This window comes from Taudactylus pleione, unplaced genomic scaffold, assembly GCF_031769625.1.
Source record: "Taudactylus pleione unplaced genomic scaffold, aTauple2 ptg000484l, whole genome shotgun sequence".
Taxonomy (NCBI): domain Eukaryota; kingdom Metazoa; phylum Chordata; class Amphibia; order Anura; family Myobatrachidae; genus Taudactylus; species Taudactylus pleione.
The window spans coordinates 1,298,728-1,411,224 of NW_028284886.1; the positions used below are offsets into that span (position 1 = coordinate 1,298,728).

Here is a 112,497-nt window from a genome sequence, read left to right on the forward strand (position 1 = left end):
TGTGTTCAAGATGTTATTTTAGTGTACAAGAGAGTTGTCATTACTAGAACCATAAAATATCAGGATAAGGGTAGGGGGCAGCCAGGTCGGCCAAGCAGGGGAGCATGGTGCTGCACAGGGGGGCGTGGCCAGGCATATTACACTGTAATGGGGGTGGAGCAAGGGCATGGCCACGGAATCGCGTCATTTGGGCCCCGTCCCGGCTACACAATGCGGAGATTATCGCCATTGTGAAGCAGGGGGCGGGGTCATGATGGCGCGATTCAGAACAAATCACCTCATCGTCGTCCACCCTCCCACTGTGGGGGTCTGTCTGTAAAACGCGAGGGTGTCCGAGGGGTTGGCTGCAGCACCTGATTTTCGGGAGGCTCCCAGCCGAATCGGGAGAGTAGGTAAGTATGTCATAAGAGTCAAACAGGGGCGTATTAAAAAACAAAAAAAACCCCAAAACTTAAAAATACAAAATTTATAACATCAAATAGAGAGCCTGTGGTTCTTTATAGGAGTGAAATACAATTATCAGTATGCACTTAGCACTGCAGATAAATAATAGCCGGGTAACCACAGATCCCTTGAAGTGTACCTATTGCCTACTTACAGTAGACTTGCCCATTATGTGAACTCAGGGGCAGAACTATGGGAGACAACGGAGGCGCCTGCCGCCGGGCTCCAGCTCTCAAGGGGCACCTCCTCCATTGTCCACAACATATTCACCCCACTTAGGGCTGTAACTATGTACCCGGAGTGTACCGTCACAGCCGCACAATACATACAACCCCTTCCCGCCACCAAACACTAGTTGAGAGCTCCATGTCAGACCATCAGCTGTTGCCTTCGTCTATCTATAGCCTGTCTGCAAGCAAATTGCTACATTACAGTGTCGGCGGCTGTGACAGGGGGGGGCACCAAATTATAACTTGCCTCCGGGAATCTGGGATGAATTTACGCCACTGTGTGAAATTAATCAATATGCACAGGAGTGCAGTCCACAAAATGGCCGACTCTACTGTTTGCAGGCGACTGGTGCCCTGCTCATAAATGATATATTATTAAGATGTATAAGAAAGGAATTCACAACATTGATTAACTCTCAGTAGTTGAATATACAGCTGGAAACAAAATAATGTAGGAGATTTATTTTAGCAATGCTTTGTAATTTAATAAGGCAAATATATACATTACATTATCAATATTGTACATCTATAACATGACATTATAGGTCTAAACACAGATTTCAAGTTATAATATAAATAAGCAGGTATAAATAAAAGGCGGATCATCATTTCATTCAGAAACATAGAATAGTCGTCTTTTGTTCACCCTCCCAAAAGCACCTGTGTGATGAATACAAGTAAGGACCATGGGGCAGATGTACTCATTTACCACTTTCCAGAGCTTAGTACATCTCACCCATATGTAATACATTAGGCTTCATGTCTCAAAGCTTAACAAAAAGCAACAGAATTTTTAAATCTCCCTTTGATGGTTTCTGTGACTTGGATCCCTGATAGGCTGGAGCTGCACTATCTAGTATTCATACATCTTTAAGATAATTAAACATTTTATTTTACGTGCCCTGTATGAATTGTCCCGCTATGGCAGCGGTCCGTTAAATTTTTAGTCAATGGAGAATTTTGTTTATAAGAAAACAAAAATGTACATATACCCAATATTCTAGCACAGTTCCTATGCATGCCCACTTCCCAGGCACATAGATAAATAAAAAACAAATGAGCCTGTAGTTACTAGTCAGTTCTGCGGATGGAGGACAAAACTATGTAATTGGGCGTCACTGCTGCTGTGAGAGGTGGCACTACAATCTCTCTATAACCCAGAACTGGGCGTCACTGCTGCTGTGAGAGGTGGCACTACAATCTCTCTATAACCCAGAACTGGGCGTCACTGCTGCTGTGAGAGGTGGCACTACAATCTCTCTATAAACCAGAACTGGGCGTCACTGCTGCTGTGAGAGGTGGCACTACAATCTCTCTATAAACCAGAACTGGGCGTCACTGCTGCTGTGAGAGGTGGCACTACAATCTCTCTATAAACCAGAACTGGGCATCACTGCTGCTGTGAGAGGTGGCACTACAATCTCTCTATAAACCAGAACTGGGCGTCACTGCTGCTGTGAGAGGTGGCACTACAATCTCTCTATAAACCAGAACTGGGCGTCACTGCTGCTGTGAGAGGTGGCACTACAATCTCTCTATAAACCAGAACTGGGCGTCACTGCTGCTGTGAGAGGTGGCACTACAATCTCTCTATAAACCTGAACTGGGCGTCACTGCTGCTGTGAGAGGTGGCACTACAATCTCTCTATAAACCAGAACTGGGCGTCACTGCTGCTGTGAGAGGTGGCACTACAATCGCTCTATAAACCAGAACTGGGCGTCACTGCTGCTGTGAGAGGTGGCACTACAATCGCTCTATAAACCAGAACTGGGCGTCACTGCTGCTGTGAGAGGTGGCACTACAATCGCTCTATAAACCAGAACTGGGCGTCACTGCTGCTGTGAGAGGTGGCACTACAATCTCTCTATAAACCAGAACTGGGCGTCACTGCTGCTGTGAGAGGTGGCACTACAATCTCTCTATAAACCAGAACTGGGCGTCACTGCTGCTGTGAGAGGTGGCACTACAATCTCTCTATAAACCAGAACTGGGCGTCACTGCTGCTGTGAGAGGTGGCACTACAATCTCTCTATAAACCAGAACTGGGCGTCACTGCTGCTGTGAGAGGTGGCACTACAATCTCTCTATAAACCAGAACTGGGCGTCACTGCTGCTGTGAGAGGTGGCACTACAATCTCTCTATAAACCAGAACTGGGCGTCACTGCTGCTGTGAGAGGTGGCACTACAATCTCTCTATAAACCAGAACTGGGCTGTTCGTCATTAGCTGGCTTAGGCTACAAGGGGGTCAGCATTCAACACTGATCATTTGCAGAACTTGAATTAGTCATTTCCTAGCAACAGAAGAATTTGCTTTAATGATCAGATAAACATTTGTTTCCTACAGAGATACTCATTATTAAATTGATAAAATATAATGTTTTGGAATAAAAAAGAAAAATAATGAATAAAAGGAAAAATAGAGGGAAACACTACTTTCCTTTCTTCGGGTGCATTTTGCAGGAGGCTCTTGTTGGACTACTTTACAGCCCACTCACATGTTTAATGGCACTATATAGCAGTTACAATGCCAGAACATAACCATGGACCTCTCATTTTCACATCCCCCCAACATACATATAGCTGGTTACTGCAAAGATCTCCCTGGAGCTTTACTTTTATTTTTTCCTCACAGAAAATAGGTCTGAGTCTGCTCCCTCCTTCCTATCTTTCCTTCTTGTGGACAGCCACGCCACGTTCCTAATTTTCTCCCTTTTAAAATTTTCTTTTTTTTGTTGTTCTCTTTCCACCCTCCTTTGTCACTTCTATTCTCATATTTTCCCCCTTTCTACACTCTTCTTTCTATTAATGTAACAATTGGAACTTTTTTTTTTATAGTATAACTGGGCCAAGACACTGGCATCTATTTGTTCTGACGGTATTGTTTTTTAACGTTTCTCTTTTTTTTGTGTTTGGTACTGATGTGCTATTTATTTTATGCAGACCTCTTTGTAGGTCTTGTGTTTATTGTCATTCATCCACTCAATAAAATTCTATTTAAAAGAAAAAAAACAAAAAAACAATGCCAAAACATACATTGGATAAGTAAACCACATCAAACACACAGCTTCTCACATAGTTTTCTTTTTTCCTTTAACTATCAGGTTAATTACATTTTAAACATGCATCTCAATGTAATTTGTATTAGTTGACCTTTCACAAATCATTATCTCCTTTTCAAATTCTTTGTAGGGAAAACAAGTATGGCTGCCAGATACAGATACCAGTCACTCTCCTACAAAGACTCAGGCTGTCAGAATGTCATGTGACGGCAGAAGAGGGAGAAGGAGTAGGGGGAATGTCACAGTGTAAAAATACTTCTATGGGGTGTCCCAAAGCCTCTATGCGTACTACATCATGTGACTGTGGTTGCTATGGTAGTCACATACACTGTTTAAACTCTGCAATTAATGATTGATAATTCTGCAGTCTGCAGAAAATGACTAAGGAGGAATAAAGGCTAAGTATCAAATTTCTTCTGGCTTCCTGTCACAGTTACGTATGTTAACAGAAAAAAAAAAAAAAAAACAGGGATGTGTAAAAAAACAAATACAAAAAAAGTACATATTTGGGCAGGTCTAGAGCCCATAGTTATTAAACAAGAAAACAAAAAGTAATTCTAAATTTCCCTTTTCATGTACATTCTCACACTGAACTTACTCCCGAGAGAGTTAATTGTACTTCTCGCCTCTCTTCTATAATGAACATTGGCCCTCATTCAGAGCCACTCGCTATTTGCGGTCGTTCGTTCTAAAACAAGGGGTGGCTATTCAAATGAACCGTTCACTGTTTGCGGTCTGTTCACGCCTCTAAGTCTGAACGAGCGAACAAAACTTGCGTTCGTTTTTTGGAAAAATACGCCCCCTGGCCGCTCGCATCCTACGTCATGTCCGCTATTTATTAGATTAATCGAGTACATCGACAAGGGTATGAACTGCTCGCTATTCTTGGGGTTGGTGTTTGCTCCCACAATTTTGCGAGCAGTTCTGACTATAAAATAACCCAGTGACGTGGTCAATGACGCTGCTGTTTTAAATATGCACACCCATAAAACGCCCGTTTTGACCTTTAAGCACGCCTGCGTTCTGATTTCCACTCCCCATTTTCAAGCACCTTCCCCTGTTACCACCCACATACGCCTCTTTCTGTCACTCAAAATAGCAGGCATTCGCTATTTTGCGAGCACATGAATTTCGGCCGCACTGACTGGTTAGCGCATGCGTATAACGATCCGTACGCATGCGCAGTTGGGCTAACATCGCTCGGAACGAACGAGCGGCCGCTTACGAGCGGCTCGGAATCAGGCCCATTATCTCTCTGCCCTTACCTGGCAATCTGCGTCCTACACACAAGGGTCTAAGGGTCAAAATAATATTTTCCTTGCTAAACACTAACTATACGCTGGGTACCTCACCAGCCCCATTCCTTATTTATGCCTTGTTTTAATCACCCACAGTTGTATAACTTGAGTCAATCTCAAGCTGCATATTTACATATGTCTGGTACTTTTCTAAATAGGTCCTCAATGGTGGTCAATAACTCTTTAAAACACAACAGTCCCTTATCTTCTCATCAGTCTACTTGGCATTGTCTGTTCTAGTCATCAGCTTTGACCAATTCAAATACAAAAACTTAAAAAGCAGATCAGTCATATAAAATACAATTATCAGCCGGCCCTTCTAGGCACGTCAGATTATCACAGCAGTGGTTCCCAAACTTTTCCAAATCACGGCGCCCTAGAGTATCAGCATTTGTTTTCACGAGACCCCTGGGCCAAATGTTTCTCGCATAAATGAAATTAAGTAAATTGTGCTTATATGTCACTCTAAAGGCACACATCCAATAGAAGACAGGCAAACGTCTGCACGATTACGACATTGTAACCGTGCAGTCGTTTGTCAGTCTATGATGAGCCTGCACTGACCGAGCAGTCGTTCAGTGCAGGCTCATCAATCATCTGCAAACATGCTCAACCTGACGATATCATCAGGTTGTACAACATATTTGTTCGATGATTAGATATCTAAACGACCAGCGGAAGGAAGCGCGCATCGCTGGTCATTTTAGACATTTTTCTTAACGATTTTCAAACGATTATTGAACAATAACGATATTGTTCAATCGCTAAATTTAAGGGCTTACTGGATGTGTGCCTTTAGGGTCAGTTATGTGGTGGTTGACAGGGCTACTCTTCTCTTTGTCCACATATTGTTTCATTGGCAGCCATTTGCACTGGTTTTGCCGATCACACTGACTAGAAATCATTTTATTTGGTACTGGACCACCACCCCGATGCACCTCTGCAAGTGCCCTGAGGCACCCCACATGGCACACAGTCTGAGAACAACTGGGCTAAAGAACTGAACGATGAGCTGGAGTGTTTATCATTATCATCTTGTAGCCTCTGTCTGGCGAAACCCTTTACTGTAATGACCGATTTCCTTATTTTTTAAACCATAACTGCTGTAACTTCCACATTTTGTATCTTACGTTTTAGACTATATTTTACATTTTTTTTTCCTCCAACTAATTATAAAAGAGTAACTGAATCAAAAGTACAAATCGTTAAAACAGTAAAAAAAATAAAATAAAATAATAAATATATTTAAAAGCTCACATACCTGGTCTTACAGAAACGTATCGCTGTATGGGGTCTATGTACTAAGCCTTGGAAAGAGATAAAGTACCATCCAATCAGCTCTTGTCACTTTATAGGCCGTGTTTAAAAAATGACAGGAGCGGATTGGTTGGTACTTTATCTCCATACACTTTCTCTCTCTCAGATGTACTAAGCTCTGAAAAGTGATAAAGTGCAGAGGGATAAACTGCCAGCCACTCAGCTCCCAACTGTCACGCCACAGGCTGTGTTTGAAAAATGACAGCAGCTGATTGGCTGGTGGTTTATCACTCTCCAATTTATCACTTTTCAGAGCTTAGTACATCTTGCCTTATGTATGAATGCTAAGCAGCCTTACATAAACGGTTATTTCTTACCAGACATTTTAGACTTCCTGCAGAATCATTCAAGGTCTTCGATAGAAAGTCTAATGCATAGATCACCACATTAGGTTTACTATAAAGTTATACTCAAGATCCAGTAGCTAACTAAGAGTTAATGGAGGAGGTTATGAGAAGGCCTGGTTATCTACTTTATTTTACCAAGTGTGATAGCCATGACAGTTATGTATAAACTGCTTATTGTCTAGTACTTTCCACAAGACAGCATTGTACATTCCCTCAATATAAGAGAGGTCTACTTCCATTAATGGTTAAGCTGGGGACACCCCTGGACGACCATACAATGCGATGTAACATTATATTGCATCACTGTACACACTGCACGATCTGCTGTATGACAGAGCGATATATTGTTACTTGTCTAATGTAAACTATACTGCATGGTACGTGCACCGTCCCATCTGATGTGTAGCCCATCCGATGGGAAGATGCAAGAACCCAATTCATCGTTGCAGAGTACACACTATGCGATGGTCGTTCTGATCTATGTATATATTGTGTATCCAACTTAGTAAATAATAAAGCTTTAGCTGCTATGTTGTCCATCTGCTTCCTTACCAACGGTTTCCATGGTGACAGTCAACCTAACATCTTCCTTTCAGTATTACCTATCCCTACGATCAGTAATTCAGGGCAATCCATTATTCCTAAACATTAAAGGTGGGATATTTTAACTGCATTATGGACGCCGTTTATATTAGTGCAATTGGTACATGGGCCTTATTAATAACTGCACTAATAAAGTATAGCACTAATAAAGTTGGATGATCTAAGAAGGCCTTTTAAAGGGTCACATTGTTTAATATACCATGGTGCCTAAATAGTGTTTCAGTCAGGTGTGGTGATCAATTAGTAAGTAAAAAAAAAAAAATCATATATATTATACATACACACACGCGATAATCACGATTACCATCTCATTTTCAGCTCATAACGATGAGGCTTGTAAAGAGACAGAAGGGAATATCACACATTCTCTAAACTTCCTATACCATTTACACAGCAGCTGATAGAAGGATGAGAAGATAAACAGATGTCCTAAGCCTTGGAGAGTGATAAAGTACCATCCAATCAGCTCCTAAATGTCATGTTACAGGCTGTGTTTGAAAAATTACAGCTAAGAGTGGATTGGTTGGTACATTATCTCGCCGGTTTCTCTCTCCCCAATACGTAGTACATCCACCCCAAATACTATATTGAGCTTATTAGACAAGAACTCTATTCTGGTATTAAGGGTTAAATAAAAGCCCCATATTGCCACCTGTCATAACCTTACCCTGTCCCGAAAATGCCCGCAGAATTGCATTCATTTTATATTATCCAATGGTTCCTGGCTTAGCCGTGATAAACAAGCACCGACTTTGGGCCGATATATGCGACAGTCTTTAGCTACCAGGTTTTTTTTTAACATTATGCTAATGTGTGTACCCGCGGCTTCATGCGTATACAGCCAGGCCGCAGCCATCATCAGTAGTACCAGCACTTGCACCCAGATATGCCCACGACACGGATCTATTCAGTGCAGTAACCGCCCAGAAACTCCCATTTCACAGATGGTGGGAAGCGGCACACACAGAGCACACTGTCCGCTCTCGTATCCTCCATCAAGGTGCATGTGCGGTCTGCTACTGCGTCAGCCTCAGAAGCCCTGTATCATGTGGCGCATGCAGGCGTGGGGTCTCTGATTAAAAGGGGCTTTGTTTTGTAGCCATGCCCACTCGCAGCATTATGCCGCAATTTGCAAGTCTGTGTGGGGAGGGGGCAGTCAATTTGACACAATTCTATGAGAACTGCATCATCATGGTCGCACCCACACCCCATAGATGCGTGAGCTGCTGCATTAGGCCGCGTGGGGCTGGGTCTAATGATGCAAGGTGCCCGGTCCATCATCAATGATCACCTGAAGCATCTCAGGCTCCTAAACGTAAATTGTAAGTGTGTGCACATATATGCACAAATGTTTATATGTTCTATGTAATGAGACAGAGAGAGAGAGAGCGCGAGAAAGAGAGCATCAGGGGTTAAAGTAGGCTGGAACAGGGCAGAACTGCGTTCAGTCAGTTCTATTTGCAGGCCACTTTACCTAGCCAGTCGAGGCACCGGGCTTGAGTGGTGCCAGACGCCCGCTGAGATTTTGTTACCAGCGGGCGCCCGGCTCCTTCTCTACAGCGGCAGCCGGAGGCTGGAGCACCGCCTTCCGGCTCTCGCAGTGGTTGAAGGGAAAGACGTTATAGTTCCGAGGACGGGAGCAGTCAAATCGGATTTGTGCAATGTGTATAAGGGGCACTAATGTGGTCATTGTGTAAAAGGGGCACTACTGTGTGTCATAACATGAATAAGAGAGACTACTATGTGGTGTAATGAGAATCAGGGGCCTTATGTGCTGTGTAATGTGAATTAGATTGTGCTACTGTGGCATAATTTGAATAGGGGATACTATTGTGTGACCACGCCCCTTTCTTTTGAGACCACACCCTTTTTGAGGCACACTGTCCCTTTATTGGAGAAGCATCGAGGACAAGGGAAGGGGGGGGGGGGGGGGGGGGGGAATTGAGGTTCACCGTGGCTGTAGGGCCACTTTAAGCACTGGTGTGTGTGTCTGTTTCTAAATCCCCGAGTCCCGCTTTGAACTGCATAACATATACATACATATATACACACCTATACACGCAGTCAAGAAAACCTTCCTTTCCCCTACAAATCCTGCATTTGCCCTTAGTTACCCACAACATACCAAGATGTGCAGGTGCATTTTAAACTACGGCGCCGCGACTCACGCATGGAGGTATACATCTCCTGGAAAATCGCAAGTGCGATATTAATCCCGTGCATGCGCGATAACCTACAAAATGGCGGCAATCACCGGAAAAAACAGAAACACCTGTAGTAGACACTAGTAAGTGTATCTAAGGGTATATAAGACAGTATTTTAGACTAATGTGTGTGAATCCTCCTGAAGAAGTCCAGCTACATTTGCAATAAGGACGAAACGCGTTGAGGACTGTGGATGTTTTCCTAACTCTGAAACCAGCTACTATCAGATAAGCCTATTTGAATCTTTATTAATGTAATTCTTCATTTCTTTGTGTGTTGTGTGTATTTTTGATTAAAAAATTTAAAATTTACTACACTATGAGAAGTCTCCTCTTTTCCCCTTAAATCCCATATTTGGAGGATGGAACAAGCTACGTTTGGGGAATATAAGAGGACTACTTTGGTGAAGCCTGAATAAGGACTCATAATTATTGCCTGTTGCTCTGGGTCATTACGGTACGCATGCCAATTATAAATAGAGTGTGCTGTATATTTTATATAATACTACACTATATAGGCGCTTGTTCTCACCTTTTGTTTTCCGCATTTTAAACTACGTTCTGTTTTTCTTAATTTTTCCCAAAAGGCAAAAATACTCAAAAGTGCCAAGAGATATAGGGGTCATGTCACCACATCCAATAACATCCTTATCCCATTATCTAGTATTACCTAAAGTCAACTGCCCACATTAATTTCATTTTTTTCTTTTTGAACTCCTACCAAGTGAGGAGTGTCTGAAGTGCTGCAACAAAATACAAAAAAAAAAAAAAAAAAAGATTTTTTTTTTTAAAAACTCACCATCATCGAGAAATATAAGATAGTGTATAATAGAGGTTTTATGTGCATTAGCCTTTTTAGCTTTATAAACCCCAGGTAATCTTAGCACCTCCCCATTAAAGTGCTACAAAGAAAAGAAACAATATAAGCCCCAGCACCTAGTGTTCCATGTGAAGGATGTTAGAATGAGACCACTGGAACATGCCTACAGGCTTCTGTGGTTACAGATGGATCTGTACGGAGCAGAAATACCACAGCTTGGCCACCCTGTATAGGAGGCACATCCAAACTGCCTGGTCCAGAGACAGAGTACAAGGGGGGTTGAGCAGGTCACTGCTGAACCTGTCCAGCTTTGGAGTCCTTGGTGGTAGAGCAGCAGAGGAAAGACTTCATCACTAAAGCCTGTGGCTCCAAGTCTTGGATCTGCTCTCAATATAGACTCTGCTATAGGATGACCACGTGTAATGTGGTAATAAGGCACCACAAACAATGTACAGGAGGAATAAGTGCATATTCTCATCGCCGTAGAACATCTGAAGGAAGCCAGTGAGGTCTCCATAGTATTGTGTAGGATGGACCTGGGAGGTGGTGGCCACCGTTGAAAAGTTTGGAATGTGTCATAGACCTCCCAGGTCAGTAGAGGCTAAAATGAGAATCTTCGAGTGCTCAGATCCACGTCTCTAAATGCTTCTTCGTACTGAGTTCCAGAGACCTACGTCAGCACAAGTGTCCACAAAGCACTACAAGTCACAAACGCTGCCTTGCTCCAGAATGATCACAATTCAGGTCCCTCTCCTGCTCCACATGCTTATCCAAGAGTGTGGACCCCATTACTGCCACGGCTCCTGTCCAGGCTCCTGTGTCTGCTTCCGGAGGTTTAACCTCATGCACCGTGGGCAGCTGGTTGAGTTGTCATAGTAGCAGTCTCTGGTATATAAAAAATATATATATTAATTACAAGAATGAACACATCTGAAACCTGCTCTTCAGTTAATAAACAAAGTAGCAGTTATGAGTTATGTCAATATTAACATTGTCTAAAAGTAAATGGACATTTGTCATATATGGGTGTGACTTATAGATGACCTTTATTTCAAAAAGGAGAAATATTTTAGTATAATTCCGGGCTTATTCTTACACGACTTCCACTGCAGCTTAGCTTATAAAGCACATTTTGGGCCAAATGTAATAGGGTGAGTCTAGAAAAATGTGAGGGTAAACTCTCACTTTTAAAACGGAGCCAACGTAACAGAGTCGGAGAACATGCAAACCCGTATGTTTGTCAGACTCAGAAACCTCTCACGTTTTAAACTCTCATCCAGAAGTTCTCCCATTTTGAAAATGCAACTCGACCAATGTAATCGTGTGAGAGGTTACTGCTCAACTCTCACATTTTCTAAACTCTTACCCTATTACATTTTGGCCTATGTAGAAAAAAGAGCAATTGATATCACCAGCGCTCCTTTAACATGTCTCAATGGTTCTTAATGATTCTAACATAAAACAGTCAGAATTCCTCAGATGTTATCCCGGATGCACTCCCTTTCATTGCTCAGAGAAGAGGGAAAAAAAGGTGATATATTAGTATAATACCCTTTTATTCACAACACATAAAAAAACAACAATATGCAGACACAGACAATATATTAAAACAGTAATGTCGTAGTGGCATTCATTCTTGGAAATCCCAATAATGATCTAGTGTAGGGGTAATTACCGGCTGGGTAAAAGAGCGGTCAATGGACAGTTCTTAAAAGTGTGTGTAAGATGTCCGGGTAAGACCTGCTGCAGTCCAGATTCTCACCCGCCGATGGAAAAACGCCTCCCAGCTCTGCCGATGTCCGTCACTATGTAATCACCGCCGTCACCGTCAATAAGGGAAGTCCCAGCACTTCTGACCCTCCTCGGGTCTTTCTCATGGTAAGCCGATTCTGGTGACGGCGGTGATTACATAGTGACGGACATCGGCAGAGCTGGGAGGCGTTTTTCCATCGGCGGGTGAGAATCTGGACTGCAGACTTCTAAAAACCTGCACTTTAGTAAATATACCCCTATCTATCAGATTTTGTATTTTTTTTTTTTAATGGAGTAGTGGGAGGGAGAGCTACAAAAATTTGTAAATTGCTATAATGATGGTGGCACACGCGTAACACCTGCCCATTGGTTGCCCAAGTGCAATGGGGCATGAGGCTAGAGGGACACATGCATGGAGAGGGGGAGCAGGAGGCTAGAGGGACAGGGAGAGGGGGGAGCAGGAGGCTAGAGGGACACACGCATGGAGAGGGGGGAGCAGTAGGCTAGAGGGACACAGGCAGAGGGGGGAGCAGGAGGCTAGAGGGACACAGGCAGAGGGGGGAGCAGGAGGCTAGAGGGACACAGGCAGAGGGGGGAGCAGGAGGCTAGAGGGACACAGGCAGAGGGGGGAGCAGGAGGCTAGAGGGACACAGGCAGAGGGGGGAGCAGGAGGCTAGAGGGACACAGGCAGAGGGGGGAGCAGGAGGCTAGAGGGACACAGGCAGAGGGGGGAGCAGGAGGCTAGAGGGACACAGGCAGAGGGGGGAGCAGGAGGCTAGAGGGACACAGGCAGAGGGGGGAGCAGGAGGCTAGAGGGACACAGGCAGAGGGGGGAGCAGGAGGCTAGAGGGACACAGGCAGAGGGGGGAGCAGGAGGCTAGAGGGACACAGGCAGAGGGGGGAGCAGGAGGCTAGAGGGACACAGGCAGAGGGGGGAGCAGGAGGCTAGAGGGACACAGGCAGAGGGGGGAGCAGGAGGCTAGAGGGACACAGGCAGAGGGGGGAGCAGGAGGCTAGAGGGACACAGGCAGAGGGGGGAGCAGGAGGCTAGAGGGACACAGGCAGAGGGGGGAGCAGGAGGCTAGAGGGACACAGGCAGAGGGGGGAGCAGGAGGCTAGAGGGACACAGGCAGAGGGGGGAGCAGGAGGCTAGAGGGACACAGGCAGAGGGGGGAGCAGGAGGCTAGAGGAACACAGGCAGAGGGGGGAGCAGGAGGCTAGAGGAACACAGGCAGAGGGGGGAGCAGGAGGCTAGAGGAACACAGGCAGAGGGGGGAGCAGGAGGCTAGAGGAACACAGGCAGAGGGGGGAGCAGGAGGCTAGAGGAACACAGGCAGAGGGGGGAGCAGGAGGCTAGAGGAACACAGGCAGAGGGGGGAGCAGGAGGCTAGAGGAACACAGGCAGAGGGGGGAGCAGGAGGCTAGAGGAACACAGGCAGAGGGGGGAGCAGGAGGCTAGAGGGACACAGGCAGGGGGAGCAGGAGGCTAGAGGAACACAGGCAGGGGGAGCAGGAGGCTAGAGGAACACAGGCAGGGGGAGCAGGAGGCTAGAGGAACACAGGCAGGGGGAGCAGGAGGCTAGAGGGACACAGGCAGGGGGAGCAGGAGGCTAGAGGAACACAGGCAGGGGGAGCAGGAGGCTAGAGGAACACAGGCAGGGGGAGCAGGAGGCTAGAGGAACACAGGCAGGGGGAGCAGGAGGCTAGAGGAACACAGGCAGGGGGAGCAGGAGGCTAGAGGGACACAGGCAGGGGGAGCAGGAGGCTAGAGGAACACAGGCAGGGGGAGCAGGAGGCTAGAGGAACACAGGCAGGGGGAGCAGGAGGCTAGAGGAACACAAGCAGGGGGAGCAGGAGGCTAGAGGAACACAGGCAGGGGGAGCAGGAGGCTAGAGGGACACAGGCAGAATTAACAATGAGGCTAGAGGGACACAGGCAGGAGGAGCATGAGGCTAGTGGGACACAGGCAGGGAGAGGGGGGCATGAGGCTAGTGGGACACAGGCAGGGAGAGGGGGGCATGAGACTAGAGAACTTAGGCAGTGGGCTATTAGTTGGCCACAATAGCCAGTTACCTGGTAAATGAAGAGTCCAAATATACACACACAGACATGTTTTCCTATGATGAAAGGGACCATACAACAGCTGCAAAGCTTTATACACAGCAAATCTCGGATATGGCTGTATTATTTCACTTACTTTTTGTTTTGTGTATTTTGCTCACTAATATGAGACATGAGATCTATTTGAGAACATTGCTTCATATACAAGTGGTTTGCAGATCAGCCTCCTAACCATATGTAATGTTATAGTAACATAAGACTGGTAGTCTCACCTGTGGAACACGGCAGCGCAGTCCTGGCAAACAGATGTGTGACTGTCAAATGGGAACAGGATGTCTCCCTCCTTGCACAGCTCACACACAAAGCCCTTAGCTTGACAGCGCTGGGAAAATAAAGATTGCAGCATGAACACAGTAGCAGTTTCCTTGGGTCACATCGGCCAGAGCCGACCCATCTCTGGTGGTGCACGTTTTTCAGGGGAGACCAGATTTGACTGCAATTGAAAGTGCAGAGTGATACATATTAGGTCTCCTTTCCTCTTGCAGCCTATGAGAGGACGTACAGGGGAGGAAAGGACACTTCCTATCCCGATAACAGTCACCACGCTGATCATACAGCGACTACATGGGCTGGCATATGTAGGACGGTATCACTGTGCACTAACACCTGCAGACAGCTCTTGTGGAACAGAAGTGGGGATGGGAAAGGGGAGGGGCTGTAGGCAAGAGGGAGTAAACCAATGGGCAGACAGTGCCTCAGATTTATCAAACCTTCTAAAGAGGACAAGTGTTGCCCATGGCACCCACTCAGGTTGTAGCTATCATTTTATAGAACATAATAGACAAACGATAGCAATAATCTGATTGGTTGATATTGCCAATACCTCCACTTGTTTAGGTTTGATAAAATCTCCCGCTAGAGAGTAACTTTACTTTGCTCTAGGATCCCACCCAACCACATAATTGCCCTTATCTGCCTCCCGCACCTCACAGTCCAGCTTGATGTGCTTGGCAAACGTGGTGTGTACGTCGGTGAGGGAGCAGCCCAAACGTCCACTGCTAACGTCCAGAAGATCCTGTAGGGAGTACATGTCATCGTTCTCCACAAAATGCTGCCGCTCCTGTAGCTGTAGGCAGAACACAGTTTAAACAATGCAGGACACAACCAGGCTCACGAGTTTTACAGCCTAAAGTCTTCTTCTGACCTGCAGAAGCAGTCGGGCCTCCATAGCCTCTTTGCAGGTGATGAAGTACGGTTTCATGAGGAGGATGTCCTGACGTAACTTCTATAGACAGCAGATAGAGGGAAGAGAGCAATCAAAGATATTGGCGCAAAGTAAACAAAATTTGGTAAATTATGTTCCCAGAGGAGGTGGCTTCACCATCCTACTATCATGTAGAGGGATCTTCTCCCCAAATGTATGGGCATCAATGACACACGCTGTACCAAGGGTGTTGAGTGTGACCTGGTCTTACCCGGATCTCCACCAGCTCCTCCACATAGTTAAAAAGCAAAGGGTTAATCTCGCGTAGCTTCAGCACCGGACGGCTCAGCATCAGCGTGAGATACCGCATACTGCATCGGGACACCTGGAGGTGGAGACCAGACTTGTGTTGGTGGCAGAGATGGGTGAATCTAAACCTAAAGGGAAAATACATCCTATTTATAAGCAAGGGACATTGAACTGGTAAGTTAAACTAAACAATGGGACCAGCAGTTTGATACAGGCCAGAGTCAATAGCGATACCTCTAATTAAAACAAACTGTACAGTAAACCACTTTCCCCAACAGGCAAAATGGCAAGGGAGAGACTTACACGGCCACAACCCCACCAGCAGGTGTCCAACACACGTTCTACTGAAACTCAACATAGTCTGAATGTCAACACAGCATGTTTACACTATTTAAACCCTAACCAATTGGCCAGTGCCCTTTTCTTCCTAGCAAGCTGTGAGCCATGTAATCCTTTACAGAATTTTGTATCTAAAATAGCTATTTAATGGTATTTAAGTCACCTCCCTGACTAGGGCCCTTCTCCCACGATCGCTCAGTTTAGACGGCCGGCCAACTCTAGGAAGAGTTCTGGTGGTTCCGAACTTCTTCCATTTATGGATGATGGAGGCCACTGTGCTCATTGGGACCTTCAAAGCAGCAGATATTTTTCTGTACCCTTCCCCAGATTTGTGCCTCAAGACAACCGGAGGTCTACAGCCAGTTCCTTGTACTTCATGCTTGGTTTGTGCTCTGACATGCACTGTCAAGTGTGGTACCTTATATAGACAGGTGTATGCCTTTTAAAATCATGTCCAATCAACTGAATTCACCACAGGTGCACTCCAATGAAGCTGTAGGAACATCTCAAGGATGATCAGTGGAAACAGGATGCACCTGAGCTCAATTTTGAGCTTCATGGCAAAGGCTGTGAATACATATGTACATGTGATTTCTTAGCGTTTCTTCTTTTATTAAATTTGAAAAAATCTCAAAAAAAAACTTTTTACACGTTGTCATTATGGGGTATTGTGTGTAGCATTTTGAGGACAAAAATTAATTTATTCCACTTTGGAATAAGGCTGTAACATAACAAAATGTGGAAAAAGTGAAGCGCTGTGAATACTTTCCGGATGCACTGTAGATTCAGAGGAGAGCTCTGGGCAGAAATACAGAAATAGTGGGGAAGAGAAGGCAAACAATGAAACTGTACTAAATGGCGAGCTCGGCATGCAGACATACGAGCACCATCAGATAAGCCAAGTAAAGTTATAGGACAAGGATATTTTTACAAAGAGTTATCATTTAAGATCAGGATGATATAAAAGAAAAACAAATACAAATAAATAGAAGGTTAGTGTCCCAACAAAAAGCTAGCGGTTTACATGAACTTGCTATATTACAATAGTTTTCTGTAGTCCATTGCTGACATTAGCCAAGAAAGGATTACATGGCTCAGCTTGTTAGGAATAAAAGGGCACTGACCAATTGGTTGCTTCTATATCAATTCTTGAACAAAGGATAATGTCTAGTAAACCTTTTTCCATGCAATACCTTAGCTGCAATCCATACGTACCTTGCGAGGTTCAAAATCCCAGTTGTGAATGGCGCGAGCGGGGATGACAGCGAGGTCGTTCCAGTGACAATTGCTGCAGTAGTACTGGCCGGTGTAATCACACTGACGGGCCTCACTGGGAACTGCCCCTGTACATAGGCCATGATCAGTCACAGATACATGGAAACCGTGCCATGCCCTTAGCTGACAGGCTAATATGTCATCAGTTCAGTCTAATGAAATGTAAACTTCAAAACTACATGATTTTTATCACCTTGGCTAGTTTATTCAAAATGGCTAACTAAGACTGCAACACCCCAAATGTAACAGAGTGTTCCTTTATTTTAGAGTAAAAGGGGTATATTTACTAAAGTGAGAGTTTTTAGAAGTGGAGATGTTGCCCATAGCCACCAATCAGATTCTTCTTAACATTTAACTAGCACCTTCTATCTAGAAGATAATAGCTAGAATCTGATTGGTTGCTATGGGCAACATCTGCACTTCTAAAAACTCTCACTTTAGAAAATATACCTCTAAAGGTGCATACACACAACGATTTTTTGAATGACTTCGTCATCATTAAACAGTTTATAAAATCGTTCATCTTTTTAAGGTGAACGATGAACCTTAATTGTTCATGCGCGTTCACGTTTGTAGTTTATTCTGACTGACCAACAAACGATTTTCGTTCAGAAAATCGTTCATGTTGTACAGAATGTGCGATGAACGATGTCCATTCACTGTATGCATGATTAAAAAAATCGTTCATCATTCATGAAAATCGTTCATTAATTTCGTAACCAACGATTTTTATAAACGATTTTCGTTCACTTTTTCAAGGGAAAATCTGGACGAAAATCGTTCACTAAAATCGTTGGTTACTAACATCGTTTTGTGTGTATGCAGCTTAAGTGTGTGCTTTTGTTTCATTCTACATGATATATACCCGAGTAATCATGACATTTTTCCCATCAATTGTAGGCAGCCACCCCTCCCCAAAGTAATCCTTGGCCACCCTCCTTTATCTACCGTATATTACAGGGTTGGCAAGCCATATACAGAGGTGACCATTACACATTGGCTTCAGTCGCGCCAAATAGCCCCTTTCGGAGTGCCAGGTACTTCTTGCCCAAAAATGTGCATATTATATACATAAATAAACTGTGAGCGACAAAACTACATTTCTAGATTACTCTGATCACTTTCATGTGCGACATTAGTACATCTGCGTGCGATGGAGTCTGAGGATGTGTAAAAAGGGGCTCAGATGGAAGCAGCCGCGACTTTTCCTCACGTCAAGTGAGATTGTGTTTGAGACTTTGTACATGTGCAAAACCAATAAATGTGCGGTTAATGTGGGTCAAGTACACCATGAGCAGCTTTTCGTTGATATGGCCATATATTCATGCGTACAAAATACAAAAAAAAAATTTAAAAATAGTATGGTACGCTACTAGTCGTGGAGAGCCTCAGATGCGTTGGGGCTCTCGTGCCTTATGGCATATAGAGGTCAGGTTTATCAGGACACATCTGTAGGTCCGCATGAAAAGAACAGATTTCAGCACTGGCCCATTGTACAGGATAAAATGGGGGTGTGTACAGTGCATGCAGCTGCCGATTGGTTGCAACTCCTGTCCAATCAGTTACCACACTCACTGAACACCTACTTAGCACAGGCAAGCTGAAATTCTCAGTCTCTCTCCTCTTCAGGCTGTCAGACAATAGACATTATGGGGTATATTTACTAACGTGCGGGTTTTTAGAAGTAGAGATGTTGCCAATTGTTGTATGCTTCAAGCAGGGTACTGTATTTTCATCCTATACTTACGTAACGAGATAGGTGCCCGGCACTCAGCACAGCGGTAATCCTGGGTGTCCAGTCCGGCTTCAGGACAAATGGTTAATTCATACTCCGATTGGTGACTGACCTTTGATCTCACGCAGGGTCTGGTAATGAGGTTCAGACATTTGCTATGGCAACGATAGTAACACCCTGAGAAACGGAACACAGGTGAGTGTAAGTTTTGAAAAAGACAAATTCTCCGTGCATGCAACCAATGTGGGGCCTGCAGATGTTTGCACCTTGGGCAGTCTGTGCAGGGCCTCCCCGGTTTTCTCTGCCACCTCAAACGACCCCCACTCCGGCAGTCTGGGCTCATCTTTCTCTCTGATGGAAGGAGCACAGAGCCAGGAGCCTTCAGGGACAGGTAAGCTGTGACTCCCCCTCGGTCTTGCACCCAGGGCTGAGGCATGGGTAGCTCCACCCTTGATACAGCCCTGCCTCAGTGACGTCACTGATGCCTGGTGATTTGATAGGGTATATTCCTGTGAAAATTACCTCAGCCCACACACCGTGGATGCCATGCATCGTATCTCAATGTTAATGTTCCGACTGAATGGATAAGCCGCCGCCCCATGAATATTGGGCAAACCTCCACTGAGTCTAGTTGAGGGTACCTTTTAAGCAGCAAAAGTCAATACACATGATCTCATAATTAAACCTTACTCAGACAGAAGATTTTTATGCAGAGTTTCAAATGGGATTCAATGGAAGCAGACAGCTGTGGGAATTGTGCAGGGATCAGGAATTTTTAGGAGTCAGTCTGAAATGCCATTTTTCTGTAACCAGCTATCTACATGTCATGTGATCCTCTGCAAGCATCACAGTCAATGCCCAGGATGTCCGCTAGATTGAGAAAAGTGGTTTGAATGAGCCCCTGACTGGCAAACCTCTCACCTGTGCACGTGTACCAAGTCTGGATGAGGCCCCAGATAAACGCACTGCACTTGTCACACACTTGTTTCACACTTTTACTCTTCTCCTTGTAGAACCGATGTTCCAGCATAATTCGCATGTTAGGCTCATCCTCATGCGGGTCCTGGGGGAGGGAAGAAAGGTCATGATCACAACTGAGAGACTGATGGATCAACGTCCTGGACAAATACAGAATAACCCCGCATATGCGGCACTGAGAGACACAGGCACAGGTCCACACTCACTTTCAGTTCCTGCAGCTTGAGCCGGAGATGAATGAGCCTGACCACAGCATCCTTCTGCTTGTCCGATTGCTCGGGCAGCTCCAGAATCACCTGCTTACACTCCTCAATCGCCTGTCTCAGCTGCTGGATGTCAGACGCTAGGAACAGTCCCTGCAGTCAGAACATGGAGAGATATAATGACACACCTCATCACCGGAGATATCAGGGCATGCGTGGTCAGCGGAAATCAAGTGATTGGCCCCGATATCGCAGTACCAAGTCCCAAAAAGGCCCTAATGCCCAATAATAGACCAGCGTAAATCAATTGGATTTTTATTGGACATGTTTGCAGGTGCCTTTGTTAAATGAGAACATTGGGAAAGTTTGAAAAGATTATTTAAAGTAAAATGGGGACTATCACAGAAAAGAGCAATTTTTTTTTTTGTAAGTTTTATTGAAGCATCACAGATACAAACATTGTAGTGAACAACGGTGCAAGGGCGGGATGTACTAACTTTGTGGAGTACATCCCGCCATGCTTCGCATTCCTACTGATCGCATATGCACTAACATATGCGATCAGTAGCGCAAAAGGACAGCTCTTCCGATAAGAGTTGTCCTTTGCGATGTGCGCTGTGCCGTGGACTTCCGGGTTTATGCCCCGAAAGTCCATCTGCACATGCACAGAGTGACGCGGCGGCCGGGGGGCATGCTGGGAGGGATCCGATTGGACCTCTCATTTCAGCGCAATGCGGTAGAAGCCCATAGGCTTCTATAGGATAATAATAATCCAATATCTTGCTCAGGCAAGACAAGATGACTCCTTTCTGGGGCACTCTTAGTATCACTATGCTGTGTGTAACTGTCAAATTTAAAATCACAAAATGTATTAATATACTCATAAAATAAAATGCAATATAGATTTTGTTAAAAAAAAAAAAATGACAGAAAAATATATAGGGCGAAAATATTGAGAAAAGTCTATGGTTATATATAGTATAAATAAATCATCTTAGAGAGTATTACATCAACGATTGAATAAAGGGTATACAATATATACATGGACAAAAACCCAAAAGACCAGTGTATATAATCTACACGGAATGATTGTTCCTTATATTGTAAGGAAGAGAAATAAATTTACACAGTCACATAAACAAATATATAATGCTGCTGTAAAAAACAATACTTCCTCATCAAATATATATATATGTTCAAATATCATTATAGATCTTAAAACATGTACATATCTTCATATATTTTATGATTCACATTAATTCCAAGTTGTATCCAGTGATTATTATAGAATATAAGTAGGACCTTACAGTTTCTCTCCACTTCTGCTTTCTCTCATCTTACAAAGTATCAAATGAGTGATGAGAGCATGGTAAGAATTTAGGTCTGTGAAACAACAGTAAGGTATGGTCTGTTAAAGATTTATAGGGTGTTAGATAATCTCTGGTGCTTTACAGCATTGCAGGGGTTAAATGCACCCCAGGTCAGTCAGACCACCCCTGAGAGGATAGGAAAAAAAAGTGCCCAATTGCTGCTGATTGATGATATATTGCAAGAAAAATAAATGTACCGTATATACTCGAGTATAAGTCAACCCGAATATAAGCCGAGGTACCTACTTTTACCCCAAAAAACTGGGAAAACTTACTGACTCGAGTATAAGCCTAGTGTGGGAAATGGCAGCAGCTGGTAGTGCCCCCAGTAGTAATTCCCCCTGGTTGTGCCCCCAGTAGTAATCCCTCCTGGTAGTGCCCCCAGTAGTAATTCCCCCTGGTTGTGCCCCCAGTAGTAATCCCTCCTGGTAGTGCCCCCAGTGGTAATCCCCCCTTTCAGTGCCTCCAGTAGTAATCCCCCTGGTAGTACCCCCAGTAGTAATCCCCCCTTTTAGTGCCCCCTGTAGTAATCCTCCCCTGGTAGTTCCCCCAGTGGTAATCCCCCCCTGGTAGTTCCCCCAGTGGTAATCCCCCCCTGGTAGTTCCCCCAGTGGTAATCCCCCCTTTTAGTGCCCCCTGTAGTAATCCCCCCCTGTAGTAATCCCCCCTGGTAGTGCCCCCTGTAGTAATCCCCCCCTTGTAGTTCCCCCAGTGGTAATCCCCTCTTTTAGTGCCCCCTGTAGTAATCGCCCCCTGATAATGCCCCTTGGTAGTGCCCCCTGTAGTAATCGCCCCCTGGTAGTGCCCCCTGATAATGCCCCCTGTAGTCATCGCCCCCTGTAGTCCCCCCCCTAGTAGAGAGAGACGTGAAAAGAATAAAAAAATAAATAAACACCTTAAACTCCCGCTCCTGGTCCCGCCGCTGTCCGCTCCTCCGGCCGCTTTGCATGGGAGAGACGTCGTCATGACGACGTCTCTCCCATCACCCACTGCGGGAGCCGGAAGATGGCTCCCGCAGTGGGAGCAGCAGCAGCCGCTGAGAGTCTGACAGACTCTCAGCGGCTGCTGATTACACCAAACACGCAGCTGCTGGCTCCGGCGGCTGTGTGTTTGGCAGTGTGTAGCGCTGACCGAACTCCGTCCGGTCAGCGCTACACTTGACTCGAGTATAAGCTGAGGGGGTACTTTCTCAGCACATTTTTTGTGCTGAAAAACTCGGCTTATACTCGAGTATATACGGTAATACATTGGTTAGTGAAACATAAATCACATTACTGTATATATATATCTCTTATTACACTGTACAACAAATTAATACTTTTAATTTGTTTCCTTTCTAAAAATAGTCATACATTACTAATTTGAGGTCAAGAAAAACTAAAATGATTTCAGAATGTTTTTACCAGCTCTATTTTTTGAGCTACACTACTTGCACTATACTGTATGTACATTAGTAATGTAGTTTAGTGAAAAGCTATTTTAAAATAATCTGATATTTTTTTGCTAGAAAATAAATAACAGTTGTTTTAATTCAATCAATCACAGATAAGAACACAAAACGAAACAAACATACAGCATAGGAAACAAACACACAGCATAGGAAACAAACATACAGCATAGGAAACAAACACACAGCATAGGAAACAAACACACAGCATAGGAAACAAACATACGAAACAAACATACAGCATATGAAAAACATACGAAACAAACACACAGCATAGGAAACAAACATACAGCATAGGAAACATAGGAAACAAACACACAGCATAGGAAACAAACATACGAAACAAACATACAGCATATGAAACAAACATACGAAACAAACATACAGCATAGGAAACAAACATACAGCATAGGAAACAAACATACAGCATAGGAAACAAACATACAGCATACGAAACAAACATACGAAACAAACATACAGCATACGAAACAAACATACAGCATACGAAACAAACATACAGCATACGAAACAAGCATACAGCATACGAAACAAACATACAGCATACGAAACAAACAAACAGCATAGGAAAGTACTATGTGATATAGTGGCCTACTCATGGGGGTGCTTTCTCTTTGCTTGTCGCTTGTCCTCCTCTCCTGGGGCATCTCTTGTCACTATCACCTACCCTGATATCTTTGTTCCATTGCTGAGATGTCTTGGTGGAATCGCTCCCTATGCTTGTCACTCAGTGCACCACAGTTATCTTGTGTGGGTAATCCCGTGAATCGCATATATTTGAATAGGGGAGGGGACAAATAACTGATTCATTTAATTGGGTCCTTAGGCCCCGCCCCCTCTGTGCGGAACACAGATTGCTGGTAAGATTCTCTCCATTCTGCCCACGTCACTAGGAATACCCCTACATCGTCATAAATGGGCTATATCTCGGAACTCAGAGCTAACAGTTTTAAATGTCGTATTCATTCTTTGCATGCTGACATCAATTAGAAGTAACTATTTTCACATCGGAAACATTTTCATTGTTGTGCATTGTTATCAGTTTCCCTGTAACGTGGAAAAAAAGGTTTGTTGTTACAGTAAATCAGTGTGATGTCCTCTTAGTTGATATCAGCTATAGTCATATGCTGAGAGGAGGGTCAGTGAATCCTATCCTGTAATTGATGTTCAAATTGTATACTAAGATCAGGTCCTGGTATAGCCCTGTATATAAGGTGTAAATGTGGAACAATCCGGTCAGCTATTATATGATGTCTCACACTATTCTGCTCCTTATTTCCAGCATACAAATGTCTGGCTGAACACAGTATGGTCTCTTGGAGCCTTCCGTAGTGTGCAAGTCAGCTGGTTGAGGCCTATGTTAATATTGGTAGCCCGGTCAGTCCCTGCTGTAACCCTGTGATGTAATGCGGTGTAAAGTGGGACAACGTGGACACAGAGGGCCTGATTCAGAGGCACTCGCAAAAAGCGAACGCTCGCTCTGAATCAGGGCGGGCACTGTTTTTTTTTTTAGGAGCGGCCTCCTGGCCGCTCACATAGCTGTGGGTCACCACCCACAGCTATAGGGAGCGGCCATGATAATGTTCGCGATGGTCTCTCGGGCATGCGACGAGACCCTTGTAGTAGAGCCGGAATCTCTCCCACTGACATCACTGGTGATGTCAGTGGGGCCGCCCACAAACAGCAGGCGTTCGCATGGGAACGCCTCAGTTTGTGAAGCCACCCCCGGCCACGCCTACAAAATGGGGCGAGCTGTCGATCAACATCGACAGCCACCCCTTTCGTAGTGAGTCCAGGAGCGAGTGCTTTTTGCGCTCGCTCCGGGGCTCGCACACGTGCAGTGCACACGCCGCGCGTGCGCACTGGGCCACCATTGACCCGCTTGCGAGCGCAATGCACTTGCGAGCGGGTTTGAATCAGGCCCAGTGGGTCTCACATTTTGGGGCCAAACAACCATTATACACTCTCTAAGTGCTTCTTCTATATTCTTACATCCCCTCTTACTATCTCCGTTTACGCCTTTAGTGTTCTTTATGTTTTATAATGAGCAGATATTATCCAACGTTTCCTTTTAATTTGATTGACTTTGTGATCTCTCCTTTTGTCAATTGCTTTATACTTCTGTATGTCCTGCTTTACTCTACATAACAAACTCCATAAACAGATATGATTTACAAAAAATGGGCTATGTTTTTTTTTTTAGATATTATTATTATTATTATTATTATTATTATTATTATTATTATATTGTAATTGCTTTGGCCTATATACTTTGGGAAGGATGTACTAAATGGAAAATGCTGTAAAAACCCTGTATTCGGGGTTTTACCGCATTTTCCGTATGTATCGTCACCTGGCTGCCGGGTCTCCGATGCGGAGGGTAACGCCAACTTTTGCTGGCATTACCCTATAGAAAAAAAAAAATGGGAAAAAGGGAGGTTTTTATTAAATTCTCAGGGGTGTCGTTTAAAGTCATTGTAATTTGCTAAATATGACATGGAGACCAGATGAAGTTTATAGCAGCCAGATGTGTGTATGGGGGGGGGGATAGATTTCTAGTGGGCAGCTTTCAGACATTTAGGGGTAAATTTACTAAAGGGAAAGTTTTTAGAAGTGAGTTTTAGAAGAGATGTTGCCCACAGCAACCAATCAGATTCTAGCTATTATCTTCTAGAAGGTGCTAGTTAAATAAGTTGAATGTGATTGGTTGCTATGGGCAACATCTCCACTTCTAAAAACTCTCACTTTAGTAAATTTACCCCTTAGACACATTCAATACGTGGGATATGCGGTATGGGTCTGGAAAGCAGGGAATAAAAACGGGGGATTCAGGGATGGAGACCCCAGTAACGGATCTAATTAAATCAAGAAATTGTCTTCAAGACAAAATGCTGTAACACGGTTTTTAGCAGAGAGTACGCATAAGAATCCGGTGTCCTGCTCACCACTGGCCGGGAGAAGTGATCCTCCGACACCCCCAGGTCCATCACTCGGTCAGGGCAGCGGAATTCCGGCTCACACGGAGGGGATCCTGGTGGAGATTCTGATGGAAAGAAAATTATTTCCAGCAAACAGCTGCAGATTTTACAAAGATATAAAGGAGGGACAATGGAGAACACTGGTCTCAAAGCACAAAGGTGGCGACTCCTGCAGAAACCAATCACATTGTAGATAGTTTCCCTTGTGCATCTTGGAAAATGGAAATAGTCTCAGAGACACCCAAATCGGACAGTGTGGGGGAAATGCAATAATCTGTGACTTGCAGGCATTGGCGAGATCCCAGCAAGTCTACACTATGAGGGGTATTCAAAATGGGAGCGAACAGTCCGTGCTGGACTTTTCCCTCCACATCGGAGATTTTTCTGGGATAAAGTATCGGGCATGCGCCCGCTTTATACCGGTATTCAATATAAAATCTACGAAAACGGGACCTGGCGAAGTGGGATTTGCGATAAACTATGAAAGTTTCCTGAAAAAAATTGTAGGACCCCCCTAAAGCTGTAAAAACATGGGGGATCACTATGGGTACCCCCGTTTTAGCCTGCAAATGAAAGTCGGGGATTTAAATATCTGCGGCAGGTGCTTTTTTCCCAACATTGAAGAAGTGATGCAGAAGAGCACTTAGGTTATTTTTTTCGTTTTTTTAAGTGGTCCCATCAAATTTGGGGTACATGAAAATGGGTACTAGCATATTTTTAGGTCCCTAAAGTAATTTTTTTAAAATTCTGCAACTGTGCACCTGCCGCTATAAATCTATTCTAGAATACACCTGCCGATAATAATCTATTCTAGAAAACACCTGCCGCGCACTTGCAGAATAGCCCTGAACCTATTTCCCTATTGTTAAACAATTTTTTCTTTTTTTTTTTCACCCCAATTTTTAAATTAATTTTTTGGGGTGTCCCTATTTTTTTTTTTGACACAGTTATTTTTAAAATGTCATTCCCAGGGGTGCAGGCTATTTTTTTTAAGCCTGCACCCCTAAACCCCAATTCTGCACTTTTTTTCGACACCTATTCAATGGTGAAAAGTTATCCCCGTTTTTTATCAAAGACTTTTCGAACCTGCGAAAAGTCTTTGAAATTGAATACAGTGTAAAACTAAAACCTGCGATGACGTCATAGGTGCGATATTAACGCAAAAACTGAGTTTTCGCTCCATATCGAATTGGCTATCATGTAAAAGGCAAAACCAGGTTGTTCTGGCCATTTAAATGATTGCTGCTTTAAAGCAATGGACAGACTCGCTGGGAGCCTGCAAATTACTGGCTACTACAATTCCCCTTATATATATCTGGTGCTAGCCAAATACAGACCCCTCCCCATACCGGCACAATATTTTTTGACTTGAGGAACATGGACTTACCCTGAAACGTTCTGTTTCTTTCTGTTCTACCTAATCACTGTCTGCAGTCATAATTTGGTTGAATATTTAAAGCCAATAGCTGATTGGTTGCTATGGGCAACACCACCTGTTCCTTTTCATCAGCTTCCATAACTGTCTATTCCTTTCTTCATGTCTGATCTCTGGTTTAGTGGTTAGATTGCAATTTTCAGATTAATAGTCTCTAAACTCCCATTGTCGAAATACGAACCCTTAGAAGGCACCTGCTCCACGTCCTCCTCCCTTGGCTTATTGAAAGGGTTGAGATGACCCTGACGGAACCTGGCCAGCTTGTCATTGTATTCCATATCCAGTCACCCTGCAAGAAACAGGACATCCAGCATGCAGAAAAACTGGCTTACTAGCTATTGCCCAGCAGAATCTGCAGTCAGTCTGTATCTCAGTGCAAAAACTAACCCTTAGCAGGTTGTATGCTGTATTGTCTACGTAGGCTTTTATACACTCCAATCCCCATCATAATAGATTTACTTAAATGGGACATGCATGATGTCATTAATTTTTAATTACAGATATACAATAAATATTAATTTATAAAACCTACAGAATACAAATAGTGATAAATTAATGTAATATACAGAATAAGGGTCATACTCCCAGTCGGTGCATAAAACATAGGGACATGTTAAAACCTAGAACGGTCTCTAGGGAAAAAGATAAGTAAATTCTGAGGTAAACACAAGAGTATGCAGTGCTGTGTTATCACTAGAAGTGCATATATGTAGTACACAAACATGCCAGGCCAGTCTCACATGTACAAGTTGGATGATGATGTCCATCTGTCTGATAGGTCAGTAACAATGTATGACAGGGACCCTATATGAGCTGCAATAGTATCACACGGTCTGCACCTTGGGCCTGATTAATTACGGATCGGAACTGTAACAACGTGAGCAGATCGGGCGATGATGTTTACAGTGCATGCATCGCAGTGCGTGAAGACTCCATTTCGATCAGGATTGCGATCGCAGTGTCCGCGCAGACCCGTCACAGAGTGATTGACAGGAAGTGACAGTTTGGGGGTGGAGACGAGGGGTGGTCGGTGAAACGCAGGCGTGCCAGTGCGTTTGAACGCCATTACAGGTGCGTGCATAAACTAGCCATTGCGATGCCATACGCAGCTGGGCCTTTCACTGCGTGCATTGAGGTTAGCAATTCCTGAGTAAGGTCAGACCTTGTGCAAGTGTGCGTGAGGCTCCGATGGTACTCGATGTTACCGATGGTTTTGCAGGCTTGCAAAGTATTAGGGATGTGTGTAAGTTAAAGGGGGCGTCCTTAAGTTTGGCTGCGTCGGCATAGCGATTGCAATCATTAGTATATTTTCACAGTGAGACGGCGTGCGTAATCGCTGCTGTGATTGCAATAGCGATCCTTAGTGAATCAGGCCCAGAATTGCTAGGCTGCCTGCGTGCAGCTTTGCAATTCCGTTCAATACTGAATCACCCTCCCTGACACTATTATCCTACACATACATAGAACATACATTGCACACATGCCATAGGTCAGTCTCACATGTACAGTGTAGCGCTGTATGAATGATGATGTCCATCTGTCGGTTAGCTTAGTAACAATGTATCAGAGGGACCAGGGGTGAGCTGCAATAGTATCACCCTGTCTGCCCTCTGCTGACACTAATATATATATAACATACATGATTGCACAGGACATACTGTACTATGACACAAACCAGTCCTGGCAATGACAGTGTTCTGTAATGCACTGGTCTCTATACTCTGTCTCACCTCGGCATGTCCGGCCTGTGACTCCGGGGCCTCTCCAGCTTGGAGTGGCCTGTGACTCCGGTACCGGGCCGGCCAGGACTCCGGTGATCTTACGCGGCGGCCCCGCTCCTAGGCTGCTGCTTTCATAATCGTACGATTGCCGGGGCTCCTCCTATCCGGCCGCCATGGCGCCATCTCCTGGCAGATTGTGTGCACTGCAGGCCGCTCCCTGTCTGGTCTCCAGGAATATGGTGCAGTGGTGTTAAGTGACCTATTATATTTTATTTTGGCATCATATCTGTTTTTAGCGAAGCTGCTGCTTTAGCTGAGCTGATTCTGTGTTGGATGCAAAGTGGCGGTGTTTGCGTGATGCCGCAGAAGCCAGATTTACTACCTTATGCTAAAACCAGTTTCCGTAAGGCTAATGCGATGATCCGTGTGGGTCCGTAACCAGGGTAGTGCGACCTGTGCCGTACCACAGGGCAAGGGGCGCTGTTTGGAATCTCACTTGTAGCTTCCTCTTCTATTATCCCCAGCATCTCCTGGCCTCCCCTATCTCTTCCCTGGTCCTTCCCCATGAGGCCATGGCCCTTTTTCAGGTTATCTCCCTATTTAAAAAAATAGGGGGAGGGGGGGCACCAATGCTCATTGTGGCACAGGGCACCAAAAAATCTATTTGCAGCTCTGGCATTAAGCAGGAAGCTGCTCTGCCCACTGCTATACCTTCCACGGCATACTTGCCGACATCTCGGCAGGGGAATCCGGGAGGGAGCTGGCAGGTCCGTCCAGCAGGGAGGATGGGGGCGGGTCAAAGAGGCGGAGCGGGGGCGTGCCGACGCGATCGCGTCATAGTGGCCCCGCCCCCCGCTTTGTAATGCCAATATTACTGGCATTATAAGGCAGGGGGCGGGGCTACGATGACGCGATTCGCGCTGAATCGCATCATCACACCCCCGCACCGCCCACTTTTGCGGCTGGCGCGGGGGTTAGCGGGGAGCCGGCATCTATTCCGGGGGACTTACCTAGTCTTGCGGGGTGTCGGGAGCGGCACCTGATTTTCGGGAGGCTCCCGACAGTCCCGGGAGAGTAGGCAAGTATGATCCACGGCCGTCATCATTAGTATCCGCACTTGTATCAGCTCCATGCATGGTGCATGAGATGCGTCTGACAGTGACACAAGATTACCTTCTCCGCGGGGGCGGACTGACCCCATTACTGCATACCTGCCTACTCTCCCAGAAGTTGCAGGAGGATCCCAATTTTTCGGACAGTCCCCCGCACCCCTGGGAGAGTAGCCTGATCTCTCGCAACCCGCCCACTTCCTAGTTAATTGGGTAGGATGGGGAAATAATACCACCGGGAATTGTGTCCCTGGGGAATGGGCGGGGTTAAAATTATGCGACCACAAATTGCAGAATTTTGCTACAACGGGGCTTCATCCCGGAGAAGAGATTAAATAAATCATGTCATCATCTCGCGAGACCATCACCAGTAGTTCTTCAGGGCCGGCAGGCCTCCCCTAAGCCACTGGGCCCCATAGCAAGTGCACCCCTTCTATAGTTACACCACTGTATTTACAATCACTTAATTTATACAAAAGCAGGTGAAAATAACAATTATAAAAGTAATGCAGGAGATATCACTGGTATGGGGACCTAAATTCATCAAGCTTCGAAAATACAAGATTTTCAGAGCTCGACTACGTGCACATTAGTTTGTTCCCGCACCCTGCTCCTTCCCTATGGGAAGGAGACCCGGTTTGCAGAGAGGGATCCTTGCAGATCCCTCCGCCACTGCCCAGATCCTTCTGCCAGGGCTTAGTGAACCCTAGTTCATGCAGCGGTATTAGCACTGCGCAGTCAGACTCGGCAGTGCTAAGTTTCACTGATTTAGTAGCGGTGAAGGCATTCGCTGGGATAGCCGATCCTCAGATCAGCTGTCTCTGTGTCGAAGCAATGTTGAATTACTCCGGTGCTCACGGCGAGACAGAATGTGAACTGTCGGAGGCTGCTTGGCCCCCGATAATTAACATAATTAATAGGCTCCCAAATATATTGATGTGATGCTGTGTGAAAAACTGGTATTTACAGTTTCCCATATCCCAAATCCAGGAAACGATAGTACGTGGTTTTGGCAGCTCCCTCTTAATTTTTGAACAGTATCAGGATTATGCTGTACAAAAATATCATCACATCACATTTAAGGTCAACTTAATGTGCAGACGCGTGGAATAGCAATAAACAAAGGATTTAATTTCGAGAAATGACTTGATAGATTTTCTCGTTACATTTACTGTACCATTCATTCGCATATAGAGCAGAACATTGGCATATTGCAGTACGCAGAAGTACCCGTTGGCTTGGAGACAGCAGGGCTGGGGCACAAGTCCGGTGCACATGCATTTGTTACAGTGCACAGGATTACTGTGCTGCCCATACAGTATGTGGCAAGGACGGTTTCTATGTAAAAAAGTCATATAGTCAATAGCATACAATCAGGGCTGGATTTAGGGTCTGGGGCTGGAAATATTCAAGGGCTTATAGTGAGAAGGGGCAGGCTTGCTGACATTCTGGCTGCCCCCTTCGGGAGGCAGCAGCCAGGTCGGCATAGTAGGGGGGAGTGGCCGGTATAGGGGGGCGTGGCTGGACATATCACCCGGCATTTGTAGGCGGAGCGGGGGGCGCGGTCACATGATTGCGTCATTTTGGCCCCAACCTTGCTACACAATGCAGAGATTACCGGCACTGTAAAGCAGGAAGTGGGGTTACGATGATGTGATTCATTGTGAATCGCGTCACTGGCCACCCCCGCTGTGGGGGCTTGTGCTTTAACTGCGGAGGGGGTCTCCGGAGGGGCCGACGGCCTTCGGGAGGCTTGTTTGCCTTTCTGGGGGGCCGGGAGAGGCACCCGAAATTCGTGAGGTTTCCATTCGAAATGGGAGGGAGGGTAGGCAAGTATGAGAAAGGGAGGAGCTGTTGCCAGCGCTGTGTGGGTGTGGCCAGAGCCACGTGTGTGTGTACACACACCTACACTATCAGCCCCACTGTCTCCCTCAATACATAAAAATAGAAAAAAATTATAATTTGTGAGAAAACTAGCTGGGACGTCCTGCGAGGGTAGGCATCATACTCCCTTCCCCTATCATATTCCCTGACATGCTCCAGAGTTTTAATATAAAAACTGTGTTTTTATACATGTGTGCCTCCTCAGCCATTGACCTCACCGAACGTCACTGAAAACTAGAAATTCTATTTAAATACCTATGATTTATGGCTGACTGTGTGGCCAGCTGGGTGGCTGGTCATTATGTCATATACAGTAAGGTCCATAAATATTGGGACATTGACAGAATTTTCATATTTTGGCCTCTAGTCACCACCACAATGGCTTTGAAATGAAACAAACAAGATGTGATTTAACTGCAGACTTTCAGATTTAATTTGAGGGTAATTACATCCAAATCAGGTGAACGGTGTAGGAATTACAACGGTTTCTATATGTGCCTCCCACTTTTTAAAGGGCCAAAAGTAATGGGACAAACTAAACAATCCTAAATCTAACTTTCACCTTTTAATACTTTGTTGCAAATCCTTTGCAGGCAATTACAGCCTGAAGTCTGGAACGCATAGACATCACCAGACGCTGGGTTTCATCCCTGGTGATGCTCTGCCAGGCCTCTACTGCAAATGTCTTCAGTTCCTGCTTGTTCTTGGGGCATTTTCCCTTCAGTTTTGTCTTCATCAAGTGAAATGCATGCTCAATCGGATTCAGGTCAGGGGATTGACTTGGCCATTGCATAACATTCCACTTTTTAGCCTTAAAAAACTCTTAGGTTGCTTTTGCAGTATGCTTCGGGTCATTGTCCATCTGCACTGTGAAGTGCCGTCCAATGAGTTCTGAAGCATTTGACTGAATATGAGCATATAATATTGCCCAAAACACTTCAGAATTCACTCTGCTGCTTTTGTCAGCAGTCACATCATCAATACAAGGGAACCAGTTCCATTGGCAGCCATACATGCCCACGCCACGACACTACCACCACCATGCTTCACTGATGAGGTGGTATGTTTTGGATCATGAGCAGTTCCTTTCCTTCTCTTCTCTTCCCATCACTCTGGTACAAGTTGATCTTTGTCTCATCTGTCCATAGGATGTTGTTCCAGAACTGTAATGGCTTTTTTAGATGTTGTTTGGCAAACTCTAATCTGGTCTTCCTGTTTTTGTGGCTCACCAATGGTTTGCATCTTGTGGTGAACCTCTATATTCACTCCTGTGAAGTCTTCTCTTAATTGTTGACTTTGACACATATACATCTACCTCCTGGAGAGTGTTCTTGATTTGGCCAACTGTTGTGAAGGGGTTTTTCTTCACCAGGGAAATAATTCTTCTGTCATCCACCACAGTTATTTTCCGTGGTCTCCCGGGTCTTTTGGTGTTGCTGAGCTCTCCAGTGCGTTCTTTCTTTTTAAGAATGTTCCAAACAGTTGATTTGGCCGCACCTAATGTTTTTGCTATCTCTCTGATGGGTTTGTTTTGATTTTTCAGCCTAATTATGACTTGCTTCACTGATAGTGACAGCTCTTTGGATCTCATATTGAGAGTTGACAGCAACTGATTCCAAATGCAAGTGTCACACCTAGAATCAACTCCAGACCTTTTACCTGCTTAATTGATAATGAAATAACGTGGGAATAGCCCACACCTGTCCATGAAATAGCTTTTGAGTTGATAGTCCCATTACTTTTGGCCCCTTAAAAAGTGGGAGGCACATATTGAAACTGTTGTAACTCCTACACCGTACACCCGATTTGGATGTAATTACCCTCAAATTAAATCTGAAAGTCTGCAGTTAAATCTCATCTTGTTTGTTTCATTTCAAAACCATTGTGGTGGTGAATAGAGGCCAAAATCTGAAAATTCTGTCAATGTCCCAATATTTATGGACCTGACTGTATGTCCCATATAACATACAGTACTTGCCAACTCTCCCTCATTGTCAGGGAGACTCCCTGAAATAGCAGCAATCTCCCTGTCTCCCTGAAGAGTCTAGCGATCTCCCTGATTGCACCTTACCCCCATTATGAAACTGTTATATATATATATATGTAATTAGTATAATTTCCCTGCATTGGCTATAAGGCATAATGATCCCTATGGCTACATGTGTTTTCTGAAAAGTATCAGTGTGTTTTCATCACCTAATGCAGAGATGGGGAACCTCAGGCCCGGGGGCCGTTTAAGGCCCCTGGAATCATTTGGTCTGGCCCTCTGAGCTTTTTTCTGTTAGCCTCATCTGGCTAGCAGGGTGCCTAGAATGGCACCCTGCAGCCAGAATCTATGCAGCAGTGCCACCTGGAGCGTCCTTAGGATTCTTCAGACAGTTACACCGCTGCCCTTACAGCTCCCCAGTGCATCCTCAGGAAGATCCGGGTATTGCTATTATCACTGGCGATTGTGGCACCACCCCCGTGTGACATCACACCGAGGGGGCGTGGCCTGCACCAGGCCCGCAAATAATGTTATATACTATATATCAATATGGCCCTTGGCAGAGAAAAGGTTCCCCACCCCTGACCTAATAGATCTTACTAACTGCTTTGAGGCTCATTTACAATTGGATGTAAGTCAGGTGTATGACACGCCTCTCAGATGTAGCAGGACACGCCCACTTTACCGCCGCGCTCATAGGTGTTGCTTTCACAATCTCCCTGAAATGCTTTTTCAAAAGTAGGCTAGTATGCCGTATAATAAAACCCCAACCATCACTGTTTAAACTAAAACAGTGAAGCAAGAAAGCAAATTTTTGTGACATGGCTCCAACATCAGCTGCTGTCATGTCTGACATGAAGATCGGCTCTGTATGTGCAGCGGTGTAGTGGAAGGGGGCACTTTGGCAGTAATGATGTACAGTAGGTGCTGGTACACTTGCCTCATCTCTCCCATTCCGAGAAATCATGCACGCCACAGTTACAATACGCGCACTATACAGCTGGGTACACACCTTCTGATGGTGCGACCCACAGATGCGATGTAACAGTACGTCGCACACGCCATACACGCTGCATGATCCGGTGTAGGACGGCACAATGTGTCGTTACATGCTGCATGTAACAGCACTGCGTTGTTTATTGCGCCATTAATTGCATCGTCCCATCTGAGGTGCAGCACATCAGCGATGAACAACAGCCGGCAACGACGAATCGGGCATACACACTATACGATTTATACGATATATCGGTCCGATCGGCGTCAGAACAATATATTGTACGGTATCGTATAGTAGTGTGTACCCAGCTTCAGAAATACAAGGCACATTGGATGAGAGCAAAGTCCAAGTCTGTACAGTACTTACAGTGATATCAATTTGTGTTTGTGTTAAGCTGTTTTATGTTTTGTTTTGCACATGTGAAACTCGGCACGTTATTCTGGTTTTATTGCATTTCTTTCAGCTAGGTACATTTCAGTATATATATATATATATATATATATATATATACAGTATATATATGTGCATGTTCCTAATTAGATAGTTAGAAAATACCCCTCAGTACTGTAATAAATTGGCACCACACAATAACGTTGCAAAGATGAGGTCAGTACCACAAAAAAAAAACGTGTTTAAAAAAATATTTTCCAGTGACGCCACGCCCCTTTCATTGAAGCTCCACCTCCTTTTCAGGCACCCGAGATGTCCAGCATCCTAAAACTGAAAAGTTTGATATATACGGATTATGATGCAGTTTTCACTATTCTATAGAGTATTTGTCAATGAAGGTTCAGGTGTATGGCACATTAATGTATGACAAAAGGGAGCCGAGCAGTGATGATTTTAGTGAAGCAAATCAATATAAACAACGTATGTCCAAGCACTTTCTTGGCTTTAGCTGATTAAACTGTTAAAGATCTATCACAACGATGGACTTTATTTTATACCATGTATAGATTAATACATATTATCCGGTTTCTCCAGAAAAATTGATGTAAGCCCTGTTTACTGATACAAAATTTCAGTTTTCCATTTATTTATTTTTTTGTAACATTCCTAATTAATTTATGTGTAAATGGATTATTTAATTTCAAACGAGTCCTATTCCATGTAAGAGTCTGCTTTGGCATGGCAATAAATAAAGCACAGGGACGTGTTGACGTCAGTAGGAAAAACAACTAATGTCATCTACAAGGAAGACCTTGGTTAAAAAAGACTATTGCCGTAAATTACAAATTGCTCCAGTGTGAAGCCGGGGCGGATCGCTAGTACTGTGTATATTCCAGTAGCCAATTACAATCATAGCGTCAATACTGGGACGGAGGCAGAGTTGGACTATCACCATTTTGCATAGTGTAAAATGCCTTCCCCAGATGTGCATATGCAGAATTGCTGGAATCTGACATTTGCACCATACTTGCCGACTTTCTGGCTGTTCCTTCAAGGAGGGAGCAGCCTGATCGGCAGGACAGGGGGGCATGGCCTGGACAAGGGGGAGTGGCCGGGTGGGTGATGACCATTTGTGGGCCTGACGGGGGTGGGGCCACTCGATGGCGTCATTTAGGCCCCGCCCCCACTACACAATGCCGATAATACAGGCATTGTGCAGCAGGGGACGGGGTGAACATGACGCGATTCAGTGTGAATTGTGTCACCGGCCCCCTCCGCTGCGGGGGTTTAACTATTGATCGCGGGGGGGGAGGGTCGGGGGGATCGGCGGCTGCTGGGAGGTTTGCCTGCCTTTCCAGGGGGCCGAGAGCTGCACCTGATTTTCGGGAGGTATTAGGGAGGGAATGTGACCAAATTGAGGATGGCCATGCCCCTTCCCAGAAAGCCTGTAACCAAATAGTATTCGCTTCACCACGAGCCGGTGGCACCAGGGGGGATGGGTGGTCCAGGGGCCCATCTGTAACAATTCTATCTGTGCACTAACGCTGTGGCCGTGTCTGTATAGCTACACGGCCACAGCGGTACATAGGGTAGTGAAATAGAGGAGACTGTATCTCCTGAATTTCTAAAGTGGGGGTGATCACTGACCCAGGCCCCCGCCGGGCCCTTCCAACCAGCAGTTTCTACAAAGTAATTTTACTGTAGTAGAGATTTCAGGTTGACTGTTATCCTACTGCTTTCCTGCTGTTTAACTCCTGTATAACTCTAATAATGTTTTAAATGTAATTATACTTTGAATAAGAACAAAAAACACTGCAGCTTGTACACTAATTAATAAATAGTGGTACAGACATGTGCTGAATGATTGGACCCCACCCTAATACCCCCCTCTCATTGCCAGACTAGCAATAAATTCCTCAGCAACAAACAATGCTTCTAATTGGATGATGGCGGATTCACTGCTGAAGCCGATTGGTGCATATTTTCTTTAGCGGGACCAATGAGAAGACAGAGCACTCTCCTAAAACAGCAGCTTCTTGTACTGTAGCTGTAACGGCGCGGATGGGGGGATGGTCTAACATAAACCAAATACAGTAAGGTCGTGTTCACACAATTGTGATCAGAGGCAGACTGGAACGGAGACCCATGTATGCTTGTCAAAGCCATACGAATTGCTGGTGCCTGAGACCTGGTGCCAAATACAGTAGGTGATGATGATGTTTGCCAGCACTAGCTAGCTGCTTACATAGAAACATAGAATTTGACAGCAGATAAGAACCATTTGGCAGAGTCTGCTTACAGTTTGGTTATTAGGGTTAGGGGTTAAAGTTGGGTTAGGGGTTTGGTTTGGGTATTAGGGTCGGGGTTAGGATTAATTAGTTTTAGGGGTTAGGATTAAGGGTGAGGGTTGGGGTATTAGTATTAGGGGTTAGGGCTGTGGGTTGGGGTATTAGTGTTAGGGTATTAGGAGTAAGGGTGAGGGTTAGGGTATTAGGAGTAAGGGTGAGGGTTGGGGTATTAGTGTTAGTGTGTTAGGAGTAAGGGTGAGTGTTAGGGTATTAGTGTTAGTGTGTTAGGAGTGAGGGTTGGGGTATTAGTGTTAGTGTATTAGGAGTAAGGGTGTGGGTTAGGGTATTAGTGTTAGTGTGTTAGGAGTAAGGGTGAGGGTTAGGGTATTAGTGTGTTAGGAGTAAGGGTGAGTGTTAGGGTATTAGTGTGTTAGGAGTAAGGGTGAGGGTTAGGGTATTAGTGTTAGGTTATTAGAAGTAAGGGTGAGGGTTAGGGTATTAGGAGTAAGGGTGAGGGTTAGGGTATTAGCGTTAGTGTGTTAGGAGTAAGGGTGAGGGTTAGGGTATTAGGAGTAATGGTGAGGGTTAGGGTATTAGTGTTAGTGTATTAGGAGTAAGGGTTAGGGTATTAGTGTTAGTGTATTAGGAGTAAGGGTTAGGGTATTAGTGTTAGGGTATTAGGAGTAAGGGTGAGGGTTAGGGTATTAGTGTTAGTGTTTTAGGAGTAAGGTTGAGGGTTAGGGTAATAGTGTTAGTGTGTTAGGAGTAAGGGTAAGGGTATTAGTGTTAGTGTGTTAGGAGTAAGATTGAGTGTTAGGGTATTAGTGTTAGGGTATTAGGAGTAAGGATGAGCGTTAGGGTATTAGTGTTAGGGTATTAGGAGTAAGGGTGAGGGTTAGGGTATTAGCGTTAGTGTGTTAGGAGTAAGGGTGAGGGTTAGGGTATTAGTGTTAGGGTATTAGGAGTAATGGTGAGGGTTAGGGTATTAGTGTTAGTGTATTAGGAGTAAGGGTTAGGGTATTAGTGTTAGTGTATTAGGAGTAAGGGTTAGGGTATTAGTGTTAGGGTATTAGGAGTAAGGGTGAGGGTTAGGGTATTAGTGTTAGTGTGTTAGGAGTAAGGTTGAGTGTTAGGGTATTAGTTTAAGTGAATTAGGAGTGAGGGTTAGGGTATTAGTGTTAGTGTGTTAGGAGTAAGGGTGAGGGTTGGGGTATTAGTGTTTGTGTATTATTTAGGAGTAAGGGTGAGGGTTGGGGTATTAGTGTTAGTGTATTAGGAGTAAGGGTGCGGGTTATGGTATTAGTGTTAGTGTGTTAGGAGTAAGGGTGAGGGTTGGGGTATTAATGTTAGTGTGTTAGGAGTAAGGGTGAGGGTTGGGGTATTAGTGTTAGTGTGTTAGGAGTAAGGGTGAGGGTTAGGGTATTAGTGTTAGTGTGTTAGGAGTAAGGGTGAGGTTTAGGGTATTAGTTTTAGTGTGTTAGGAGTAAGGGTGAGGGTATTAGTGTTAGTGTGTTAGGAGTAAGGGTAAGGGTTAGGGTATTAGTGTTAGTGTGTTAGGAGTAAGGGTGAGGGTTAGGGTATTAGTGTTAGGTTATTAGGAGTATGGGTGAGGGTTAGGGTATTAGTGTTAGTGTGTTAGGAGTAAGGGTGAGGGTTAGGGTATTAGTTTTAGTGTGTTAGGAGTAAGGGTGAGGGTTAGGGTAATAGTGTTAGTGTGTTAGGAGTAAGGGTATTAGTGTTAGTGTGTTAGGAGTAAGGGTGAGGGTTAGGGTATTAGTTTTAATGTGTTAGGAGTAAGGGTGAGGGTTAGGGTATTAGTGTTAGTGTGTTAGGAGTAAGGGTGAGGGTTAGGGTATAGTGTTAGTGTGTTAGGAGTAAGGGTGAGGGTTGGGGTATTAGTGTTAGTGTGTTAGGAGTAAGGGTGAGGGTTAGGGTATTAGTGTTAGTGTGTTAGGAGTAAGGGTGAGGTTTAGGGTATTAGTTTTAGTGTGTTAGGAGTAAGGGTGAGGGTATTAGTGTTAGTGTGTTAGGAGTAAGGGTAAGGGTTAGGGTATTAGTGTTAGTGTGTTAGGAGTAAGGGTGAGGGTTAGGGTATTAGTGTTAGGTTATTAGGAGTATGGGTGAGGGTAAGGGTATTAGTGTTAGGGTATTAAGATTAAGGGTTAGGTCCCCAAACATGGTCCTCAAGGCTCCCCAACAGTTTAGGATTTAGAGATATCCATGGTTGAACACAGATGGTTAAATCAAATTGACTGAGGTACTAATTAAGTCACCTTTGGTCATGCATGGATATCTTTAAACCCTGGACTGTTAAATTGCATTGAGGACCGAGTTTGCGAACCTCTGGGTTAAGGTATTAAGCTGCATACACACACAACGATTTAGTAAATGAATGATTTTAGTAAACGATTTTCGTTAATTTTTTAAAGATTAACAATAATATGTGAATCCACCTCTAGCGCTCCTCTGAACACAAATTCACATAGGTCAGTGTAGAAAATATAATAAAAATAATCACCATAAATTAGTCCACTTGATAATGGAGAAATACACAATAAATCCAATAGGAACTTATTACAAACAGATGGTTGATGACATCTGTATAGAAAAAAATCTCCTCCGTTTGTGTGTTAATAAAAACATCACCAATAGGGAGAATGAGAAGAGAGACAAAAAATAGTGCAGATCAAACTTGGACACATCAATTTTAATAACAAATTTGCACTTACAACATGTTGGTTTAAACAAGCATTTGTTTAAAAACATCAACGGTGGTAAGCTGACAGCACTCCCAAAGACTCCGTCCTTCACCTCCTAGGTGACAATGGAGGAAGGCAATAACCCAGCTCCGGATACTCGGATATGCCAAACAGGAAGGGGTACTCCAGAAAGCGCTCCACCATTTAGCCCACGCTTAACGCGTTTCAGACCATCAGTCCTTCATCAGAAGCGTGTATATGGCTAAACATACAAGGTATATATACCCTCCCTAATAGATCCAACAGCTGCCCTTAATTGCAGCTAATCGGCATCTAATTCACGTTCGCGCATGCGTCAGTCCTCGAGATCCCGGAAGCAAAATGGCCGTGTGTTCCACGGCTCCCGGAAGTAGATTACATACACATGTTATGCATTCCACCTTTATCTGTTTACCTCTGCTCGTGTGACTGCGTATTACAGTCACATGATCCCACCAACATAATGGATATGCGTTCCAGGCGCCCGGAAGTCCTTATTTCTGGATTGATGGTCTGAAACGCGTTAAGCGTGGGCTAAATGGTGGAGCGCTTTCTGGAGTACCCCTTCCTGTTTGGCATATCCGAGTATCCGGAGCTGGGTTATTGCCTTCTTCCATTGTCACCTAGGAGGTGAAGGACGGAGTCTTTGGGAGTGCTGTCAGCTTACCACCGTTGATGTTTTTAAACAAATGCTTGTTTAAACCAACATGTTGTAAGTGCAAATTTGTCATTAAAATTGATGTGTCCAAGTTTGATCTGCACTATTTTTTGTCTCTCTTCTCATTCTCCCTATTGGTGATGTTTTTATTAACACACAAACGGAGGAGATTTTTTTCTATATAGATGTCATCAACCATCTGTTTGTAAGAAGTTCCTATTGGATTTATTGTGTATTTCTCCATTATCAAGTGGACTCATTTATGGTGATTATTTTTATTATATTTTCTACACTGACCTATGTGAATTTGTGTTCAGAGGAGCGCTAGAGGTGGATTCACATATTATTGTTAATCTGTATGTTCTTCGAGTTTTTGGGTGTTTACTCCTTTGTGCTTTCATCACCTGCTGCACTTCAGTATTTATTGCGCACTGATTATCAAAATTGTTTTTTCTTTGTTAATTTTTTAAAGGGAAAAATGAACGAAAATCATTTACTAAAATCGTTTATTTACTAAATGTAATTAATGATTTTTTTTTAAATACAAACGATTTTTGCATATTCCCTTACTGAAAATCGTTGAGTTGGTCAGTCTGACTGAACTACAAACTTCAAACTACAAACGTGAACGCGCATGAACAATAATCGTTTATCATTTTAACTCAGAAAGTGAACGATTTTTTCAACGATTGAACAATAAACTATATCGTTATCGATAATCATTAAAAAAATCTATGTGTTTATGCAGCTTTAGTGTTAGGGTAATAGGGTATTAGTGTTAGGGGATTGGATTAAGGGTGAGAGGGTATTATTGTTAGGTTATTAGGATTAAGGGTGAGGGAAGTAGGGTTAGGGGTTAGGATTAAGGGTGAGGGCTAAGGTATTAGGGTGAGGGTTAGGTTATTAGGATGAGAGTAAGTGGATAGATTCAAGGGGGTAAAGTGTGGCTTAAAGTATATATATATATATAATATATATATATACATTACATACATACATACAAGCTGAGATACCCAGCGTTGAAGTATGGCCAGAGTTTTGGACGTAGCTGCACCAAATTTGGTGTGGTGGTGTAGACCGGGATTTTTGCCCAGGTTTGAACTTCGTCAAGGCCACACACTATCACACAATCCCTAAAAATGGGGACACTTAAGCTGGCCATACACGGTGCGATATGCACTGTGCGACGTGACGGGGGATCCGACGTCCGACATATCGGGCATTCCCCACACACAGTGCGATCGGGTGGCCGACCGCCTGATATGCCGGCTCCCCCCTCCCCCACCCGCATAGCGCTGCATGGGATCGCACATCACATCCCCTGATCAACTGAACCTGCAGTAAGATCTGGGGGTGCGATGTACGACCCCACGAGTGGGCGCTTTGTTCGATATCATGCCCATAGATTGTACGATAGAGCAGACAAATTGTACCAATCCGTCGGATCGGCTGCTTTATTGCACTGTGAATGTGCACCTTTACATTACACAGGTTCCAGGGCTGGCTCCAGTGGAAATTGGCAGTTTGCCAAAAACATGTGTGAAAGCTACAAAAGTATCCTTTCAACCTCACAGGCTGAGCAGGTATCAAACATTATGATTCATGCAAGTTCATATTAAATCCAGCTAGTCCCTTTTTAAAGTGACCATATATATTAGTCAGCCCTCTGTGTTTGCATGCAAGAACATAATTAGAACTTTGTGGGCCACGTAGCATGATCTTAAAAGGTCCCCCAGAGGTAAAAAAACACGTACATTTGCCCCCACACAGAACCCATTCATGTTACGCCACACAGTAGTACCCTTTATACCAGGGGCGTTTCTAGTGAGGAGGGGGCCCGTGTGCAGTCTCCGTCACGGGCCCCCTCCTCTCTGTTCAGCAGCCGGCAACGCACTGAGCTGTGCGCGGCCAGAGCCGAAGTTATAGACTCTGGGCACTAGAGTGTGCCCAGAGTCTATGGCGCATGCACAGGTCACCGGGAAAATGGCCGCAGCGGCCATTTTCCCTGTACTGCGCATGCGCAACTGACGGGAAAATGGCAACCGCTGCTCTTTTCCAGATGTTTTCACAGCGCCGGACCCCCGCACCGACGTGGGACTCCGGGGAGGTAAGTATATTATGGGTGCAGGGTGTGCGGGGCCCCCATTATAGATACACCCCTGCCTTATACACAACCCACGCAGTAGTAGTGCCCCTTACACATTATACCACACAGTAATGCTCTTTACTGATTATGCCACATAGTAGTAGTGCCCCATATAACACATTATTCCACACAATAGTAGTGCCCCTTACACATTCTGCCCCCCTCCCCCAGCAACTCACCTACCCATGTCCCTCCAGCCGCATCTTGCCTCCCCCTGTGTGCCATCAGCAGCAGGTGTGGATTTGGTGGCGGGCCTGCAGCTAATTAACAGCAGGCGCACCGGTAGTCAGCGGCAGACATGGACAGACTGTGCCAGCACAATTTGAATCTGGTGGCAGTCACGAGCCAACCAGGAGCTACCACTGCTGATTGGCTGCCGGTCTGCGAGCTCTGATTGCCTCACAACCGGCGGAGCTATCTCTCCAATGGTGGGCCGGCACCAAATCAACACCGCTGACACCCGGGCCCCCTCGACGGCCCTGACTTACCCAGCCCACCTTGAGTGCGTGACTATGTGCAGGGGGAGTGGCGGGCCACAGAGGCAGCTCGGGCACCATAGCAGCCACACCCCTTGCACCCACGATAGGTACGCCACTCTTTGCAAGCATGTTAGCAAACAGTGGGGTCCTTTTCATTAATTAAATGCTTGGCGCGGCTAAGTCGCAAAGTCCTTGGCGTGCCAAACGGGGCTATGTGCTGAAAGTTGAGCAAAAATGTACGTAGATACATCTTTATTTGATGTAGGCCTCACGTACACCTGGTACAGAACGGCACGCGTCTTACGATTTTTGCAATTTTTCATATGCGTGTGATTTAGTTTTTTTTTTACATATCGTTCATCATTTTATTCACAAATAAAGGGGAAATCGTTCAGCACAGAATCTTTTGCAGCTGTAAGCCGGATATGTTCTGTAAGGATATTCTATAGGGAATATCTCATTTCTCTCTAAGCCGTTATTTTTTGCTGATAGGGACAGGACTATGGCATGATTACCAACTTTGAAGGGCTGAGTCCAGCAAGGTCCGTGAAGACTGATGTCTTAGAGGGTAGGGACAAGGTGGAGGCGCGGTGCCACTAATTGCATCATCGTGATTTCCAATGTTACGTTGCTGGGTGCAGGGGTCCCGATATTGGGGGGAGCAGGTACTAATTACCCGGGCTTGTTGGAGAGACCCGGTGGGAGCCTGGGTCCTATTACTTGTCAGTGGTGGCAGCCTCCCTCCCAAGCCCAGCACATGTTGCTGTGTGCTGGGCTGCAGCAGTCTACTCTGTCTTTCCCCCCGGATCTTCCCCTGGCTCCACGGTTAGGCCACGCCCCTACAGTATCCGCTCTCTACAGTCCTGACTGGGTGCGGGGCTGCGATGATACAATTCATCATCCCTACCACACACACATAAGGCAGGGGCGTATCTATACACACGGGCCCCTGGGTCCATGGGGGGCCTGCACCACACACCCTGCACCCATATTATTTAAAACTTACACCTCCGAGGCCCCCCCGCCGGGTGTCAGAGCTGTACAAAAAGCCGGAATAATGGCCGTGGCGGCCATTTTTCCAGCATTTTCCGCATGCGCAGTAGACTCTGGGCACACTCTAGTGCCCAGAGTCTACTAATGCTCCAGTGGCTGGCCAGCCGCGTCAGTTGGCTGCTGGTCGCTGGGAAGAGAGGAGGGGGTCCCCGGACAGGGAACGCACACAGGCCCACTCCTCTCTAAAGACGCCCCTGACATAAGGGTTCATTTTTGTCAAATAATCTACTGCAACTGTCTATGGTGCGACCGATGCTGCATCGATGTTCTAGTGTTTACAATCTCCATCGCAAATGCACAGACCATGGAGCCTGAAAGTGGGCGTCTCGCCGCTCGTACACCCCACTGCACCGTGGACCACAAATGGAGGGCTGAGATTACCAACCATGGGCCGTATTCAATTAGTCTCGCGTACGCGATCAAGTTTTGCATACCGGACTTTTCGCCTACCTCGCGTATTTTAGCCGTGGACACTTATCGTGCGCGTACAGGCTATTCGTCCTATTCAATTCCAAAAGACACGAGAACGGCGAAGTCAGAACAGGCGGAAAGTGGTCTTAGAATCGGGAAAATCAGCCTGAACCCCCCAAAAAGAGGCAGAAACATTGGGGATCAATGTAGTAGTGTCTGATTAGCCCTAATAAAACTGTTTGGGGTACTTAAATTGGTACAATTACCTCTAATTAGCATCTTTGCACAAGTGAAAAAGAATAACATAAAGCAGGATTTTTTGGTGAAAGGAAGTAGTCCTGACAAATTTGGGGTACCCGAAAATGGGTGCTAGCATATTTTAATGCAGTTTTAAAAAAATGTGAATTTCCTCCCTCTTATAAGCACCTGCAATCCCAAATACACTTGACCCCTTCTTAGAGCACCCCCAGAACCTTATTTCGCTAGTTAGCAAATTTGACCCCCCCACTTTGTGCTTTTTTGCCCCCAAATTCAAAGTACTTTTTGGGGGTGTGCTTTGCTTTTTTTCCTGGAATTTTTTGACGCAGTTGTCCTTTGGGGGGGCTGTCCCAAGAGTTCTGAGTGGTTTCCCCAGCTTTGCACCCAAAAATAAACATTTTGCCCTTCTTTTCTCCTGCTATTCAGAGGTGAATGTTTTTCGCCTATTACATTGCATTGATTTTCCGCGTACGCGAAAAGCGTGTGGAATTGAATACGGAGATAAGTTTTTTGCCTGGCGAAAAGTCGCAATCGGATATTTTTCGCGGATCTCGGCTTTTCGCTTCTAATTGAATATGGCCCTAACTCTGAATCAGGCTCTTAGCCCTTAGATTTAAAGGGCCTGATTCAGACCCACTCGCGAGCGGCTGTCCGCTCGCAAGTGGGTCGATGGTCTGCACTGAGCATGCGCACGACGGAGGGAGCTCCGTCGTGCGCATGCGCCAGACACGACGAGCGAAGGACTTTCCTTCGCTCGTTGTGTCCGATCAAAGGGGGCGTGCTGTCAATGTTGATTGACAGCACGCCCCCTTTGGTGGGCGTGCTGGGGGCGTGCCTCCCTGACGGGGGCGTTCCCACGGGAACGCCTCCCGTCAGAAGCCGGCCCACTGACATCACTAGTGATGTCAGTGGGAGTGATTTTGGCTCTGATAGAGCCAAAATCACTCCGGAGCTTGCGGTTGAAAACCTCAACCGCAGGCTCCGGCTCGCAATTTCGATGGTCGCGATGGTCACGACCATCGCGGCCATCAAAATGCACGCTCGTATAGCCTGTGGGTGGTGACCCACAGCTATACGAGCGTCCAGGAGGACGCTCCATGAAAATGGAGCCCGGCCCTCATTCAGAGCGTGCGCTCTGCTCAGAGCGTACGGCTCTGAATGAGGGCCAAAGTGCCAATAATTTCAAAGGCAAAACCAACCTGGTTCTGCATATGAAATTATTGCCGCTTTAGATCAAAATTTTAGGCAGGTTAAATCTATGAGCTAAATTGCCAGTTACTGCAACTCAAATAATTTACAGGTCCTGTGATGTTTTCATGTTTATAAGATGTGCTAATTGGTTCCACTCTAAAAAAAGCAATGACTATACACAGCAGGTATGCAGATGGAACTTTGCATACGCCCCTGGTAATAGAGGCTAAATAGCACATACAGTATATAATTTTTTTGCTGTACAATATCTGTGTAAATGACCCATCAGACATGTTTTTGTCAACAAAAAAGCCGCATAAAAAATATCGGGGTAGATGTACTCTGCCCAGTGATAACTTGGAGAGTGATAAAGTACCAGCCACTCAGCTCCTAACTGTCAAGTTATCAGAGGCGGATTTAGACCTTATAGGGCCCTAAGCAAGACACCGATTTGGGGCCCCTCTTCCTCAAACAATCCAGAACACTATATTTTCGTTCCTGAGTTATTCCCCTTACATTATTTGTCATGTCGCCTCTGTATATTCAACTTTTTAAAACATCATTAGGAGCCCCAGGACAGGACAGTGGTTCTAAGGCAGTGTAGTGCGGACCGCACTACACAGTAACAAGCACATCGCCGCCGCCGGGTAGTACTCTCGTACTACCCGGCGGTCGTGTGTTTTAGCCAATGAGAGTCAGACAGACTCTCATTGTCTGCTGCGCCCACTGCCGGAGCCGGGCTGGAGCTCACTCATGAGCTACACCTACCGGCTCCCGCAGTGGGTGATGGTAGAGACGTCATGACGTCTCTCCTATAGTGCTGAGCGGGATGACGTAGGAGTGGATGGTGGTGGGCGCAGAAGCAGGGAATCAGGAAAGTGTTGTTTGTTTGTGAGTGTCTATGTATTATATATGCAATGGGCACTGCATAGGGGGGATCACTACTGGGGGCACTGCATAGGGGGGATCACTACTGGGGGCATTGCATAGGGGGGACCACTACTGGGGGCTCTGCATAGGGGGGACCACTACTGGGGGCTCTGCATGGGGGGGCGCTACTGGGGGCACTGCATAGGGGGGACCACTACTGGGGGCATGCATGGGGGGGACCTCTACTGGGGGGCACTGCATAGGGGGGACCACTACTGGGGGGCACTGCATATGGGGATCACTACTGGGGGCTCTGCATAGGGGGGACCACTACTGGGGGCACTGCATAGGGGGGACCACTACTGGGGGGCATTGCATAGGGGGGACCACTACTGGGGGCACTGCATAGGGGGGACCACTACTGGGGGCACTGCATAGGGGGGACCACTACTGGGGGCACTGCATAGGGGGGACCACTACTGGGGGCTCTGCATAGGGGGGACCACTACTGGGGGCACTGCATAGGAGGGACCACTACTGGGGGTACTGCATAGGAGTGACCACTACTGGGGGCTCTGCATAGGGGGACCACTACTGGTGGCATGGCATAGGGGAGACCACTACTGGGGGCACTGTTTAAGGGGGACCGCTACTGGGGGCTCTGCATAGGGGGGACCACTGCTGGGGGTACTGCATAGGGGGACCACTACTGGGGGCACTTCATAGGGGAGACCACTACTGAGGGAACTGTATAAGGGGCACTACTGGGGGCACCTCTTAGAGGGGGACTACTACTGGGGGCACTGCATGGGGGGACCACTACTGGGGGCACTGTATAAGGGGCACTACTGGGGGCACTGCAGAGGGTGGACTGCATAGGGGCGACTACTACTGGGGGCACTGTACAAGGGACACTGCATAGGGGGACTACTACTGGGGGCACTGTATAAAGTGCACTTCATAGGGGGACCACTACTGGGGGCAATGTATAAGGGGCACTACTGAGGGCAGTGCATAAGGGGACCACTACTGGAGACAATGTATAAGGGACACTACTGGGGGCAGTGCATAGGGGGATTACTACTGGGGGCCCTTTATAAGGGGCACTGCATAGGGGGAACCACTACTGGGGGCACTGCATAGGGGACTACTACTGGAGGCACTGTATAAGGGGCACTACTGGGGACACTGCATAGGGGGGACTGCATAGGAGGCACTACTACTGGGGCACTGTATAAGAAGCACTACTAAGGGCACTGTATAAGGGTTCGCTACTGGTGGCACTGCACAAGGGGCACTACTGGGGGCACTGTATAAGGGTGCACTACTGGGGGCAATGTATATGGGTGCACTACTGGGGGCTATGTATTAGGGGCACTGCATAAGAGGCACTGTATAAGTGGCACTACTGAGGGCACTGCATAAGGGGCACTGTATAAGGGTGCACTACTGGGGGTACTGTATAAGGGGCACTACTGGGGGCACTAAATAAGGGGCACTACTACAGGAGGCACTTAATAAGGGGGGACTACTACAGAGGGCACTGCATAAGGGGCACTGCTACTGCTGGGGACATTGCATAAGGTAAACTAATACAATGGGCATTGCAAGAGGGGTACTACTACTGGGGGCATTATGGTGCATGTGGATTGGAAAGGAATGTTCCCAAAGTGATGAGAAATGGTGCTGTGTCATGTTGACACGCCCCCATTTTTCAGTGACCACTTTTTTCCCTTACTTTGAGGGGGGGCTCCATTTTTTTACTTGCCCTGAGCTCCAAATGTCCTAGATACACCACTGTGCTGATGTCTTCCTACTGAGACACCCACCGGCTGTGGTGCTAATCCGCCGCTGTGCATATTAAGACGTACCATCGGTCACTCCATCATGGAGGCGCCATACTTACGCCATACTTGCCTACTTTTTTATCTCAGCTGGCTACTCCGAGGGATGGGGATGGGCCTTCATGTCATTAGGCATCAAAATTCCCCGATTGGCATCTCTCCGCGTGCAATTTTGATCTGTGTCCTACAGCGGTAACCCATCGGAGACACGTGCAGTGCGACTCGGACGCAGGCTGTTTTTGTGCAGCATTGACACTACGACCACTTCTGAATTAGGCCCAAAATGTTATTCTCTGTTAAATTTAAATGGAAATATTGTGATATTTGCTTTTGTCAGAAAGGTATAAAACAGCCCTGGTCATTAGGGGTAAGTAGCTGTAGGTATTGCTTCGTAGAGATGGAAGCTCTGACATTGGCTATTGCAGCTACATGTAGCCGTTATTGTTTTATCTCTGGTCAAGGTGTCCTGGTTCAGCAAGGATACGCACGCAATCCGCCGATTGTTGCTGCGTTCAGCGCATGCATCGCAGTGCAGTGGCGAAACTACTGCCGGTGCACTGCACCGCGGCCCGCCACAATATAGGGGTCCACACTGCCGTTTGTAAATGGCAGGCTGCAGTGCAGCTGCTTGCCGGGCAGTCATCAAGACTGTGACTGAGCCGGCCGACAGCAGTGAGGACCAGGGCACAGTGCAGTCAGGCTTAGCAATGTAGTGCACTACTGGATAATATATTCCAGTAGTTTCTGCAGTGGGGTCAGAGGAACATGTGCTGAGCTCTGATTGGAGGAGCCCATCACATGCTCCTCTTTCCTGGAGTTTAGCAGCAGCGCAGCCTCATGTGTGTAAAGGTGCCTACACACATAGCGATATTTTTCACGATCTGGCCGATTCCGACGCATCGGAGCGACAGATCGTGTAAAATATTCCCAAATCATGAGTAAATCGTGAGTCCCCACTCACGATCACGATGCGATGCACGTCCCCGCTGGTCGTACATCGCATCTTCAGATCTGCCGTGCTGTAGGGCAGATCTGCCAATCTGGGCTACAAATGCACTGGAGCAAAGTCTGGATGAACGATAGATCGTTTGTAGATTGAACACTGCAAACACCAAATCGTGTGCAGAGCTGCCGAGGATAGTTTTGAAGGGAAATCGTGCACGATGTCGGATCGTGAGCACTCATTGTGAGGCTGTGACTGCTGCTCTGCCGGCTGTCTGAGGATGCTGCTGGTGAGTACACTGTGTGGGCACTACAGGTGGCATAATGGACCTCATTCAGAGTTGGTCGTTGAGGCCACACGGTCGTACGCCACCGATGTTCGCTAAACTGCGCATGCGTAAAGTTCGCAATGCGCGTGCGCAAACTAGCTGCTACGATCAGAAATTTCTCTCTCCTTGAACACAGCCAGGTCGGTAGTTTGAGTGACAGATTGAGGCGTTTGTGGGTGGTAACAGGGGAAGGTGCTTGAAAATGGGGGAGTGGAGATCCGAACGCAGGCGTGCCTAATTATGCGAACAGCGTTTTATGGAAGTGCATAATTAACAAAGTAGTGTCATGGCACACGTGACCTGGGAGGTTTGTACACTGACCTGATCGTAGTGCTTAAGAGAGGGCATGGTCAACCTTAAGCTCTACGACCAGTTCCGATGGTTACCGATGGTCTCGATTAATCCTTATATGGCCGGAGATGACGTGTAATGTGTACGAGAAGGGGGCGAATTTTTTGTCTTACAGCCGCATCCTCCCCTTGGTCGGCCAGCTAACGATCCGATCTTAAGGACGCAACTTGTGAGTGCATCATTTGCATATCCGGCCCCTTTTCCCTTACGACCGTGCGACCGCAACGACCGACTCTGAATGAGGTCCTATGTGTGGTCAATACAGGTGGCATAATGTGTGGGGACTACAGGTGGTATAATATGTGGGGACTACAGTGTAGCATAATGTGTGGGCACTTGTAAGCAAATTTTTGCACCTGGGCCCACCACTCACAAGTTCCTCCACTGTTGCAGTGCGCGTGTGCGAGCTGGTCACTGCAATCGCAGTGACTATGTAGACCCATCACAGAGTGATTGACAGGAAGTACCATTTGTGTAAGGTGAAAGTGGGGTGTTTGGCGAAACGCAGGCGTGCAAGTGCACTTGAATGCCGTTGCAGGGCCGTGCATATATTAGCCACTGCGATGCCATACGCAGCCTGAGGCCTCATAGCGTGTGCTGAAGTTAGCAATTTCTGAGTAAGGTCAGAGCTAGTGCAAGTGTGCGTGAGGCTGCGAAGATAGTCGATGGTACCGATGATTTTGCAGTCTTGCTAAGGATTACGGATGTGTGTAAGGTAAAGTGGCGTCCTTATGTTGTACTGCGGCAGCACTGCAATCGCAATGGATTAGCATACTATCGCAATAGCGATCCTTACTGAATCAGGCCCATAGACAAGCTATGGAGGTGGCGTCCTTGGCTGAGGACCATTTCATAATACACAGTCCTGTCCTATCTGCAGCCTGCTGGCTTATAACGAATTATCACTAATTAAATCAGGACAGGTTTTACTACTAACACTTTAATCTAAAATAGCTCTCTGTAAAGGCGCACATCCACTAGGTGACATTAATGAGCAATTGCACGATTATGACATCGTAATCATGCAATCGCTCATTAATCGTGCACAATATTGTGCACTATAATGCCGGAAGCGACCAGCGATGCGCGCTCCCACTGGTCGTTTCTGACATCAATCATTGCCCAATCGTGCCGGTCAATCTGCCGATAACAATAGATTGGTCATGTTCGGGGATGAGGGAGGGTGCCTACACTGAACAACTAATCGTTCAGTGTAGGCACTGCAGGGGATGGGGAATGACAGTACTATTACGAGGTCGTAATCGTACTGTCTTTGTCTAGTCCCCTAGTGGATGTGCCCCTTTACTCATACTGTAACTCCCAGCTGGGAGGGATGGGGTGCAGAGAATATAAAAAATTTACAGCCTAAAGCTCTGTTTACCTGCATTACTTAGGTGTTTTTGATGTCTAATTGATTGATTTGTGCATGATAGGGCCCATTTATCAATAATCACATTTACAATGCCATCTTGGCATATTAGCGCTCCTGATCGCATTGCAGAATGCGATTAAGATCGTCTGAAAAGAGCCCATCCCTGCAATGTGTTCCGAGTGCTGCCGCATGCGCAGTCCCGCTGACAGCGCCCATTTCCAGGAGAACACTCTACCGGCTGAATCCGCGATGTGTAGCCCATAGGCTACAATGTTTGGCGGTAGCCAATCTCTGGAATGCCTTGCCTTCCGGAAGTTGGTAAATATGGCAGCATCATATCCCCCAGAAACCAATGGGGGAAGAGGCTGCCAGCGGGAATGGAGGGATCACAGCAGATATTGGAGATATAACTTTTCAGAGCTTAGTACATCTGTCACACAATCCCTAAAAATGGGGACACTTACATTACACAGGTTCCAGGGCTGGCTTCAGTGGAAATTGGCAGTCTGCCAAAAACATACGTGAAAGCTAAGAAGTATCCTTTCAACCTCACAGGCTGAGCAGGTATCAAACTTTGAGGGCAATTCAATTCGACACGAATTGAATAGCGCCGGGAGCGACTGATCAAGTTCATCAATTCATTAATATCAGACTCATATCAATTAAGTTCCTCAATTCTTAAACATCGGATTTAAATCCATCAAGTTCTTCAAATCATCAACATCGGCCTGATTCAGCAAGGAACGCACAGGCAGTGGCATAACTTCATCCCACGTGCCCGGAGGCAAGATAAATGTTGGTGCCCCCACCCCCAACTCCCAAATTAAAATGTACCACCCCCCCAGCACCTATGCCAGCCCCAGCTGCCGCAGCCCCCCTGTCTGTCTGACTCTCATTGGCTGCTAAAACAAACACATCGCTGGCGCCGGCAATGTGTTTGTTACTGATTGGCGGGCAGGGGGGGGTTCTGTTTATTCAGAACCCTCCCCCTGTGTGTGCGTCGGGTGCTCAGGTGGGTCGCAGTGGTCACACTCTACTATAATATAGAAAATTGACAGCCTAAAGATCTGTTTATCTGCATTACTCTTGGAATAATGGAGCATTCTATGCAGCCTTCTGGAGTGGCTTATACGACAAAATTAAAGATGTTCTTGTTACTCGTGATCTCCTGGACAAGATAGAGGACTTGATCTCCCTGTGCACCAAGGTGGACATACATTTTAAAGAATGTGCTATTGAGAGAGGAAGATTCATTCATTCCAAGCCGAGGGCGACAGTCTTGCCTCAGTCGTTTTCTCCTCCCAGAGAGGAACCGATGCAAATCATCCGTTCTCACCTATCACAGGAAGAACGTCGAAGGTGACAGTCTGAGAATTGAAACCACTCATATTCAACTGGTTTCATTCAACACTTCCAAAGGCACCCAAAGTCCAGACTCATCGTGGAGTTGAATACGAAGTTACAAAGATTCTGGACTCTAGAATCCATTATGGACGTCTCCAATACTTACCTTCGGGATGCCGGCAGTCAGGATATTGATACCGGGATCCCAATGCTTGTTGGGATTTCGGCTCCGGTATTTAGACCATCGGCATTCCCGCACTCTGGGATGCCGACTACATCCCGGGCCATGCTTAAGGTCATTAGTATATTGCCTCTGTCAATGATGTGATCTTATTATCTTTATCTTGGTTGGGGGGGGTTCTTTTAGGTAGTTTAGTGTAGTTAGGGGGGGTGATGTTACTGGATCCAGGTATACCTAGGTAGGGGTGAGGCTATACAGGGTGGGGGTTAAGGGCAGGGGCGCCGGGAGGGGGGGAGCGGGTACTAATTACCGGGGCCTGGGCTTGCTGGAGGGGCCCGGTGCCGCCCCCCCTCCCTCTTACATCACAGCAGCCCAGCACATGCTAAGCAGCAGCCACAGCAGTCTCCTATGCCTGTGGGGGGAGCGATCACACTGATCGTGCCCCCACTGGCTATGCGCATGTTCTCCTTATACAATTTATAGTCATAATATATATATATATATATATATATATATATATATATTCTGATTTGTTTATTTTGCTCTTAACTGAAGTCATGCTCTGCCATATATTTCTATGTATAATGTTTTTCTACTAGTCTGCCATATTTTTTTTTTATATTTATGTATCTGGGGTTTATTGTATTCTCATAAAAACCAATAAAAATAACTAAATTTAAACTACACTACCCTGCCAAATTTGGTGCTAGGTCCAAAAACTCTGGCCGTGCATAAAGGACAAACAGACATACACGCTTTTTCGCTTATTATATATATATATATATATATATATATATATATATATATAATTTCAATATAAAATTAATTTTGGTGACATTTGAATGATGTGTAAGTTTTTCTTTTGTTCAGCGTTTCATGCGTGCTTTGTACTTATAGCTGTTGTCTAAGACCTATGATCCAAGACACCACAAATAGGATCATGTCAATTAGCAATTACTGAACCTTAAATAGATTTTAAAGGAGTATAGTCAATTTATCTTCAGCCTTAAAGAAAAACAGCCTTAAGTGTATCCGCGACTGATAAATGATGATTGGACGATCGGGTATGAGAAATCTTCCAACATGCCCGACTGATCTGATCATCGGTTGACCGCATCTGGCAGTGTACAGTATGCACTGACAATATATATAGAGCATTGTGAGTCTTGTGACTCTACTAGTTATTAAAACAAGTTTGCCTTCACCTTTTTGCCTGCTGTACATTTGTAGACACCAATCACAGGTATACTTGCACCATCATGGTGCATCCACAGAACTCACGCCCAGTGTCGGACTGGAGCATGAAGGGGCCACCTGGGTAATGCAGTGATAGGGGCCCATATTTAGGGGTGTGGCCAGCATCCAGAAGGGGTGTGGCCAGCCTCCACAGAGTGCATGATCTGGGCCCCTTAAAAAATATATTTAGTAAATACTGCTAGTGCATACAATATATAATAGATTAATAACAACAATGCGTTGTTGAATATACACCATAGTACTGTGCAGTATAATGTAACATACTGCTTGTATAATGTATAATTCAAGTGCACAGTCTGGAACCTGATCCATAGAGGAGGGGGTGGACCCTTGGGCAGTGGGGCCCACCGGGGGTTTCCCCTGTGCCCCTGTGGGCCAGTCCAATCCTGCTCACGCCATCATGCATTGTATGCATCAGGAGCGTGATACCAATAGTTCATATCAAGCATACTCTTCTACCCTCACACACAGGGGCATGGAGAGTATTACCATGGCTTATTGGGGGGGCCCAGGTTCGCCGGCTGCCCCCCAATCCCCATCACCTGTCAGCAGCTGCGATTACGCACACTGGGCCTGATTCAGACCCGCTCGCAAGTGGGTCGGTTGTGGGCCAGTGTGCACACGCGAACCCCGGAGCGAAAGCAACAAATGGGGCAGCTGTCGATGTTGATTGACAGCTCGCCCCGTTTTCTAGGCGGGAAGGGCGGGTGGCTGGGCAAACAGAGGCATTCCTGCAGGAATGCCTACCATTTGTAGGCGGCCCTACTGACATCACTCGTGATGTCAGTAGGTGGACTTCCTGCTCTATTAGAGCAGGAAGTCCACTTGGGCTTGCGGCAACAAGACCCTACCACAAGGGTCTCGTCGCAAGCCCAAATGTCGCGACAGCCTTGACCATCGCGACCATCACTTGGCCGCTCGCATAAGCGAAGGGTGGTAACCCACAGCTATGCGAGCGGCCAGGAGGCCGCAACAAAAAAAACAAGCGGCCGCCCTGATTTAGAGTGAGCGCTCGCTTTTTGCAAGTGGCTCTGAATCAGGCCCACAGTCCCAAAATATGCTAATGAATGCTATCGCAATGCCGTTGCAGCCTAACATAAGGATGCCCACTTCACTTTACATGCATCCATAATCCTTAGCAAGTCTGCAACACCATCTGTTCTATCGAGTACCATCGCAGCCTCACGCACACTTGCACAAGGTCTGACCTTACTCAGGAATTGCTAACCTCATCGCTGCGCAGTGAAAGCCCAAGCTGTGGATGTCATTGCAGTGGCTAATTTATGCACGCCCCTCTAACGGCGTTCAAACACTGGCACGCCTGCGTTTCGCTGATCACCCCCCTCTGTCAACAATCCCAAACGCTCACTTCCTGTCAATCACTCTGCAGTCCGATCACAGTGGAGCCTTCACGCACGCGCACTTTGATACATATGCATGCGCAGTACACAACAATCAGCCGACTGCGTGCGTAAGCACAGTTGCGATCGGTAATGAATCAGGCCCACAGTATCCTCTGCTTGTGATGACACTTATCACCCCCGCCCACCCCAGATCTGTCCCTGGCTGGGGGAGGGGGGCACACAGCGCCTCCCTGTGGAGCACGTACAGCAAGTACAATTGTTTGGGTGGTTTTTTTTCAAGGTGTGGCCACGCCTACATTCATTAGGCCACACCCCATATGTTTACTCAGTCCCGCTAAAGATCACTACGTCCCTGTTCTCATACTTTACCATCAGCTTGTACTAACGCCTATACAGCTGGTGAAGTAACGCAGATCTTTCCCAATGTTGTGTTTATGCGCAGAAGGTTGTCGCACATGAGTATTAGTCTCCTGCGCTGTAAGGATGGTGGCATCACAGCAGAGGACGCCATGGAAAAGGAGGAGGACGCTGCTGGACAGTCATGTCACCTAAAATACTGGCGGCATATTCGGAAGTATCACAGTGATGGTAAATAAAATAAACAGCCGGCATATTATATCGTTATTAAATAGAGCCCTAGATGTTTTACTGTTATTTTGTTTATGAGTAGAGTTAGTCCTGAAGATATCATAGTTTGGAGGTTAGGCTCTTATTTACCTAAAATGATTATCAGACCTCGCTAGGCTTGTACTTTCCATTTGGAATCCAAGATATCCTAAATAATGGCCCTGATGGACAAGGGATATGGGGGCTGATTCAGCTTTACACGCAAGTGTGCAGGACCCATTCTGCGAGTGTGCATAATGGGTCCTGTTTAATCACATGCAGCCCCGTCTATGCCTTTGCCAGTTTGACAGGCAGAGGCATTTAAGGGTCTTGGGGGGAAAGGGGGTGTTCCCGGAAACAGGGACGTATCCGCTACGTTTTCCAGGAGTGGCAAGGACGCTGGCCGGAGGACCAGCACCATCCACCATATCGACCACCGATGGTCGCGATGGTGGTCGCAGTGCTGAGATCGCAAAAAACGCAGCAGGGTGTGTCATACACCTCCTGCTGCATTTGCATATTTGCAAGGACGGAATTGCGAAGCTGCCTCCGTGCATACATCATATATCTAAAGCCTGCGTGCAGCTTTGCAATTCCGTCCGATGCTGAATCACCCCCATAGATTGTACAATTTTGAACCATTCACATTTTATTTAGAATCAACAGAACACATTTTTAGATGATCTTTCCCAACACAGAAGTCAAAGGGGGCCATTCAGCTCTCAGTGACGTGCTGCTGGATTGGTTGCAAAGTCAGTCCGCGGCGACGTATCTTCTCTTAAATTTTTTTTAAAGATAAAGGGGTCTATTTACTAAGCAGTGTGTGAAAAGTGATAAGGTGGCAGCCAATCAGCTCCCAACTGTCATTTTTCAAACACAGCCTGTGAGATGACAGTTGGGAGCTGATTGCCTGGCACCTTATCACTTTTCACTATGTCTCCTAACACTGCTTAGTAAATAGCCCCAAAAAGTTTTACATTTATTTGTCCCCCCCAAAAATCTCTTCTTTAATCTTTCCTCGCATCCCACAGAGGCGCACAGCATTATGAGCCAAGGTTGCTTGCTGTAATATATGGACGTGTGCGCATCCGGATATAGCGGAGAATAGGATTTGGGTGACAATGACAGGGGCAGGATATGAGTCAAACATAGCCATCTCAGGGATTTCATTATGTGGGCACTATTTAATTTAAGGCCCTCATAATTCAGGTATAATGAATAAGGGGAGTAGGTAAGAACTAATTTGGATGAAACTGTGCGGTAAAGCTGGTTACACACTATACGATGTATCGTACTATAAATCATTCTGAAGCTGATCTGAACGATATATATCGTATACGTCGTATAGTCTGTACACTCGATTCATCGTTCCCGATGATGATGCAATGAATGACGTGGTGGCGGTGCTGCTATGTGCAGCATGTAACGATACATCGCGCCATCGTATGCCGGATCGTGCAGTGTGTATCGTTACATCGCTCGCTGCATCGCACCATCGAATGGTGTGTACCCGGCTGAAGACTGAGCCTTTGAGGCTTTATTACAGAGAAACAATAACCTATTATCACAGACGTTATGTAAGATCGTGTATTGCTGTGTTATGAAATACATGTTTACGTCAAGATTCCCTGCAAACAATTAATGTAACAAATCGGTGAGCAACATTACTTATGTAAGCCAATGCTCGCCTGATTTCAATAACTTGTTTATTTCCAGGAAATTAGAAGTCTTGTACTTTCCTCTTCAAGTAGGGTCCGAGCAACAATGGCCTATGCTTCTGTCGTTTGTAGGTTTTTATATAAATGTACAAGAATTATTGTATTGTATTTATTTATATAAAAACTAATTATAGTACAAATTCTAACTACAAATAGGTAAGACATTCAGGGCATTGGCCGGACCCTGGTAGTAAGGGTGTGGGGCATGGCTACTGACTGTGGGGGGCCTTCTGCAGAAGCTGTGTGTTGGGGGGGGCATGGCTGTGCCATCTTGCTGATATGGTGGTTATACCTCTCTTGCACTGAGATCCTCAGAGAGGCCCGGGACACGGATACTTTGCATCAACCCTGCAAATTCTATGTGCCCCTGCAAATAGGAGATTACTGAACTTGACTTGTGTTTAATTTGTTTATCATACTTTACATATCATCATCCGGACCACCGTGAGACATTTAAGGACTGGTACTTAGGGGTGGTGTGACCAAGCATGTAGGGTGCGTGGCCAAGCTGCGAATACCGGGCCACCCTTTAGATGCTGTTGTGGGTGTGGTCACACCATATTGGCCACCAAACAAGCACGTCCACTTTTCTCAGCACCCCTTGCTTCAGGGTAGGGTCCAGCACCCCTTGCTTCAGGGTAGGGTCCCCCCCCCCTAAACAAAAACTGCTATCAGCTTTGACTCTCAGCTCTGGTGGGGTTCTCCGTGTTTTCTAAAAATGTTTTTAAATAACGTTGATGAGTCGAAAATTTAATTGGCGCTTCATATGACAAAAATAAAAAACGACATCCACTTACCGGATCTGTGTTCTGTCTTCACAAACAAAATGTTTTTGTACTAATCGCCCTGTGTTTTTGACTGCAAACCCTGATACAGGGCTGGTCTTCAACAGTGATTACTTCCTCCTCGGAGTTGGATCTGTTATCTGATTATTAATATTTGTATGTTCACATAATTGCAGCACATTCAGATTCAGAGGGGGAAGCACCGGCAGATACACCAGTCACAGGGAGTATTTGTTGCATGTACTCAACCCCTGGTGCAATAAACGTGCAGTAAGACCAATTCCATCGGCCCAATCAAGGTCCATTATTATAGCTCATCGTATGTCTATAGATCTATAAGTGGCCAATGTGAGGCTCACCTTGGCAGGATGGGACTACATCCATTCACTGATGCCTTGTCTTAAATCAAATTGAGGGAGCACCATGTTTGTTAATTAGCTGCAATATTGTTATACTTGCAGGAGTATATAATCATTATAGGTATTTTGTTTGGATGTGAGCACTATAATAAAGACTGTGACCCGTATTCAATTTGGAACGAAAAGTCAGAGTCTGGACTTTTCTCCGTCACCGGAGGTTCTGCCTCCAAAAAAGTATCACGCGCGTGCCCGCTTATCCCCGTAAAAAAATTGCAAATGTGTTGAACTTGAAACGGGACCTGGCAAAATGGAAATCGGCAAGAAGTCATGTAGTTTTTGGGGAAATCAACCTGCCACCCCCCTAAAGATGCTCTGACATGAGGGTTCACTATGGGTACCCCCGATTAGCCCTGCTGAAGGTATTTGGGGTTTTTAAATGGTCTCAAAAGGCCCATTTAGCGTCTTTGGTGACAGTGGTGAAGTATTTAGCTATTTTTGGGGGGGAAAATAAGTATTCCCATCAAATTTGGGGTACATGAAAATGGGTGCAAGCATATTTTAAAGTTGCAAAAGTAGAGTATTAAATAGCGCCAAAAACGCACCTTCAGCAAGCGCCTGCAATCCACAAAACACCTCCCCCATACTTCCAGACACCCCAAAATCTATTTAGCTACTTTTTGATTTTGTACCCCCAGTTTGATTTTTTTTTCGACCATTTTTTCAAAGTGCTTTTTTGGGGTGTCTTTAGTGAATTTTTTTGCATTTTTTTACGCAATTAGCATCAAGGGGGTTGTAAAAAGGGTTTAAGGGGTTTGCCGCAATTATGCACCCCAAAACCCTGATTATGCACTTTTTTCCGCTGGGTATTCATAGGTGAAACTTTTTCGCCAATTACACTGCATTGCGTTATCGTGCCACCGAAAAGACGCTGAAATTGAATACGGGGATAAATGAAATCGGCGAAAATTATGTCATCGGCGAAAAAGTATCGCAAAAGAATTGAATACGGCCCTGTATTGGCAATGTGAACATATTTTGGCAGATGACAGACAGTCACACTACTTACCTTACATATTAGTTGGATAGTAGGCATTTTTCATATACCACAAGGTCAAAAGTATGTGAACACCTAATATATTACACACGTGCTTGTTGAACATCTCCAAAACCATGGAGAGATTATTATGGAGTTGATCCCTATGTTGCTGCTATCACAGACTCCTCTGAGGAGGCTTCCCACTTGCTTTTGGAACACTACTGCAGGGATTCACATCCATTCAGCCACAACAACATCACCTAAGGGGGAGATGTCCTAATACTTGGAGAGAGCTAAAGTACCAACCAATCAGCTCCTAACTGTCACTTTACAGGCTGAGGGGTCTATGTACTAAAAGTGGATCAAGATAATGTACCAATCAGCTTCTGTCATTTTTCAGCTGCTGTCAATTTACAGGTTGTGTTTGAAAAATGACAGTTAAGAGCTGATTGGTTGGTACTTTATCTCTGTCCACTTTAACTCTATCCAAGGCTTAGTACATAGACCCCTTATTTTGAAAACATGTCAGTTAGGAGCTGATTGGTTGGTAGTTTATCTTTCTCCGCAGCTTAGTACTCCAATGGTGCGTACACTCAGTACGTTTTTTTTCAAAATAAATTATTTACATTTTTTCATATCAAAACAGCTTGAACGTTTTCAGCAAAAATATTTCTACCACACAGTCATATAGAGCCCAATACAAAAACAATCACAATAAGTAATATAATATCTTGTATTAGAAATAGATAGAAACTTTAAATTTCTTAAACTTATCCATCATAATACTAAGGGCCTGATTCAGAGCCGAACGCTCTGACCAGAGCGCTCGCTCTGAATCAGTGCCCTCCTCCATGAAAATGGAGCGGCCTCCTGGCCGCTCGCATAGCTGTAGGTGACCACCCACAGCATATGCGAGCGTCTTGACCATCACGACCATCGGGCTTGCGACGGAGACCCTGTGGTAGGGTCTCGCTGCCGCAAGCCCTGGAGTGATTTTGGCGTGCCTGCCAGACGGAGGCGTGCCTGTCAGATGCCTCCATCTGGCAGGCATGCCCCCGGCACGCCCACCAAAGGGGGCGTGCTGTCAATCAACATCGACAGCACGCCCCCTTTGGTGCGAGACCAGGAGCGATGGAGAGGCCGTCACTCGCCGGGTCTCGCGCATGCGCACGACGGAGCTCCCTCCGTCGTGCGCATGCGCAGTGGGGAAACATCGACCCGCTTGCGAGCGTCCTGCGCTCGCGAGTGGGTCTGAATGAGCCCCTAAAAACACAACAGAATAAAGGGAGGGGGGGAACGATAACGATATCGTTCATATCGTTCACTTTTTTTGCAGTCACCAACCTGACATCGACCAATGATGCACGTTCCCGCATACACGATAACGATATCTATGGTTGTCCGTACATGCAGGCCAACTTGGACGATTTCAACACGATTTGCATGTTAAGAGATGACTTCACTGAAATATCTATCATATATCTATCAGTGTGTACAACCAAAATCATTTGCCCTGCACTACAGAAAGTTGAAGGGAAATCTATCAGCGATATTGTTGGTTGTGCAGGTTGTACCGCACCATTAGTGAAGTTGGGCTCTGATGATGGGAGATCAGGCCTGGCTCGCAGTGTTCCAATTCATCCCAAAGTTGTTTGGTGGGGTTAATGTCAGGGCCCTGGGCCTTGATTCAGACCCTTTCGCTATATACGAGCGCTCGCAAGCGGCCCGATGTTCTGCGTACGCGCTCTCACTGCGATTGTTTACCGCTCACTCGCCCTGCAAAGACAGCCCAGTGAAATGAGTGACAGGAGAGGCCGTTTGTGGATGGTAACAGGGGTAGGACACTAATAACAGGGCGTTGGAGATGCGAACGCAGGTGTGCCAGAGTGTTTCAACGCCGTTTTAGAGGCATACATAATTAACAGGGAGCGTCATAGTACATGTCACTTGCCTTTTTTTACACGGATATCCTCACAATGCTTGCGGTAGGGTAAAGCTACCTCAAGCACTGCGTTCACATCCAATGGTGCTCGATGTACCAATGTTTTAATACACTTCCTGGAAATGACGTGGTGCTGGTGGGTGGCTCTGCCTGTGCGATTGGGCATACGCATACACAAAGTGCCCGCTCGCTAAGACATTGTGGGCATGCTTATGCCTTGGCGAGCGTTCGCTTCCCGTGGCATCACTTTGACAAATTTGCATACGCATCCAGCGAGCGTATGCAGATAGCGAACGGGTCTGAATCAGGCCCTCTGCGCAGGCCAGTGATGTTCTTGCACATTGCTTCAGCAAACTATTTTTGGATGGTCCTCTCTTTGTGCATGGGGTATTGTCATACATACGCAGGAAAGGGCCTTTCACAAATTGTTGCCACAGAATTGAAGAAACACATTTCTCTAGAACGTCATTGTCTGCTGAAGCATAAAGTATTCCCATCACTGTAATTAGGGGATCCGGGCCAAACCATGAAAATTAGCCTCAGACCATTATTATTCCCCCTCCACCAAATGTTACAGTAGTCATTTGGACAGGAGTTATTCTGTCATCTGTCATCCATCAAACCCAAATTTGACCATCTGCCCACCAGATGGTGAAGCGTAATTAATTTCTCCATAGAACGTGTTTCCACTGCTGCAGTAACCAATGACGGTGTGCTTTACACCACACCAGATGATGGGCTGGCACATGGGTTCTGAGGCTTTGTGCATCTGCCCGGCTATGGAAACCCATCCATGAAGCTCAATTATTGTGCAGACACTGCTTCCAGAGACAGTTTGGAACTCGGTAATCAGTGTTGTTATCAAGAACAGTTTGTATGCGCTATAAGCTTCTGCACTCAGCGGTCCCATTCTGTGAGCTTGTGTGGCCTACCGCTGCTGGGCTGTTGTTGTTCCTTTAACGTTGGGAAGGTGGCATCCTATGACAGTGCTACAGTACGTTTCTACTGAACCTACATATTGCTTTTGGGTTTGAGAAGACCTGTTTTGCAGACACACTGACCCCTCTTGAAGGGAGGTTATGAATAGGAGACCCCATATCCACACACTTGTTCTCTATGGATAGTGCTAGGTTGAGAGTCACTGAGCCCTTCAGTACGATCATCCTGCTACGAATGATGACTATGGAGACTGTATGGTTAATTTTAGGGACTTGTTAGCAATGGGTGTAGTTGAAATGGCCAGGAACACTAATCAGCAGGGGTGTCAACATACCTTTGACGCTGTAGTGAATATATTCACCAAATGGTGAGGAAGGTACAAGATATAATGTATATATCAAGAGTTAAGTAATGTTATATTCCATTTGTTATATCAGACTTGCTATTACTTATTACCCCTACCTAGTTCCTGTTACATGTGCCGCTGCGGCTCTCTGCCTGATTGTCTCTCAGTCGCTATCCTAGCTACCTGGACTCTGGCTGCTACGTGCAGTTACTCACCTGTTGGTGGTCTCGTTACCTGACCTCAGCCTGATGGACCATTCACAGGAGACATCTCCCTTCATTAGGGATTCAAGTCAGTTCCTGCCTGCCGGGGGATATTACTAAGTTTCTGCACCTAGTGGATTCACGTGGTTGCTGCACTCTGTGCAGTTCCTTGCTCCAGAACCTTTGTTCCTGTGTCCAGTATCCTGCCATTGTATGCCTTTGCTCCCAGTCTCAGTCCTCAGTGTCCTGTCCCTGCCAATCCTACTCCTGTGTCCTGCTGGATTCTGCCCTGTTCCCGTGTCCATCCCAGCTTTGTGCCTGTGTCTTGCCAAGACCCTCCAATTTACCTGTTGTGTCACCTTTGGTTTGTGTCTAGTCCCAGCATGTACCCGTGGATTAATTCTGCCAGTTCAACCATTTCAAGTACTGATTCTGCTTCAAACTTCAACATGCATCCGCCTGTCAGTATAACCATATCAAATGCAGGTTCAACAATATTCCCACCTGCATCCTGAATAGCTGGCTGCCACAATCAATCCATATCCAGCATTGCAGGTTCAACATCATTCCCACCTGCATCCTGAGTAGCTGGCTTGCCACAACCAAGTTCATATCCAGCATTGCAGCTCCTGCATTATTCCTACCTGCATCCTGAATAGCTGGCTGCCACAATCAATCCATATCCAGCATTGCAGCTTCTACATTATTCCTACCTGCATCCTGAGTAGCTGGCTTGCCACAACCAAGTAAAAATCCAGCATCGCAGCTTCTACATTATTCCTACCTGCATCCTGAGTAGCTGGTCTGCCACAACCAAATTCATATCCAGCATTGCAACTTCAACATAATTCCTACCTGTATCCCAAGTAGATGGCCTGCTACTATCCAGATCTGCATCCTGACTGTTTCTGTGCTTGTCCACCTGTGCCAGTTAATTGCAGGTCTTCAGACCTACAAGCTAGTTTTCTGCAGCAGACTCCAGTACACACCTGCACCTGTTTGCCCCATTCAGTTACTATTGCCTTGCTTAGTCAGCCTGTAATTAACTGTTGTCTTGCCTGCTGCTAAATTCTCTGTGGATCCCTGCCTATTGCATGAGCCCCATCAGCGAGCTCTAGGGGTCTCATATATATATAGCGCAGGTACATCCATAACAGTTCCCCATTCACTCCACAATAAACGCAGCACTCTAGCTTATCCCCTATAGCACCTGTGTCCTTATTGTGCACCATGGGAGAAACAGGTGACAAATCACATCTTCTTCCTGGTGATAATTTTCCAAAGAGATACTGAAGAGATCAACTACAAGTGATCCCATCCTGTCCTCAGCACATCCCAGGGCAGCACCAATGGGGTTTGTTATTATTAGCTTAGGTTTGTAAGGTGCCACAGTGAGAAAACGGCATGTACATGAAACAGGGACATACACTGTAGACACAATAATGTAGCTATGGTAACAAAGGGTAGGGAGGGCCCTGCTCATGATCCTACATTCTAATGGGCAAGGAGCACAGATGAGGCATGAGGCTCAGGGTGGAGACTGGGACAGTTGTGAGGGTACATTAGTGTGGGTAATATATGATAAGCTCTTATAAGGAGATGGGTATTCAGTGCGTTGAAAGGTTTTCAGTCTCCGGAAGTCTGGTCAAGGTCTGGTAGGGAATTCCATAGGTGGGAAGTGGTACAGGAGAAACCTTGTAGGCAGGAATGAGAGGTGGTTACCAGAGATGAGGAGCAGGTCAGGTAGTTCAAAGAAGGCTAGAGGGAATGTAATTTGATATGGGATTTCTGATGCATGAAGGGTTTGCGGTGTTTAAGGCGTTGTAGATGAGGGGAGTCATGTAAATTAGATTGTGAAGGACATGGAGTCCAAGTCTAGGGATGCAGCAGATGAGGAGCATCAGGAGATGACGATGAGTATTGCTGCGTCATTAAGATGGATTGTAGCTGTAATAGTTGGATGAGGGGAATGCCAGATACAAGGAGGTCTCAGTAGGGCTGGTGGGAGATGATCAGAGAGTAGTACAATCAGAGTGTGGCACCAAGGTTGTGGGCTAGGAAGTCTCTGGTGTTATTGATGGTGAGGGACATTTGAGGGGAGGTGATGACTCTGGGAGGAGGGAAGAGGATAGGCTTAGGTTTGGTCATGCTGAGCTTTAGGTTGCGTTTTCACAACCATACCGAGATAGTCAGATGCAGTTTAAGAAAGGAGAGGGCCTGTGTGCATTGCACAGCCTGCGCCCATTATAGAGACGCCAATGGAGATAGTACAGAAGGGGAGAGGTCAGGAAGGAGAGTTAGATTTTGTACTGGAGGCCAAATGAGCAGATTAGCGTAGAGTAGAGATGTACAATGAGAAAGTAGAAGACAGAGGACAGAGCTTTGTGGGCAACCAACAGATAGTGGGAGTGAAGGAGAGCATGTGCCAGAGGTGGAGGCAGTTTAAGAGGTAGAAAGTGAACCAGGATAGAACTGTGGTATGACGGGCAATGGGGTGAAGGGTGTGTAGGAGGTCAGCAACAGAGACAAAAGCAGCAGAGAAGTCCTGGATGAGGATACTGGAGAAGTTACATTTAGGGGTCAATCCAATTGCACGCGATGATCTCGCCGGTGTGAGTCATCGTGGCAATGGCCGCACTTTACGGCAGCCCGGATTCGCCTACTATTGCTCACAGCCCCATAGGGCTCTGAGCAAAATTATGTGAACCCAGGCCCAGGTCGGGTAGCGAAGGGTGAGAGATGCAGTGCCGGCGTTTAAACGCTGTGGCAATGGCACGTCGCACCTAATTGGATTGACCCCTTAGACTTTGCTGTAACTAGATGATTAATAACTATGTGAATGCAGTGTTAGTGGAATGTTGGGGGTAGAAGCCTAAAGGGAGTGCGAGGAGAGTGAGATACTGTAGGCGTTAGTACCGAAGTGGCTGAAGTATTTTGGAGGCAAAGGGTCGGAGACAAATAGGGTGGCTGTTGGAGAGAGAGGCTGGTTTGACAGATGGTTTCTTTATGGTTGGTAAGATGAGCGCATGCTTAAAAGGAGGATGGAAATGTTCTAGAGGAGAGAGAAAGGAGTTTAATTCATATTATTTTTATTCATTTAAATCAGCTTATAATAAACAAATAAACTTTTATTACACAGCATGGAGTGACAAGACAGGCTGTATAACGCACACGTAGGCTAGATGTATGTGGACATACCTGTATTTGGGAACCTAGCAAGGACCAGCTGCAAGTGGGCAGAAAAGCCTCTACAGTTTGTGCACTCACCAAATGCCAGAAGACGGTGCTTAGGCCCTGATTCAGAGGCGCTCGCTCTGAATAAGGGCGGCCGCTTTTTTTTTTTTAAACCGGCCTCCTGGCCGCTCGCTAAGCTGTGGGTGACCACCCATAGCTTTTGCGAGCAGCCAGGTGATGTGCTAGGGTCTCATTCCCGCAAGCCCCAGTGAGCTTCCTAATAGAGCAGGACGCTCACTGCTTACTGTGATGTCAGTAGGGCCGCCCTCAAACGCCTCCGTTTGGCCAGCCACTCCCCCCCACTACAAAATGGGGTGAGCTGTCGATCAACATCCACAGCCGCTCCGTTTTGCTGCGAGCCCCAAGCGAGTGAAGTTCTCGCTCGCTCCGGGGCTCGCGCGTGTGCACTGCCCGGCATCGACCCGCTTGCGAACGCATAGCGCTTGCGAGCGGGTCTAAATCAGGCCCTTAGTCTCTACCAAGTAGCTATCGGCGACTAGGGCTCGTCAGACGCTGGCGAAACACAGGAGTTGGTGGAATTTGCAGTGTGGTGACCCCCTTGATATTATCGCGTTTTAACTATTATTGAAGATAATGGGGAGGTCAGGAACGACACATAAGGCTGAACTACAGGCAGACCAGTAGACTGGCAGGACAAAAAGATATAAACATTACACCAGTAGCCTCACAAACCCAGAATACCCCAGACTGACACTAGTACAGAATTCCAAATATAATTCTAGAATAGTTACAAATACTGTTTCATATTAATACACAATACATTTTTGTATAGCAAAGGCTATTTATATGTATGTATATATATATATATATATATATATACATACAACGTGGAGTGTAACGTAAGCGCCTAACCGTATCAAATAAACTGGTGAGGTGATAACACGTGCAAAAATACAAAAATGATCGACACTACTTATCTGGTGGTGAAAACTTCAGTCACATGACCACCATGGGAATTAGTAGTATATAGAAGAAAGAAAAAATTCAACATAGTGTGTACTGTTTTCAGTAATTCATATATATTGCAGGTACCTGAGTACCATTTATGGACAGATAAGCCTTTTTTGTCATACATCTTGTACGTGTGTTTTTTAGCCATTGTCTTTTTACTGTGTAATTAAATGTTTTTTAACCTTCATGTATTGTGAAGTGGGTGTTCCTTTGGGACTGATATGTTCCTAATGAAGCCGAGTTCAGCAATATATATGAATTACTGAAAACAGTACACACTATGTTGAATTTTTTCTTTCTTCTATATACTACTAATTCCCATGGTGGTCATGTGACTGAAGTTTTCACCACCAGATAAGTAGTGTCGATCATTTTTGTATTTTTGCACGTGTTATCACATCAGTTTATTTGATATGGTTAGACGCTTACGTTACACTCCACGTTGTCTATTTCGTTCTTTGATGTGTACACCAGCACGTTTGTACTGTGTAATTAGCAGCCACTCATTTATTCACATGAGAAGTATCACTTATTATCATTAAATATCACACAATTTACTTATTTTATTTTTTATTTGAGCGCCCCGACATTCATTCTATATCTATATATATACATACAGTCAGGTCCATAAATATTGGGACATTGACAGAATTTTCAGATTTTGGCCTCTATTCACCACCACAATGGTTTTGAAATGAATCAAACAAGATGTGCTTTAACTGCAGACTTTCAGATTTAATTTAAGGGTAATTACATCCAAATCGGGTGAACGGTGTAGGAATTACAACAGTTTCAATATGTGCCTCCCACTTTTTAAGGGGCCAAAAGTAATGGGACTATCAACTCAAAAACTATTTCATGGACAGGTGTGGGCTATTCACTCATTATTTCATTATCAATTAAGCAGGCAAAAGGTCTGGAGTTGATTCTAGGTGTGACATTTGCATTTGGAATCAGTTGCTGTCGACTCTCAACATGAGATCCAAAGAGCTGTCACTATCAGGGAAGCAAGCCATCATTAGGCTGAAAAATGAAAACAAACCCATCAGAGAGATTGCAAAAACATTAGGTGTGGTCAAATCAACTGTTTGGAACATTCTTAAAAAGAAAGAACGCACCGGAGAGCAACACCAAAAGACCCGGAAGACCATGGAAAACAACTGTGGTGGATGACAAAAGAATTATTTCCCTGGTGAAGAAAAACCCCTTCACAACAGTTGGCCAAATCAAGAACACTCTACAGGAGGTAGATGTATATGTGTCAAAGTCAACAATCAAGAGAAGACTTAACAAGAGTGAATATAGAGGGTTCACCACAAGATGCAAACCATTGGTGAGCCACAAAAACAGGAAGACCAGATTAAAGTTTGCCAAACAACATCTAAAAAGGCCATTACAGTTCTGGAACAACATCCTATTGACAGATGAGACAAAGATCAACTTGTACCAGAGTGATGGGAAGAGAAGAGAAGGAAAGGAACTGCTCATGATCCAAAACATACCACCTCATCAGTGAAGCATGGTGGTGGTTGTGTCATGGCGTGGGCATGTATGGCTGCCAATGGAACTGGTTCCCTTGAATTTATTGATGATGTGACTGCTGACAAAAGCAGCAGAATGAATTCTGAAGTGTTTTGGGCAATATTATATGCTCATATTCAGTCAAATGCTTCAGAACTCATTGGACAGTGCTTCACAGTGCAGATGGACAATGACCCGAAGCATACTGCAAAAGCAACCAAAGAGTTTTTTAAGGCTAAAAAGTGGAATGTTATGCAATGGCCAAGTCAATCCCCTGACCTGAATCCGATTGAGCGTGCATTTCACTTGATGAAGACAAAACTGAAGGGAAAATGCCCCAAGAACAAGCAGGAACTGAAGACATTTGCAGTAGAGGCCTGGCCGAGCAACACCAGGGATGAAACCCAGCGTCTGGTGATGTCTATGCGTTCCAGACTTCAGACTGTAATTGCCTGCAAAGGATTTGCAACAAAGTATTAAAAAGTGAAAGTTAGATTTAGGATTGTTTAGTTTGTCCCATTACTTTTGGCCCCTTAAAAAGTGGGAGGCACATATAGAAACCGTTGTAATTCCTACACCGTTCACCAGATTTGGATGTAATTACCCTCAAATTAAATCTGAAAGTCTGCAGTTAAATCACATCTTGTTTGTTTCATTTCAAAGCCATTGTGGTGGTGAATAGAAGACAAAATATGAAAATTCTGTCAATGTCCCAATATTTATGGACCTGACTGTATGTGTGTATATATACATACGTACATACATAAACATACATACACACACATAAGGTCGTGCACTTATTACAAAAAGATCTTTGTTTAAATTGCAGCTCAGAGGGACCATTCAGTGACTCTTCACAGATTCTAATTCCTACTTGTCTGACTGTAGCCTCTGATCTCAGTCTATATAAGTAATTCCGAATGATGGTCATCTGATATGTTACTGTGTGCCATTAAAGAAGAAGAACACAAAACAGCTTGTTCTGCAATAAAAAAAAAAATGGAAAAAAGAGCCTCACTCACATGTTGGACAGCAGGAAGTTTATTTGTTATTTAAAAATAAATAATCCAATAAAACCAACATAAAAAATAAGTGCACATTAAAAACAAAAATAAAAAAAACAAAATCAGACAGGACGAGGGAACGATGATAAGACACAAAGTATAACCTGGGTCTCTGCTGCTAGAATTTACACGACAATGATGTCTTCTTGGGAGCCTGTCTTTCCCTACCAATATCCATATTATCCTAGTTGTACTGTAGTACAACCAACACACATACAATTCCCTTTCCATATTCCACTGCCGGACTGTATCTAAAACTTCGAACGTTCCATTATTATTTTTTTCAACCAAGACGCTTTATTTTCCATTTCCTGTGCTCACCCTTAACCTCATGACTGGTCTCATTATAGCCCTATTCCCTGCTGCTGTAGCCTGTAAGGTGAAGTTCACCATGCACTATGTGTTACAGGCATTATTCAGCAGACGGCTCCGTGTTCATATCTGCAGTGATGCGCATCAAATTCTGCAGTTTCCTTTGGCAGCGGAGAGCTAAATAAATAAGGGAGATGGAGGGTCCAGGTTCATATCCTGAATGGAACTATAATCCTAAATCAGAAGCGACAAATGGTGCAGTATGAGTGGGATTCCTAAACCTTGGTGGGCCCCTACCTGACATTTCTGGCCCTTGGTTGGCTTTCTTACTTCCCCTGAGCTTCTGACTCTTCTTCATCGTCTTCGTACATCTCGCCCTCCTCCTCGGCTGTGGCATCCTGGTACTGTTGGTACTCAGATACCAGGTCGTTCATGTTGCTCTCGGCCTCTGTGAATTCCATTTCGTCCATGCCCTCTCCCGTGTACCAGTGCAAGAAAGCCTTACGTCGGAACATGGCAGTGAATTGCTCGGAGATACGTTTGAATAGCTCTTGGATGGCTGTGCTGTTGCCTATGAAGGTGGAAGACATCTTGAGACCACGTGGCGGGATGTCACAGACGGCAACCTTCACATTGTTGGGGATCCATTCCACAAAGTAGCTGCTGTTCTTGCTCTGGATGGCCAGCATCTGTTCGTCCACCTCCTTCATTGACATGCGTCCACGGAACACAGTAGCCACGGTCAGATACCGCCCGTGGCGAGGATCACAGGCTGCCATCATGTTCTTGGCATCAAACATCTGTTGAGTCAGTTCAGGTACAGTCAGTGCCCTGTATTGCTGACTGCCACGGGCGGTTAAGGGAGCAAAGCCTGGCATGAAGAAATGAAGACGAGGGAAGGGCACCATGTTGACTGCTAGTTTGCGCAGGTCAGCATTGAGTTGTCCAGGGAACCTAAGGGAAGTGGTTACCCCACTCATTGTGGCACTGACAAGATGGTTGAGGTCTCCGTATGTCGGAGTGGCCAGTTTGAGGGTGCGGAAGCAGATGTCATATAAAGCTTCATTGTCAATGCAGTAGGTCTCATCTGTATTTTCCACCAACTGATGGATAGACAATGTTGCGTTGTACGGTTCAACCACTGTGTCGGATACCTTTGGGGAGGGGACTACACTAAAAGTGTTCATGATACGGTCAGGATACTCCTCCCTGACTTTGCTGATGAGTAGGGTGCCCATGCCAGAGCCTGTACCTCCACCCAGAGAATGTGTGAGCTGGAAGCCTTGTAGACAGTCGCAGTTTTCACATTCCTTCCTCACCACATCCAACACAGAGTCCACCAGTTCAGCCCCTTCTGTGTAGTGACCCTTTGCCCAGTTGTTACCGGCACCACTTTGTCCTGCGGAGAGAGAAATAGATGAGAAGGGTCTGGATGAGAATTACAAAACCACAGTAATGTTTTTTTCACTACCAGTTTACACCATATGCCATTTTTGCCATTAATTGAATGAAATCAGCTGAATGGATCAGTCTGGACATACAATCAGGCGCTGATGCAGCGTTGAATGCAAGTGTATATATATTCGCCCATATGCGTTGCATGCATCTACACCCCTACCCGTTACCTTGGCTTTATAGACGTCATCACCCTAACCTTGGCGCAAGAGATGCGTCTGAAAAACAGAAGTATGTACAAAGTTGTGTCACCCCCCTGTCCTCACTAAGCTTTGCCTGTGTGCAAATGCCCTATTACCACCCAGTGCAACCCTTTGTCGCGTGGAGATGCAACAGAGTTACATACACACCGGAATCGCCCATAGATGCTCCTCATCATGCAAAGTGTGAAAACACGCAAGATACGTCCATAAACCCAACTCTACCTTAGAGCCTGATTCAGAGGTGGAGACATCAGAGTGGACACAATGTCGATGTTGGACGCAGTGGAGCGATTTTTTGCCGCTGTGCATGTGTCACAACCGCACTACGCACGTGTGGTGATGGATTATTAAATGTCGCAGAGAGGATTTATTCGCTCATTGAGTGACAGGTAGTCAGCATTTGGGGGAGGTAATGGGGGGTTAGGTAGAAAAACGCAGGAATGTCGGGAAAATTTTCTGGGAGAGTTCTAGAGAGCCGCTGCGAATTCATACACATCTGCAGAGGCCCCAGCGTCTTAGGAGAGCCGCTCTGTCTGAGCCAGCATGGGCTTACTCAAAGGTTCGTTGTGTGACCACTGTGCAACCAATGTTTCCGATGTTCCCGCTTTTGTATGTAAGCGGCGGAATGCGAGAAGATGGAGGTGGACATCTCAGGGGCTAATTCAGCATTGCATGCAAGTGTAATGCTGAACGCAGATTCCCGATTATCAGAAATCTGCGCGTTCGCAGGACCCGTTCTGCAAATGTGATTGACAGGCAGAAGCAGGGTTGGACTGGCCCACAGGGTTACAGGGGAAATCCCCGGTGGGCCCCACTGCCTGGGGGCCCACCCCTTCCTCTATGTGTCATGTTCCACACTGTGCATTGAATTGTACATTGTTACTGTATTAGATGGTCAGTTACCTTGTGGAGCAGGAACATGGATGAACATCTGTTATTGGTTTGCTTTTATAGAAACTACACCAAGATTTGCCTGGCCAAGCAACTGTGGTGGCTGGCCACACCCCGTCTGGTGGATGACCACACCCTTTAAGCATGGGCCCCTATCACTGCATTCCCCTGGTGGGCCCTTTATGCCTCAGTCCGACACTGGGCAGAAGCATTTAAGAGGTGGTGCAGGAACGGGGTCGGACGGCGTTCCCAGAAAGGGAGGTGTCCGCCCAGTTTTCTGAGAGTGGCAAGGCCAGGGGCTGCATCCACGGATGCAGTTTCCTGGCCTCGCAAGTTGTCCAGCCTGAGTAAGCTGAGGTTTACTCAGCTGGTTCGCGGCCCAATGTCATCCACTATTGCAACCGATGGTCGCAATATTTATCCCAGCCATATTTACAAGGACAGAATTGTAAAGCTGCTCGCGTGCAGCTTTGCAAATTCGTCCCAAGCTGAATCACCCCCTCAGTGCACATGACATCAGCTAATAATATTTCTGCAAGTCAGCTGCGTACGGAATCACACCCGCGATGCGATTTGCGTTAATCTCTAAATCAGGCCCTTAGCCCTTTACTGTGTACAATTTAGTGTGAATATAAGGTTACAGGATTCAGGATCCTGACATATCTTTAAAGCTATTTATGTAGATTTGGTTTGGTATTCAGCAAGACATTCTGAAGGGTTTAGTATTCAAATGAATTAAAATATAGCTTTAATGCATCCTCGCTACTTTATTATATATGCGTGAGCAGGCAATAAACGTGGTAAAGGTAGTAAAATCACTTAGGAATATGCTGTATCTTTTAAGCGCATTTTCAAAGCTGCGGATTTTCATTGTTTTTTTTCCCATGGTATTTACAACAATGGTATTAAATGCAAAATCCAGGCATGTTCTGTATTTAATATCGCCATTTTAAATCCCGCAGGCAAAACCATCAACTAGCAGCTTTGAAAATCCGTGGCTTAGTAATTATAACCTTAGAGCCAAATGTAAACGTCAGCAGGTTGCAGGTGCCAGCGTGATTCCGGTAGACCTAATCATTCGATTTAAAGAGGCAATTAGTTCAAAAGGCAATAACAACTTACAGTATATCGTTGGAATTGCGTCGGCTCCCGCAAATCGCGGGCTATTTCATGTGGCCTTTAGGCTCTGAAAGGCTGATGGTCACGCAATTTGTAGAGATAATAGCAACAGCGCTCTCAGGGCCTGATTCAGCAGAGTACGGAATTGCAAAGCTGCACACAAGCAGTTTGGAGATTCCATCCTTGCTAAAATGTAAATACAGCAGGAGGTGTCTGACACCTGCTGCATCTGTGATCCCAACGCTGTAACCGGGGGTGCAGTGTGGGATCACCATCGGTCGCATGGGCATAACTACCATAGGCGCAAGGGGCGCAGCTGCAATTAGGCCCAGAGCTGAGGGGGGGGCCATCTTCCTTATCAGAGTTACATGTGTTATATACATGTTTCACCATTGGGTGATACATAGGGGCCCTTACAAACTTTTGCTATGGGGCCTTCAAATACCTAGTTACACCCCTGATCGGTCGCGATGTTGGACGGCGCCGGCCAGCTGAGTAAGCCTCAACTTACGCAGACTGGCCGGCATGTGAGGCCAGGAATCGGCGTCCATGGCAGATCTTGGCTTTGCCACTCCCAGTAAACAGGGTTGACACTCCCATTTTTGGGGACACCGGTCATCCTTGTCCCACCATGCAAACGCCTCTGCCTGGGGGTCTGCATGCGATCACACAGGACCCGTTCTGCACATGCACAGAACAGGTCCTGCGCACGCACAGATTCCCGATAATCGGAAGTCTGTGTTCAGCAGTGCACAGCTGAATCAGGCCCTCGGACATTACAGGTTGAACGCATAATTTTGGACAGTCTGTCCTTTCCCGAAAATGGACATACAGATGTGTCCACATCTTACCTCCGTGCACTACAAGTCGTGTTAAACAACGCGTGAGAGCTGCGCGATTTTGTAGCACTGAGCATCTTTTTGTACAACTTTTAAACTTCAAATGCATCTTATTTGCAAAACAAAGTGAATAGGAAACACAAGCAGCTTCTGCTGATTACAATGATATACAGCATGTCTATATTCTGTGTGTGACTACGGGTGTATCTGCATGCAACATGCTACCTTACAGTGTCAGCTACTGTGACACTTAAGTCTGTATCTTATGGGCGCCATACATCTAAACCCTGTTCTGCCTATGTGTTTACCAAATTAACAATCCCGACTCGCTAATACATATCGTTTTTGGCTTGGAATCTGCAAATCAAGATTGTCCAACAAGTTGGATTTTGCAGATCCCCCAAACCAGATGTAAAGGCCCTTTAAGTCTCATCCACACGAGCACAATACTAGTGTTACGTAGGGAACACAGCATCAGTAAATACCACCAAGGGATCTATTGGGTAAATACAAGGGATCTATTGATCCAAATGCCGTGCCAAGAACAAAGTCCACAAGCACAACAGTGAAGCACGTGGCCCTTAGATAGTCACAACAGCGTGATGCACACAATGGGCCTGATTCAGAGCTGAACACTCTGACCAGAGCGCTCGCTCTGAATCAGGGCCCTCCTACCTTTTTTTGGAGCGTCCTCATGGACACTCGCATAGCTGTGGGTTACCACCCACAGCTATAGCGAGCGTCCATGATGATGGTCTTGACCATCGCGACCATCGGGCTTGCGACGGAGACCCTTTGGCAGGGTCTCGCTGCTGCAAGCTCTGGAGTGATTTTGGCTCTATCAGAGCCAAAATCACTCCCACTGACATCACTAGTGATGTCAGTGGGGCCGGCTTGAGACGGTAGGCGTTCCCATGGGAACGCCTCCGTCTGGCAGGCACGCCCATCAAAGGGGGCGTGCTGTCACTCAACATCGACAGCACGCCCCCTTTGGTGCGAGACCCGGAGCGATGGAGAGCCCGTCGCTCGCCGGGTCTCGCGCATGCGCACGACGGGGCTCCCTCCGTCGTGCGCATGCGCAGTGGGGGAACACCAACCCGCTTGCGAGCGTACTGCCGCTCACAAGCGGGTCTGAATGACCCCCAATATTTTCTTGTAGCAACTAAACAGATTCATGGCCAGTGGTGTTCACCTGGAGGTATACCCGAATTACTAGGACAAATCCTACAAAGATATGGATCTGGACAGGTTTTAGTGATAGTAAACTGTAAAGTGGAAAGACGGCAGTTAATGTGAGGGGCGTTATTAGTGTGCAGACCATCGCAGCAATAAGATCTCTCAGGCGTCTCACTTACTTCCTGATAAAGGGCAAGAAAACCACAAAGTTTAGAAGAACTTTTTATTCTTCTGAAGTGAACGTGTAAAATTCCTGTGTAGTATAAACTCTACACAGATTACATAACACTAATAGATATATATACACACACAGTATGTGATGGAATGTTAGGACTGATGCAGCATTTACGGTGAATCTACCTAAATAGAATCCGTGCAAAATCACATGTATTTTACTGTATCTCTGGTGCTATACGCTGCAATTTCTTGTTGCAATATTTTGTAATCTATGATGTTTTATTCCCAAGCCCTCTGGTAATATACACTACTGCATGAGTCTATGGGCTCAATTGTGTTAAGGCAAATACCAATGAAAGAGGCCCATTTTCACTCTTTCCCTTATATTGGCTTCCTCTCTACCATTTTGCTTGGCTACCCCCGGGGGTGGAGTTATGGTGGAGCAAGGGCACGCCCAGTAATGAGTCCAATGATTACCATGCTGGTGCTCTCTCCTTTCCTTTGTACGCCAAAATCCTCCATTTTTGAGGTCATATGTAATAACTGATATAATATATATCATATTACATATGACGCTGCTGTATGTTAGTTATCTGCCTCCCTGTGTTCTTCTGTACGAGTATATAATAGGAGTATATACTATTCTATGCCGTAGTGATGCTCGCTGTACTGTACTGTAATGTAATGTATACATACAAATAGTACATGTAAACTGACCAGGGGTGTCTTAAGAGAGGAGGGGGCCCGTGTGCATTCCCTGTGCGGGGCCCCCTCCTCTCTCCTCGGTGGCCGACTGACGCGGCTAGCCAGCCTTTGGAGCCTTAGTAGACTCCGGGCACTAGAGTGTGCCCGGACTCTACTGCGCATGCGCAGAACGCCAGAAAATGGCTGTGGCGGCCATTTTTCTGGCGTTCTGTGCATGCGTAGTAGAGTCCGGGCGCACTCCAGTGCCCGGAGTCTACTGCGCACGCGCAGAACACTGGAAAAATGGCCGCGGCGGCCATTTTCCGGTGTTCTGAGCAGCGCAGACCCCCAACGTGTGACCACGGACAGGTAAGTCTAAAGTATTATGGGTGCAGTGTGTGCGGTGCGGGGTCCCCCTGTACCCGGGGGGCCTGTGTTCCCCGCACACACTGCACCCATTATAGATACGCCACTGAAACTGACATCTGTGCTATGAAATGTCTAGCTATGTCGCTTGGCATCCCTGCTGCAAATATTTACGCCTGCTTCAGAGACGGTCGCAGATACGGCTGTATGTTTTGCCGCAGTCGCGTCTGTGACTTTATGCTAATGCCGCTACAAAGCCCCTACCTGATGCAGATCCGTGCAAGGACTGAGGCGCCCACTGTCAGAGTCTGTAGACCTGAAATACTGCTTGGTGTGTCTTTAGACGTCAACATCGGTCGCACCATCGAAACCTGCACCACTGGTCGCACCATAGAAACTTGCACCATCGGTCGCACCATCGAAAGGTGCAGTATGGCCTCTTATGCGAGTGGTTTTTGGCTTCTTTGTATGCAACCGCTTTCAGCGTCACGCCCGAGACAAACCTGCGACACTCCCATAAGATGCAACAGAGGCATCTTTTTAGCCACCTGATACCTCCCAGTCATCGCCCAGGAACGCCCCTTACGTTTCTGCTACCGTACATCTAAATCTAATCTGCGACTCTGTACGAACAAAATTGAGACGCATGCGTAGTGCGATTCAGACATGTGCGCAGAAGAAAACACATTGCCCGCCAGTGTCAATATCAGTATAGCCCATAGTAGGAACTCTCTCTACTGCAAAATTAGCAGAAAGGACTCCTCTAATAACGTCCATGAAGGTCAGCTTAGCACCTTATAACAGGCAGTGATAGAGCACAACTCCATTAAACCTTAATACAATTTAAAATGTCTAGGCTGTGATCTGCCTAAAATAAAATAATGCAAAGTATAAACTTTATACCAAAAATGAAGTTATCTGGTCGGAAAAGATGTCCAAAGGCTCCAGAACGGACACTGTCCATGGTCCCCGGCTCCAGATCCACTAAGATGGCTCGAGGAACGTACTTATGTGCTGGAAATGGGAAGGAATAGGTTATGAGCAAAGCAGATTCATGCAGGATGAATATCACACGTTATGTCATTGGTTTGTACATCCTGCAATTTCTGGTGTCTGTCTGTTGTGGTATTCATTCACAATCCACCATGAGTTCAGTCCGCACTGCGTCTATATTACCGCAGGTGCACCAACTTGTCTGTCTACAGCAGTGGTTCTCAAACTCGGTCCTCAGGACCCCACACAGCTCACTTTTTCCAGGTCACCCAGCAGGTGCACAGGTGTAGTCATTACTCACTGACACATTTTAATAGATCCACAGGTGGAGCCAATTATTTCACTTGCGATTCTGTGAGGAGACATGGAAAACATGCACTGTTTGGGATCCTGAGGACCGAGTTTGAGAACCTGTGGTCTACAGAATTCAAACAAGCAAACACATTTCATGGTCTTTGAAGCCGACAACTACCACCTTCCTCCCTTACCAAAAGAATTCACTTCAAAGTCAAACCTAACATCACTTCAAGATGGCTTCTGTCAGTTGTCTCACTCTGATGCCTAAAACAGGGCTCGACAAATCCTGGGGGCAGGTCGCCATGGCTACCAGATTTTTCTGCCTGGCTACCAGATTTTGCAGTGATGGAAAAAGCAGATCCTCATCAGCTCTGGTGGATTTTCATGCCTATAGTATTGCTGTGTTCATATCATGCACAAGAGTGCATGTGCTGAGTGTCACCTGCGGTAAATGCTGTGCCTGTGTCTGTCCTGGCCTGCGCTGACAACTCCTCTCCATCCTGGCCTGCTCTGATCCCTGCTGTCTGTTCCAGTGTACGCTGATCCTCCTGTACGTCCCAACTGTCTACTGTCTCCTATCTACGGCTGCATAGAGCTGCATAGAGCTCTCCGGTAGTAGGGTCTATGGGGGTCATTCAGACCCACTCGTGAGCGTCAGGACGCTCACAAGCGGGTCGATGTTCCCCACTGCGCATGCGCACGACGGAGGGAGCTCCGTCGTGCGCATGCGCGAGACCCGGGGAGCGACGGGCTTTCCATCGCTCCGGGTCTCGCAAAAAGGGGGCGTGCTGTTGGTGTTGATTGACAGCACGCCCCTTTTGGTGGGCGTGCCGGGGGCGTGCCTGCCAGATGGAGGCGTTGCCATGGGAACGCCTACCGTCTGAAGCCGGCCCCACTGACATCACTAGTGATGTCAGTGGGAGTGAATTTGGCTCTGATAGAGCCAAAATCACTCCAGGGCTTGTGGCAGGGAGACCCTACCGCAGGTACTCCGTCGCAAGTCCGATAGTCGCGATGGTCAAGACCATCGCGACCATCTTTTTGGCCGCTCGCATATGCTGTGGGTGGTCACCCACAGCTATACGAGCGGCCAGGAGGCCGCTCCATTTTCATGGAGGAGGGCCCTGATTCAGAGCGAGCGCTCTGGTCAGAGCGTTCAGCTCTGAATCAGGCCCTATGCGTGGCCAGGGATTGCGGAACAGCTTCAGAGGGATAGTGGTGTGACCATAAGGGGAGCGGGGTTTTGTTGTACTTTCTGGCACCATTGTTTTATGTGAAATGTGGTCCGTTATTACTGGAGGGTGGAGCAGGGGAGCTGTGCAGAGCAGTGAGGGGGCCTCCATTTTACTGTATCCATTCAACTGTGACCATTTTGTGGACTAGTATAGTGTGTATAACACACAGAGCTGTGCTCCTTACTCACTCCTGGTATTTTTTTGGGGGGGGCGGTGGTCTGGCTCCTACGATTTCATCCTGGCTCATAGATTTTAGAAAAATTTGTCAAGCCCTGGCCTAAAATACGGCTGGTTTTGACTCAATTTAATGGCTAAACTGATCCTGGGTGAGGGGACATTTTCATTACACGTGTCACTTGTGGGTTTGTATATTTTTTTATTTATACTGGTTGTAGCGCAAATAGAAATGTACTTTATTGCAAATATCCAACCTGAAGGTGCAACACACAGCCCATTAAAATTAGATAAGAACAGATCCCCGGGATCTTAGTAGAGGGGAAATCATGTTATTTTGTGGATGAAAAAGGCCGATCATCCTCCCACAGGTGCGGAAACTCCTCACCTTTAACCCTTTATCTCATTTTAATAACCTCATCCTGCAAAAGTAAATCTTATCTTGCAAGTGGGTAGACACACTGAAGTGCCTAACCTATACCAGGTAAGGAATACGTCAGGTGCTCCAACTCCTCCAATCAGACACTGCCAATACTTGCATGCACTGGGAATTAAGGAAGTAACCCGTAAGTGGTGGAGAATTTGCCCAAAACCAGGGGAACAGAAAGCCGCTGAGACTGATCATGACAGGGTACTGGGAACTTACAGGAAGCCTCATTGTAATATACACTGATCCTCTCCAGCTGCAGGTCGGAGTCCCCAACATAGTTTCCAGTAGGGTCAATTCCATGCTCATCGCTGATCACTTCCCAAAACTGGGGAGAAAATAGACAGGAAATGAGTGCACAGAACAGTCACAACATAGGCCAGAACACACTGGGGGATGCAGTTAGGGGTGGGTGATGATAGGGGGGATGAAGGTGTGAGGGAAGTTTAAATGAGAAACAATTGGGGCTGTTCTTCCAGAATCCCTGCGACACAAGTAACTGATTCCCCGATCTCCCCTACTCCGCAGGGAGGGAGGGGGGTGGTTGTATATCATGAAGGCTGTGTATGCTTTGTGAAGGGGAGGAGTGGGGGGGGGGCAGCAGGGGTGTTGTATATCATGAAAGGCAGTGTGTGCTTTGTGAATGCATAATAAATAAATCTGTGTCAGTTTGTGTATCAGTAAGTGTTTGTCTCAGTAAGTGGAGTCTGTCAGTAAGTGCTGTGTGTGAGTGTCAGTAAGTTGTATCTGTTTCAGCAAGTGTGTTTGTGTCAGTAAGTGTTGTGTGTGAGTGTCAGTAAGTTGTATCTGTGGGCCTGATTGAGAGCCGGACGCTATTTGCGCTCGCTTGTTCAGAAAATAGGGGTGGCTATTCAAATGAACCGTTCGCTCTTTGCGGTCTGTTCACGCCTCTATGTCTGAATGAGCGAACAAAACTTGCGGTCGTTTTTTGAAAAATAAGCCCCCTGGCCGCTCGCATCCTACATCATGTCTGCTATTTATTAGATTAATCGAGTACATCGACCAGGGTATGAACTGCTCGCTATTTTTGTGGTTGGTTTTTGCTACCACAATTTTGCGAGCAGTTCTGGCTATAAAATAACCCAGTGACGTGGTCAGTGACGCTGCTGTATTAATTATGCATACCCTTAAAACGCCCATTTTGACCTTTAAGCACACCTGCGTTCGGATCTCCACTCCCCGTTTTCAAGCACCTTCCCCTGTTACCACCCACATACGCCTCATTCTGTCACTCAAAATAGCAAGCATTCGCTATTTTGCAAGCACACGATTTTCGGCCGCACTGACTGGTTCGCGCGTGCGTATTACGATCCGTGCGCATGCGCAGTTGGGCAAACATCGCTCGGAGCGAACGAGCGGCCGCTTACGAGCGGCTCTGAATCAGGCCCTGTGTCAGTAAGGGGTGTCTGTCAGTAAGTATGTCTGTAAGTGGTGTCTGTGTGTGTCAGTAATTGTGTCTGTGTCAGGACGGGGTGTCTGTCAGTAAGTATGTCTGTAAGTGGTGTTTGTCAGTGTGTCAGTAATTGGTCTGTCACTAAGTGTCTGTCAGTAAGTGGTATCTGTCGGTAGGGGGTGTCAGCAAGCTACTGTGTGTGTGTGCAGCTACCTTATGGGAGCAGTATGTGTGCATGCAGAAGTGTTTGTGTGCGGCTATGGGGGCCCTGTGTGTGTGCGGCTATGGGAGGAGTGTATGTGTGCGGCTATGGGAGGGGTGTGTGTGAGGCTATGGGAGGAGTGTGTGTGCGGCTATGGGAGGAGCGTGTGTGCGGCTATGGGAGGAGTGTGTGTGCGGCTATGGGGGCCCTGTGTGTGTGTGGCTATGGGGGCCCTGTGTGTGTGCGACTATGGGAGAAGTGTGTGTGTGGCTATGGGGGCCCTGTGTGTGTGTGGCTATGGGTGCCCTGTGTGTGTGCGGCTATGGGAGAAGTGTGTGTGTGGCTATGGGGGCCCTGTGTGTGTGAGGCTATGGGAGGAGTGTGTGTGCGGCTATGGGGGCCCTGTGTGTGTGAGGCTATGGGAGGAGTGTGTGGCTATGGGGGCCCTGTGTGTGTGCGGCTATGGGGGCATTATGTGTGTGCGGCTATGGGGGTATTATGTGTGGCTATGGGGGCCCTGTGTGTGTGTGGCTACGGGGGCCCTGTGTGTGTGCGGTTATGGGGGCCCTGTGTGTGTGTGGCTATGGGGGCCCTGTGTGTGCATCTCTATGGGGGTCCTGTGTATGCGCAGCTATGGGGGCCCTGTGTATGCGCGACTATGGGGGCCCTGTGTGTGTTTGTAAAATTGCATGCAGTTGAGGGAGTGGGGCCCCAAACTGATATCTTGCATAGGGCCCCATGAGGTCTAAATCCGCCTCTGACTTGCGTGCACTGCTGACTCAAGCCCTCAGTTGAATCAGGAAGAAATATACCCAGTCTATCTAAAAAACTCTTGTAGGATTGTGAGCATCACAAACACACAATGTTATACCAGTACTACAGACTTTGTTGGCATTTGTGATGGAAGGACATGCTGGGACACAATTTGCCTACTTCTTTTCTATGCTAAACAAAGCACTGTCCTACTGTATATCACCTGTATTACTGAGTGTGACTCTCAATGGAGCTGTCCGCTGTACTGATCCTTGCATGAACAGAACACAGCTTTTACCATTCATATGCTCCCTTTCTCCAAACACAAAAAACTCCAAACTCCAAAAAGCCTACACAAGTGACCACTTCCTGTTTATTATCATGTCACTGTCCAGCAAATCTTGGCCCATATATAATGTACATAATAGTCTGCTGTACAATAGCATCCCTGGCCTTTTCTCAAGCCCCGTGCACACTGGACAAATAATTTTGAACGATATGAACGTTAACGATATCTTTGAACGATATATTGTTCAAATCGTCCAGTGTGTATGGGGCTTTAGACCTTTACGTGCCTCCTTTGCAGAACTGGCTAAACTTTGTGGTCACTGCCCAATCACTATAGATACAATTGAAGCTAGTTGGACACAGGCCTGGGTGTTTTTTGTCTGCAGGCAAAGAGCTGGGAAATCACAGTAAAAGCAACAAAGCAACACATCAGGCTGTATTGCTGGTAACACCCAGCGGGGCGAGGGAGCGAGGGTGGGGCGAGGAGGAGGAGTGAAGACTGTGACAGAAGAAAGATGAAAGGAAGTGAGGAATAGCATTAATCAGCATGTGGAAAATTCCCTTATTATGTTAGAATCAGCTACAATCTGTTGTTATTGTTACAGTCACTGTTGCAACTAGCAAAGAGATCAACTGAAATAGTGAGCATATGTATATTAGATTGCTTTATATTTTTTTTTATATATATATATATATATATATATATATATATATTTCATAAAACATAAACAAAATAATTTTTTTTGCACAGGGAACTTAGGGCCTGATTCAGACCCAGTTGCAAGTGCTGAGCGCTCGCAACCGGGTTGATGGTGGCCCAGAGCGCATGCGCACGATGGAGCCGGCTCCGTCGTGTGCATGCGCGAGACCCGGATAGCGACGGGCAATGCGTCGCTCCGGGTCTCGCACCAAAGGGGCCGTGCTGTCGATGTTGAGTGACAGCTCGCCCCGTTTGGTGGGCAGACGGGTGAGTGGCTGCCCAAACGGAGGCATTCCCATGTGAACGCCTCCGTTTGGGGCCGGCCCCACTGACATCACTCGTGATGTCAGTGGGAGAGATTTCGGCTGTTAGAGCCGAAAGCACTCTGGGGCTTGCGGCAACGAGACCCTACCACAAGGGTCTCGTCGCAAGCCCGATGGTCACGATGGTCTTGACCATCGCGACCATCTTCGTGGCCGCTCGCTATAGCTGTGGGTGGTCACCCACAGCTATGCGAGCGGCCAGGAGGCCGTTCTAAAAAAAAAATAGCCCGGCCCTGATTCAGAGCGAGCGCTCTGTCAAAGTGTCCGGCTCTGAATCAGGGCCTTATTTCTCAAAAATACACGAGTGACGTTAATATATGTATGAACTTATAAAACAGCTAGTACTGATGTCATAGTTTGTCTAGGTGCAAATGTTACACCCTTTAGCCTGATTTGCTCCTGACTCTAAATGGGGCCTTTTCATTAAATAGCAACAGTAGAATTTCATGCATCAGTTTCAGCGTGGTTTTCCCTTATATTCTCCATATTTTGCACAGCCTTTGTGTCTGTAGCCTCACGTAGAGCACCATGCAACTTCTTCTTCTTTATGATTAATGTAATAATTGTAATGTCTGGTCCCAGCTGCTGCTCCATCCTTCCTCCCTTTCTCCTGGGACTACCAGAACACCTGCTGCACTTATTGGGTTTCCCTTGCTCTGGGGACCTGCTGATGAGATAACTGCAGAGATATCTGCGGGGGGTGATCAAAGCATCTGTCTGGCTCGCACTAAGTGGCGTCTGACACCAAAGATATAATACTGCTCCTCGTGACAACACAGCACATAAGATTTTCTATATAAAACATCCTTCCTGCCTGAACAACTTGCCATCTCGTTCTCTGCCCATGCCAATTATTTTCCCCAGTTGCGTATTCTTAAAAGATTGACTTAAAATATGTTCATTTTATTGCAACTCCATAGTGAACAAAAATGTATTAAGTTTAGTGAGAGCATAGGCAAACGCAGGGGGGTTCCAGTTGCCTGGAAACCACTCTCCCCAGCCCACACCATGACCATAATATAAATAGTAGTATAATAGAATTTTACTACTGCTGCATGTTCTTCTCAGTATCACACATTAAATAATTAGCACCACCTGTGGACCTTTTAATCTGTGTCAACCAGGCGGGATGGCCCTACTGCCGCATTTAATGGCTTACTGTGATCGCTGGTCCTGTATTTGCTGGAATTATGAAACACAATACACTTTGTATGATGCATATTACAGCTGGTTAAGTCCTAATTATGCCCTCTTCATGAACTGGCCACAATCACTCTAAGATCAAGCATTTGGAAACCCCTCTCTAGAAATCCTGCATTTGCCACTGGAGAGCATGTAATATCGCTTGTGTGAACCTGTGTTACCAGCACTCAAGTCTTTGTCCTCCAGTATAATGAAATTAGGGCCTGATGATGTCACCGGTCACCACGGCTGCACTGCGAGCAATGAGACGGCTGGTGCAGGGAGGGAGTGGCACAGTGTAGCTGAACAATACAGGAAGCGGCAGTTCGGCAGTGCACAGGTTAAATAATAAATAGGAACAGTGACAGTGATGGAGGGTCTGTCCGAGAGGGGTACCTAATGGAAAGAGATGTATAAGCCGGATTTAGGAGAGTGCATGAAGCAGATGTCTCCCTCCAGGATACCTGGTGTCTGTTCATTAGCCTCAGACTAATCTACTAGAGTATCCATTGGAATCACAGGGATAACATCCCCTCCCATCCGGGCTGACAGTCAGGACACCTCCCTTGCTGGCTCTGTCTGCAGATCCCTTTAATTAAACAGGATTTACACACTGCAGCCTGTTTCCCAACAAAAGAAATTAAGTCATTGCTCGCAGCCGGCGTAACCCCTAAGCTGCCAGTGAGACGGCCCAGCATCACGAAATAACACGGTTTGTATTTATAGCCGGCTCAATTAACCTCTTGACTGACAGTGGGGCCTGCAATTAATTCAACAGCTTTAAAGTAGTTTAAGTCCTCTGGCAGAAATATCACCAAACAATAGGGCTGTGTTCTGTTTGTCTGGAAAGGAGTTAAGTGCGAGTAGGGGCAATCCACACAGAAATGTGTCATTCAACTCACGTTGAATACAAAGCATTCTAGGTAGATGATATCCATATAAACTCTTTAGCTGTATATTGCTACGTCACTATGAAACTGAGCACAATATACATATTTTACACGTAATGAAAAAAAAATCGAGCAATTTTTGATTTGCTATCTCAAAGCACTAATGATGATGGTGATGTATGTATTAAATGTATAGCATGCAACACTATCCTCTCCAATCCTCTTGTTCTGTACCCCTGACCCCAATGCCCCACCCCCCTCCCTATATGCCATGTGCCCCTGTGATGCTGCATTATTCTCATCGCCCCTTTGTTTCTGCGCTGCAGTGATGGGTGTGGTTCTGCAGGACTGAGCTGAATCCACTACGCCCACCCGGGATCTGATCACTGTCTGGGGGCACAGACATGGCACAGACACATCTGCAGTCTAACATCCCCTCCCAGTGTGCACATATATGATTGAGGCTCCATGCATTAAGGTGTGTTAGGAGCCAATGGCTGCTGGGAGAAGAGGGAGATTGCTGACATTGATCAAGGTTATCTTAAATTTAGAGGGGACATGGCAGTTCTGCAGGAATCTACAAATAGCATGACGATGCAAATATATTTGCACTATTGCATTATGCACATGTAATAAAAAATATATAAATGCATGAATAATCCTGCACATTACACTGTGATGATGGGAGCTATTAAACGAACCCAAAACCATGTGCGCTTGCAATACAGGTAGATGGGTATAGCATTTGGAAAACAGATCACTGGGTATTGCACATCCTTTGTGCCTCTAGCCTCATAAAAAGCTCAGATAAAGCTCCCTGCACCAGGTTTCCCCCAGGAGGATGTGCTGAGGAGGGCTCCTACCTTGGCCCCGATCTGGTTGCCGCACTGGCCGGCCTGGATGTGCACAATCTCCCTCATGCTGTCTGTGTCTGGCTCGGGAATGATGCGGGCACTGAAAGAGGCGGCTGCGCCGGCTGCATCTTATAAACCACCCAGCATGACGTCAGAGCCAGCCGCGGCCAATCGCAGGCAACCTGCGACACGCCGCAGCATCCCTGCAACATCAGCACCGGCCGGCGCCCGGGGGCGCGCATACATCACGCCCATGGCAGCGGGGACGCGCGCTGGGAACAGAGCTAGCTAGCTAGGTTGTGGGCGCGGTCATGAGAAGCCATGACAGTGACTGGTGGCTGGCTGGCAGGGCATGCAGGGACTTGTAGTGACTCAGCAGATTACTTTGCTTTGTCAAAGCTTGGATAAAGCAATAGTTGTAGGTGTCTGTAACTGTATTCAGTAGTGTGGTCCTATATACTTAATGGGCCTATTCATTATGAAGTGTGGTGGCTACGCAGAATTTTTCTTCGCAATTGGAGCCAATTCGGTATAGGTCTGGTGGCAGTATCACTGCGAAAAGCAGCTGTCCCGCGATCCCTAACATGACACTTTCGTGGTAAGATAACAGTGTAACTGCGCATGTATGAACTGAGCTCTCACATACGCAGAGAGGATGAGCCGGCTGATCCAAATGGATCCTTCTTCGCACTCCAGTCCTTTCAATAGGAAGGAACGGGGCTTGCGGGGGGTAAACACCATATGATATGATATGAAGATGGGGTCAGTTCCTGCAATCAGCTCCGTGACATATAAAAAGCATAGTGCCATAGTAACGGCACTTCTGCGCACTGGACCGGCCGCCGTCCCAAACAAACATGAAGTTACAGGAGGGATGGTCGGGAGCAGGAAGATGCTCTGAGCACATCATAAGGATCATAAGGAAAGGCAGCAGTGTGCAATCCCAGGCATCACACTAGCTGAATATAGGTGCCAACAGGGAAGCAAATAATCCGCCTTGGGCCCTGGGCGGTAGCTCCAGTTGTACGTCCCTAGTTATGGCCCTATTCAAGCACTTGAATAAAGGACCTTATTCAGAGTCGGTCGCGAGCGCCGATGCGCTCGTAACCGACTCGATAGTTAGGCCTGCGCACGCGCAGTGGCTGCACTGCACGTGTGCAAGCCCCAGAGCGACAAAGAAACTGTCGCTCCGGAGCTCGCTACCAAAGGGGCGGCTGTCGATGTTGATCGACAGCTGCCCCCGTTTGGCAGGTGGGCCGGGGGGGGTGGTTTACAAAACGGAGACGTTCCTTTACGAACGCCTACCGTTTTTAGTGGGCGGCCGCACTGACATCATCAGTGATGTCAGTGGGGAACTTCCTGCTCCATCAGAGCAGAAAGCTCCCTGGGGCTTGCGGTTGCCGAGACCCAACCTTAGGGTCTCGTCGCAAGCCCCGATGGTCGCGATGATGATCACCATCCTGACCATCAACCTGGTCGGTCGTTAAGCTGTGGGTGATAACCCACAGCTTAACGATCGACAAAGAGAAGGCCGTTCCGTTCAGGATGCAAGCGGCCGCCCTGATTCAGTGCGACTGCTTGCAACTAACGACCGCCTCTGAATGAGGTCCGAAGTTCCCAGGACAGAGAGGTGATTTATAATGTCTAGAACAATTTACATTAGGGGAGTACCCTATTCCTTATAATTACACAGATTTTGATAAAAACTGTTACTGTACATATGGGTCCATAGCATGCCTCCCAACCGTACTGATGTAGGTGGGTGGGTTCCGAATTAAAAGCTCTGTTCCACCGGACAGGAAGGTTGGGAGCATGGGAGTCGGATCGATTTTATGTTGGGGCAGCAACATAAAATCATTCAGGCGCTGACTCTCCCCTCCCTTACCCACCCCTCTCTATTACCTTACCACCGCACAGAGGAGGAAGTGTAATGTGTGGTGTTTTAACTTAAAGACCGCACATTACACCTTCTCCATGCGATGCTGGGGCTGTGCAGCCTATTACTATAAAGCACAGCCCCTGACAGTCCGCAGCCGCCGCTCCTTTGAAATGTTTGGGGGGGGACCGAGCTATCCCCCACCCCCGGCAATGGCCCGTATTCAATTAGAGGCGAAAAGTCGGAAGGTTTCGCCTGTCGGGCTTTCCGCCTCCGCCTGTTTTAGAGGTAAAAACTTTGTGCGTGTCCCCGCTTTTCGCCCTATTCAATTCCAAACCACGCGAAAACGGAAAGCAGCAAATGCGGAACAGGCGGAAAGTACTGTCAGAAGTGGGGAAATCAGTCTGTACCCGAAAAATAGATGTGCTAACATAGGGAATCAATGTAGATGTGTACGAATAGCCCTAATAAAAGTGTTTGGGGTACTTAAGTAGTTTAAATTGCTTCTTATTAGCGTGTATGCAAACATGGTGAAGAATGGCATAAAGCTGCATTTTTGGGTGAAAATAAGTAGTCCTGTCAAATTTGGGGTACTTGAAAATGGGTGCTAGCATATTTTAATATCTCTAAAGTGAACTTTTAAAAAATTTCAAAACCACACCTTCTATATTCACCTGCAATACCAAAAACACCTGACCCATCCTTGCAGACCCCCACGAAGTATATAACGCTAGTTTTTATGCTTGTCCCCCCACATTTTACTTTTTCACTCCAAAAATGAAAGTACTTTTTTGAGGTGTTCTTAGGTTTTTGTTTTTGCTAGATTTGTCCTTTGCGGGACTGAACTAAGGGTTTTGGCTCGTTTACCCACCTTTGCACCCCAAAATAAAGATTTAGCACTCTTTTCTCCTGCTATTCATAGGTTAATCTTTTTCGCCTATTACATTGCATTGAGTTTCCGTATAGGCGAATTCTGGATGGAATTGAATTTGGAGAGTTCCGACCAGGCGAAAAGCGGCAATATGCAAAACTTTTTTGCCGATTATGGCTTTTCGCCTCTAATTGAATACGGCCCAATGTCTAGATAGACACCATATGTTAGACAGTGAAAAGGTTGACAGGGACAAACGGTCGATACACTAAAGGTCGATAAGTAAGAAGGTCAACAGGTACAAATAATTTGGTCGACGTTGTCAAAAGGTCAACACAAACATTTTCGACGCAAAAAAATGGTCAACACATTTTTTTTTTTCTTTAGGGTTAGGCACTTACCGGAGGGTTAGACATTTACCCCGACAGCTAGGGTTAGGCACTTACCTCAACGGTTAGGGTTAGGCACCAGGAGGGAGGGTAAAGGTTAGGCCCTTACCGGAGGGTTAGGATTAGGCACCAGAAGGGACGGTTAGGGTTAGGCACCAGGAGGGAGGCTTAGGATTAGAAAATAAATAAGCCGACCATTTTTGTGTCGACCTTTTGACCATGGTGGCCATTTGTAAATGTCGAACTTCTCACATGTCGATCTTTAGTGACTGTCTAACATCTGGTGTCTATCTTGACACTGTCGACCTTTTTACTGTCTATCTTTCAATCCACACCCCTTTGACGCATTACCCACATTGGGGAAGGAAGGTGAAGCATCATTTGTTTGTAATCATTGTATTCTGATGTCATTATGTGCCGATTAAACACTTATTATTTCCAAACTACCAGTGCACTATGGGCATGATTCATTACCGATCGCAAATGCGATTACGCACGCAATCGGCCAATTGTTGTGTTCTGGGCATATGTATGCATCACAGTGTGCGTGCACGAAGACTTGACTGCGATTGCAGTGACTATGCAGACCCATCGCAATGATTGACAGGAAGTGAGCGGTTGGGGGTGGTGACTCGGGGGGTTTGGCGAAACGCAGGCGTGCCTGTGCGTTTGAACACCGTTACAGGGGCGTGCATAAACTAGCCACTGCGATGCCATACACAGCCTGGGCTTTCACTGCGTGCGATGAGGTTAGCAATTCCTGAGTAAGGTCGGAGCTTGTGCAAGTGTGCGTGAGGCTGCGATGGTACTCGATGTTACCGATGGTTTTGCAGTCTTGCTAAGTATTACGGATGTGTGTAAGGTAAAGGGGGCGTCCTTATGTTAGGCTGTGATGGCATTGCGATTGCAATCATTAGCATATTTTCACAGTGAGACTGCGTGCGTAATCGCAGCTGCATTCGCAATAGCGATCTGTAATGAATCAGGCCCTAGGTCCGTTACCATGTATTATAGCAAATATTACTGACAACTACCCATGTTTAAATATATATATTGTTTTCATATGACAAAATATAGGATAATTAAAGTAGGTTATGGGGCTCAGACATACATTGTTAGCAGGGCCGGCTCCAGGGGTATCCGCGCCCTGTGCCGGAGTCCTCTAAAGTGCCCACTAGTCGACCAAAAATGGGGGCATGGCCTAATTACCATAGGCCACACCCCCTAATGTTATTTGGGGGCGTGCCCCCATGGCACGCCTCCCGTGTAACGTCAGGCTGCTGGCGAGCCCAGCATTCCGTCAATAGCTGGGCTTCCCTCAGACCTCTCCCGGTACTGAATGGATGCCGCCCACATGCGCGCAGCATCCATTCAGCTACCCAGGGGTCCTGCACAGCTGCGGTGGTGAGGGTGCCCAACCTCCCGACCAGACAAACCGTGGGACACTTCGGGTGGAATAGCTGGATAGTGCTGTTCAGCTGAATTCGGGATGTTGGGAGGGGGTGCGCTCGCTATGGGGTGGCGCCTCGGTTCGACTGCACTGATCGAATACCCCAAGAGCCGGCCTGATTGTTAGCAACTCAGCTCAGTACCAGGCCATAAATATGGGGCATGTTAAGGATGTCAGATTTTACTCATTTTGATATTTATTTTAATTAACTGTTTTGTTTCCCTGACCTCAATCCATCCATGAAGTTTCGGGGCAGTTTACCATGGAGTCCCAGGTGGGACTTTGCTTCTGATAAGATGCCGACCGGATTACAGAGAACAGTAGAGTGATAGCTTCCGCTTTTCCGTGCGTGCCGCTGCGCAGGCGTGGCTATCGTCATACAAAAACGACTGTGAAAAGTGAGATGAGGTGCTTCAGCATAGGCTTACAGAACAGGGAAAAGTGGCAAACGCCATATTAAGATGGCATTAACTAACAGAGGCTGGGTGGGGGGCACTGTATAGAGAAGGGGACCTGCTGATCCCAAGCCCCCTCTGGCGTTAATACTCCCCTGGCTGCAAGCGATGTTTTTAAGAAATGTAGGTGATGTCTCATGTTCAATATGGGCCACATTTACTTTTGCCTTGAACAAAATGAAACATATATTTTTCGTATGTTTTAAGGATAAAAATCATTTGATAAATAGGCCCCTAAGTGACTTAGGAGCTATATGGACATTCCCCATGTGCAGACAATTGTGCATCCATTTTGGATAATAATCATTGACTATCCAGAAGCACAAAATTGTCCCTTATTGTAAGCCCCACTAATCCCAACCTCCCCCCCCAACTGCCTAACCCTAACCCCCCCTGTAAAGTGCCTAAACCTAACCCCCCCTTCCCCACAACCTAAACCTAAGTCTCCCTGGGGGTTCCTAACCCTAACCTCCCCTCGGAGGTGCCTAACCCTAACCCCCCTTCCCCTGTCTAAACCTAAACCTCCCGGGGGGGTGCCTAACCCTAAGTCCCCCCCGGGAGCCCCTAAACCTAAACCTCCCCCACCGCGGCTGTCCGCGCCCGGCTTACCTTTGATCGGTATGCCGGGCATCGGGCTCCCGGCGTAGGTTAACTGACAGGCGTCAGGATTTCGACGACTGTCATTAGACCCCTGCCGGGATTAGACAGTCGGAAAGCCGGCGGTCGGCATTTCGTCCATCGGCTTCCTGACCGCATCCCCTAGTGTACAATGCTTCGTTATATGCTGGTGCCATATAAATTATAATATGTGATATCTTACCACTGACTTAGCACTCATCTCATGATAGCTCACATACAGAGAATGGCAGATAGACAGACAGATGGTATGCAATATATGCCCACAGGGTGACATAAACCCAGCAGGCAGCTGGGATACCAATAACATCACAAGCTGAGGCAGAGTGACAACCTTAACAATACTCCCTCATGATACAATAAAATAACCGGTGGAAGCACAACAAGAGCTAGTCTCGTGTACTGTAGCTGTGATTGTTTAATCGACAAATATCAAACTTGCTGACAGGAAACGTGCTGGAATCCATCACTAGCAATTCTATTAGTGTTTCAAAATGAAAGCAATCTTCTGATTTCTTCAGAGCCGCATTACAGAAGGGAAGCTCCGCACAACATGATTTCCCACAAACCCCCTGGCACTCTCTACCCAGTGCTTATCATGGTGCAGTGCTGCTCAAAGCTGTGCATGCCCATTGCCCAGTGCTCTGATAACTTCGGACAGCATTAACTGCTGACAGTCAACGCAGTGGTTTCTTGCCCAGCACATCGGCGGGCATAAGCTGGCACGGAGGAATCACAGGCTGGGCAAACCCTTTAGGCAATACATTATTAGTGCCAGGGCTCACACTTATCTGAATGCAGCACTGCCTTGCTTGCTACAGGTTATAATACCTGCGTCATATCCCTGTAGTTGTTCAGTATGCAGAGGACAGTAACTGTCTGGAGTATTTCCTAGCATTTAAAAGAAAAAGAAAAATCAGATTCCAAAAACTGGGACGTGTTGGATTGTTTATTTGAAGCTCAGTTTATATTTTTACTTAGATTTTTATGTCCTTTTTTTTTTTTCTTGCTACATTATGCAAAAGGACAAACAAGGAAAACTACTGTGGATTGTGCAAATCACTGTTACTGGGCAGAGGGTTTCATTCAGACCTGCTCGCGAGCGCAGGACGCTCGCAAGCGGGTCGATGTTACCCCAATGCGCATGCGCACGACGGAGGGAGCTCCGTCGTGCGCATGCGCGAGACCCGGACAGCGACAGCCACGCTGACGCTCCGGATCTCGCATCAAAGGGGGCGTGCTGTCGATGGTGACTGACAGCACGTCCTTTGGTGGGCTTGCCGGGGGCGTGGCTGCCAGACGGAGGCGTTCCCATGGGAACGCCTACCGTCTGGGTCCGGCCCCACTGACAGCACTAGTGATGTCAGTGGGAGTGATGTTGGCTCTGATAGAGCCAAAATCACTCCAGGGCTTGCGGCAGCGAGACCCTACCGCAGGGTCTCGTCGCAAGCCCAATGGTCGCGATGGTCTTGACCATCGCGACCATCATCATGGACGCTCGCATAAGCTGGTCAGAGCGTCCGGCTCTGAATCAGGGCCGTCCTATTTAAATGTGGAGCGGCCTTTTGGACGCTCGCATAGCTGTGGGTTACCACCCACAGCTTATGCGAGCGTCCATGATGATGGTCGCGATGGTCAAGACCATCACGACCTTTGGGCTTGCGCTGAGACCCTGCGGTAGGGTCTCGCTGCCGCAAGCCCTGGAGTGATTTTGGCTCTATCCCATGGGAACGCCTCCGTCTGGCAGCCACGCCCCCGGCATGCCCACCAAAGGGCGTGCTGTCAGTCACCATCGACAGCACGCCCCCTTTGATGCGAGATCCGGAGCGTCAGCGTGGCTGTCGCTGTCCGGGTCTCGCGCATGCGCACGACGGAGCTCCCACCGTCGTGCGCATGCGCATTGGGGTAACATCGACCCGCTTGCGAGCGGGTCTGAATGAGACCCAGAGTATTTTATCATAGTACATATCCAGATATAAAGTCAGCATGAGCACAATACTGAGATATACACTAAGCTATACTGCATAGTCACCCTTGGGTAATGCCATCACAATTGTATGGATCTGCCTGTGACCATTTTATATTAACTCACCAGTTCTCTATAATGTTGGCTTATTTTTAAAAGATGAACTGTATAAAGCTAAAAAGCTGTGACATCTTCATCCAGAGAGGTCATTATGTGTCCTCACCGCACAAGTGGGTATAGGATAGTTGCTGGGGTATAGTAAATGTTTACTCAGCGTTTTATTATAAAGAGACAGTAATCATTGCTAATCTGTGTCATTATAGAATATACCAAGTTTATTTCAAAGAGGGTAAATTGGGATATGAAAGGACCTTTTAGATGATGCACCCTCTGTGATGTGCCGCACCCTGCTGTAGACAAAGCACCCTTCTCAGGGGTGTGGGGAGGGGGGGACGGAGATGTGCGGAGAGAGTGAAATAAGCTAATTGACACTGGGACATCCCTTGGGACTTGTGCGTGTGGAGGGGGGGGATAGATGAATCACATATTTGGGGTGAGTCACATGTCTTGGGGATGGGAGGCAGAAGGCTGAGTCATGTTGCTGTTTAAAACAGACAAAGCCACGGACCCCTCCTCTTAATAACCTCCCCTATTCCTGCTGCTTCTCATCCAGGATACATTGTTTCTTCACTTTCATTCTGGTAATGCTTTTGTGTGTCTGTCTAACTACCTGTTATAGTTATACAGATGTGTCCACATCAAGTCACTGTGCGCTACAAGTCGCGTTACACATAATGTGTGAGCACCATGCGACTCGGTAGCAGCAAGCGTTTTTTTCGTGCAACTATTTTCCTTAAAATGCATCTTACTCGCAAAGCAATGCGAATAGAACGCACAAGCAGCTTCTGCTGATTAAAATGATATAAGGCATGCCTATATATTGTGTGCGACTGTGGCTGTATCTGCATGCAAAATGCTATGTTATAGTGTCTGCAGCTATGACATAATGCAAATAAGTCTCTACTGTGTGGCATAATGTAAATAAGGACCACTACTACTAATGTGGCATAATGTGAATAAGGGCCAATACTGTGTGGCATAATGTAAAGAAGGGGCACTACTACTATAATGTGGCATAATGTGAATAAGGGCCAATACTATGTGGCATAATGTAAATAAGGGGCACTACTACTAATGTGGCATAATGTCAATAAGGGCCACTACTGTGTGGCATAATGTGAATAAGGGACACTACTGTGTGGCATAATGTGAATAAGGGCCACTACTGTGTGGCATAACGTGAATAAGGGCCACTACTGTGTGGCATAATGTGAATAAGGGCCACTACTGTTTGGCATAACGTGAACAAGGGACACTACTGTGTGGCATAACGTGAATAAGGGACACTACTGTGTGGCATAACGTGAATAAGGGTCACTACTGTGTGGCATAACGTGAATAAGGGACTACTGTGTGGCATAATGTGAATAAGGGCCACTACTGTGTGGCATAATGTGAATAAGGGACACTACTGTGTGGCATAATGTGAATAAGGGACACTACTGTGTAGCATAATGTGAATAAGGGACACTACTGTCTGGCATAATGTGATTAAAGGACACTAGTGTGGGATAATGTGAATAAGGGGCAAGACTGTGGCAAAACATGAATAAGGGACACTACTGTGTGGCATAATGTGAATAAGGGTCACTACTGTGTGGCATAATGTGAATAAGGGACTACTGTGTGGCATCATGTGAATAAGGGCCACTACTGTGTGGCATAATGTGAATAAGGGACACTACTGTGTGGCATAATGTGAATAAGGGACACTACTGTGTTGCATAATGTGAATAAGGGACACTACTGTGGCATAATGTGAATAAGGGGCAAGACTGTGGCAAAACATGAATAAGGGACACTACTGTCTGGCATAATGTGAATAAGGGACACTACTGTCTGGCATAATGTGATTAAAGGACACTAGTGTGGGATAATGTGAATAAGGGGCATGACTGTGGCAAAACATGAATAAGGGACACTACTGTGTGGCATAACATGAATAAGGGTCACTACTGTGTGGCATAACGTGAATAAGGGACACTACTGTGTGGCATAATGTGAATAAGGGACACTACTGTCTGGCATAATGTGATTAAAGGACACTAGTGTGGGATAATGTGAATAAGGGGCAAGACTGTGGCAAAACATGAATAAGGGACACTACTGTGTGGCATAACGTGAATAAGGGTCACTACTGTGTGGCATAACGTGAATAAGGGACTACTGTGTGGCATAATATGAATAAGGGCCACTACTGTGTGGCATAATGTGAATAAGGGACACTACTGTGTGGCATAATGTGAATAAGGGACACTACTGTGTGGCATAATTTGAATAAGGGACACTACTGTCTGGCATAATGTGATTAAAGGACACTAGTGTGGGATAATGTGAATATGGGACACTACTGTGGCATAATGTGAATAAGGGACACTACTGTGGCATAATGTGAATAAGGGGCAAGACTGTGGCAAAACATGAATAAGGGACACTACTGTGTGGCATAACATGAATAAGGGTTACTTCTGTGTGGCATAATGTGAATAAGGGGCACTATTGTGTGGTAGAATGTGAATAAGGGACCTACTGTGTGGCATAACGTGTATAAGGGCCACTACTGTGTGGCATAATATGAATAAGGAGCTATACTATGTGGCAAACTGTAAATTAGAGGCACTACTTTAGGAGCTGGCAGCGGCGGCTCATACCCTCTTGAGTAAGGTGTGCGGCCCATGCTGCAGTCTGGAGACAGTCCTGGCGCCTGCGCAATCGATCTGGCAGGCACCAGGACCAGTGCATGCACACAAACACTGGCTTCTAGGGACTGCATTGGCTGCAGCCCCTGGAAGCTGATTAAGGCCCTTGGTAAGGCAGAGGAGTGGCTCTTGATTGAAAAGCTCTCTCTGTTAATCGCGGTCCGTACTGGCAGTGCCAGGGGTAGAAAACACCACCCCCTGGGACTGTCTGTCCTGTTTGTGATTAGCAGATAGTGCTTGTGGATTTTACTGGGGGGAGGGGGGAGGGGTAATATCCACCACTGGTAGCTGGTGAAACGTGCACAAGCTGGTAGGCATGGGGATGTGTATGACAAATGCTAGTGTTGCGTGGAGGAGTCTGAAGGTGTATGTTTCAAACTTTACTTATTTTCTTATATTAAAAACTCAAATGTTCGGCCCCCCAAATCTCCCACACTTTTCAGAGTGGACCCCTTAAAATCAGGGTTTCGCCACTGAAAGAGTTTCTGCTGAATTATACTTTGTTTTGATCCATTATAGCATATCTGCTAACATTTATATGTATATAAGGCACCACAGACATGAGTTATAGTAGCCAAGCCTGATTAAGGGCTTTATAAGTGAGGGTGAAGAGCAGGAATCGGTATGATTTACCGCCGGACCCATGCCAGGCGGTTGGAATCCCGACAGTGGCATCCCGGCAGAGGAGGAAATCCGGATTGTCAAAGGTAGGTATATAATAACCTATTTCTACCCCCTAGCCCTCCCTTAGGGGTGCCTAACACTAACCTTCCCCCCTAGTGCCTAACCCTAATCCCCCCTCTAAGTGCCTAAACCTAACCCCCCCTTCTCTGCCACCTAAACCTAAGTCCCCCAGGTGGGTGCCTAACCCTAAGCCCACCCCGGGGGTGCCTAACGCTAAACCCCCTTCCCCTAGCTTAAACCTAACCTCCCGGTGGGGGTGACTAACCCTAAGTCCCGCCCGGGAACCCTAAAACCTAACGGCAGATATCCGCGCTCGGTGCCCTGCGTACCTTCGATCGGGATGCCGGGCATCGGGCTCCCGGCGTATGTCTAATGACAGGTGTCGGCATATCGACGCCTGTCTTTAGACCCTTGCCGGGATATGACAGTCGGGAAGCTGGCTGTCGGGATTAGGTCCCTCATTCAGACCCGCTTGCAAGCGCTATGCTCTTGCAAGCGGGTCGATGGTGGGGCACTGCGCACATGCCGCGCAAGCCCCGCAGCGAGTGAGAAAATCACTCGCTCCGGGGCTCGCTACAAACGGGGCGGCTGTCGATGTGGATCGACAGCTCACCCCGTTTTGTAGGCGGGGAGGGCGGGTGGCTGGACAAACGGAGGCATTCCTGAAGGAACGCCTGCCGTTTGTGGGCGGCCCTACTGACATCACTCGTGATGTCAGTAGTGAGCTTCCTGCTCTATTTGAGCAGGAAGCTCACTGGGGTCTCGTCGCAAGCCCGATGGTCGTGATAATTGCGACCATCACCTGGCCGCTCGCAAAAGCTGTGGGTGGTCACCCACAGCTTAGCGAATGGCCAGGAGGCCGATTTAAAAAAAAACAGTGTCCGCCCTCATTCAGAGCGAGCGCTCGCTTTTTACGAGCGCCTCTGAATGAGGTCCCAGGTCCGCCAGCTTCCCGACTGCATACCGAAGAGCAGGGGCGTCAGAATGATTTTATATTTGGGGGGGAAGGAAACAACATAAAATCGTTCAGACACCCCTGCGCTCCCTTCCTCTCTCTTACCTGTTGCTGGACGGCTGTACCCGGGCTGGCCTCTGCTCCTCCCCGCAGCTGGTAGTCACCGCCTTTGGGTGGGCTCTCTCCAGGAAAAGCCCACCCAGCGCTGACACAGACCACTCCTGCTGAGCACCGCTACAAGGACTGTAGTGGCGGCAGAGGATGGTCAGGGCTGTGCTTTATAGCAATAGACTGTACAGCCCCTGCACTGCATGGTGGAGGAGGCGTAATATGCAATCTTTTAACTTAAAGACCTCACATTACACCTCCTCACCCGTACAGTTCAGCCTATTGCGATAAAGCACAGCCCCTGACCGTCCAAGCTTTTCAAATGTTTGGGTGGGGGTGAACCGTCCCCTTGTGCCTCCCCCACCACCCATTCCGATGCCCACGGTGAAGAGTATATTTGGATTCTATAAGGGATGTGGATGGGTATTGGCAGAAGCAGAGCAGCCAGAGAAGAAAAGAATATTTCCTATAGTGTTGACGTGGGATTGAAGTGGGGAGAGGTGGGTGACAACGAGGAGGTTTACAGTAAAGAACTATTTTACCCAAATATGTATTGTTTGAAATATATTGGTTAGCAAATATATATGTATAATAAGAACGCTGTGCCTGTCTGTTTGTTCCAAGTTGGTGCAAAAACTACTGAAGTGTTTATCATGAAAACTGCATCATTTTGTAGCGGAAACTCCTAGAAATAACCTGCACTTTGGACCTCATTCAAAGTTTCAAACCCGCTCGCAAGCGCTATGCACTCACAAGCGGGTCGATGGTGAGGGCCTGCACGTGCGCAAGCCCCGGAGTGAGTGACAAATGCAAATTCTTGCAGTCTGTGCACAGGGCACACAGTGACATTGGTGTGAGTGGTAGGTGAATAGGAGAGGTTACATAGCAGTCTGTGCACAGGGCACACACTGACATTGGTGTGAGTGGTGAGTGAAAAGGATAAGCTACATAGCAGTCTGTGCACAGGGCACACAGTGACATTGATGTGAGTGGTGGGTGAAGAGGATAGGTTACATAGCAGTCTGTGCACAGGACATACAGTGACATTTTTGTGAGTGATGGGTGAATAGTATAGGTTACATAGCAGTCTGTGCACAGGGCACACACTGACATTGGTGTGAGTGGTGGGTGAATAGGATAGGTTACATAGCAGTCTGTGCACAGGTCACACAGTGACATTGGCGTGAGTGGTGGATGAATAGGATAGGTTACATAGCAGTCTGTGCACAGGACACACAGTGACATTGGTGTGAGTGGTGGGTGAATAGGATAGGCTACATAGCAGTATGTGCACAGGGCACACAGTGACATTGGTGTGAGTGGTGGGTGAATAGGAGAGGTTACATAGCAGTGTGTGCACAGGGCACACAGTGACATTGGTGTGAGTGGTGGGTGAATAGTATAGGTTACATAGCAGTCTGTGCACAGGGCACACAGTGACATTGGTGTGAGTGGTGGGTGAATAGGATAGGTTACATAGCAGTCTGTGCACAGGACACACAGTGACATTGGTGTGAGTGGTGGGTGAATAGGATAGGCTACATAGCAGTGTGTGCACAGGGCACACAGTGACATTGGTGTGAGTGGTGGGTGAATAGGAGAGGTTACATAGCAGTTTGTGCACAGGGCACACAGTGACATTGGTGTGAGTGGTGGGTGAATAGGAGAGGTTACATAGCAGTTTGTGCAAAGGGCACACAGTGACATTGGTGTGAGTTGTGGGTGAATAGTGTAGGTTACATAGCAGTCTGTGCACAGGGCACACAGTGACATTGGTGTGAGTGGTGGGTGAATAGTATAGGTTACATAGCAGTCAGTGCACAGGGCACACAGTGACATTGGTGTGAGTGATGGGTGAATAGTATAGGTTACATAGCAGTCTGTGCACAGGGCACACAGTGACATTGGTGTGAGAGGTGGGTGAATAGGAGAGGCTATATAGCATTCTGTGCACAGGGCACACAGTGACATGGGTGTGAGTGGTGGGTGAATAGGAGAGGTTACATAACAGTCTGTGCACAGAGCACACAGTGACATGGGTGTGAGTGGTGGATGAATAGGAGAGGTTACATAGCAGTCTGTGCACAGGGCACACAGTGACATAGGTGTGAGAGGTGGATGAATAGGATAGGTTACATAGCAGTCTGTGCACAGGGCACACAGTGACATTGATGTGAGTGGTGGGTGAATAGGAGAGGTTACATAGCAGTCTGTGCACAGGACACACAGTGACATTGGTGTGAGTGATGGGTGAATAGTATAGGTTACATAGCAGTCTGTGCACAGGACACACAGTGACATTGGTGTGAGTGGTGGGTGAATAGGAGAGGCTACTTAGCAGTCTGTGCACAGGGCACACAGTGACATTAGTGTGAGTGGTGGGTGAATAGGATAGGTTACATAGCAGTCTGTGCACAGGTCACACAGTGACATTGGTGTGAGTGGTGGGTGAATAGGATAGGTTACATAGCAGTCTGTGCACAGGTCACACAGTGACATTGGTGTGAGTGATAGGTGAATAGGATAGGTTACATAGCAGTCTGCGCACAGGTCACACAGTGACATTGGTGTGAGTGGTGGGTGAATAGGATAGGTTACATAGCAGTCTGTGCACAGGTCACACAGTGACATTGGTGTGAGTGGTGGGTTAATAGGATAGGTTACATAGCAGTCTGTGCACAGGACACACAGTGACATTGGTGTGAGTGGTGGGTGAATAGGATAGGCTACATAGCAGTGTGTGCACAGGGCACACAGTGACATTGGTGTGAGTGGTGGGTGAATAGGAGAGGTTACATAGCAGTCTGTGCACAGGGCACACAGTGACATTGGTGTGAGTGGTGGGTGAATAGTATAGGTTACATAGCAGTCTGTGCACAGGACACACAGTTACATTGGTGTGAGTGATGGGTGAATAGTATAGGTTACATAGCAGTCTGTGCACAGGGCACACAGTGACATTGGTGTGAGTGGTGGGTGAATAGGAGAGGCTATATAGCATTCTGTGCACAGGGCACACAGTGACATGGGTGTGAGTGGTGGGTGAATAGGAGAGGTTACATAGCAGTCTGTGCACAGGGCACACAGTGACATTGGTGTGAGTGGTGGGTGAATAGTATAGGTTACATAGCAGTCTGTGCAAAGGACACACAGTGACATTGGTGTGAGTGATGGGTGAATAGTATAGGTTACATAGCAGTCTGTGCACAGGGCACACAGTGACATTGGTGTGAGTGTTGGGTGAATAGGAGAGGCTATATAGCATTCTGTGCACAGGGCACACAGTGACATGGGTGTGAGTGGTGGGTGAATAGGAGAGGTTACATAGCAGTCTGTGCACAGAGCACACAGTGACATGGGTGTGAGTGGTGGATGAATAGGAGAGGTTACTTAGCAGTCTGTGCACAGGGCACACAGTGACATAGGTGTGAGAGGTGGATGAATAGGATAGGTTACATAGCAGTCTGTGCACAGGGCACACAGTGACATTGATGTGAGTGGTGGGTGAATAGGAGAGGTTACATAGCAGTCTGTGCACAGGACACACAGTGACATTGGTGTGAGTGATGGGTGAATAGTATAGGTTACATAGCAGTGTGTGCACAGGGCACACAGTGACATTGGTGTGAGTGGTGGGTGAATAGGAGAGGTTACATAGCAGTCTGTGCACAGGGCACAGTGACATTGGTGTGAGTGGTGGGTGAATAGGAGAGGTTACATAGCAGTGTGTGCACAGGGCACACAGTGACATTGGTGTGAGTGGTGGGTGAATAGGAGAGGTTACATAGCAGTCTGTGCACAGGGCACACAGTGACATTGGTGTGAGTGGTAGGTGAATAGGATAGGTTACATAGCAGTCTGTGCACAGGGCACACAGTGACATTGGTGTGAGTGGTAGGTGAATAGGAGAGGTTACATAGCAGTCTATGCACAGGGCACACTGACATTGGTGTGAGTGGTGAGTGAAAAGGATAAGTTACATAGCATTCTGTGCACAGGGCACACAGTGACATTGGTGTGAGTGGTGGGTGAATAGGATAGGTTACATAGCAGTCTGTGCACAGGACACACAGTGACTTTTTGTGAGTGATGGGAGAATAGTATAGGTTACATAGCAGTCTGTGCACAGGGCACACAGTGACATTGGTGTGAGTGGTGGGTGAATAGGATAGGTTACATAGCAGTCTGTGCACAGGTCACACAGTGACATTGGTGTGAGTGATGGGTGAATAGTATAGGTTACATAGAAGTCTGTGCACAGGGCACACAGTGACATTGGTGTGAGTGGTGGGTGAATAGGAGAGGTTACATAGCAGTCTGTGCACAGGTCACACAGTGACATTGGTGTGAGTGGTGGGTGAATAGGATAGGTTACATAGCAGTCTGTGCACAGGACACACAGTGACATTGGTTTGAGTGGTGGGTGAATAGGATAGGCTACATAGCAGTGTGTACACAGGGCACACAGTGACATTGGTGTGAGTAGTGGGTGAATAGGAGAGGTTACATAGCAGTTTGAGCACAGGGCACACAGTGACATTGGTGTGAGTTGTGGGTGAATAGTATAGGTTACATAGCAGTCTGTGCACAGGGCACACAGTGACATTGGTGTGAGTGGTGGGTGAATAGGAGAGGTTACATAGCAGTCTGTGCACAGGGCACACAGTGACATTGGTGTGAGTGGTGGGTGAATAGTATAGGTTACATAGCAGTCTGCGCACAGGACACACAGTGACATTGGTGTGAGTGATGGGTGAATAGTATAGGTTACATAGCAGTCTGTGCACAGGGCACACAGAGACATTGGTGTGAGTGGTGGGTGAATAGGAGAGGCTATATAGCATTCTGTGCACAGGGCACACAGTGACATGGGTGTGAGTGGTGGGTGAATAGGAGAGGTTACATAGCAGTCTGTGCACAGAGCACACAGTGACATGGGTGTGAGTGGTGGATGAATAGGAGAGGTTACATAGCAGTCTGTGCACAGGGCACACAGTGACATAGGTGTGAGAGGTGGATGAATAGGATAGGTTACATAGCATTCTGTGCACAGGGCACACAGTGACATTGATGTGAGTGGTGGGTGAATAGGAGAGGTTACATAGCAGTCTGTGCACAGGACACACAGTGACATTGGTGTGAGTGATGGGTGAATAGTATAGGTTACATAGCAGTCTGTGCACAGGACACACAGTGACATTGGTGTGAGTGGTGGGTGAATAGGAGAGGCTACATAGCAGTCTGTGCACAGGGCACACTGTGACATTGGTGTGAGTGGTGGGTGAATAGGAGAGGTTACATAGCAGTGTGTGCACAGGGCACACAGTGACATTGGTGTGAGTGGTGGGTGAATAGGAGAGGTTACATAGCAGTCTGTGCACAGGGCACACAGTGACATTGGTGTGAGTGGTGGGTGAATAGGAGAGGTTACATAGCAGTCTGTGCACAGGGCACACAGTGACATTGGTGTGAGTGGTAGGTGAATAGGAGAGGTTACATAGCAGTCTGTGCACAGGGCACACTGACATTGGTGTGAGTGGTGAGTGAAAAGGATAGGTTACATAGCATTCTGTGCACAGGGCACACAGTGACATTGGTGTGAGTGGTGGGTGAGTAGAAGAGGTTACATAGCAGTCTGTGCACAGAGCACACAGTGACATGGGTGTGAGTGGTGGATGAATAGTATAGGTTACATAGCAGTCTGTGCACAGGGCACACAGTGACATTGGTGTGAGTGGTGGGTGAATAGGAGAGGTTACATAGCAGTCTGTCCACAGGGCACACAGTGACATTGGTGTGAGTGGTGGGTGAATAGTATAGGTTACATAGCAGTCTGTGCACACGACACACAGTGACATTGGTGTGAGTGATGGGTGAATAGTATAGGTTACATAGCAGTCTGTGCACAGGGCACACAGTGACATTGGTGTGAGTGGTGGGTGAATAGGAGAGGCTATATAGCATTCTGTGCACAGGGCACACAGTGACATGGGTGTGAGTGGTGGGTGAATAGGAGAGGTTACATAGCAGTCTGTGCACAGAGCACACAGTGACATGGGTGTGAGTGGTGGATGAATAGGAGAGGTTACATAGCAGTCTGTGCACAGGGCACACAGTGACATAGGTGTGAGAGGTGGATGAATAGGATAGGTTACATAGCATTCTGTGCACAGGGCACACAGTGACATTGATGTGAGTGGTGGGTGAATAGGATAGGTTACATAGCAGTCTGTGCACAGGACACACAGTGAAATTGGTGTGAGTGATGGGTGAATAGTATAGGTTACATAGCAGTCTGTGCACAGGACACACAGTGACATTGGTGTGAGTTGTGGGTGAATAGGAGAGGCTACATAGCAGTCTGTGCACAGGGCACACAGTGACATTGGTGTGAGTGGTGGGTGAATAGGAGAGGTTACATAGCAGTGTGTGCACAGGGCACACAGTGACATTGGTGTGAGTGGTGGGAGAATAGGAGAGGTTACATAGCAGTCTGTGCACAGGGCACACAGTGACATTGGTGTGAGTGGTGGGTGAATAGGATAGGTTACATAGCAGTCTGTGCACAGGGCACACAGTGACATTGGTGTGAGTGGTAGGTGAATAGGAGAGGTTACATAGCAGTCTGTGCACAGGGCACACTGACATTGGTGTGAGTGGTGAGTGAAAAGGATAGGTTACATAGCATTCTGTGCACAGGGCACACAGTGACATTGGTGTGAGTGGTGGGTGAGTAGGAGAGGTTACATAGCAGTCTGTGCACAGAGCACACAGTGACATGGGTGTGAGTGGTGGATGAATAGGAGAGGTTACATAGCAGTCTGTGCACAGGGCACACAGTGACATAGGTGTGAGAGGCAGATGAATAGGAGAGGCTACATAGCATTCTGTGCACAGGGCACACTGTGACATTGGTGTGAGTGGTGGGTGAATAGGAGAGGTTACATAGCAGTGTGTGCACAGGGCACACAGTGACATTGGTGTGAGTGGTGGGTGAATAGGAGAGGCTATATAGCATTCTGTGCACAGGGCACACAGTGACATGGGTGTGAGTGGTGGGTGAATAGGAGAGGTTACATAGCAGTCTGTGCACAGGGCACACAGTGACATTGGTGTGAGTGGTGGGTGAATAGTATAGGTTACATAGCAGTCTGTGCAAAGGACACACAGTGACATTGGTGTGAGTGATGGGTGAATAGTATAGGTTACATAGCAGTCTGTGCACAGGGCACACAGTGACATTGGTGTGAGTGGTGGGTGAATAGGAGAGGCTATATAGCATTCTGTGCACAGGGCACACAGTGACATGGGTGTGAGTGGTGGGTGAATAGGAGAGGTTACATAGCAGTCTGTGCACAGAGCACACAGTGACATGGGTGTGAGTGGTGGATGAATAGGAGAGGTTACTTAGCAGTCTGTGCACAGGGCACACAGTGACATAGGTGTGAGAGGTGGATGAATAGGATAGGTTACATAGCAGTCTGTGCACAGGACACACAGTGACATTGGTGTGAGTGATGGGTGAATAGTATAGGTTACATAGCAGTCTGTGCACAGGACACACTGTGACATTGGTGTGAGTGGTGGGTGAATAGGAGAGGCTACATAGCAGTCTGTGCACAGGGCACACTGACATTGGTGTGAGTGGTGAGTGAAAAGGATAAGTTACATAGCATTCTGTGCACAGGGCACACAGTGACATTGGTGTGAGTGGTGGGTGAATAGGATAGGTTACATAGCAGTCTGTGCACAGGACACACAGTGCCATTTTTGTGAGTGATGGGAGAATAGTATAGGTTACATAGCAGTCTGTGCACAGGGCACACAGTGACATTGGTGTGAGTGGTGGGTGAATAGGATAGGTTACATAGCAGTCTGTGCACAGGTCACACAGTGACATTGGTGTGAGTGATGGGTGAATAGTATAGGTTACATAGCAGTCTGTGCACAGGGCACACAGTGACATTGGTGTGAGTGGTGGGTGAATAGGATAGGTTACATAGCAGTCTGTGCACAGGACACACAGTGACATTTCTGTGAGTGGTGGGTGAATAGGAGAGGCTACATAGCAGTCTGTGCACAGGACACACAGTGACATTGGTGTGAGTGGTGGGTGAATAGTATAGGTTACATAGCAGTCTGTGCACAGGACACACAGTGACATTGGTGTGAGTGGTGGGTGAATAGGAGAGGCTACATAGCAGTCTGTGCACAGGGCACACAGTGACATTGGTGTGAGTGGTGGGTGAATAGGAGAGGTTACATAGCAGTGTGTGCACAGGGCACACAGTGACATTGGTGTGAGTGGTGGGTGAATAGGAGAGGTTACATAGCAGTCTGTGCACAGGGCACACAGTGACATTGGTGTGAGTGGTGGGTGAATAGGATAGGTTACATAGCAGTCTGTGCACAGGGCACACAGTGACATTGGTGTGAGTGGTAGGTGAATAGGAGAGGTTACATAGCAGTCTGTGCACAGGGCACACTGACATTGGTGTGAGTGGTGAGTGAAAAGGATAGGTTACATAGCATTCTGTGCACAGGGCACACAGTGACATTGGTGTGAGTGGTGGGTGAGTAGGAGAGGTTACATAGCAGTCTGTGCACAGAGCACACAGTGACATGGGTGTGAGTGGTGGATGAATAGGAGAGGTTACATAGCAGTCTGTGCACAGGGCACACAGTGACATAGGTGTGAGAGGCGGATGAATAGGAGAGGTTACATAGCAGTCTGTGCACAGGGCACACAGTGACATAGGTGTGAGAGGCGGGTGAATAGGAGAAGCTACATAGCATTCTGTGCACAGGGCACACAGTGACATTGGTGTGAGTGGTGGGTGAATAGGAGAGGTTACATAGCAGTCTGTGCACAGAGCACACAGTGACATTGGTGTGAGTGGTGGGTGAATAGGAGAGGTTACATAGCAGTCTGTGCACAGGGCACACAGTGACATTGATGTGAGTGGTGGGTGAATAGGAGAGGTTACATAGCAGTCTGTGCACAGGGCACACAGTGACATTGGTGTGAGTGGTGGGAGAATAGGAGAGGCTACATAGCAGTCTGTGCACAGGGAACACAGTGACATAGGTGTGAAAGGTGGGTGAGTAGGATAGGTTACATAGCAGTCTGTGCACAGGGCACACAGTGACATTGATGTGAGTGGTGGGTGAATAGGAGAGGTTACATAGCAGTCTGTGCATAGGGCACACAGTGACATTGGTGTGAGTGGTGGATGAATAGTATAGGTTACATAGCAGTGTGTGCACAGGGCACACAGTGACATTGGTGTGAGAGGTGGGTGAATAGGATAGGTTACATAGCAGTCTGTGCACAGGGCACACAGTGACATTGGTGTGAGAGGTGGGTGAATAGGATAGGTTACATAGCAGTCTGTGCACAGGGCACACAGTGACATTGGTGTGAGAGGTGGGTGAATAGGATAGGTTACATAGCAGTCTGTGCACAGGACACACAGTGACATTGGTGTGAGTGGTGGGTGAATAGTATAGGTTACATAGCAGTCTGTGCACAGGGCACAGAGTGACATGGGTGTGAGTGGTGGGTGAATAGGAGAGGTTACATAGCAGTTTGTGCACAGGGCACACAGTGACATTGGTGTGAGTGGAGGGTAAAGGCGCAGCTGTCACCATTCTGTATAGCGTTGCTGGTTTATGTGGGCCACTCTCGCGACTACTAGAATACCGCAAATAAAAAAAAAGTTAGCAAAGGCAATTTGATCGTGGGTGAAGCCGCGGGAAACAGCTAGTATTTTATATATATATATATATATATGTCTATATGGTTTTTACAGCGCCAGTGGTATGTGATGTACCTAAAATTATAATTTACTAAAAAAGATGCAATTAATTCAAAGCCTATCCCCCCACAAAAACGGGGTGTCAGCTCAACCTAATCGGTATAAGTCGTGGTCAGTGACTTCTAAAACAATGTGAGAACAGTGTGATTAAGTCAGAGCGCCTTAAAGTGCTTTGTGGTGCAAAGAATGTGCAAGACAACGCTAATTAAATAGATAGAATGAGAACTAAGTCTAATAAATAGATCTAGACCATAATTAAGTGAATATAAAAATACAAATTTAATAAAGACAACCAACATAAAAACATGAATAGAAGGACATACATGACATTTAAAAAAATAATGCAATAAAAAATGAATAAAAATAAATACAGAGCTTGTAAATGAATAAAGAGCGTATCTTATTTCAGGTATATAGGAGGATAGAGTCAGGTAGGGTGCAGGCTCCCAACACATTTCGTCAACAGCGGACTTCTTCTCCTTGAAGAAGTCCGCTGTTCACGAAACACGTTGGGTGCCTGCACCCTACCTGACTCTATCCTCCTATATACATGAAATAAGATAAGCTCTTTATTCATTTACAAGCTCTGTATTTATTTTTATTCATTTTTTATTGCATTCATTATTTTTTAAAATGTCATTTATGTCCTTCTATTCATGTTTTTATGTTGGTTGTCTTTATTAAATTTGTATTTTTATATTCACTTATTTATGGTCTAGATCTATTTATTAAGGGGCACATCCACTAGACGATCTACTCCCTGTCCAATCTCTAAACGATTTTCCCTTGATTTTTTCCCTTGAAATTTTATCTTACAGTCTAAACGATTTGCAAACAATTTGCAAACTATCTTTAATAGATCAAGTGAAATTGACCTGCATGTGCAGTCGACTGACGATACGATCAAACGACCAACGGGAGCACGCATCGTTGATCGTTAACGACCAAACACTGCACGATTTATAAAGATTTTTAAACGATTGAACGATAACGACGTCGTTATCGTTCAATCACCTGCTAAAATCGTTTAGTGGATGCCCCCTTTTAGACTTAGTTCTCATTCTATCTATTTAATAAGCGTTGTTTTACATTCTTTGCACCACAAAGCACTTTAAGGCGCCCTGACTTAATCACACTGTTCTCATATATATGTATATATATATATATATAAACAACTGAACCTCTTTACCATGTCAGCATGCTTTTATTCATAGAGTTGCTGATAGCTAGTCTTGGGAGGTACATTCTATGGGAGATATTCCCACCTATCTCCCAGCTCTTGTTTTTACAGTAAGTGACCTGCCTAAACCAGGGGTGGGCAGCGTGATGAATGGTGATTGGTATCTCAGAGGGTGGCAGCATAAACCAGGGGTGGGCAGCGTGATGAGTGGTGATTGGTATCTCAGAGGGTGGCAGCATAATACTTTGCACATGATGGTTGCAGGGATGGATATGATTTGGGAGCAAAGCAAAAAAAGCATGTAACTTTATATCTGGAATAAACCAGTTTGCAAAGCAAGGTTCAAATATTTTTTATTTTTTTCCTTGTAGGGTAAATACTGGATGCTGTTGCATGTAGCCCAGAAATGCTGGACAGCTTTATTTTTACACTGTAATTTAGATCTGAGTTAGGACGTGCCCCTTCCATATCTACATCTCTCTGCACATATTACATTTCCCCCACCTGCAATGCCGCATGGTTTTACCAAAATGCACAGGGCCTGATTCAGACCCACTCGTAAGCGGCTGTCCGCTCGCAAGTGGGTCGATGTTCTGCACTGCGCATGCGCACGACGGAGGGAGCTCCGTCATGCGCATGCGCGAGACGCGCCGAGCGAAGGACTTTCCTTCGCTCAGAGTGTCTGATCAAAGGGGGCGTGCTGTCGATGTTGATTGACAGCACGTCCCCTTTGGTGGGCGTGCCGGGGGCGTGCCTCCCAGACGGAGGCGTTCCCAAGGGAACGCCTACCGTCAGAAGCCGGCCCCACTGACATCACTAGTGATGTCAGTGGGAGTGATTTTGGCTCTGATAGAGCCAAAATCACTCCTGGCCTTGCGGTTGAGAAACTCAACCGCAGGCTTCTGCTCGCAGTGGCGATGGTCGCGATGGTCAAGACCATCGCGACCATCATCCTGCACGCTCGTATATGCTGTGGGTGGTGACCCACAGCTATACGAGCATCCAGGAGGACGCTCCA

The 112,497-nt window shown here is 46.6% G+C and overlaps 2 protein-coding genes across 3 annotated transcripts; both read right to left on the minus strand.

Moving 5' to 3' along the window:
- Nucleotides 1-10,179: 10,179 nt before the first annotated feature.
- On the minus strand, nucleotides 10,180-65,450 carry DEF8 (differentially expressed in FDCP 8 homolog). Of its 2 annotated transcripts, none has more exons than XM_088449414.1 (12): nucleotides 65,383-65,450; nucleotides 27,611-27,718; nucleotides 25,962-26,059; nucleotides 20,185-20,334; nucleotides 19,922-20,063; nucleotides 19,013-19,177; nucleotides 17,206-17,333; nucleotides 15,614-15,727; nucleotides 15,343-15,423; nucleotides 15,124-15,264; nucleotides 14,411-14,520; nucleotides 10,180-11,210 (listed from the first exon to the last, which is right to left on the minus strand). In XM_088449414.1, exons 2-12 carry the CDS (start codon nucleotides 27,705-27,707, stop codon nucleotides 11,114-11,116), a joined length of 1,323 nt encoding a protein of 440 aa, XP_088305540.1. In that variant the 5' UTR covers nucleotides 27,708-27,718; nucleotides 65,383-65,450; the 3' UTR covers nucleotides 10,180-11,113. The 2 variants fall into 2 exon arrangements, with proteins under 2 accessions (XP_088305540.1, XP_088305539.1); XM_088449413.1 differs by lacking the exon at nucleotides 65,383-65,450 and adding an exon at nucleotides 29,160-29,343 and having other exon boundaries at nucleotides 10,181-11,210.
- A 5,835-nt stretch (nucleotides 65,451-71,285) lies between these two features.
- Nucleotides 71,286-88,361, minus strand: TUBB3 (tubulin beta 3 class III). The gene is made up of 4 exons (XM_088449415.1): nucleotides 88,282-88,361; nucleotides 81,886-81,994; nucleotides 79,444-79,554; nucleotides 71,286-73,029 (listed from the first exon to the last, which is right to left on the minus strand). Exons 1-4 carry the CDS (start codon nucleotides 88,336-88,338, stop codon nucleotides 71,957-71,959), a joined length of 1,350 nt encoding a protein of 449 aa, XP_088305541.1. The 5' UTR covers nucleotides 88,339-88,361; the 3' UTR covers nucleotides 71,286-71,956.
- Between the last annotated feature and the right edge of the window lie 24,136 nt (nucleotides 88,362-112,497).

Excerpts from the sequence above, each read along its gene's own strand:
- DEF8 (XM_088449414.1), bottom strand. The coding sequence starts at position 27,707 with ATGGAATACAATGACAAGCTGGCCAGGTTCCGTCAGGGTCATCTCAAC. Across the intron at positions 20,064-20,184 it reads TCAAGCTGCAGGAACTGAAA|GACCCGCATGAGGATGAGCC; the intron begins GTGAGTGTGGAC and ends TCCCTCCCCCAG. Across the intron at positions 11,211-14,410 it reads TGCGCTGCCGTGTTCCACAG|AGACTGCTACTATGACAACT; the intron begins GTGAGACTACCA and ends TTTATATACCAG.
- TUBB3 (XM_088449415.1), bottom strand. The coding sequence starts at position 88,338 with ATGAGGGAGATTGTGCACATCCAGGCCGGCCAGTGCGGCAACCAGATC. Across the intron at positions 79,555-81,885 it reads ATATTACAATGAGGCTTCCT|CACATAAGTACGTTCCTCGA; the intron begins GTAAGTTCCCAG and ends TCCCATTTCCAG. Across the intron at positions 73,030-79,443 it reads ACCAGATAACTTCATTTTTG|GACAAAGTGGTGCCGGTAAC; the intron begins GTATAAAGTTTA and ends CTCTCTCCGCAG.